The sequence below is a fragment of the Cynocephalus volans genome, chromosome 10 (genome assembly GCF_027409185.1).
Source record: "Cynocephalus volans isolate mCynVol1 chromosome 10, mCynVol1.pri, whole genome shotgun sequence".
Classification (NCBI taxonomy): domain Eukaryota; kingdom Metazoa; phylum Chordata; class Mammalia; order Dermoptera; family Cynocephalidae; genus Cynocephalus; species Cynocephalus volans.
In genome coordinates, this window is record NC_084469.1 from 42,364,042 (window position 1) to 42,508,220 (window position 144,179).

General features: G+C 43.4%; 3 protein-coding genes and 1 long non-coding RNA gene across 9 annotated transcripts; all 4 read right to left on the bottom strand.

The window, feature by feature from the left end:
- Window positions 1-20,500: 20,500 nt before the first annotated feature.
- TVP23C (trans-golgi network vesicle protein 23 homolog C) lies at window positions 20,501-40,077 on the bottom strand. Its single transcript, XM_063110134.1, has 7 exons — window positions 39,890-40,077; window positions 35,120-35,202; window positions 33,728-33,872; window positions 30,756-30,845; window positions 28,910-29,041; window positions 23,884-24,012; window positions 20,501-22,900 (listed from the first exon to the last, which is right to left on the bottom strand). Exons 1-7 carry the CDS (start codon window positions 39,899-39,901, stop codon window positions 22,874-22,876), a joined length of 618 nt encoding a protein of 205 aa, XP_062966204.1. The 5' UTR covers window positions 39,902-40,077; the 3' UTR covers window positions 20,501-22,873.
- A 2,052-nt stretch (window positions 40,078-42,129) lies between these two features.
- FBXW10B (F-box and WD repeat domain containing 10B) lies at window positions 42,130-76,740 on the bottom strand. 4 transcript variants are annotated; one of them, XM_063112441.1, is made up of 14 exons: window positions 76,236-76,740; window positions 74,303-74,467; window positions 73,133-73,333; window positions 72,910-73,037; window positions 71,996-72,118; window positions 69,305-69,414; window positions 67,525-67,725; window positions 61,120-61,241; window positions 53,490-53,638; window positions 52,457-52,599; window positions 48,507-48,665; window positions 46,334-46,599; window positions 45,339-45,395; window positions 42,130-42,953 (listed from the first exon to the last, which is right to left on the bottom strand). In XM_063112441.1, the coding sequence occupies exons 1-14, from the start codon at window positions 76,738-76,740 to the stop codon at window positions 42,130-42,132; spliced, it is 3,153 nt and encodes a 1,050-aa protein (XP_062968511.1). The 4 variants fall into 4 exon arrangements, with proteins under 4 accessions (XP_062968511.1, XP_062968514.1, XP_062968513.1 ...); XM_063112444.1 differs by lacking the exon at window positions 48,507-48,665; XM_063112443.1 differs by lacking the exon at window positions 45,339-45,395 and having other exon boundaries at window positions 42,130-42,923.
- Window positions 76,741-83,896: 7,156 nt separating this feature from the next.
- Window positions 83,897-105,938, bottom strand: TRIM16 (tripartite motif containing 16). Its single transcript, XM_063112030.1, has 6 exons — window positions 105,405-105,938; window positions 98,072-98,167; window positions 93,826-94,059; window positions 91,439-91,604; window positions 90,858-90,953; window positions 83,897-87,586 (listed from the first exon to the last, which is right to left on the bottom strand). The coding sequence occupies exons 1-6, from the start codon at window positions 105,903-105,905 to the stop codon at window positions 87,003-87,005; spliced, it is 1,677 nt and encodes a 558-aa protein (XP_062968100.1). The 5' UTR covers window positions 105,906-105,938; the 3' UTR covers window positions 83,897-87,002.
- Window positions 105,939-132,986: 27,048 nt separating this feature from the next.
- On the bottom strand, window positions 132,987-143,184 carry LOC134388694 (uncharacterized). 3 transcript variants are annotated; one of them, XR_010024645.1, is made up of 6 exons: window positions 142,268-143,184; window positions 142,083-142,184; window positions 140,109-140,196; window positions 137,408-137,555; window positions 137,020-137,121; window positions 132,987-134,808 (listed from the first exon to the last, which is right to left on the bottom strand). It is a non-coding gene; the product is annotated as an uncharacterized LOC134388694 (long non-coding RNA). The 3 variants fall into 3 exon arrangements; XR_010024646.1 differs by lacking the exon at window positions 142,083-142,184; XR_010024647.1 differs by lacking the exon at window positions 137,408-137,555.
- Window positions 143,185-144,179: the final 995 nt, after the last annotated feature.

The window sequence follows — 144,179 nt, forward strand, 5'->3', positions numbered from 1 at the left end:
GAATGGTTTAATCCATTCGTGGATTAATGGATTAATGGGTCATCCCAGGAGTGGGTCTGTTTTAAAAAGCCACGTTGGCGCTCTCTCGTGAGCCCCCTCTCCCTGCCTTGCACTGCCTAGGAATTCTACAGAGTCTCCACCAGCTAGACAGCCCTCCCCAGATGTGGCCCCTCAACCTCAGGCTTCCCCACCTCCAGAACTATACAAAGTAAATTTCTTTTCTCTGTAATTACCCAGTATCAGGTATTCAGTTATAGCAACAGAAAAAAGACTACAGCAGGGTTCATAAGAAGGCAGATTCTGTCATCCCCTCTCTTGGTACCCAGCTCTTAAGAGGGAAGTGACCTGGGTTGCTACAAATGCCAAAGTACTGGGAGCCATTTCCTCTTCTGTGCCTATTGATGATTGGATAAACATCTTATATCTCTATATCAATTTTAAATAGCCCATAGAAGATCGTTGATATATTTTTATTAATGCTATGTCGTTCAGATTAGGAAACACTGGTTGTACCCTCTGCTTACCAACTCCTAAAGCAACCGCGTGCTTCAAGCAAACCAATCTCACTACCATGACCAAACTTAACTGGACCAAAAAGGTGCCCAATTAGGGGCTACACCAAGTCAAAAGAAAGATGAACCATCCACCCCCCCATGGAATCCTCCTGCCTGGGAAGCTGCAGGAGAGGGAGCAAATGGGCTATATGGGAATTGGGGAAAATGCACTCTCTTCCCTGGGCTTTAATTTTTTTCTTCTCCAAAGCTAAGATGCTAAATTTCATTAGCTCAGAAGCCCTTTTGGCTTTGACTGCCAAAAACACAGAAATATTCTGTTCTTGTGCATGCCACTACTGGTCCCCTTTTCTCTGCACTATGTCAGGAACTTGCTCCATCATCAGATTTGAGTGGGGGGGCGTCCAGTGCTCAGGAAGGCTGTGAACAGTCTCTAGGAAACCAAGGCAGACTTCAGAATATACAGTCAGACCCAAATGGCAAGGAGCTTAGACAATGTTACATTGTGGTGCTTAAAAACATGCATTTTTTAAAAGCCTGAGCTTACTGAGTCAGCAATCTGGAACATTCTCAAGAGACTAAAAATATCTCTAGAGTGGACTGAATTTTAAGCTATGCTTTAGAAAACTTTCTATGTGAAAACAATTGAGTATTTCTTCTTTAAAACAGTTAATCATTCTCTTTATTTGGATTTTTACTACTGGAATCGCTAAGTATAGATCGGGTTCAAGCCACTGATGGGGGATTGAACATCATGGCCCAAAGGGCTATCCAGTCCTACATTTTGTAACAAGGGGCCAACATTTTTACCTTTAAATCCCTCAAGTGATTTATATTTTCAAAGCAAAGAGGCAAAATGCTTTCTCTTTTCCTGACAGTTTGAGGATTCTCTTGCCCAACATCAGCTAGCAGGACAAAGGGTTCTTTTCAACCAGGAGGTCAGTATCTGCCAAAGGCTTAGTGTTTGGTATTGCCTGGCTTCCCCCAGCAAGACAAGAGCAAAGCTCTCATAAATGGTCTGAGATATATATCTGAGTATCACCTCTGCCACCACCACTGATGCAGCCTTTCCCTAATTCACACTAAGGTACATTTGGAAACATAAAAAAGGCAAAAGTTCATGATGGCAACAGCCTGACTCTCAGCATAAAGCAGAAGGAGCTGTATGTAGAAAGTGCCTTCCATAGTTTCTCAAGAGTGCTCTGAATCCAGGACAGACAGTGAGGGAGGCTCAGAGACCCAGTGCAACGGGGTTGGATTGTGTGCCCCAAAGTTTAATGCATTAGAAATTTGATCCCCATTGTGACATTGTTAAGAGGATGGGAAATCTTATGGTAATTGAAAGGTGGGGCCTTAAAGAGTGATTAGATTGTGAGGACCATGCCCTAGTAAATGGATTCATCCATTGATAGTTCAATAGTGGTCATGGGCGTGGTTCTGATGGCTTTAAAAGGAGAGCACATAAGAAGCTCTCTTTCTGCTCAAGCCATCCACCATGTGATACTCTGCATTGCTGTGTAGAGTCATCAACAAGACCCTCACCAGATGTGTTCCCTGGCCTGTGGACTTCCCAGCCTCTGAAACTGTAAGCAGTTAATATTGTTTCTTTACAAGTAACCCAATTTCAGGTATTTCTGTTATAAACAACAGAAACAGACTAATACATCCAAGGTATGTCACTAATCAGAAAGCCACAGCAGCAGCAAGAAACAGCCTCTGCACACTACCGAGAGAACTTTCCTTTCCCCATTCATGGGTGCGGCTACTTACCTTGTGCTAATTGCTTAGGAGCAGAAGCTACACTCTAAAATTGAATATGGACCGTCAATCTGGCAGCAAACATACCCTTTAAACCGAAAAGAAACTTCTTTCGGTTGGAATAGGCTTTTATCTGTCCTTATCTGCCATAACAAAATACCATAGACTAGGGCCAGCCCATGGCTCACTTGGGAGAGTGTGGTGTTGATAACATCAAGGCCACAGGTTTAGATCCATATATAGGGAGGGCTGGTTGGCTCACTTGGGAGAGCGTGGTGCTGACAACACCAAGTCAAGGGTTAAGATCCCCTTACCAGTCATCTTTTAAAAAAAATAAATAAATACCATAGACTGGGTGGCTTAAACAACAGACATATTTTCTTACAGTTTCAGAGACTGAAAGTCCAAGATCAAGGTGCCTGCAAGGTCAGTTTCTGGTGAGGGCTTTCTCCTTGGGTTGTAGACAGCCACCTTCTCTCTGTTTCCTCACATGGTGGAGAGAGAAAGACAGAGAGAGACAGCAAGTTCTCTGGTGTCTCTTCCTATAAGGGCACTAATTCCATCATGAAGGCCCCACCCTCGTGACCTCATTTAAAACTACTTATCTTCTGAAGGTCCCATATCCAATATCATTACATTGGAGTGTAGGGCTTCAGCATATGGATTTTGGGGGAGATACAATTCAGCTCATAGCACACCCATTCAACCCTCATTTATTAAATATCTACTATGTGCTGGATGCCAAGAATATAGAAATTAATAAGACAAAGATTCTGACCCTAAAGAGCTTCCAGTCGGGGGTGGGGGCTGGTAAATGGGTAGACAGATGATTGCAACTCAGTGCAGGAGCTATAATGATAGAGGCAGGCAGGGAATGCCATGGGAGCAGAGAGAGAGCCTGGGGCCATCAGAGAAGTCTTCCTGAGGAAGTGGCACCTGAGCTGAGTCCTTGTTTGTCTTTTTTTTTTTTTTTTTTTTTTTTTTGGTAGCAGGCCAGTAAGGGGATCTGAACCCTTGACCTTGGTGTTACAAAGTTGTGTTCTAACCAACTGAGCTAACTGGCCAGCCCCTTCTTCCTCTTCATTTTATTGGATTTTTTTAATTATAAAAGTCATAATAGTGCTCAGTGTAACAAGTAGAACAATATAAAGGTTTATTATTATTATTTTTTTAAGTGCTAACCTTCACTGACCTGGCTACAGTCCCATGCTTCCAATGTAATTAAGGTTAGCAATTTGCCATGGGTCTTTGCTCACCATTTTTTGTGCTCTTAGCAACAGATATGCACATATATGAAGGAGTTTTTTTTTTAATTTTGTAATTAAAATGCAATTATTTTATGCACATCACTCTGCACTTGCCTCTCCTACAATGAAGCATCTAGGCCCGCTCATCTCTTTAACTAGCTGCACCAAGAGTAGCTAAGTGCCTCTCTAACAAATCTTCATAGATGGCATGAAAGCATGGACATATTTTTTTCATTTTTTCATATTTTTCATTCTATTTTATTTCAACTAGCAGTCTCACTCTTCTCAGATGAGCATGGTGATCAAACTCTGACAGAGTAGCAGAGAGCTATCTGAAGGGAAGATGTGGGGAGACATGAGATTTGGGGAGGTATGAGCCATTGTCAGAAGTCCAGCTGCTCGAGAGGCTCAGAAGCACACACATTTCTATTCACATCTTTCATTGTCAACTCTATAAATTAACAAGGTGGTTTTCACACCCCTGCTGGAAGCTGGGGACCTAATGTAAGGATGGTAAAAGATGGCAGATTGCCAGCCAGAGGTTACAAGCCCTTGTAGCCAGTCCCTTCCCCATGCAGGTGGCCCAGGGCAGGGCAGGGCAGGCAGGGGCAGCCGGGGTCCGGGTGTGTCCCGCCTGGCATAGAGTGTCTGAGATGCTGTGGCTATTCTGCAGCTGTTGCCTCAGAGAAGGGTGCATGGTGATGGGGGCCAATTTCTCCATCTCCTCACTGGAACACATTACACAATCCACCCCTAGGTCCCATAACCACAACAGCCAAGCAGCTCGGGTCACCCCATGGTTCTGCCTGAACTACCTCCCCAAGTCAACCCGTTCAACCTGGGTATATGGGACATAGGTAGTGAACTGGGTCACCTGTAGATCACCCACTGGTTGTCCGTCCGTTCCCATAGGCTGCTCGTTCCTCAATTTCTCATGCACAACAGGTCATGCCTGGAGATGCATGGTTTCCCCCAACTCACCACTGGGTTGGTCATCTTTCCTGGTGTGAGGGGCAGGAGTGGCCAGTTGCTGCACATCATCCTCCAGGACATTTATCCGTGCTTCCAACAACTCTGCTTTCTGCCTCGAATCTGCCAGTAGCTGCACATCATCTGCCAACAACTCTGCTTTCCACTTCAGCTCTCGATCAGTTTGCAGCAGAGTGAGCAAAAGCCAGGCTCTGACCGGCAGAAATGTGGCCACCAGGCACCACACGCTCAGACAGCCACATTTCTTCCCCCTCCCAAGGGGTTTTCTGCCATAGTACCTGATCTATGCTGCCTTGCAGTACAGTGTGCAGTAACCAGGTCCCGGTCAACAGGAAAGTGGCCATAGGGCACAGCATACTCATAAGTAGCCACATTTCCTCTTTCTCCCAACGGCTTTCAGCTCCTGTACTTGCTCAGAGTCCTGTCGCAGGCTACGCCAAATGTGGCATAATCATGCTGACTACGCCAATTTGTCTGGATAGGCTAAGGCCTACTGCGAGGCTAATGTCTCAAATCCTGCTCACAGCGCCAATTGTCTAGCTCTTAATCCTGTTCATGACACCAATTGTAAAGCTAGGTGACCACGCTAGTTGTCGCAGCTCTTTTACCTGCCGGTAATCCTGCACCGACTGAGCCGATTGTTGAGCTAGGGCTGGGTCTGGAGCTCCCAGACACTTTAAGCTCATTCACAGACTGGGTCACAAACCCTCCACATGCCAGGCTGGGTCATCAGACCCCTTCACGCAGGTCTATAAGCTAGGCAACTGGCCACGCGGTCCTTGAAAGCTGCAGGTCTGGAAAAACATGGCCACGCAGGGCAGGTGCCCGAGGCAGTAAAACACCAGCCAAAGTGGTGCTGCCTTGCAGGTGCACTCACTCCACCCACACACAATGTTTAGCAAACCACCCTGAACCAGCTCCAAGGTGAGGGGAGCCTGACCAAATTGTTGCATTTTCACAACACCTGCCCAACCCGAGCAGGGCATCCACGGCATGTGCCATCTGGGGAAAAGCAGAGCACTGCATCTCTGCCCAAATGTGCAAGTCCAGAAACTCGATTGTATCTGTTCAAGCACCAACCCAGCCTTGGTGAGCCAGTCCTCACCAAGCAAACTCCAAAGAGGCCGCTTTGTAAATGAGAGTGCCTATTTAATAACTTACCCACACAGACTCCTGGAGGGCTAATGAGTGCCAGTCCTTTCCATGCATCCCTTCCTCCTCACCATCGTCCCTTCACTGATAAGATTTCTGTGGCCTGGGACCATGTCCTATTCAATTTTGTATCCCCACTCATTCAGTCCCAAATGTACCTTATGTGTCTCCTCCCCAGCATCTAACACAGTTCCTTGCAGGGAGCAGGAGGCCAACAGAGATGTGTCCATGGCCATGCAGGGAAACGTGTTCTGACCTCTACAAGGTGCACAGCAGAGTATTAAACAGCACAGGCTCTGGCCAGACTGTCCAGGTCAGGATCTTGTCTCTACCAAGTATTAGCTGTGCGACCCTGCCTGAGTAGAATTATCCTCTTCCTGCTTCGGTTTCCTCATCTTATCAAAGAAGGGTGGTCCCACCCTTATCCACGAGAAATACATTGCAAACAGATGCCTGAAACTGTGTGTTGTCCTGAGCCCTACATGTGCTATGTTTTTTCCTATGCATACATAACTGTGGTAAAGTTTAATTTATAAATTAGACACAGTGAGAGATTAACAACAATAAATAGTGATAAAATAGAAAAATCATAACAATATCCCAGCATCACTGCTCTTGCACCTTGGAGCCATTATAAAGTAAAAGAGGGTGACCTGAACATAGGCGCTGAGATCCCACAGAAGTCCCCCTGACAATCGAGAAGGCTACTGAGTCACTAACTGGCATGTAGTGTACAGTGTGGACACGCAGAACAAAGAGAGAATTTGTGTCCCGGTCAGGGCTGAGTGGGATGACATGAGATTTCATCATGTTACTCAGAATGTGCAATTAAAATGTATAAATTATTTATTTCTGGAATTTTCATTTAGTATTTTCAGACACCAGTTGACCTTGAATAACTGAAACTGCAGAAAGTGAAACTGCAGATGGGGGACTACCGTGCCTACAGCACCTGCCTTACAGAGTTGTCGGGACCATTGAGTTAATACACATTAAGGGTTTAGAGTGGCACATGGCATGCAGTCAGCACTATATACGTGCTGGTCATTTTTCATACCCAATATATGCTTGTTGTGTCACCATTAAATCTCCAGTGATCTGAGGTGGACATTGCCCTCCCTACCGTCAAGAGGAGGCAGCCAGGTCCAGTGAAGGTAAATAACATGCCGATAGCTGCACAACTGTAAGTGGCAGAGGCAGAATGCGAGCTCAGTGCTGGGTGCATGCCCGTCCTCTTCCTGCTGCCCCACAAATAAGGTAATCCTCAGTCAAGAGTGCCACCAGGCTCTCACCGAGAACCCCACAAGCACTAATCGTCAGAAGGAGGGGCCAATATAGCATCAGATCTACCTCAAAATAAGGGGTTTTATTTGCACCGTCCAGAAGGCATCCATAGCATTCAGTGGCCCAAAGTGTCCCCCTCGGCACTCAGCCAAACCACCAGCATGCCAGCCATGCCCACACAGCTCCTACATCTTGACAACTGGATTCCCCAGCAGCTGGTTGACAACATAGATTTGGACCAGAACAGGTTGTCACCATGCCTTAGAGGGTCTTAAGTACTCTTTCATTCCCAGGATGGCAAACAGACACTGTCAGTACTAATTCTATTTAACTAGAGGTGATTGTCTAGAATCGGTGTTTTCCAAAGAATTCCATAGCTAAGACTGGGCTCGGTGGAAAAGAGCTCTGTGGTTGACTAGTGATGTCTGCCAGGGCAAAGGAGGGAGAGCAGCGTGAAACAGGCTTATCTGCCAACCCTACTTCATGGCAAACCACTACGCATTCACTCAGGTACTGAGCAAGCACCTGGTATCCACATATTACCTGTATATTACTGGGGGACACAAAACCATACATATGACATGATCCCTGTCTTTAGGAAAAAGCACAGAGAGGTGAGAAATCAAATAAAAATATAAATACAAATGATGCATGGGGGAAACTACTCTTTTCAAACCCTATCTACTCTATTTTTTTTTTTTAGGGTGGGGTCTTCAGGGACCCCTCGTTTTCTCAACATGCTTTAAAATTAGTCTATTGTTGTCAGCTGCCTTTTATAGAGGACAAGCTATAAAAACCAAGCTATCAAAAATTTTTAGAACGGAAGGGACCCTGGATGTCATTTAGCTCAGTCCCTTGACACTGCAGGGATATTTTCAGCAACAACCCAGCACACTCGTCAGTCCCTGCGTCAGCCCAGTTAAGCAGGGCATCCTGCTCCAGCCTGACTAACCACGACTGCTAGAAAGCGTTTCCTTGGACTTAACCAAAATCCTGTTCCTCCAATTTCCATCCAACTGTCCTAATTCTGTCTTCCAGGGCCATATAGAACACAAACAACTCATGCATGTCATGAGTCTTTCTAATCTCTGACAAGTTTCCATGTTGCTCCTGAGACTTCCCAGTTAAACAGCCCCAGACTTCCAACTGTTTCCCATATACCACGGTTTCAGATCACCTAACCCACCCTGGGCTCCTTTCTTTGCATCATCTCTGGTCTCTTCATCTCTGAGAAGCTGCCAGGCTCTGTTTGGTTTCCTCTTCCCTGGGCCTATCATCAGAAATGCCTCCAGGCAGAAAGCCAGGGAGACTGTAGGGCTCACTTCACTTGTCTCCCTTTTCCTAGGGATCACACCGTGCACGCCTGCTGTCCATGCCTGAAAGTTACTTATGTACCTTGTCCAGCTTTCTAGTTATTTACGGTAGGAGGTTAAGTTTGGCTGGAAGTGGCCATCCCCACAACAGTGTTGAAACAATGCTTTCAACATTTTACCATTAAATACAATATTATAAATATTCCCTTTAATACTAGGGAGAAGCAAGGGTGTTAGGAGTAGGGTGTAAAGAAGGGTCATCCCATCTTTACATCATTATGCTGAAGTTCCTAGCCAGTGCAGTAAGGCATGGATAAATAAATCTTAGAAAGACTGAAAATGAATAAACAAATTTGTCTTTATTTGCAGTTTCTGTGATTGTCTAGATAAAAATCCCAAAGTATCCACACAAAAATCCTAAAACATATGCATGTAGAACAAACATTTAGAAAACGTGATTGTAAAAGGTACCACTTATGATAGCTACAAAAAATAAAAAGTACCCAACAATAAAGGCAACAAAGATATAAAAGGTCTCTCTGGAGAAAATTATTAAAAAAACTATTGAAAGAAATCAAGGAATAGAGAGATATGCAATGCTCAGAAGACTTGATATTGCAAAGGTGGGAGTTGCCCAACTGATAGTTTCAATGACATTCTAATCAAAATATCAACAGGGTTTTTTGGTACTTAAAAAGTTTATTATAAAATTGACATAGAAAAATGGGAAAAATAGCACTCTAAAGAAGAAGAACCAGGTTGAGGGATGTTTCTTACAAAATTAGTAATAATTATAAAGCTACACTAATTAAGTTAGTGGGCATTGGTGCAGGAATATTCAAACAAAGAAACAGAACTGAAAAGAGCCCAGAAACAGGCCCACATACCTACAGAAACTTAATTTATGACATAGTTGGTATTGTAGGTCAATGTAGAAAGAATGGACATTTCAATACTCGGTTCCTCTTACAGAAAATACACGGAAAGCAGATCTTGTGTTAGTTTGGCATGTTGCTACAACGGTACTGTGAAACAAACATCCCCCCAAATCTCGACAAACGTTTATTTCTTACCCATGAGTCTGTAAGTCGACTGTGGCTTATTGCAGGTCAGGTTTAGGTCTGCTCCACATGTCTCTCACTCCCTGGGCCAGGCTGAAGGAGCAGTGGCTACCTGGGGCATGCACTTCTCATGTTGCAGGTAAGGAATACAAGAGGGCATGTCAAACCACACATACATTTCAAGTCTCTTGTTGGATGGGGAATACATTCTATCTGCTCACATTCCATTTGCCAAAGCAAGTCATCTGCCCAAAATGAACCATGGCAAGGGCAGAGCAGAATGAAAGAATGTGAGCAAGTAACACAATTTACAAATCTCTACCTCACGCCTAAAAAAAAAAAAAAATCATTTTAAGGGAGCTTGAAGAGACAAATGTAAAAGACAACGTTATGAAACTTTTAGAACACAGTATAGAAGAATATGTTTATATCCTTAGAGTAAGAAAGAGATTTCAAATATAACACATGAAAAAGAAACTATAAAGATTGAAAATTTCAATTCAAAGCTTCTGGTCATCAGAAGTTCAAAGTAAAACAACACATTTGCAACATACATCAGTGGCAAAGGATTATTATTCAGAATATGAAAAGTCCCACTCTAAGTAAAGAAGAAAAATAGACTTGTGCATTCTGAGAACTTGGTATTTGACAGAATGGCATTACAAATCAGTGAGAAAAAACTGAACTACTCAGTACAAGGTTTAGAGGCAACTGGTGGTCTATCTGGGGAAAGATAAATAAGACCTGTACCTCACACTATACACCAAAATAAATTCTTGTTTATCTAAAAAGCTAAATATAAAAAAACAATATCTTATAATTTTAAAGAAAATATAGAGTATCCTTATTAAATTGCATAAGGAAAGAGTACTTAAATGAATACTAAAAAGCCAAGTCATAAAAGAAAAGTTGGTCAAGGTTGGTCAATTTGACTCCATTCAAAAAAAAAAGAAAAACTTATGCAAGTCAAAAGACACCATAAACAAAGATAAAAATGAAGTTACAGGCTAGAAGAAGATATTTTTAACATGGCATACACAAAGAATAAATACCTAGAACATTTCAAAGATATCCTATACACACTACAAAGCACTGCTAGAGGGAGCCTGGCCCATGTGGAGAACAGCCAGGTGTTTCCTGTCGTTGCACAGAGTGATGGTGGGGGGAGGGGTGCATGTATGTGCACACGTGGTTACCTCTACACCTCTGCACAAGTAATTCCCTTGATCTAAATTGCCCTTGCCCCATTTTGTTCCTGAAGTTGGAAAAGACTTCATGAAAATTAGTATTTCCTTCCTTTATGCTTCTCTGGCTCGTTTGACATCCTCTATTAAACAGGCTTTAAAATATTACAATTCATTATGAGTAGTATTATGCCTCTCCCCACACCCTACTCCTAACATGAGCTTTTCCTGTTTTATTAAACAGTCCTTGAGTCTTATGGTATAAAGATGCGTGTTCGGTTGGTGCCAGATTGCTTCTGCAGATAAATTCTAAGCAAGGGGGTGAAAGATGGGATTCTAGGAGGCAGTATGACATGATCCCAGAGGGAGGAGAGAGGAAAAGATAAGCAAATGTTCCCAGATATGTTTAAATTCTCATCAAGCAGGAGGTGATGCCTTCTCTCTGATGCGGAGGGACGTATGAAACCAGAAACCAGAAAGGCTCCCCAACAGGAAGCCTAATTTTGGGTAGATGCTTCCACCATCTGGGCGGTGACTGCTACCCTGTGTCTCTGTGTTTTCTCAGAGGGGCTGCCAGACCTCAGAGGGAGGCACACAGTGCTGTAGGCACTGACAGGTGCACAGTTATACACGCTTATCTAACCTTGGCAGTTTTGCTGCTTGAAAACCTTTGTGCCTTCATCCCAAGAGACAAAGTTGCAAATGGCATCAGGAGCTGGACACAGGCGGGAGCTGAAACCTAAGAACAGAGATGCATGCACACAGTGTCCTACAAGGACCTCCACTCAGCTCTTGATGGTGGCAGCTCTGCTCAGGGACCCAGCTGGCAGTGACAGGTGCTTCATCTCCTGAAAAGGAAAACTACCTGGTTGGCCAACCTGGATCTCCAGGTAGAAGGAGTCCTGCCTTCAATGTCAGTTCTCCTGCCGCTGCATCCAGGGAGCCCCAAGGAAAGTAATACATGAGCCGAACATATTGAAAGCCTGTGCCTAAAACAGCGTGGACTCGCTTATGTTCCCCTAGGCTATTAAAGGGCAGGTACACAATAAATGTTTATTGAGTGCATTAGATGCCTGGCATTGGACTAGGCACAGGGAATGTGAAGGTTAACGAGAAAGATGGTCTCCCTGCTAACGCAGAGTTTACAGATGACTGGAGGAGTGTGATGGGTGGGTTTATGTGTCAACTTGGCTAGGCTATAGTACCTACCCTGTTATTTAATCAAACACTAACCTTGGTGTTACTGTGAAGGTATTTTGTAGACGTGGGTAACATCTATCATCTGTTGACTTTGAGTAAAAGAGATTACCCTGGATAGTGTGGTAGGTCTCATCCAGTCATTTGAAGGCCTTAAAAGGAAAACTGAGATTTCCCTAAGGGAGAAATCTGCAACATCAGCTCCTGTGCAGGAGTTCCAGCCCCGTGGCCTGACCTACAACTTTTAGACTTGTCAGCTCCCACAAGTGCACAAGCCAGTTCCTTGAAGTAAATCTGTGTCTGTGTGTATCTCTTACTGATCTGTTTCTCTGGAGAATTCTGATCGATACAAGGAGACCCACATACTGGGTGGTGTCCTGAGTGCTGTGATATGTACGTGGTGATTAGCAGTGTAAGCCTAAGGCAAACTGTTCAGATTTGAATCTTGGATTCATCATGTACCAGATGCACCATGATCTTGGGTCAATTCCTACACTCTCTACATTCTCTAAGCCTCAGTTTCCTCTTCTGTAAAATGGAAATAGTGTCTCCCTCATTCTTATTATTATTGCAAGGGGTCAAAGAGGTTAAGTATCTTGCCCATGAACACACAGCTAGCAAGTATGAAGCCAGGATTTAAACTCAGGTCTGTCTGTCTCGAGGATGTATGTCCACAGCCCTGTGCCATATCACCTTGCTCTTGGACTTACACTTCAGCAGTTAGTTCTTTAACGGACACATTTGCCATAGATAATGCATACCCTGTTACAGCTTCAACTCTGCTCTTCAGAGTTGACTCTTAAATGTACCTTTAGCCCAATCCTAAGGTTGAGTTCCAGGTTCCCATTGTACTCTGCTACTTTGCTGTGAACCATTGGCTTCAAGCCCAGCATATCTTAAATGCAAGCTCATGACTTTCCCCACACCATTGACAAGACCCAGCTTCATCTCTCCCTACTTATATGACCCCAGGAAAGCTACCTCTACCCTCAGTTTTCTCATTTGTTTGTTAAATGGAGGTATTTGGTAAGATCAGGGAGGCAGACACATAGCATGTATAGTTCCTGTGTCTCTTTGTGTCTGCAGTACATATCTTGGTGTCTGGTACGTTGCAGGTACTTTACTGTACTTATTCAAGTAGGTATTTCATTATAGTACTTATTCATTCAGCATCTATCCATCCATCAGCACTGATTTTAATTAACTGCACAACAAGAGAAATGGATTTAATCCTAACTCACTACTTGCAGGCTATTTTTCCAGGAAAACATTATTTCCCATTAAACCAAGTAAATTGGATGCTACAGTACACAGCAACGTTTACTTCATTTGTTGATATACTGCCATCTAGTGGACTATATGCAAATTACAAGCAAAAAGAGGTAACTGGGGCGTGCAGAGAAAGGCAACACATCCTAGAAGAAATGTTAAAAAATACGAAGCATAGGTATTTTCTAGTGTATCATTTTAATTTCCTTGTTGTTTTTTTAATTACATTTTTCAGACTTTTTCTTTGTAGTTGGCCTGAGGACTACAATTAACATTTTAACATTACCTAGTTCATATTAATGCCAAGCTAATTTCAGTAGCATTCATAAACTTTTTTTTTTGTCTTTTTTTTTTTTTTTTGTCTTTTTCGTGACCAGCACTCAGCCAGTGAGCGCACCAGCCATTCCTATATAGGGTCCGAACCCCCAGCGGGAGCGTCACTGCACTCCCAGCACCGCACTCTCCGAAGTGCACCATAGGCTCGGCCCCATAAACTATTTTAGAAGATTTATTAGCATTGTTGGATTTCAACAACTATCTTAAAAACATACTAGTTTGTGTTTTAAATATAAAATGAAATCGACATGAACCCTATAGTGAGTTACCAGCTTATAATCTTATGATCTCTAACTTGTTCTAAGCAAAAATATGAAACAAAATAAAATCAGCATTTTTCCCATTTTTTCCCATAACTGACTACTTTGCTTCATTTGAATTGTCCATGCCATACATTGGATGAAAACTTAAAGAGGAACCACTCAACCGCTTAGATTTCCTGACTGCTCTACATTTAATTAGCAAAGCAATTTGATTTTCCTTTCTGAACAAGTTACCATTATCAAGTGCTTACTGTGGGTTTGAAACTACTGAACATTTTATATGAATTATCTCATTTAGTCATTAATAATTATTAATAGTGAATTAATAATTATCTATTTCTCCCTTCAACTTTGTCAACTTTTGCTACGTGTGTTGAGGCTCTGTTGTTAAGTGCATATACCCTTAAAATTGTTATATATTCCTGATAGATTGACATGTTTATCAGTATGTAATGTCTTTATCTCTTGTAATAATTTTTGTCTTAAAGTCTATTTTATCTGATTTTTTTAGTAACTTCAGCTATCTTCTGGTTTCAGTTTGCATGCTATATACCTTTTTCCATACTTTTACTTTCAATCTATTTGTGCCTTTGAATCTAAAGTGGGTGTCTTCTAGACATCATATAGTTGGGTCATATTTTTTGCCAATCTCAGCCTTTTGATTGGTGTTTAATTAATTTACTTTTTATGTAATTACTGATAAGGTGGAAGTTATGTCTGCTCTTTGCTCTTTCCTTTTTGCGTTGTGTCTTTTCATTCCTCTATTCCTCTATGACTACCTTTCTTTTGCATTAAATAGGTATTTTCTACTGTATCATTTTAATTTCCTTGTTTTTTTTTTATTATACTTTTCAGATTTCTTCTTAGTAGTTGGCCTGAGGACTACAATAAACATTTTAACATCATCTACTTCATATTATTGCCAAGCTAATTTCAGTAGCATTCATAAAAAATTTTAGATTTACCACAAATATTTTTAACAACTTTTAATTATAGACAGACAATGTAACTTACCTAAGGCATATTTTTTTAATCAATATCTATCTGTAATATAAAGGAGAAATAAAAGAAAGGAACTTACAGTAAAATGTAATTCAATATGAAAGTAAATGGCCATAAATTAATCAGATGCTTATGTATGAACATACAAGGGTACTTCAGAAAGTTCATGGAAAAATAGAACTAAGAGATAATACAAAACTTTCCATGAACTTTTTGAAGTACCCTCATATAATTACTGTTAATGTGGCCACTACTGCAGCAGCTCTGACCTGCAACCCAAATGCCATGAGCAATGTTGCCACTGGTGATTGGAATTTTCAAAATGATGAAAAACTCTTGGTAAAGTACTGAGCAAAAAATACAACCTTCTCTCACTGAATTTGTAGTTGCATTTTTGAGTAAGTCAAATATTGCAGATCTGAAATAAGAAAAATTATAAAATGGAGTTAGTCTAGACTCATGTAATTATTTTCAGTGTCCAGCAGCCAGAGATCATGAGGAACAGCGCTGTGGTTAAACCAGGTTAGGTTTATTAGCATGTTTTGCACAAGGAAGACCACACACCGTGGAGAACCATGGGATGCCTTGTATGAGGGTGCTAGGGCTTATTGTAGAATCTGGGCTATAATCACCTGTACTAGGTAATTTCAAGAAGGCTTCCATGAATCATAGTTTTACTCTGTATTAGGTGCTTGCTATGAGTGGATATCTTAATAATTTAATCCGGGAGGCAGGATGAACAGAGTGGTCTAAAGCTATAATTGGTAAAGCAGCAGCAGTCACTCACATAAACCAGGAGATGGGGATATTTGTTCATTTTTGTGGTTTTCAGAATGTCTAGTTTCAACATGACCATGGAGTGGCCTTATTTTTATCTCCTTCACAGTCACAGAGTGGGCTTGTCAGAAATTGGTGTTCCATAAAATTGTTTATGTTCAACAGGAGAACACAATAGCCTAGCTGTTAAGGCCAGATCAGCTTACAGCTGACAGCTTTAGGGGTTGCTTTTCTTTTTTCATCATAAAACGGAAGTTCCATGTAGACAGTTATTCAGCAAGGTTCACAGAAGTTGAGAGATGCAGGACAATTCTTTGTTGTACATAACTGTCCTATGCTCTACGGTAGCTAGCTAGCATTCCTAGCCTCCACCCACTAAAATGTCAGTAGCTCTCACCAATCATTGTGTTAACCAATCTCTCTCTCCCCAAATTACAAGAACACCCTCCACGGAGGTGGCACCATGTGCATGAGAACCACTGCTCTGGATAGACTAAATCCAACCCCTGAATCACGATGAAGAGTGCAGCAGCCTATGCCCTCACAGAACTTTCCTACCAAGTTGTGCTTCGATGGCTTTACATCAAAAGTTGGCTTTAAAGAAAAAACAAAAAAAAACTGTCCAGATAGAAGGCTGTTTATTATAGAAATGATAATGGGAGCCGCCGCAGCATCCAATGTCCTCTCAGGAAAGTCTCACGTGAGATGTAGCAGACGCTCCTACTTGCCTACCCAATTTCCCATTCCCCCTTTTCCTTACTAGCAAAATCTCACTTTTATTCAAGGCAGCAGTGTTCCTACCTAAATATCCGCTTTCCCAGACTGCCCTACACCTGATGATGCCTTTTTGGCCTGTGAGATGAAAGTAGAAGCAAAAGTCTCCTGTGATTTCTGAGAAAACTTCCGCTTTTCTGATAAAAGGGAACAGGTGCAACCGGAGCATCCATCATTTTTCCTTCCTTAAAAATAGATGTGTCATCTCCAGTCATGACAGCGATCTTGTGGCCATGAGATAATGAGCATGGGGACAAAAGCAAGCTCCCAAAGGACAGAGGAGCCTCAAGGCCCATAATGGAATTGAGTAACTGCATCAACACCCGCAATTGCCTCCTTTCAGACTTCCCTTTTAAAAAGAACATGCAAACCCTTTTTTCCTTAACTTACTGTTATTTGTAGCATTTTCTGTTACATGCAGTTGAGCTAATTGCTAACTAATAGAGGAAATCAACTGGTTTATTAAAGCCATTAATATTGCAACCAATTTAACAAAAAGCAGTGTTCAAACTATATGGAGGGGAGGGGTTTGGTTTCAACCTTCACTTTTCATAGCAGGAAATCAACATATATATATATATATATATATATATATATATATATATATATATATATATATATATATATATATAAAGTTGATAAGCCAAGAAACACTATAAGCATATCATTTAGAGTTTTGGAAATAACCACCCAAAATATAAACACAGAAGCAGTTGAAGACGTTTGCTTCTAGGAAATGGAATTGAGAGTGAAATGAGAAACTTGCTTTTCTTTGTTAAGCCCTTCCATACTACTTGATTCTCTCACCATGTTTTGTTGTTGTTGTTGTTGTTGTTGTTGTTGTTGCTGTTTTAATTAATTGTAGCAGGGAAAAATTATGTATGACATTACATTTTTTTTCCTGGCACTAAATTATGACTTCTTGAGGAAATGGTATGCTTCCTCCTTTTTATTAAGAATGGTGATATAAAGGTTTTAAGGAGTGTTTCCTGCTTCTCACAAGATTAGATCTTATTTTTAAGTGAAAAGTATGTATTACATACGATCTTAGAATATATTCTTCAAAACCAGGAATAGACTTTGGTTTCACTTTCTCAGTAGCCATTTTCAAAAGACTCAGGAGGTTCCCTGGAAATTGGTGGTGAGGGCTGAGCAGGTGATTCCAGAATCTCCAGTCCTGCTTCCACTGGAGCAGCTCTGCTTTATTATAGACACTAGGCTTTAACAAAAGACTTAATTAGAAGAGTTTGAAAATCTGAAGTTTGAAAATCATTGCACTGGGGCAAAAGTTAGCACAGCTATATTTGACCTGCAAACATATTTAGTTTGGCTTCCCATGTTTTTTTCCCTTTTAAATTTAATTACAAGTACTTAAAGATTAGACTTCATACAAACATCCAGATTTTCCATTTCTTTTGAAAATCTGAAAGCCCTAGCAACACAGGGACCACATTCATGAGTGGCAACAAATGGCCGGAGATGAGAAGCTTCTGGCTCCTTTAGATGAGGTATGCACTCTTCTATTCAACAGTTTTCACCAGGACTTCACCCACTTACAGTCTGGCCCCCACAGGAACTGGTGACCCTGCACTAAGGGACAAGGAATCCAACTACTTTCCTTGCAAAAAGGAATAGCACAGAGCAGTGAGGATAACTGAACGGGACTCTTAAAAACGTTTTCTGAATATCACTTATCAATTGTTTGTATTAGTCAGAATAGGCTATCATGTTACGTCTTAACATAATGTTATGTTGTGTTATGTCATGTTATGCTTGTGATGTGATGTTAACCGATTAGCCAGGAAATCAAGTGGCTACGTACAACAAAGGTTTATTTCTCACTTATGCTGTCTGTAGAACCTGAATAGGTAATAGGGATTCTGTTCTACGAGTCACCCAAGACCCACGCTGTGGCTTCACCATCTGGAGCACCACTCGCTGCCACAGAAGGGGAAGAAAGACTGGAGAACCTCACACCACAGCTTCACCTTCTTCACCCAGAAGTGACACTAGTCACTTTCTTATTTCACTGGCCACAGCTAACCACATGGCCTCAACTAAGGGAGCTGCGAAATATAGAACAAATGGAGGATTTGGCGAGCATTACTATCTCTACTACATACCACCTTCAGTAAATTATTTTACTTCTCTCAATCTTAGTTATGTACCCATAACATGAGGTTACATGGTACATGATGGTCCTTCCTACCTCTTGAGGTTATGGGGAGAATCAAATGAGATAATACCTAAAAGACTTTAATAAGCTCTAAGGGTTGTACAGATATAAAAGGATCATAATACCTACATCATGGTGGAATTACCGTGCCTTTATCTCTACACACATGTACATGCACACCCTTACCTATTTATTCAGAGCTGTGGGTCAAAGAATAGGTTCTCTGGGGGCTATAGAATGTGGTATTGCTTTCATTTTAACTGCACCATTCCAGCCAATTCACCTGTATCCAAGGCTGACCCAAGGAAGATAAAAAGGAAAACCACTTGCTACCCTCAGTCTCTCCCAAGTAGTTCTTGTCTTGACAAAATGATTAAAGTGTGGCAGATTTTATTTTCCAAAGATGGTTGCAACAATATTTCTCATCCCATATACTCTTATAATAATGCAATCTTAACACTCCTCTCATCAAGTGGTGGGATCTTTGCACCCTTGCCTTGAAACTGGGTAGACCTTGGTGACTGCTTCCTCCAACAGAGTATGGCAGAAGACACATTATATGAATTCCGAGACTAGTCGTAATAATGCCATGTACTTCTCTTGCTCTCTTGAGAGGCTCACTGTAAGAACCCAGTGCCAGGTTGTGAAGAAGCCGGAATGAGCCCACACAGAGGTCACAAATGTAGGTGTTCCAACCAACAGCCTAACCCCAGCCGATTGCCAACATCAGCTCCAGACCTGTGGCTGAAGACACCCCCAGATGCTTCCTGCCCACAGCCATCATGTCAAGTCCAGCCTTCAAGTCTTCCCAGCCAAGCACCAGATACTGTTTAGCAAAGTTGTCCCCACTGTGCTCCATCCAAATTCCTGTCCCACAGAATTTGTGAGCATAATAAAATAACTACTTTTTGCTGCTAACTTTTGGGGTGAATTTTTATGCAGCAACAGCATCTGGAACAGGGATTCATCAGCACCTGTAACAGTCCCTTCCTTCATTACTACACAGAAAAAGGTCAAATATGTATTTACTAAATTTTTACATCTCAAGTACTGTATTAATAGAAACAATTATGCGTCATGCTCAAATTGGTCAAAATTCAGTTAGGCCATGAACAACAGAAAAGCCAGAACAGTAACACTTAAAAAAGATAGAAGCCTGTTTCTCTCTCTTAAAAATTCAGATAGGCAGTTCAGAGATGCTACACCCACCAGATGGGATTCAATCTCTACCTTATTTCTCTGCCATTCACAAAATGATGCCACTACCCCCTTAGTACAATATGGCTGCTCCAGCTCCAGCCATTGCATCTACATTTCAGCCAGCAGGAAGGAAAAAAGGGGAGGAGATAGGTATCTTCCCCACTCCTTTAAGGATACTTCCTGGAAGTGTCTCCATTGGCCAGAACTTAGTCACATGGCCAGACCAAGACACAGTGATGAAATCTTGGAAAAGTTATCTTTATTCCAGGTTCACAATGCCTGAGCTAATAAGTGAGAAACCTGTAGAAGGGAAAAATAGATATTGGGAGACAAGTGATAGATCCTGCCATGTGCATATTCCAAAATTCAATCAATATGTGGTTTAGGATTGCAGGTTCAAATAACAGCCACCTCATGAACTATACCAATGCACCCTCTGATAGATGCTCAACCCTAAAGATTTAGGCTAGGTATTTCAGATTGAATAAAAACATGTTTTTAATGCAGCATCAACTTTTCTCAACAGATGGAATAGCCGAATATAAAAAATGGCAAACAAGTATTTAATAAATTAATGATCCCAAGAAAGGAAAAGACATTTATAGACAAATATTTCCTCTAACAACAGTAATACAGTCTTCCTTCATTATCTGTAGGGAACTGGTTCCAGGTCCTTCTGTGGATACCAAAATCCATGGAGGTTCAAGTTCCTTATATAAAATGGCATAGTATTTGCATATAACCTATGCACATCCTCCCATATCCTTTAAATCATCTCTAGATTACTTATTATACCCAATACAATGTACACGCTATGTAAATAGTTGCTATACTGTGTTGTTTTACTTAATTAGTCTTTTTTTTTATTGTTGCATTTTGGTTTTGTTTTTTCAGATATTTTCGATCCATGGTTGGTTGAATCCACTGATGCAGAACCCACAGATGAGAAGGGCTGATGCAGGAGACCAGCTCCAGTCGAGTTTGCGGGTCCTTGAAAGAGGGATGAGGAAGCCGGCAAAAATAACAAACACAGAACAGAGACCTCAATGCATCAATATGCACATTCTCTCTCTGCGGGCTGTCAGTGTGTTGCAGCTGGAGCCCAGTAGAGCATGAGACAATGCCTTTTATTTAGATTTTTCTCTGCAGGGGGGTTTTGGGTATTATTTTTATTGTATCAGCAAGCTTAAATCAATAGTCCAAAAAGCAGGGAGGAAACTTTTTTAGAGGTCAGCACGTCTTAGGTGATGAACTCCTGCTTCTTTTTCCTGGAATCAGGTTTATCAGATTCAAACCATCCCTTCATTGTCTTGAAGTTATCTTGTGACCTTTTTCTGTTAGCAAGCTGTGGTTAATATCCACCCTGTTAACAGGGTGGGAGCCAAATGTAAAAAGAACAGTGGATTTTTGAGCAGCATTATCATGCACATTTTGAGGTTATGCATTTGCTGTGGCCCTGTAATCTTGATCTAAATATTAAAGTGTCATTGTGCACAGCACCATCCTTCACAAAACCAAGTGTACTCTCTTATTCTTCTAAGATCTAATTTTGCAGGTTTAATAATTTTACAGCATATATTTTTATCCCAACCATATAATTTCCCATTAATACCAACCATTCTCTTGCCATTAATATAATCTCCAGTAAATGATGTTTGCCAACTTACATTAGGCTGCAGCTCATATTTAGTCATGAGCGGTGCTTTCGGAACATATGTTGGTGTGGTCAATTTATCATAAGCGGATAATTTTAAATTGTCCAATTTACTCGGATCCTCTGTGGGAATGTTTAGTTCAATGACTGCAAAGTCATTTGTGTTATTTTTATAATCTTTTGGGAATTCAGAGAACTGCCACGCTAACCAAAATATCGAAAGAGAGAGGGCGAAAGCTACAAAGCCGAGGCAGAAACCCTTATGGTTGTAGCAAGTGCTCGTAGCTACGGCCTTGCCAGCAGCTCTCCCTCCAGCGGCCTTGCCAACTCGGAGAGGGCAGCCCAAGCTGACTCCTTTAGGATCCTGCCATGGCGTGGATCGTGCCAGGCTGATGTTTTAAATATCCTGTTTTATATCCTACACATATTCCTGTCATCTATGTTTCCCTGGGCAAGTCACTCAATAACCTGAAGTTCAGTTTCATCACCTAAGGTATCACATATTTGTCATGAGGGTTAAATGACATTACACATGCCAAATGCTTTGTAAACAGTAGAGTTTTATACAAATATAAAGTTATGCACCTTCACAGCTATCACTCCAGTAAAGATACTTATTCAATGAAACAAAACATCTATAAAAATTTTAACAATGTATAAATATACTCATAAGATAATCTGCTGATTAAAAGATTCCAACAAAGTTTACAGTAACTACAACAGGATTTACAGATGCTTTCAATTGTCTACAGACTGGTTTAGTTTAGTTACATATATTGCTTTGTTTGAAGAAAGATCATTAATACAAATTCATGATTTACAATACCCCCCCTTATAGCAAAAAGAAGAAAAAAATAGATTCATCAAATAAAATGTCTTTCAGGCATTTATTATGCCAACTATTTAAATGATTATTCTTATTATGACATAAGAATAATATTCTTTTAGTGGTAAAAGATAGATTTTATTAGCCCAAGGACCACTGAGGAGCTTCCAGAAAGTTCCAAAGTAAAATCTGGCTATCCTTTCCATAAAACAAACAGAACCACAGCAATCTCTGAGTATCCCTTAAACATAAACTATGATGATTCCTTTTATAGTAATTGGGACTTAAGTAAATGACTTGTTACAAATTAAAAAAAAACAATAATTTAGAAACTAGTTAACACCACTGGCCCATATTTGGTTTTTACTTGCTTGTCTATGTCTAAGAAAAAAAATTACACCATGTATTAAAACTAACAATTATTTCTAACTTATACATTAGCCAAAGTGCTCATTCTCACCATGGATGCAAAACTTACTTTTGAAAATAATCTACAGAAATAATATGTAAACACATAGAGTTTTGAGACAGACTAAGAACATCCTCCTATGTTCTATGGACCAAAATGCAAAGATCTCCGTTACATACGTAAATGAACACAAAAGTTTCATTAATTTCGGATATACTGATATTACATGACTATGTGCATATATATGTACACCATAAAATAAATTTTGACAATGTTTCTAGTGACACCATACTTTCTAGCCCCAACTGCCAGAAAGAAAATAAAAACTTAATATGAAAACTACTTTTTCTTTTTTAAAACAAAATTCTTTAGTGGAAAAACAAACCCAAGACTCTTCTTTGCAACATGGACTGAGCTCTAAAATGTTCAGGGCCAAGAATCTCTTCGGTTGTTCCCCAATGTAACAGAACATATAAGCTTCCTCTCTATTCAGGAACTCTGATCTTCTCCAGTGTTCTACAAAAGAGAAAAAACTCCTTAATAATCAATGTTATTTAACTTCAAATACCAAATGAACATTAGAGTGCACATACACAAACCTAGATGGTATAGGCTACTACACACCGAGCCTACTGCTCCAACCACTGTTCTATATATACGGTCCTTGGTTGACCAAAACATTTTTAGTAAGTCACTTAATATCTCAGGGCTTTAGCAATCTAAAGTGTAATCCTTGAACCAGTGTATCAGCACCACCCAGAAACTTGTTAGAAATGCCGATTATGAGACCCCACCCCCATGAATAAGAAACCTGGCGATGGGGTGGTATGTGGGTGCAGCCCAGCAATCTTGTGCCCTCTAGGTGAGTCTGATGCATGTTCAAGTTTGAGAACCATTGTTCTATATAACATTACCTGTTCAGCCTACTGCGTTAAACAAATGTGAGATGTTACTCATATTAAGACCTAGTCAATTTTCCCAAGAGATCTAACCAGTAACTATTTACCTATGACTACCTACTTATCCCACAGAAACCCCTGATTTAAACCCTCATATTGGGGAACTGTAGTAAACCTTTCTATTCTGGGGGGGGGGGGAAAAACATGAGTATTTTAAAATAATCTTTCTTATGTTTCAAAATTTGTTCTTGCTATAAATCCGAAAACCACAGAATATGCATTCTTCAGGAACATTCGTTTAAAGCCACCAGAACTAATGGAAAGCAACTGAACTTAAAGCAGTTCTTAAAAAAATCAATGATAGTTTATTTCTCTCCCGGTTTTAAAATAATTTTAAGACACTGACAATATGTTTCTGGAATGTCCTAAAAGCTTCCAAAGAGCAATTAAAACATCGATACCATCATCCCATATTGAAATAACCACGTCTTAACACAACTTCTGTTAAGAATAATAATTTCATAAAAATTAAATTCTACAAGAGTTAGATATCACTGCATTAGTCATTAATCTCACTGATCACATCCATAAAACACTTACTTGTCTTAAAAACTGCTTTCCAAGATACGAGGTAGCCAAGCTGGTTAAATTCTTTCTGCTGCCCACTTTACATCTGATGTAACCATATAGGTTGGCACCTTGTAGCACCACACCCATGATAACCACTGCCTAGAACAAAGAGAAAAATAATCAATGGTTACCGGTCTAAAATTGACCTTTCTCTACGCCATAAATGGGATAGGAAGACTGTCATGAGTGCAAGGCCAGGGTTGTGCCAATGACACTCCTTAACTTACCGGAAGAGACCTATCTGATGTGTGCTCTTACAAGGTACTGAGTCATTCACCCAACAAATATTTATTCAAACACAATTGCTACATATGTCAGGCATCATGCTAGTCCCTGGAAAGGGGAGCTTTCTCTCTCTAATGTTTCCCATAGGTCTATGAGTAAAGATATAAGGAAAAGTAAATGAGACTCAGATAAGACTCATGTTTATTATTCCTTTAAGAATCGCAAAAGATCAGTCAAGAGGTGGATCAAGTTCAATAAACTGAGAGGAGGCAGAGCTGAATCCCTGCTCTATGCTAATGCATGTGACAGCTGGCTTCTGGAAAAGGCAACTCAGTGGCCCAAGGCAGAAATCAACAGGTGTCTGCCTTGGGTGGGGAGGGAGATTAATACCAGGAGGAACCACACTTTGGCAGAGCTATTTATTCCTTGTGGCCCCAATGGGGATCCTATAAGTGACCCCACTAGAAACTCAAGCCCACACCTTAAATATTACAGAAGAAAAATTAATTAGGACAATGTGAGGAGGCCCCCAAGTTTCAATATTCTAGAACAGAGATTGGCAAAGTTTTTCTATAAATGGCCAGATAAATATTTTAGGCTTTGTGGGCCATATGGTCTCTGTTGCAACTACTCAACTCTGCCATTCTAGCCCAAAAGCAGCCACAGACGATATATAAATAAATGGACATGGCTGTGTTCCAATAAAAATTATAACAAACAGGTGTCGGGCTGGATTTGCCCTGCAGGCCAGTTTGCCAACCCCTGTTCTAGAATAAACAGCTCGTCAACTCTTCTACTACTGAAAGGGTTAGCCAGAAGATATTTACATCTGTGAAAAGCAAAGCAGCTATACTAAGAATGTCTTTTTCCAATCCAAACTTATTCTCCTTAGTCCTTAATAAGCTGTACAGCCAATTTTAACTAAGTCAGAGGATTTAAATGTTTAATTAAGGAACAGATTCAAATTCCTAGCAAAAGAAGTGGAGCTGGTACTTTCTGTCCTAAACTTACGTTTCATGGAAATAAACACATTAGTATTATACAAGGTTGCTAGTTACCTAAATAAACATAAAACTATATTTGTATTTAAATAAATCTCCTTTAACTTCCCATGCTTCTCAAACTGGGGTGCTCCTGGGTATGTATGTACCAACACACCAGGGGGCACCTGAGTTCACTGAGCAGCATAAACTTTACTCAATGGCAACACATTTTAAAATGAACTTCTAAGTTAAAACAAGCAGACGTCTGGTTTAAAATGGTGTGGTGAAGTCAGACATAAAGATCTCCCTCCCCTTAAGATAGAGACAGAAAATAGGTTTTTTTTAAAAAAAAAAAAAAAAAATGGCAAATAAGCCAGTATGAATAAATATAGAAAAAGGCTGCTGGTCAGAGAAAGAACCCGCTTGGTGCAGCACTACACAGCTCCTAACTCTCCAAAGAAGCTCTCAGGGAAATTTCACTAATTACCTCCCAACAACTTAGAGAGAAGCAAAAGGCCAGAAGACAGAGACAGCCCTAAGAAAAAATTGCAGAAATAGCCACAACAGCAGAGACTCTTCCCAACCAACAATAACCCAAGAAGGTAGGAAAATCCCTGCAGCTTTGCCATGGTGGTGCCTCCCTGGTGGGAAGAAGACAAGAGAGGAAGTACAGGAGGACCGACAATCATGAATGAGAGCCAATTATCTTTAATAAAGAAGCGAGGGTACAGGAGGCTCATGGAGAGCATGGGGGAAGCCCCCCTTCCTGTCCTATGGTCTTAACATAGGACCAAACTGTCTTTCACATAATCTTCCCCTGTCCTGTTTCAGGGAAGTAGAAACACTGCTAGAGAAAGACTGGGCTGATTCTCCTGGATGGGTGGACGCTACGGCTCCTGGGTCTTACAAACGATGTAACGCAGGAGGGTAGAACCAGAATAGAGTATACAGCCAGCCAGGAGATAAGAGCTCCACTACGTAAGAAAAGGACAAACCCAGACAAGCCAGCCAAGGCAGCCCAGAGCCTGGCTGAGTTCTCCTCCTCACACCTGCATCTCCAGGCCCCAAACACAGCATTCAAATACTAGCTAAGAACAGCGGCCACATGCCTCACACAACCTGGGAAGGCAATCAAGGAGAATTCACCCACACTAAACCAGCAGAAAGAAGGTCTAGACAAAGCTGCCACTGTAAGCAAAATGGATAAGGAAAAAGGGACGGGGATCTGCGCAATATTATAGCAAAAATAGTAAGAAAGAAATACAGTATGCAAAACATGGGTGAAGAATCTCTTCTGAAAGAAATATAACCCACCAAAGTAGAAGCATTCCTAGGAATACTTCACCCTATAGAAGAATCTAAAGATGAGAATTCAAAGAGCATGAAGGTATGATAAGACAACAGGAGATGGATATGGAGCTGGCAGAGCTAAAGAACACAGACAAGCCTTCGCTGACCCCACTGCCTTGTACCATCACCTCTCTAACACCCCCTACTATATTCTTTATCATCTGTCTACCCTCCACTAGAACAGATGCTCTATTGGAGCAGCATTCTTGTTTATCTGGCCCCTAACTATACCCCAGCACCCAGAACAGCTACAACACGTGGGGAACTCTTAAAAATACTTGCTAAATAAATAAGTACAAAAGAAAACGATGAAAGATTAAAGCAACTAGAACACAGTAGATGAGAACTGATTAAAATGATCCAATGCAGACATAACTGGTACCTCAGAATTAGAGATGTCAAAAAAACAGAACAAATGTAGAAATTTAACAGAAGACAATTTTCCTGATTCAAAGCAAAACTTAAGCCTGCATGTCAGAAGGGCACATGACTTCCAGAAAACTCAATATAGAAAGATAAATATAAGGGCCACCCCATGGCTCACTTGGGAGAATGTGGTGCTGATAACACCATGGCCAAGGGTTTGGATCCCTACATAGGGATGGCCAGTTAGCTCACTTGGGAGAGCATGGTGCTGACAGCACCAAGTCAAGGGTTAAGACCCCCTTACCGGTCATCTTTAAAAAAAAAAAAAGAAAGAAAGATAAATATAGACACATCCTGGTTATGATATTTTAAAATGTCAGGAACAACAACAACAAAAAATTCCTTAGAGAGAAAAATTATTCACTTACTTACATGAAGGTTAAATTAAGTCTGGCCTCAGACTTCTCCAAAATATCCAGTATAAGAAAAAGATGGAGTGATGTCTTCCAAAAAGAAATTGTTACCCAAGATTACTAATCCGGCCAAGTCATCATTCAAGAATAGTCAATAAGCCCATATTCTTAAACATGAAAGAGGTAAAGAAAAGTAACACTTACATGTTATTTTTGAAAATATCCCCCAACACTGAAATGTAGCCAACCAAGAGGTAAAAGGAAAAGTTGCAAAAGGCCTGGTGGTAGACACTAAATCGATGTATTTAAAGAATAGACCAAAGACTGAACAACCAATCAGAAATATCTTTTCAAAAGGTAATTATTATAAAACTTGACAACACAAAAATAACACTGGAATGAACAAAAAGAAAGAAAGATAGGAAGGAGTATGAGTGTTCATTTTCTTCCTTTTCTAAATAGTCTCAAGTCAATAAACAGGCTTACGTATGTTACTTAATGTTATAAAGAAAACTACGAAAAGAACTAAAATAAGACTATAATAAACAAAAGTCCAGAAGTAGGAGCAGGCAGAAGTGGAAGAAAGTACACAAGTGTTACTCTCCCCCCTTTCATGGTAGGAAATCCACTAATATTGAATAAACTTCCTAATTCATGAAAGAGGGTTATGATACAAACATAGAAAGTATAAGGATACTACTAGAAGAACTGAAAATAGACAATAAAGCTTCCAAATCCCAAGAAGGAAAGTATGCATGTATGTGCACACACAGAGAATAAGAGAACCTATACAGCAAAATAGGAACAAGGAAATACTGAAAATTGGGGAAAAAACATAATTAAAGCCAAAACATATCTGATATCAATAAATACTAAATAGAATAAACTTAACTATTAAAAAGATAAGACTCGGTTTGGGTTAAGCAACAGAATGCATTTTCCAAAGATGTCAGCAACAATATTACCTATTCCACATGCTCTTCTAGAACCTTCTTACTCCCCCATCAAGAGACAGAGCCTGATTCCCATTCCCTTGAATGTGGGTGGGTGGCAAAAGTGATGCTGTGATGTCTTAGACGAGGCTGTAAAAAGCAATTCAGCTTGCAAACTGGAATATCTCAACTGGAGTACTGAGTATGCACATAAGCAATCTGACTTCCAGGAGTCCACCTAAACTCAGCCATGTGGAGAGACATGTGGGGCAGCCAGGGACCTCAAGAAGAAGAGATGTCTCGCAGCCCCCAGCCACTCCAACTACTGTCTGACTACAACTACTCAAGACCCAATAGAACCCTTCCCAAGATCCTGAGCCACAGAAAACTGTGAGATAATAAAGAGATTGTTATTGTTCTAAGTCACTAAGTTTTGGGGTGATTTGTGATGCAGCAATAGATAACTGGAACAGGTTACCAACCAACATTTTCAGGTCATTCTATTACGGGCACTAATACCCCAAAAAATCAGTGAAATGGGGTCTTCCACAGGATCTGCTCTCCAGTACTTAGAAAAAAGTAGAGCTGGGAAACAGAACTAGGGAAATACACGATGAAGCTGCCTATTCAAGTAGGTCTCTAACGCCGAGGGCATAGGTGACTGCTTACGGTGACTACTCATCTGAAATCGTGATGGACTAGTCAAAAATTCTACACTGATACTCACCAACCACTTCACTCTGAAGGAGAAGAGAGCACTGAAGGCAAATATCACCCACAGCACTGGACAGGCAACAAGTCCTAGCCAAAAGATTCTAGACTCAGCCTCTGAAACACTTTTATTCTCTTGAGAAGATGCCTACAAAAGAACACAAATTGACTCATCACTGTTGTGAGATTTATCAGTAAAAATTAACATTTTTTTTTTTTTTTGTCTTTTTGTGACTGGCCGCACCACGCTCAGCCAGTGAGCGCACTGGCCATCCCTATATAGGATCCGAACCCGCGGCGGGAGCATTGCTGCGCTCCCAGCGCCGCACTCTCCAGAGTGCGCCACAGGGTTGCCCCTAAAAATTAACATTTTTAATAAAAACATATTACCCTCAAATTCAAACATTAACAAAGACAACCCAAGTCCTAAGTTAGAACCCCCCAAAACAGTGGCATTACCACTATTGTAATTTTAGAAACTGATTTTAGTAATTCAAGAATTTTGCATTTTCAGGGCCGAATGGACAGTTTATAAATACCCAAGACAGTAAAGAGCGGCCCCTGATAGGCTTCTATTAATTCTTCTTGCACTTGCACTGTTTACTCATAAAGAAGCTTTGAATGATAACTTTCTGGGTGAAGGTCAAGGATATCAAGGTTATAGTCATCCTGGAGACTAAAAGGTCAAGTCGGGGTCTAGAAAAAGAAATGGAATCAAGGGGTTCTGAACAATGACCAAAATGTCTCAGCAACAGCACTACTATGGGTTGAATTGCGTTCCCCCAAAGTTTAATATGTTGGAGGCTTGGTCCCCACTGTGAAAGTGTTAAGAGGGTGGGAAATCTTACTGTGGTAGCTGAAAGGTGGAGCCTTGAGGAGGTGGTTAGATTGTAGGACCATGCCCCAGTAAATGGATTAATAATGGTGGTCGGGAGTGTGGTTCTGAAGACTTTAAAAGAAGAGCACGTGAAAGTGTCTCTCTCTGCTCTGCCATTTTCTGCCATGTGAGACCCCAGCACTGCTGTCATCAAGCCACCACCAAAAAAGACCCTCACCAAATGTGTTCCCTGGACTTTGGCCTTCCCAGCCTCCAAAACCGTAAGCAATAGATTTTGTTTTCTTATAAATTACCCAGTTCCAGGTATTTTGTTATAAGCAACAGAAATGAACTAATACAATCACCCAGGAATTTATAAGAGTGGTGAGTGTTTCCAAGGTAGACTTTATAATATTAGGGAATACGGGCTCACCGAGCACAATGCTGCTTTCTGAGAAGTATTACTTGTCAAGGCCCTCTCAAGCAGAAGACAACCAACTCAACTGGTACTGTCTCTAGGAGTTTTGTCCCCTGCCTTCCAAACTGATATCCACAGGTAAACTGAATGTTCACCGTAACAGACAAAGGTCCCCCCAGGGCTCAGATTTTCTATCTAGTTGCAATCCTCCTTTTTTCTGCCCACAACTGGAAGATGACCAGTTGGAAACAAAGACAGAACAAGATTCAGAAGCAGTTATCCGCTGGACATAGAGGGTTTCATGGAAATACCCAGCAAGGCAACAAAGCTGGGACCATCAGAAAGAGATATTTTATCAGCAACCCCTGAAAGGCATCTTATCATACTGTATAAACTCTGACCCAATGTCCTTTCAGAGGATGTTGGCCTACACATGCCTTGTTTCCAGTCTGAACTAGACAGAAAAATGTAGTAAGTTTTAGAAGGACATCTGGTTTAGTACTGACATGCTAAGTAATCTGAGGTAGTGCTTTTAATCTCAAATACTTCATCTTTAAATGTTTAAATGTAATCTACACATAATTTATTGTATGATATTATTAAAAAAAAAAAAAAAAAGCAGTTTACCTTCCTGGACTCAAACACCCAGTGGCTCTTTCCATCTTCATCAATATGATTCCACCAACGTAGGCCAACCATTAGTCTACCTGTGACATTCTGATAAAGATTAACATAAGCACACCCATTTTAAAACATTATTTAAAGATCTACCATAAGGTCATTTCTTAGTGCAACATTTCACAAACAAAAATCTCCAGCTTTACCTCCAAAATATCCAGTTAAAGACTGCTGTGTATCAGGCCTGGCTAAAAGATTAAGTAGTAAAATGGCAACAGCAGGACCGACGGGGGTGGAGGGGACAAGCCAAGCAAATAAGTCTACCCACATACATTACCCCCACTCTTCTCCCTCATGAACACTTGTCCTTTCTCAGCCTCTTGCTCTTTGGCTACTGCAACCTACATTTTCCCATATATCCTGACTGCATCTACATAAATTTTACAACTGTATATCCCCCAAAATGGTCAAAGACCCTGGCCCTCACTCAATCCCTCAAATGTACCAAGCTCTTTTCCTGCTTACTAATGTAGTGAATTAATTTGATAGCTTCTCTAATGTTTATTTACTCAAAAAATATTTACTGAGCACCTACTATGTGCTGGTAATAAATGTTTACTAACAGATACCACCCCCGTCCCCACAGAATTTCAAGTGCTGTGAGGAAGAGAGGCAGTCAACCAATGAACAAACGTGCCGTTACCAACTGTGATAACTGCTGTGTAACAGGGAAATGTGATGTAGTCTGGCTATCTGAGAACGACTACCTGAAGAATCAAGATTTAGGATGAAATTTAAAGAATACGTAGAAACCAATAATACAAGGGATGGGCCGACCCCGTGGCGTACTGGGGAGAGTGCAGCGCTGGGAGCGCAGCAGCGCTCCCGCCGCGGGTTCAGATCCTATATAGGGATGGCCGGTGCGCTCACTGGCTGAGCGCGGTGCTGCTGGTCACAAAATTTTAAAAAAGACAAAAAAAAATAATAATAATAATAATAATACAAGGGATGTTTAATTAGTGGTGTCCATTAATAGATTCAGGGGTTCTGTGAACTTGGATGAGGGAAAAAAATTATCTTTATTTTCATTAACCTCCAGTTGAAATTTAGCACATCTTTAAAATACAAATGTAGAAAATAAACCATGAATGTGGTCAGAATTGGCAGTGCCCATGACTCTGTCACAATAAAAACCACAGGTATTTTTCATTTTGTACTACACTTGTTGCAGATATCTCAAAATATTGTTTATGATCATCACTACTTTGAAAGTACAGACAGATGTTCCTCAGCTTACAATGGGGTTATGTCCCAAGAAGCCCATTACAAATGAAAAATGTTGTTAGTCGAAAATGCATTTAATACCCCAATAAACTCATCGTCAAGTCAAAAAATCATAAGTCGAAGCACTGTTTAAATTGGGGACTGTCTGTAGTTATTAGACCTGCTGCTAGATCTTACTACTAATGTGTTCATAAAGAAGTACACATTACTAAATCAGAAATTTACCTCTTTAATATTTTTAAATTATATTTTGATGTAAGTGACTTCCTTTGTAATCTTCTCTCTCTAAAAACGTTATTCATAGCTTCATGAGACTATGAAGGGGGTCCACAACACAAAAAAGATTAGGAATCCCTGTACTGAGGGAATGTGGGAGCGAGACGAGCATCCCAGATAGAGCAGTAGGCACAGAGACCCCTAAAGAAGAAAGTAAAATATACGGATTTATGAGACCTGGTGATTAACAGAATATGGGGTAAGAAAGAGGCAACTCATATATTTCTGGTTTGCTCAAGTAAAAAAAATTAGCGATTCCAGGCCCTGTGAAAGGGAACACTTATGGAAGAAGAGCATTTTGGGGGCGGATGATGACAAGTAGTATCTTACACATACTGTGTTTGAGGTGCCTCGATCACACCAAGTAAAACTGTCAAGAAGACAGACAGGGAAGTCTGGAACTGGATGAAGATATAGATTTGGGAGTTAACTCAAATTACAGATCAGCAACCAAAATCAGAAGCACAGACAATACTTCTTAGAAAAGGAATACAGAAGGAGAAGAAATGGAAGAGCTGTAAAGACCAAAATTCATACTGTAGAAATGCTAACATTTAAAGGATGAGAAAAAGAGAGTAGCTGGCAAAGGAGACTGAGAACTGCCAGAGGTCTTTTTTTTTTTTTTTTTTTTTTTTTTGACTGGTAAGGGGGTCGCAACACTCGGCACGGTGTGGTCTGCACCACGCTCAGCCAGTGAGCGCACCGGCCATCCCTACATAGGATCCGAACCCGCGGCCTCAGCACTACCAGCACCGTACTCTCCCAAGTGAGCCATAGGGCCGGCCCTGAAACCATTTCTTATACTCTTTTCTATCCGCTACAGCAGGGTTTCAACTTTGACACAACTGACACTTGGGGTTAGATAATTCTTTGTCATGGGGGAACTGTCCTGTGCATCTTAAGATGTTTAGCAGCATACATGGCCTCTACCCACTAGATGTCAATCACAATCTCCCCACCCCCAGTTGTAACAAACAAAAATGTCTTCGGTCATTTACAAATGTCCCATGGGGGCAAGTTTGCCCCTGGTTGTGAAATACTTCCCTAGAGCACCTACAGAAGCCTTTGCAAAAAGTGGGTATTTTTTAAGTATTTGCACATAAACCGTTCTGGGACCTTACCTAGAAATCATACACAGCACACCTGGAGGCGACTTTGAAGCAAAGTCAGTGGTATAGATTAGAAGGAATATGTAGGGTCTATGGCTACTAGTCACTTTTGTTTATTTAATTTTAAAGTTGACGTAGGTTGACATATGGCACAGACAACTAGGTATATAATAACCTACTAGGGATCTGATATGTCTAGCACTTTAACACAGATGAAGCCAGAAATAACAAGCTCTCAGATATTTTTTACTGTTTAAATGTCATTTAATCTCACATTAAATACAATTTTAAAATAAAAACAATCAAACCTACCTTAACTGCCCAAAAGTCACATGACAACAACAAGATAATTGTCACCATGCAGGCAATAAAGCTGCTGCTGAGCAATTCACAGAGAAGATAGACTATAATTGCACTGACTCGAAAGAATAAATGGAAAAATGATGCCACTGGATGTCTGAAAACCAAAACATAATAAAAGAAATGCAATTACATTTTAGTACAGGTACTAGCAGACATAGATGAAAAATGTTTTAGCCATGGCACAACCACGAAGAGTTTTGTCAAAATAAAAGAGATGACTTGAGGAAGCAAATCAACTACTGTTCTTTTTCCTTAAGTCCCACTATTTGACTAGGCCCCGTTGTCACAGAAAATACACTATGTAAACAGGACTTTAACACCTCATTGGATATAAACTTTCACAAAATATATAATGAGAATCTTTACCTAGCTTGGAGAAAGAGGAAACTATAGTCTTAGGATCTAAATCCTATTTTCAAATCATACCAAAAGAATTCCTAGGCCTTCAGAAATCACTTCAGAACTTAAGACAAAGTCACCATCAGGTAGAGTTTTTCTGTTTTTTGTTTTTTAACAACTTTATTAAGGTAAAATTCACATACCATACAATGCACCTATTTAAAGTATACAACTTAATGGGTTTCAGTACATTCACAGAATTGTGCAACCATCACCACAATCGATTTAACAGCTCTTCATTATCCCCAAAACAAACTCTGCACCCACTGGCAGTCATTCCCCATTTACCCCCAATTTCCCAACCCTAGGCAACTATTTTCTGTCTCTATAGATTTAATTATTCTGGACATTTCATATAAATGAAATCACAAAGCATGTGATCTTTTGTGACTGGTATCTTTCACTTAACATAATGTTTCAAGGTTCAGATAAGTGAATTTCTTTAAAGAGAACTAAATTTGGAATAGAAATATGTTTGCCTTCATATTTTCATGTTATTTATACTAAAGATGTAAATCTGAAATTTGCAAAATAAACCAAGATGTGATGTATCTACCGTATAAAAAAAAATGGTACAGTCTTGGAAAACAGTAGCTAGCCTGGAATTAAAAACACAGGTATTCAAATAATTGGATTTGCTGATTTGAAAACTCAGAACTAAGAAAAATTCCACATGTCAATTAGTTCTAAGAACATCTAAAATGTCATCTTTGTCTCAGACTAAATACAAACTAGTAATATACGAGGTACTTCAAAAAGTTCATAGAAAGATTTGTATTATGTTTAAATTCTACTTTTCCATGAACTTTCTGAAGTACCCTTGTACATATAATATTCACAAGCACATCCCAACCAATCTGCCTTGAATCCCATGAGCCAGCACCAGTCTGTGGATAGAACAGCACTGGACACTAACACAACTTGTGTAACTTATCCTCATACCTGATTTTGGATTTTTTTGGTCTATTGGTTGTCTCCTCTTCTGCATCAAACAGCGAAACATCTTCAGTGTCATCATTACTGTCCTAGTAGGAAAATGAAATACCCATGGCAAAATGAAATTCAGTATTTACATGCCTGCTACATACAAGACCACACTCATCAAAATGGAAGATTAAATTACAACATGGTCACAGCCATCAGCCTGCACAACCCAGGAAAAGGGTACGTGCAGATCCTTCACCCCACCCCAAATCATCTGGCAAAACCCCACACAGTAATCCAAGTATCAGCTGTCTCCATCCATGCCCTGGGGCTGCTGTGCCTTCTGAGAAAACACTGGGGTGCAGGTGATGCTCCTGCAAACTATCCTCAGTTGCTCTCCCAAGTCACAGAAAGCTGAGACTACCGGAGATAAACTCAGCGTTTTTGGCTCCTTCACAAAGTCATCTGACTGCACCCTTGTTTCCACACTCTTCCTCACAACTCTTTCTCCCTTTATCCAAGGCTAAGCCAATTATTTGTGCTCAGAATCCTTTCTTTTCGTGCCTCGTCAGAGGCTTGTTCCATCATTTTTCCCTTTAACACTTTCTTGTATCTTCAGATCTTCCTGTTGGATCTTTCTAATCCCGCTCTACTCTGGCCTCTCCTCCCCATTAGCAAGAGCAATCTCCCCAACATGGAAATCACACCATGTCACTCCCTTGACAAATGTTTCAATGGGGTCCCTACATGTACAGGATAAAATTCAACTCCTTCACATAGAGCACGTGAGATCACACAATCTGATGCCCACTCCCTGCCTTCCGACACTCCTTCCCCTGGGCACTGCAGCAGTAATATTACTACACGGTCCCTGAGAACACTAGTCTAGTCTCTCCCTTCTTCCTGTATTTCACAGGTTTTCTCTACTCAGAAAACTCTTCCCTTCCCCATCCCCTACCTAGTTCACCATCAGGCAAATACCAAATCATCCTTCAAGTCTTAGTGCAAATACTGAAAGAGCTGAGAAACTTCCCCTGAAATCTCCATGTTCCCCCAGCCCTTGGACAAATCTCCATTTGAACAATTAGCTCAGGGTATTCTTACTGCAAGTCTGCCCGTCCTACTAAGCTACTGGAGGACAAGGACTATTTTCACACCGTAATAAGTCCTGGTGTCTAGCGGAGAACCCGGCCAAATGGTACAATATTTGTTAAAGGCACGAGTGAATAAACAGAGGCGGCAATCACCTACAATACGCTGCAGACTTTGATCAGTGCCAGGAGAAATTCAAGTGCAAATGGGAGTAAAGGGAAGGAAGAGAATCATTTCTACCAAAGAGCTCTGGAGAAACTTCCTGGAAGACAGTTTACCAGTTGGGCCTAGACAACGTAAGCCTCCTGTTCACTCCAGACCCTCAACTAGGTAGATTTTCAAAGGCACAGACATGGGGATACACAAAGTATATATAGGGGATGCCCAAATAGCCCACATAGTAGGCGGTGGGTGGGAGAGGTGGAGTATGAGCTAAAGCTGGAAAGGTAAAATGGATTCAGATATATGTGACCAGTGGTGTCAACCTTGACTGTAGACTGGAATGCTAACACACACGCACACGCGCACACACACACACACAAAACTGATACTTGGGTCCCACCCCCAGAAGTTCAGATATAATTGCTCTGGGGTGTGGTCTGGATATCTGGAGTTTTTTAAAGCTCCCCAGATGATCATAAAACGCAGCCAAAATTGAGATCCACTGCATGCTATGGAAAAAGCTGAGGCTTCTGCTCTTAATCCCAACAGTCCAATCTCCATCCAGCACCAGAGATACATTTTCACATCAGACCATGTCATTCCCCTACTTAAAATCCACAGCACTTTGAAAAACAGACTTCTTATTGTGACCTATTGTGATCTGGCCCATCTCTAAGACTACTGTGTGGCAGGCTGAATAATGCCTCTTCTCAGTCCTGCCAAAGCTTATAATCCCTGGAATGTGTGAATATGTAAAATTACTTGGCAAAAAAGAATTGTGCAGATGTGGGGATTTCCCTGGACTATTTGGGTGGGTCCAATGATGTAATCACAATGGTCCTCCTTATAAGAGGGGCACAAGAGAATCAAAATCAGAGATGATAACACAAGGAAAGTAGAGATCAGAGACAGAAATGTGAATATGCTCTGCTGATGGCTTTGGAAATAAAAGGGACCGGCCAAACCAAGGAATACAGGCACTCTCTCAAAGCTGAAAAAGGCAAGGACACAGATTCTCCCCTAGAGCTTCCAGAAGGAATGAAGCCCTGCCCATACCTTAATTTTAGCCCCTTACAACTCATTTTGGACTTCTACCAGAATAGCAAAGTGTGTTTTAAGCCACTAAGTTTATAGTAATTTGCTATAGCAGCAATAGCAAACGTACAGTAACTAATCTCCTGCCAGACTGGCCTTTTTAATTCCTTAAACATGCCAAATTTGTGCCCCATTGGCTCCTTTTGCACTTGTAGTTCATTTCACCTACAACACCCTTTTCTCTTACCCCAATCTTTGAAAGACCAGCTTCTTCTCACTTATTCAGTAAATACTGAGTGCCTACTAAGTGCCAGGCACTGTTGTTAAGCAGTACAGGCACAAAAGAAAAAAGACAAATAACTCTGAACCCTGGGAGTTGCACTTACTAAGGTGAAGAAGACCATAGGCATAATAGATTAGGGGGCAAAATCAGAAGTTTGGCTTTTGACATATTAAGTTTAAGATGCTAGTCCAGTAATTAAAAAAAGAAAATTAAGAGGGGGAATCACTGGAGTGTTCTGAGCATAGGACTGACAAATTCTGACTCATTGTATTAAGAATCTAGAGGGTAGGAAGGGAATGGGGAAGACACAAAGCTAGGAGACTGGTTAGGAGGCTACTTCAATAATGGAGCCAAGAAACAATGGATTGGTCCAGGGTGGATACAGTGGGTAAAAAGTAGATAGAATCCAAACACATATTAAGGTAGAACTGATAGGATTTGTTAACGGGTTGAATGTGGAGGTCAGAGAAAAAGAGTCAAAGAAGATTCCCAAATTTTTGTCCTGAGCAGCTAAAAGGACAAAGATACCAAAGACAGACTCTAGGTACTCCAATATTTATAGGTCAGAAAGATGAGAAGGAATAAGCAGTGGGGACTGAAAAAGAAGTGCCAAGGAATGGGAGGTGAACCACGAGAGGGTAATGTCCTGGAAGCCATGTGAAGTGTTTCCAGGAGAAGGAGCCCATCAACTGTGCCAAATGCTGCTCACAAATAAGATGAAAACCAAAAAGTGGCCACCCTATTTTTAACAGAGCATCAGTGACCACAATAAAAGTAGTTTTAGTATAGCAGAGAGAGGCAGAGAAAGCCTGACTAGAACAGCTACAGCAGAGAACAGAAGAATTAAGAGACAAGCACAGACAAGTATTTCAAAGAACAAAGAATGAAGTGACAGCTGAAAGGGCATGTGGTGTTGTTTTTTGCTTTTTTTTTAAATAGCAGAAATTAAAGCATGTTGATATGTTGATGTGAGCAAGCCTTTTAAAAGGAAAAAAAATGGCAATGCAGGAAAGAAAATTGCTGGGACATTGCCTTCCAGGAGGCAAGAGGGGGTGAAGACCAGTGCACAGGTAGCAGGGACGGCCTAAGAATGGAGCCCAGACTGTTCAATCACAGTAAAAGAATGTATGGAAGATTACGGGCAAAGTTGCAGATAGGTAGGCAGGTGGTGTGAAAATTATTCTCTAACGGCTTCCATTTCTCAGTGAAAAAAGGTTATCAGCTGAGAGGATAAGGAAAGAAATGTTGAAGATTTGAGAAGAATGAAGTTTTAAGAGTTGCCTAAGAAGGTGGGAGAGTGAAGAGACTATGGAAGTGTAGAGATGACTACCTGGCAGTAATAAGGGCTCACTTAAGGAAGGTTCACGGACATGAACTTATAAGTGTGAACAGTTAGAATGTTTGTGTGTTTTTCTCCAGACTCATTCAGCCTGGGTGCAGGTTCAGAGAGCTGAATATAACCACGATTGGATTTTCTCCACTCAAGTCACCTCCTCACAGTGGTCTTTTCTGACCAAAAATTCTAGTTTTCTATCCTCAGACACTATTTCATCACCATGTCTTTGCCATTACTCTCTGCAAATATCTTTATTTATGTAATTTATCATGTCTCCCCACCCCACCCCACCCCCCTATACAGAACCCACCACCACCCAACCTGACAGTTCAGGGTAAGAAACCTGTCTGTACTGTTCACAGCCCTAGCCCTGGGACTTGAATTATTAAATTAGTAATCTCTAGTGGTAAACCTATGATCTACAAATAACTCCAAGGGCACAGACGTGATCGTGACCACCAACGTAGTTCGATAACAGCAAGTCGAATGCAGGGGCTGTGGCGATGTCACCCCTTCCTACACGACCGCTGCGCACCCCTGGGGGTCAGGCCAGGAGCGAGCTGAGAGATGCCCGCAGGCCGCCCCCTTCCTCCCGGCGCGAGGGCTGAAAAACGTGAGACCACTCCAACTTCACACTCGAGGGCGCTTCTGCACCCCAGCGCGGATCCCCCGCCCCCAGCTGTCCCTGCTCAGCGTCGCCTGGGTCAGCGCCACCAGAGGCCTCGGAGCGCCCGGCTGCCCTCCCCGGACTCTGCCCGCGCACGGTCCTCCTCTCCCCTCCGCCGACCCCGGCCTTGGGACGCTGGAGTCGCGCCTCACGGACCCTGCAGGCCGGGCACCCAGACGCCACAGACCCCTCCCGGAGCCCACAACGCCTCACCTGCTGCAACATGGCGGCCCTACGCCAGCCTCACTTCCGGGAGCCACGTCAGCGCGGCAGAGGGACGGTTCCGACTTGGAACGGACGCGACCTCGTCGCCACAGGCCTGCAGAGACCAACGGACGATCCCAGCCCGGCCCTGCGTCCGCTCGGTGCCTCGCGGGAGAAGCAACCGCGGGGGCGTGGTGATCCGGGGCGGGGCGAGAGCGGGACGGGGCGATCCGAAGGCGGGGCGAGTGCGGGGGCGGGGAGATCCGGGGCGGGGCGAGTGTGGGGGCGAGGCGAGAGGGGGCGGGGTCCGAGGCGGGGCGAGGGCGGGGGCGGGGCGACCTGGGGCGGGGCGTGCGCGGGGGAGGGGCGATCCGGGGCGGGGCGAGCGCGGGGGCTGGAAGATCCGGGGCGGGGGGAGCGTGGGGGCGGGGCGGGGCGGGGCCATCTGAAGGCGGGGCGGGAAGTGCAGACCCGGCGAGGGCGGAGGCCAGTCCAGGTAGGCGCGAGGAGGTGGGGAAGGGGCTCAGTGCCACCGTCAGCTGTAAGGGGTGAGCTTCGTGGTTTGGTAACGCAAAAATGTTTGCTGCTTACGGGGTGCAAACTGTAAAGACGTTCCCTTCTGCGTCGATGCCGTAAGTGGCCGGGGCGGGACTTCATTATTTCATAGTTTAATTTTGTTTGAATGTTTTATAACGACATGTATTTCTATACAGTATTACTTTTGCTCTTTAAATTTTAGGAACAGTTGGAAAAATAAACGTGCTCTTGCGAAGGGATAAAAGGTTATTAAGAAGAACAAGGCAAGAGAACTCTAGAACAAGCACTGGAGAGTGTTACTAGGGGAGGAATCCAACCTTAGAGGCCAGTGAACAGTAGGGAACAGGGTTGAGACCGTGTGTCCTGGAGTTTGGGCACTTCATGACTTCTTGTCCTAAAGTGGGGGTGACAATGGTATCCTTGCAGAGTATCTAATAAACGAGAGACGCTATTCTTACTGTCTGGCTGCTAATGGCATGATTGTTCCTGGACGAAAGACCTGAAATTCAGGGGCTTTAATCAGCTTTGAAACTGTGATGATAACAGTATCCTGTCTGCCTGGCCTAACGTCTGACTGCAGTTGGAAGGCTCGTGGAATAACGTGTATTCATGCATTTCTGAATTGAGGGGATTCTTTCCATTAAGATCACAGATTTTTGCATGGCTATTTGCCAGTACTCTCTTAAACCTAATATCCTGATAATGAAGGGGGGAAAAAAACCACATTTCTCAAAGGAGAGGAAGCTTGGCAAAGCAACTGCGTTCGTGCACTTATAAGAGGTGAGCAGCTGAAGCTGCCAATAGAGGGCCATGCCCATGGCATGTTTTCAGTGGCCCACCCAGGGTTGTGGGGATTTGTGGAGTTGTCTTTTTATTGTTTTTGCTTTGCTTGTGCATTACACTTGAATTCATTACCATCCTTTAACTTAGGGTATTTCACAGAAAAATCTGAGTTTCTGGCTTTTTTTGTGTGTGTGTGAAGAAGCAAAAGATCTGGCCATGCTGAGCCACTGAGTAGAAGCTATCCCCTTTGCATGAGGCTTGAGCTCTTCAATGGGCCATTGCCCCCCCCCCCCCGTGGTGGGCTGCAGTCTTCTACATTACCTGCCTGGTCCCTGACACTCTTCTCCGAAGGTTTAGGTTGAAACCAGAAGACACTCGATATTAATGGCCATCTTTGTAGAGAGAAAGGATATGCTTCATTTTCTTTTCATAGGAGTTAGCTCTGAGAAGGAAAAGTACACAAAACATTCTCAAATACAACAGGTCAACCCTGTTGAGAGCTTCCCCTCTTAGCAGCAATTGAAAAAATAAATGATTCTTAGCTGAACTCACTGCGTTTCTATGCAAAAATACCAGGAAACTCCAATGCATTATCCTGATATAATCCCAACACTTCATTTGCTGGAAGAAATGATAGCACTAAACTGGTGGTGATGAGTGATATGAAATTTCCAATGACCACCTGTCTGTCTCCCATCAATGAAATTGGGCTTTCCTAAGTCTTCGCTGAATGTTGGGAATACAGATGCTAATCTCTCCCAGCCTCTTTCTTTTTTCTTACTTTGATAATGTCCATTCTTTGGCTCATAGAAAGATAATTAGGAATTCTCACGTTAATTACCAGGGAACTGTCAGAAAAAAAAAGCCAAACACCAACATCCACTTGGTTTTCTATTTATTGTAAGACATTGTAATTTCCCAAGGCTGGTTTAGATAAATACATTTTGTCCAAGTTCAGGGGCTGCTGTTTTCCCTTGCTTGGTGAAATTATCAATAGGCAGGCCTTTGATCTTCCGGATCCATGCAGCTTTGCTGGCTTTTCCTGGATTGACCGCTGCAGTGGACTCACTAGCCTGATATTCCTTCATCTTGGCTTCCCTGTACTCTTGCTCCTCCTTCACGGTCAACAGCATGAACCCAGAGTTCAATCTAAGGGGATCAAGGGTCGTATAGAAGTGAGGCCTTTCTTTCTTGAGAGACAGGGTGGCCATCCCCACTTGTGGAGCTAGCATGCGGTTCGGTTTAATGACCTGCCTACTGGTCAGGGGGCCCATTCTGCATACTGCCTCTTCAATTGAACTGGCCACTTGGTCTTGCCCTTTAAAGCTACCAGAGAGCCTGGAGCGGATAATCATGGGCTGGGGTATGGTGGACTGGACTCTGGGACTGTGTAAAGAGTTCTTCAAGTTGGGCTGCAGTTTCTGGATTTCAAGAGGAATATTGGTTTGTTTCATATCTGTGAGAGGATTGCTGAATCTCAACTGATCAACTGCATGTTGGACGGATTTTCCTTTGAAATTCAGGACCTTCCTCGGGTGTGATATTGAAGGTCCCCAGGCATCAATGACTTGGGTTTGGGGCCTAGTGGGATAAGCAAATTCCCCTGAATTATGAGCTTGCTGCAGGGCGTTGACAGTGAGGAGGAATTGGTCAGGTGACATAGGGACCTTCCAGGACTTTTTCTTTGGGCGATTGACCAATTCTTCAGGAGTTTCCAGTTGTCCTTGTTTTTGTACTTTTTCCACATTATCTGCTTTTTCAAAAAAGAGAACAAAAATATTAAGTATTTAGGCATGAAAATTAAAGCCATTCTAACTGCTAGACGCACTGAGGTCTTTGTCACCCAACAGGCATATCACCATGTGGGTAAACGTCCCCAAAGGTATCAGAATGATACCAGAAGTGACTTAGCAAGATTAACTTTTAACAATATAGTCATACTTGTATAAAGTGTGTATTAACCTCTAGATGTGCATATTTTGCTTTGTTGGGGTTTTTTTTTTTTTGGTGGCTGGCCAGTATGGGGATCCGAACCCTTGACCTTGGTGTTACAAGGCTGCGCTCTAACCAAATGAGCTAACCAGCTAGCTTAGATGTGCATATTTTGAAGGCAACATATGTGATTCCAATGCTACACATATGTGTGAAACTTGCCTGTGGGAAGGACCTTCACATCTCATTTATGTTCACATAAAACAGCCCTTATAAATTTATAATAACATACCCAAAATATTTTTCAACAATTGCATCACAAAGTTTGATCTCCACCTTATTAATCAAGTTTGATTCCAAATGATCTTGGACATGTCTAAAGTCAAACCTGCCTTCAAAGAATATGTCACCCCTAAGTAATGTAGAATATCACAACATGACTAAAAGGCAGTTCCTAAAGAGGTGTTGCCAAAATGTTTTCAACAATAGCAACAGGTCCAAAAGCCACTGATAAGAACAAGAGACTCCTTCTGGCATATTAGTTTATGGTAAAGACCTCCAAAGTGTCTGAGTTCCTTAAGTTAACAAAGATCTCTTCATGGGTGAGCAAATCTATTATGTAACTCCCATTTGGGCTTTTCAGTCCCTGCAATACCTCACAGAAACACTGAAAGCATTATCCTCATTTTACAAAAGTAATAACTGAGTCACGAAAAGTAGAAGTCATTCGCTTAGTCTGACCTAGCAAGTAAAAGTCTATACCCCAGGCTACACCAGCAACTAAGATGCAACTGTGTGTTAAGTATTTAATTTTCCTTGGCCAAATAGGTTTTATCCCAAGATGTTTGTTCATGATTACAACAGGATGAAATGAAACTTCAAATGTTTCCCTGACCTTTACTTTGTTAATTAAACAATATTTTATTAAAACATATAAAACTGTATAAAATTAAGGTGTTAAAATCTTCCCCACTCTCCTTCCAACCCAAAAAACAGAATTTTTCTCCTTTTATTAAAAAGGAGTTTTGATGAGCTCGTTGTTCCTTAACTTGCCTTTTTTTGCATGATAATATATTGTGGATCTCTTTCAAAGACAATATATATGGATCCCTATCATACAATTTTTAGCAATTACATAATATTCCATAGTATGGATTTTTCCTTATCAATTAGTCATTACCCACTGATGGACATTAGTTTGCTAATGATCAACCTTAAAGAAATGCAAATACCATTTTTTACTTATCATATAAGCAAGTACAGAATGGTGGATAACACCCACAGTTGGCATGAATGCGATGGGACCGCTCACGCATTGTTAGGGGAAGTGTAAGTTGACACAGCATTTTCAAGGACAAACATGGCAATGTCTTTCTCGTTTTTAAATGCACTTTTCCTTTGGTTCAACAGTTTCACTCTGAGGACTTTGCCCTACATGTATACCTGTGCGGGTACACAGGCAAAGGCATACACAAGGATGTCCATTATTAATATAGCCCTCATAAAACTTAATTGTTTTGCCCTCACCTTGAAACCAGTCTCTGCAGGGAATTTGATTCAAAGAAACACTATAGTACTAGCCAAAATTATTTGAAAGCCATTTTAAATTTTTACCAATGTCCTTCAAAAACAACAAAGGGACATTCAAGTCATGACATCCAGCAACACTTTTTAAAAACCCATTCCCATCTCTCCCTCCCTTATTCCTTATCTCACATTCATAGCATCTGCCTCAAAATCTCTCTCCTCCTTCAAAAAGGAAAATCCCCTAAAAATCTCTCTCTGAACCATCCCCGAATGCCTCTTCTCTCTTCTTCTGTGCCCATGACTCAGACTGATGACACAGCAATCCAAGAGGGGAGGCAGCTGGATGTCAGGGAGTGGAGACGGGCTGCCAGCCCAAAACAGGAGACTCAGCTCTTAGGAGGGCTCTCGCTCTGTGGTCCCAAGTTAGCAAGGGGACAATAAAGGAAAACCAGTCTTAGGAGGAGCTAGGCATCATAGCCATTCTGACTAGCAAAGATTAGCAAAGGTATTAGCCTGCCTGAAAACAGAACTGAACGGGAGAGAGAGTGGATCTTGCTACTAATTCAGAACAAAGTGTCACCATTGATCGTTTCTCCGGCCACAGCTTTTGCTTCCAAACTCTCTTGCCCACCATCTGTGCCATGTGCTTCCTTACGAGCGGGATGAGCTTTCTTCTTGCCAACTTTTTGGGGTGATTTTGGCTTTTCTTGACTTTCAGGTTCCTCTGGTAAGATCGCTAGATTAAGATTGAGGAAGAAAGTGTAGCCATTATAGAGTTCAATTAAGTCTGAATAATGGGGGCATAGTAATAATAATATAATCAGGAATAATGGGGGCTGATAATCCAACTGATTTTCACCCAAAATATCACCATATTTTTATTATCATATGAAAATTGGTAGTCGCCTGGAGTCTAAGGTCTAGATCACATCGTGACTCCCCTCAACCCATTTTTCCTACTGATTTATCAGGCCTTAAGCATCATCTAAAACTCTTGGTTCCCTCTCTTCTAGAGACAGCTATTTGTAGAATGATGTTCTTGGGGGTGATCTATTGGTGTTCTCTACAGATCTGTGGGTCCAATTTCACATGCCAAATATAAGGCAGGTAAAAGAAAGGAGTCCTGCTACTCAGCTCACACATAATCTATTATTTGGATGTCTTATAAATGGCACGAGCCAGGCCCCCATCCCCACCCACCCACACACACACACACGCATGCACACATGCACACTTTATAACTAATATTTTCCAGGTACATACGTTCTTTTTCAGAGTTCTAAAAATAATACATTCTACATAGAACATTTTTCTGCTTAGTAACTTCTTGGCTCCTGAGAAAATAGTTGTGTAACATATGTTTGGATTTGGGGAGGAGGGGTATTGGTTGCCTGTTTTTTGTTGTAATGGCAAGAATTAAAGCTAGTCTTATCTACTGTACAAGGATTCTAATCAGTTTGAAAACCTAGGCCTCTAAAATCAGGACAGTCGCTTTAGCCGGCTAACAAATTGTTTGGTGTATCAAAGAGAATGGCTCCCACCCTCCAGAAGGGTTAGGATTTATATTATCAAGAAAACATTGGGCCAAAATATCCCACAAAGAAAGCACTCCTGGGACCCCCTCACCAACTCCATTGGTTATCACTGAAACTGCCTGGGATTTAGCTCCTTTACCTGAAGATAACTTGGCCACCTTCAGCAGAACACGGGACCTGTGAGGTTTACTTAATATGAACTCCTGGGTCATGGTTTGTTTACTGGATGCAGAGTCTCTCAGGCTGTAAAACTGAGTGCTAGACTTGGAGACAACGTCCATGAGGCTGTTTTCTTCCTTTTCCTCCTCTTTATGCTTCTTTTGTTTACTTCTTTCCAGGGAGTATTGCCACTTTATATGCTCAAACTGGAACATGAGAATATTGCTCTCTGTGTTGACCACCATCCTAGAGTACAGACAAGATGGCCCACACATGGAGGCCATCAAAAGATGCATTGCAGCGACTCTACCATCTGACCTTAGGCCCGGGGGCCACTGTCCCGGGAGTAACCATACAAACAGGCTAGTGTAGGAGGTTGGAGGGTCAGGTCGAGACAGTGGAAGATATCAGGCCATGCAGCAGGGGTACTTAGCTTTGTAGCTATCTTCTTTAAAAACTAAATGTGAATGGGGAACATATGTTCTGATTGCTTTGTTAAAGATACTTTTAAATGAATTTCTGTCCCTGGAGTGAGTGCCACATTCCTAGGTTGCCCAAGGCAGAAGCGTAGGTACTCTGCACACAGATGTCTTGAAATTCACTCCTTTTCTTTAAATCATGGCTTCCAAGCCCAATGTTTCTACTGTTGCCATGGGAATAAGGAAAACTCTCTAATGTGGAGGCCTCCCCTCCTCTGCTGACCCTCCACATAGAGCCCACTCTGCACACTTTCACTCCAGGGTCTCTGTACATACTTAAGATGTAGACAGATCATTTGTACTTTCTAAAGCAAGATGATTTCTATCTTTTCTTTTTTTTTTTTTTTTTTTTTTTTGTCTTTTTTCGTGACCGGTAAGGGGATCGCAACCCTTGGTATGGTGTCGCCTGCACCGCGCTCAGCCAGTGAGTGCACCGGCCAGTCCTATATAGGATCCGAACCCGCGGTAGGAGCGTTGCGGCAGGAGCGTTGCTGCACTCCCAGCGCCGCACTCTCCCAAGTGCGCCACGGGGCCGGCCCTGATTTCTATCTTTTCTAATCCCCACTTTTATGCCCTGTAGACAAAGAGCTTCTGAACATGCTCTCCCGTTCCCCTCCCCCAGCATTGTCTCCCACCACCCACTGGTTTCTGTCATTTACACAAAGCAAGATGTTCTCCCCTCTCTGTGTCCAGATCTCCTAAAATTACAAAAAAGAAATGGAAATACTACGTGTAGGTTCCTTTCTGCTCCAAAAGGCTGGAGCAGAATTTGAAGATCTTAAATGTTAGCATAAACCCTCTGGGAAAGTGACTTATTTTGGCTGGAAACACTGGAATGGAATTTGGGGAATAATCCCAATAAGAAATCTCTTTCAGAAGTATTTGTACTCAAGCCAAAGGGAAACCATCCGTCTTTGGATGCTGTGAATGAGAAAAGGTCAGAGCTGATTTTCTTTTTTTTTTTTTTTTTTAACAGCATTATGACTTCATAACTGAAAAGTGTTAATTCATTGAGCCTTATTACCAGCCGCTCCCCCTTTAAGATGGTAAATAGGATTAAGGAAATTTCCTTAAAAGGAAGGCATTATGGTTCAGGGAGGTTAAGTGATGTCTTAAGTGAGCCTGGGATACAAGTTAATTCTATCTGGTTATTTTCACATAATATCACCCTTACCCTATTCATATATAACAAGCACATCTACAAGTACTATACAAGTAATAAGTACTATAAACAATTAGTTTCAGTCATGGTACCGGTTTCTGTAATGCACCTGCTCAGCTCTCCCCACAGGATCCCTGTACTGCCACCCCCCTCCTTCCTAGTGGGGCATCAGAGGCAGCCGATGGGGCTGTCAGGGAACTGAGTGCACGATCGAAGAGCAAGCAGGGGCTGCACGTGGGCAGAACTGTGATGTTCTTTCAGAAGAGCGACAGTGCACTCGTTGCATGATCTCCCCAAATGCCCAAAACAGATTAAGTCAAAATAAACTGATTGCTAAGTTCTGTGCAAAGCCCAGTTAGCCCCCAAGACTATTACTCCACTACAGCCAAAATTGGATGGAAGCACTGCCCACTGTCTCCTCCTGCCTGCAAGTCCAGGGCTTGGGTCCCAGAGAAAAAAAAATCACCCAAACAGAATCGCTCATGGTTCTGACCTCCACACCTACCACCCACCTGTTGCCCTGAATAAAGAAGGACAGCACAGGATCACCTCTGCCACTGGCTTTTATCACCTTCAGACAGTTCCCATTGAGGAAATTGTAAATGCGGATCTTGCCATCTGCACAGGCACTGATGACCCGGAGGAAGAGAAGGGACACGTGGAGCACCTCTCTGGAAGGAAACAGAGCAACAGCTGGTACTTATCTTCTGGTAAACTGTTGGGTTCGTTTGTAGTTTGGGGCATGCTGTGTGTGGTCAGAGGGCACTGCCCCTTGACTGTCTCTGAAGTGGTGTTTGCTGCCATCATATTATAATTCTGGATGTAAACCATTCATTAATCCTCGAGACATACCTCTCCTCATTCTGCAGTTATGCTTCTGGCAGTGTGGTCACAGTGTCACAAGTGGCAAAACAAAAAGGCTAATGTCAAAGGTTTTTGTTTTGGGGGATTTTTGGTCTGATATGTAGATGATCATGTTTTTCTCTTGCAATTTGAATCCTAGCTATGGACTTTTACAAATGTCATGCTGAGAATTACTTAATGTTTTGATTCCTTTTAAAATAGTGTTACTATAAATTTTTTAATTATAAAAAATAAAATAGGTTATAAAAAACAAATGATTATCTTTATATAAAGCAAAAACTTTATATTTGAACAGTTTATTTTTGGTCTTAAATTAGTGGCTTTCTTTCTTTCAGTAAAACATCCGTAAGGAAAATTGTAGTCATGAATGAGATTTATGGGTGTTCTTTTGTGATTACCAGTAAGAAAAGAGAGGAGACTAGGACAAGACCTAGATAGATGCCTCCAACAAAATCCTTTCTACAACAGCTGGGTCCAAGTTGAAACCCAAATACATGGAGAATTCTGAGAAGTACAATATCCCCATTCTTGTTAATGACACTGAAAAGTTGAATCTGATATACCAATCTGTTAGATCTTACATGCAAAGTAAGTCCATTGATCCCTGCCATTTCTGAGTCCATCCAAGTCCCATCCAAGTCCATCCACGGCCTAGCTCACATACTTCCTTCTCCAAAAACCAGCTCTTATCTCCATCTCTTCCCCACTTCCTTCCCCACCCCCACAACACAGGTACACAAACTTCAGGTATACTGACAGATTATCTTGAGCACAACATCTTATTCATCATTGAATTCCCCAGCACCTAGTACAGTACCTAGCTCATAGGAGGACCTCAATATATATTTGTTGAAAAAATGACTGTCTGCTCATGTTTTCAGAGTATGGTCATGCTACAATGTGTTAAAAGAATGACATCCACCCCATACCATTTGGCTTTAGCCTTGCTTGCATCCTAGAGCCAGATGAAGATTTTCAAGTCCCTAACCATTGGCAAACCAGAAATAAAAAAGACCCTGAAAGCAGGAGCATGCTTAGCACGTTCAAAGACAGCAAGGAGGCCAATGCAGCTTGAACCCATCCTTATATGATAAATAGATGAGATAGATAGATACATAGGTAGAACTAAGCTGTATAATAAATATTTAAAAGTCCAACAAAGTTTTAATTTTTTCCAAGATGGAAATATAATAACTTTGTTGGTACCCTAAGCACATCTTAGTCTGCCTATTGGATAATCCAACCCTGGGAGAAATGCCCTGGGAGGTTTGCCTCTTTGTGTATTTCTCTTGGTCTTGCTGAGCTGGGCCTATACTTTTACAAGTTCCTGTGACATCTGGTAGTTCAGTCTATACCACTGTAGACTAGCGATTAAAAACACAGGCTTTGGGATCAGAAAACCTACGATCAAAACCTGACTACCACTTACTGACTGTATAACGTAGAGAAAGTAATTTAGCCTCTCAGTATTTCGTTGTCTCTTCTATGAAAAGGGACAGTAATTTTCGCCTCACAGGATTGCTGTCAGAATTAAATTAAGTGGTTGCCAGGGTTTTAGCTAGACAACTGACAAATCTTTACTTTGACCAAGAAAATAAGAGACAAGACTCAAATTACTAAAATCAGGAATAAAACGGGACATTACTACTGATTGATGGAAATGTTATGTAATTAGGTAGTAGTGACGGCTGCACAACCGTAGGAATATACTAAGAACCAGTAAATTGTATGCTAAAGTGGTGAAGTTTATGTTATGTAAATTATACCTTAATTAAAAATTGCAAACAGAAAACTAATTACACTTGAGATGTAGAAAAGACATTGAGGAATAAAGGTTTTTTAAAAGATACTACAGAATACACAAGCATTTTGACAGTTCAGCATTCCTATCAGCCCCACTCTGCATTCCTGAATTTCTTCCCTCATATCCATTTTCTCCCACACTGTACGCAAAAATCTTAATTTTGGTTGGAAAAATGTTGCATCCAAAGAACAGAAAGAAGATCCTTTAGCTCAGTTGATGAGAGTGTGGTGTGATAACACCAAAGTCCAAGGTTCAGTCCCTGTACCAGCCAGGCACAGAGAGAGAGAGAGATCTAGCCCTCCTTCCATTGAAAGAAAGACAGTAATGATACCTAATTTCTTACCTATGTCATACTCAATCATTAGAACTCTCCAGAAAATTAATCTGTCAAATTATTCTCATTACCAATCAACTAAAACACTTACTGAGCACCTACGTATACACAGCACTACTAGAGATGAGAAAGGAGAAGAGGAGCTACAAAGGAGAGCATTGACCATGTCCCCAGACGTCTGTGTTTTTTCTGTGCCTGTGCAAGTTACCAAGAACCAATATGAATGGTACGTTGGGGCTGTCATTGAGGGGAGTGGCAGATGTCTGAGAAGTTCTCAGAGGTGGAGCAAGAAGCTCATGGATTGACTGATGGAATGGTGACCAAACTGCTGGATTTACTGGGAACAAATTATTTTCCAGTAGCTAAACTAAATCCTACTGAATCCTGCTTGGAAGGTTTTAAAAACATACAGTTGCAATTTTCAGGTGACATAAAGTTTGACTACCTCTTGAGATCAAAGCTTCATAATTCAGATGACATGCTCGAAGGCTTATTGATAATTATCTGGGGATTGGATAAATCACTGAACACAGGCCATTTCTGGTGCCCACCTGTCAATAATGCAGTCATACCCCACAGACAGGGGACACACACATGTACATCTCCTTCTGCCTTCACAAGACCAATGTGCCTGCTTACAAGGTTCCTGTGAGTGTATAAGGAAATCTAGGGCCATAACTTACTAAACAAGCATCCCCTGATAAATCTCCTGGAAAATCCACTTACTCTTTTAATCAATTAAGATAGCATTTAGTTTCCTCAAATTTTTTATAATGCACTCAGGGGGAGTAGCACAGAGCAGCCTATAAAATTCATAACCGTGGCAGAATCATTAATTGACCATAATACCCTTTCCAAACAAGCCCAGATAGGACCTCAGAATACTTCTTCATTGGCTCCAAGCTGCCACCAGCATTAAATTTGAGCTGGAATGTAAATGAAATGCATTTGCTGTCCTGAAATAGAATCTAGCCTGCAGACTTGAGTGTCAGCTCCCTTTCTTAAGCCCTTAGTTAGTTTTAACCCTTTGGCACATGGGTCATTTTAAGTTTTCATGAGCCCAAGCTTCCTGGGATAAAGACGAATTCCAAGAATTTTAAGTTTACTAGAATTGGCATTCTTTAGGATGGTTCTGACAGTATTCCGTATGTCTGGTAGGTGACAGATAGGAATTTATCACGTGTGTCATAAATATAAAATTTCAATAACTTCTCAAAATCCACATCCAGTACAATTACTTCTCAAGAGAAACAAGTGAGGGTGGGAGAGGGAATGGCCAGAGGGTGGCAGGAAAAATGGGGGACAAGTGACAGAGGAGGGAAGCAGGAATGGGTGAGGAAGAGAAAGGACCCAAGGTCAGCAGGAGTAGAAGAGATTGATCTGCCAAAGATCGCCGTCTGGCCTATGACGGGGAGAGGAGGGACACCACGTCTGCCAGTGCAGGCTCCAGGGGCACTTACTTGGGGTGCCTGAAGGCCGTCAGACAGCGCTCGTGCGTGCCCACCATGCTCCAGGCCATGACGAGGCCGTCACTACCTCCCGAGAGGAGGTGCCACTGGTCGAAGCACAGGCACTTCACGGCTCCCTCGTGGCCGGTGAGAGTCTGCAAGGAAACATGCCACTGTGGTCACCAGCCCCTCTTCAACTCAGACCATGACTTCTCCCAGGGCCAAAGCTGGAGGCCTGTCTAGGTGACTCCCCAAGCCATGCGCCACCAATCCATGACTGCCCTTCCCTCGGTATGTACCCAAACCTCTGCTTTTGCTCTAAGGCAGCCTGTGGAATCGTGCCTCCCTCTCTCCAGAGCTCTCTCGCCAATTAAGGAGGAATGTGATCAGCGAGGGGCCTTGCTCCTAGTGGGTCTCCCATCTTCCTGGAGTACCAGAGGGGGCCAGAAATCACTGACCTCTGATGTCAGAGGGGCAAAGGGTCAGGTGCTCCATCCCCAGCTCCTTGCCAGGACCAGAGGACACCGGGGGCATCCCTGTGCCTGCAACTGCTGCTTTGACCACAATGACAAGATTGGTGGGAAAAGAATCCACAAGCCAAGCCAGCGGCTTTTCACTGTGATGCTGGGTTCCTGGTGCAAATGATAGCTCACTACCACCCACCGACGCCAGGGGGTTCAAATCCAGCAAGAACTTGTTTCAAGATAGCCAATGTTCTCTCCCCATGCCAGAAGAGAACAAGGCACTTTACCTGCACTGCACTGCCCCAAGACCCATATATGGTGCTGAGTCAGAATGCAGCCTTCCTCCACCAACCCCAAGACAACCAACTGGGTGGGACCCAATGTGGGCAGTAGAGCCCCTGACCATCGGCTCAGAATGCCCCCCTTTGAGACCTTCCCCTCTTGTTCTTCAGGACCATGCTTGTTGGTGATTGTAACTTAATTGCTCTAAGATGGTCTGGGGAGCTACATGAAGGAGACCATCCATCTCCTCCAGTCAGCACCATGCCCCTGCACCCCTCCCCAGCCCACCGCCCTCTCACCTTTACTAGCTGGGCCATGGCAATGTGCCACACTTTGACTGTCCCTTGCTCACAGCTGCTCACGATGTATGTGTCACTGATCTTGATGGCCAAGATGGGGTCCTTGTGTTTAAACGTCTTCAGGCTCTTTCCTGTGTCTAAATCCCATACTAAAAGGGAAAGGTAGAGAGAGAGGGTCGGAGAGGGTTGCAGGAGACTTCCACTCCCCATCACAGAAGCCAAGACTAACCAAGCCCATCACGTCAGACCCCAGAAGGGCTTCACCTGGCCTGACACCCCTGCAGGGCAGGGTCGCCAGCAGCTCCATGGAGCCACAACACAGGGCTCCTTGACCATGGGTCCCTGGGAGAGCTGGAAATGCCAAAGACCTTGGCTCTGAGCTGGAACTTAGACTTGGGGTCCAAGTGCTAGACAGCTCATCTCCAATAAGCCTAATCCTCAAGCCTGAAAAGTGCTTGCTATTGAGATTTCATGAAAATCATGGCATTGATTTAGTGTCCTCATTTCTCCCAGAGGCTGTCTTCCTGACCTATACCCTGTGTCCCCAAAAGAAAAGAAAGTTGTCTACCCTCCCTCACATTTATAAATATTTCTGAATCTGACTTTTGGATTTTATAAAGGAATTGTCATGGCTGGGGTGGCTTTGATGCTGCTTCCACCTAAACTGTGTTAGAGCAACTGTCTAGAGTACTGTTGATATTGGGTGGGGATGAAAGCACATGGGTGGGTGGGACAGCAGAGCTAAAGGGAAGAAGTTGAAAGTGGAGACAACAAATTCAGGGACAAAAACATTAAAGTCTGCTTCAGACTTCCAGTCAAGACAGCAGAATGGACAGTCCCCAGCGTCACTCTCTCCCACAAATCATCCAGTTTACAACTGTTAAAAAGCAACGACGCCTAGCTGGGGCCACTAGAGTTCAGAGGAAGAGGAGGAGAGACCTATGGAGTGCATGAAGGCTGGAGAAGCCACAGTGAGAGAAAGAAAGAATCGTTCTGACCGTTTCAAGCCCTGGCCGCTTCCAGGCTGGAGCTGCTGAGTGCACAGAGCAAGATCTGGCAAAAGCCACAGCTGTGCCCTTCAGATAAAGTTGCTTGGAGGTGGCAGGGGAGAAGAGGGTCTTGGTAGCCCCCAGACCAGCAAGACCACTAATAGTTCATGGGAACCCACATAGAAGCGAGGAGCCACAACAACTGAAAAAAAGGACCCACTCAGAGGCCGGTGAGTCAATGCAAGAGACTGGCATATGGCCCATCCCATGGGAAGTGGTTGGAGCATGGGCAGTGGGGGAGATAGGCCCACAGAGGAACATTGGGGCACAGCAAGGACAGCTGATCTTCCCCCAATAAGCATAGGCCCACTCAGTGGAGACTGGTCAGGAATATAGAATTGCATGGGGTGCAGTCTGATGAGAAGACTCAGGTCCAGACTAGAGTTTCTACACAACCCAAGTGCACCAGATCTCACGAGAGTCAGAAGTACCTATAAAGTCAACCATAAAAACCTGAGCTACACAAAAAGCCTTCTCTAGGGAATCGGCAGCAAAGTGACAATTTAGCTCAACCACAGAGCTCAAGTGCTGGTCCCCACAGGAAGTTCCCCCATTTTAGAAGTAAGCAAAGGACAACAAATTATTACAGTGCAGAGTTTAAGTGGTGGGAACAGCAAATAATCCAAAACAGAACCGAAAGAAAACACAAAATAACCACAACCAGAGACAAAGTTTAATATTAACTAGTAAAGGTCTCATTTCACCAAAGAGCACCTATAACACCTAGAAGGATTGGAAGTCCCCTGGGCTAAAAAGCCAGAAAGGGGGGAGGGCCAGGGGCCTCAGCCATGCCCCCAGATACAGGCAACCAGTCCCAACAGTGGGGGCCAAGGGTCTCAGCCACACACCCCCACATGTGCACAACCACCCCAGCATCCTACCACTGAGCTGCCAACCATGGATCTACCACAAGAATCGCCCAGGCTCTCCCCAGCCAGAATGGTAGGGGGCCAGGGGCGAAGGGCCTCAGCCACGCCCCCCTGACATGTGAAACCAGCCCAGTGCCAACCATTGAGCCATAGCAAGAAGGGCCCCGGGTTCCCGAGCTGGGGTTGTGGGGGTCAAGGGCTTTTTCCTACCCCCATGACATCTGCACCCTGCCCGGCAATGACCAAGCCACCCCTGGAAACCCCCTGGTCTCCCCTGTGGGAATGAGAGGGTTGCCACAGGCCTCAATCCCATCCCTCCTACTTCCTCCTCCTTCCATCCCATTTCCTTCCCCTTTCCCCCTCTCCCCCACCCTCCCAACTGCTCCACAACAACATCACAGAATGTAATTAATAATATTCATAAAGCAAAATTTAGTAAATTCTAAAAAAGAACAAAACAAAGTCTGCTTCATTGGTCCCCAAAGTACCTTCTTGCTCAGGCAACAGAACAAGTAGCCTAAGACAAAACAATAGCCACAGTTGATATACAGCACTAGCAATGAGCCAGGAGCCACTCAAAGTGCTTGACATATATTAACTCATCTTCACAAGGCAGGTACCGTTATCATTTCACACTGTACTGATGAGGAAACTGAGGCATAGGGAGGTTCAGTAACCTGCTCAAGGTCATTCAGGTGGTGAACAGTAGAGCTGGGATGTGAACCCAGGGAGTCTAGATCCAGAGGCCATGCTCTGAATCATTTATGCTGGGTTAACCCTAACTATGTAAGCATGCTTTTTTCTTAATTTATTTTTTATGTGTTTATCTTGGCCTATTTATAAAATTACCAATGGGAAAACTGAAAGATGAATGACAAGTGGTAAGGTAACCTGGTATAAAGAATTTTGAAAGCGGAGGGTTACCCTTCGGGTCTCTAATAGCCTCATTCATTCTGTTTCAGTAGACCAGGCAGGTGGGAAGAGCCCATGGGAAGGCAGGCTGGTGGCCAGGATCAGGAGTAGGGTGAAGCTAGAGAGATTTTGATATTTTGTTCATTGTGGATTTTGTGCATTAATTCTGCCTTTTAAAATACTGCATTGTGTATTAGTCCATTTCTGTTGCTTATAACCAAATACCTGGAACTGGGTGATTTATAAGAAAATGAAATTTATTGCTTACAGTTTTGGAGCCTGGAAAACCAAAGTCCAGGGAACACTTCTGGTGAAGATATTCTTTGGTGATGGCTTTACAGCAATGCAGGGGTCTCACATGGCAGAAATGGCAGAGCAGAGAAAGACACTCTCATGTGCTCTCCTTTTAAAGCCCTCAGAACCACGCCTATGACCACCATTTTTAATCCATTCACTACAGCATAGCCCTACAATCTAATCACCTCTTCAAGGCCCCACCTTTCAATTACCATAATAGGATTTCCCACCCTCTCAACACTGTCACAGTGGAGGCCAAGTTTCCAATAGCTGGAATTTTGGGGGGCTCAATTTAAGCTTCAATGAGTTTGGGGGGACATTTAATCCACAGCATTCTTCCCCTGGCCCCCCAAAACTCATGTCCTTTTCACACACAAATACGTTCATTTCATCCCCAAAGTCTTCACTTGTTTCAACTCAAAAGTCCAAAATTCAGAGTCTTATCTATGAGTTCAAAACAGGTTATCTACTACCAAGATACAATGTTGGGACAAACATAGGGTACATATTCCCATTCAAAAAGGGAGAAACAGGCCAAAAGAAAGGGGTAACACGTCCCAAACAAGTCTGAAACCAAGCAGGGCAGGTATTAAATCTCAAAGCTGGTGAATCTTATAGCTTGAGTCCATGTTCAATGTCTTCTGCATGCTAGTGTGGTGGTTGGGTCCCCAAGTCCTTGGGCAGCTCCACTTCTATAGTTATCCTGGTCTGAGGTGATGCTTTAGCTCTTGCAGGGTGGCATTGCACACTGGTAGCTCCATAATTCTGGGGTCTCCACGGAGGCCCCATTCTCATGGCTCCACTAGACATGGCGCTGTTGGGATTTCTCTGCTACAACTCCAACCCCACATTTCCCCTTGGGATTGCTCTAGCGAAGACTTTATGCAGTGAATCTGCCCTGCAACAGATCTTTTCCTGGGTCCCCAGGCTTTTCCATACACTCTTTGACATCGGGATGGAGACTCCCATGCCTTCCCAGCTCTGACATTCTGTGAAACTGCAAATTTAACACCTCGTGGATGCCGCCAAGGCTACCAGCTTGTATCTTCCAAAGTTGTGGATCCAGCCACACCTGAGGCCAATTTAGCCATGCCTGGAACAGCCAAAGCATCTGGGGTGCTGGTGTTGGAACCAGCTTCCTGAGGAGGACCTGGGCAGTGTTTGTGGAGGGCGCCTCAGGCCTGTTCCCTGATACCATTCTGTCTCTCTAGGTCTCTGGGCCTATATGGAAAGGCTGGCCCCAAAGCCTTCTGCAATGCCTTCAGGGCCTTTTTCCCCTTCCCTCAATAATCCCTTTCTTTTTAAATAATAATCTTAGCACCATTGCATTTTTCTCCTAAAAATATTCTCTGCTTCTCTACCACATGGCCAGGCTGCAAATTTTCCAAATCTTTATGCTGTACTTCCCTTTTAATTATACATTCTGGCTTTAATCATGCATTTTCTTCCATGACTCAGCATAGGCTGTTGCAAGTAGCCATGCAGCTTCCTGAATGTTTTGTTGCTTAGAAACTTCTTCTGCCAAATACCCTGGTTCAGCATCCTTAAGTTGCACATTCCATAAAACTTTGGGGCATGAACAGAATGCAACCAAGTTCTTTGCCAGTTTATAGTATGGATGATCTTCACTCCAGTTTCCAATAAACTCCTTTTTATTTCCATCTGAGACTTCCTTAGAATGGCCTGTACAGTCCATATTTCCACAAGCATTCTGATCACCACCATTTAACCAGTCTCTAAAACATTCCAAACTTTCCCAGGTTTTCGTCTTCTAAACTTTCACCATCATCTAGGCTTTTTCTAGCCTGTTCCTCAACCTCCTCCAGCCTCTCTTCAATTATCAGTTCCAAAGTTGTTTCCACATTTTCAAGTATTTGTTGTAAGCAACACCCCACTCCTGGAACCAATTTTCTGTATTAATCCATTTTTGTTGCTTATAACAAAATACCAGGAACTGGGTCATTTATAAGAAAATGAAATGTATTGCTTATAGTTTCTGGGGCTGGGAATCCAAAGTCCAGGGAACACATCTAGTGAAGTTCTTCTTTGGTGGTGGCTTAATAGTAATGCAGGGATCTCACACGGCAGAAATGGTGGAGCAGAGAGAGAGAGAGAGAGAGAGAGACTCTCATGTGTTCTCCTTTTAGAGCCCTCAGAACCATGCCCCTGACCCCCATTATTAACCCATTCATTGGAGAGTGGTACTACAATCTAATCATCTCTTCAAGGCCCCACCTTTCAATAATCATAATAGGATTTCCCACCCTTTCAACACTATCACAGTGGGGGCCAAGTTTCCAATACCTGGAACTTTGGGGGACCCAATTTAAGCTTCAGTTACTTGAAGGGGGGACATTCAACCCACAACACAGTGAAATATATATCTTGATCAGTGAGGGTTGTTTGTGTTTGGGTTTGGTTTTGGTTTGGTTTTTTGGTGCCACCTTAAATTTTATGCCTGAGGCGAGGGCCTAACTCCCCTCTCCCCAGTCCCACCACTGGTGGTTCACCAGACTCTCCCAGCTGGTTTGGAGGCCTTGGCTGCCTTTCCATCTTCAAACGCTCACTTGGACGGTTTTCACCCTTTCTGCTGCACTCCTCAAAGCGACCGTGGCAATGAGATACTTGGTCAGGTCGAGGAGGGTGAGGAGGTAGAGTAAGCAGGTCTGTGTGTTTGCTTTGGTAACATTCCCCACTCCCTTTCCCACATCTTTCTCCTCCACTTGCCACTAACATGCTGTGGTTTCCCAGGTTCTTGCCTCTCTTTTCACTCTTCCCTCCTGCTTTTCTGGGGGAATCTCATCCACACCCGGAGCTTCCGCCTTTCATTATTACTGACAACTACCAAATCTACCTATGTGGAGCCCCAGATCAGTATATCCACAGCTGCCTCTGCCTCCTGAATATTCTCACTTGGGTGTCCTCAGGAATCTAATCCTCAATAGATTAGCTTTCTGTGACTGCTGTGATGACACAAATTTATTATCTTCCCTACTCACATCTCCCTTTTTCCACAGCTAAGAAAGTTGATCTGTTTTTAAGGACCCATGTGATTACATTGTGCCCACCCGATAATAATCTCCCCTTTTTAAGGTCCTCAACTTAATCACATCAGCAAAGTCCCTTTTGTCATGCAAGGTGATAGAGTCACAGATTCTGAGGATCAGGATGTAAACATCTTTGATTGGCCATTATTCGCCTACCACAATCAACACCTCCAAAACTGAACCTGTGACCTGCTCCCCACTTCTCACCCTGCCCTGCTCTTCCCCCGTAGTCCCTATTTCCATCAAGCGTATTTCCATACACCCAGTGGCCTGAGTTAAACAAACAAAAAAACTCTGGCCTTATCTTCCTCTCTGTGGCTCCTCTGTCTTCCTCATTTTTCATATCTAGTTGGTGTAAGTCCTGCCACTTCTCCCTCTAGAGACTTCCCCTCAGTCTGGGCCACCGAATGCAAAGTCACATCCATCTGAGTTTCTTCACACTGGCTTGTTCTCAGGTATTCTGAAGACACCATGGCAGTTCTCTGGATAGTGTCTTAACTTGTCCCCCATCTTCACATAGTCACCCCTTTCTGAATTCTTCTTCCAAATTATTGGTAGAGTTATCTTTCTAAAACACACATTTGATTATGACAATCCCAACTTAATATGCACGTATGGTTTCCCGTGTCCTATAGGACAAATTTCAGTCTTGTACCATGATGCAGAAGGCCCTTTATAATCTGGCCCCAAATGAATTTACCAGCCTTGTCTCCAGCACCACACACTGCTGTCCAGCCACACCACACAACAGGAAATGCCCTGAATGCACCGTTTTCTGCATTCTTCTGTGCGTCTCCTGTGCTCTTCCTCTCCTGTAAAACTTCTCATCCTCAAGACCACGCTCCAGTTGCACTGTGCCTGTGGAGTTTTCCCAATTTACTCTCATTTCTGTGGTCCCTTAGAACTCCACATGTGGTTAGGAGCACATGATTTAGAGCCAGACAGGCTTGGGTTCAAATACCCTCTCTACCACTTAGCTTTGATTTGTGGCAAGTTGTTTTTCTCTCTAAATTTGTATTCCTCATCTGCATCCACCTCATGGAGTTCTTGATAAGGTAATATATGTAAAGCACCTATCACAGTGCCTGTCTTAAAGTCAGTACTCAAAAAATGGCAGCTATTGTTCATGTATTTATTATATCACCATTACATAATTATATATCTGCTTTCATTAGGAGACTGTGAGTCTCTCAATGAAATAAAAAGCCAAATCTAAAGGGCCATATCATAACCATTTTTTTTACTCCCCAACACCTGGCACAGTGTCTGGCATATTGTAGGTACCAAAAAATAGTTGTTGAGTGGATGGACTGATGGATATAGATGTGTACAGATGGAGGCGTGGATGGATGAATAAACGAATAAATAACCACCCATAGAAATTGGGGGAAAAAAACATTTTTCTTAACCCATGGATTTGCAGAAACTTCAGAAATTTAAGGTATTTCTTTCTCACCTTTCACCTGGCAATCTTTTGCTCCAGATACAAGCCTCTTCTTATATAAATCCAAGCAAGTGACTGTCCCCTGGTGGCCACTGAAGATTCGTGTGCAAGCTCCACTTTTCAGATCCCAGTATCTGCAGGAATCAGGCCAAAGAGAACATTTTCGTGATTTTCTGAGGACACAAAGGATCATAGTGCATAGAACTCCTTCAGATCAATAGGTAGTTGGAGAGCAGAAGAGTTTCATGGTTAAGCTTAGAGTCAGAGACCTGTATTTGAATACAGTTGCAGCACCCATTTGGTATAACTTTGGGAAAGTCACTTAATTTCTGTGTAAGCTTCATTTTCTCACTGATAAAATGGAAATATACAACAGTAGTTACCTCACAAGGTTTTTGCGAAGAATTAAACTCACTAATATAGTGATTGTCAACCAAGGGTGATTCTAGCCCCAGCGGACATCTGGAAATATCTGGAGACATTTCTGATGGTCACAAGTGGGGAAGGACGTGATACCAGCATCTAGTGGTTAGAATCCAAAGATGCTGCTAAACATCCAAAATGCACAGGACACCCCTCCCCCCATGAAGAATTTTCCAGCCCCCAATATCATTAATGCCAAGGTTTAGAAATCCTTCTCTAATGCATGCAACATTACAACAGTGACTAACATCAGAAAATGCTTGATAAATATTAGCTGGTTTTAGGTGGAAGTGTCCTGGGAATGACCACTAGGCTTAGAATTCATGGCACTGATTCAGTGGTAAGAGCTGATCTTCAAACAAAGCAACAGAATACCATAGTCACTTAGATCCAAAATATTTTATATACATCTAAAGCATATCTAAGAAATATATGAGAATATGTGTGGAGTATACTAACATTTATAAAGCAAATGTATTTCACAGGGCCTAGCTTGGAAAGACGTTTAGTTTCAGGTATAATGTAACTTTTAAAATAACATATAGAAATGTTAAGCTTGCAAAAGTCAGGAAACTTTCCCCAGGCTAAAGTCTCTGTTGTAAATAAAGAATTGTAACACAGCAAAATTGCTGGCTCAAGGACAGACATCCTTGGTGCAGGTTAACCTAAAGTTACTTGATTGTTATGTAAACATACTGAGGAAATTGCTGTAGGAAAAGACAGTATTTGCTAAGAACAAGCTTTTATTGGTGGATTGACTTAACCTTTTGCAAATTGCATTACAGAATGTCATTTTGTTATTTCACTGATGTTACCAGCTTCTATTGTTAAACTATACTAAGCCATAACTCCACCTATGTTCCTTTTCTGTAACTTTCTGGCCTAGAGAATAAATACTGGGAGAAAACCCCAGTCTGGTGTTATTTTTCCAGGAGGAATGCCTCTTTTTTGAGGGATCCTGGAAAATTAACCCCTTCGGGGCTTCTTACTGCTCAGAAGAAATGGGCTTTGAGTAATCCTTTGCGTCTCCATCACCCAGAGAGAGAGAGAGAGGTGACAAAGAGAATGCGACAAATATGTATGAGTCACACTGGTTTTTAATAAAAAAACTTGCCTGTTGTCTCTCAACTGTTGTTGATACAGACTTCCACTTGAGCCAGATTGCTTTTGTGACAGGACAAAGTGTAATGTTAAGATAATGAACTCTGGGGCCGACCCCGTGGCACACTCGGGAGAGTGCGGCACTGGGAGCGCAGCAGTGCTCCCGCCGCGGGTTCGGATCCTATATAGGGATGGCCGGTGTACTCACTGGCTGAGCGCGGTGTGGCCGGTCACAAAAAGACAAAAAAAAAAAAAAGTGATAATGGACTCTGCAGCCAGGTTGCCTGAGGTCCAACCCCAGGTCTATCACTTGCTAGCTGTGCAATCTTGGGTAAGTTACTGAACCACTCTGTACCTCAGTTTCTTCATTTGTAAATTGGGGACAATAATGGTACTTACCTCATGGAGTTACTGTGAGGCTTGACATATAATAAATGATGAATAAGTGTTTCTTTGGGGGGTTTTTTGAATACGTTAAGCATTGTCTTCTAATTTTCCCAAAGGTCCTACAGCCCTACCAATGCCTTGCCAGGGTGTCAGAGCCTGCAGTGCAGCCACAGTGCACTGAATGACGTCCAGTCATCTGAAAGAAAGCAGGTTTTGAATTTCCGTTTCTAGCAACATGGCAGTCCATGTGACCAGGCCGGTTTCCCTAATTTATGCAGGAATAGGTATTTGATAAACACTTTTAGAAAAATAGGAAGAGAAGGAACTTCCTTGACTTGGTTAAACTTATAAACCAAAGTCATAACAGCAAACATTATGCTTAATGAAGAAAGTGTAGATGTGTTCCCTCCAAGAAGGGGAGCCAGACAGAGTCACCTCTCCACTACTACTGCTTACCACGGCACTGGAAGGCCTAAGCAAAGTTACGAGGAAAGAAAAAGAAAAAAGTGATCTAACGTGAGAAAAGAAGATAAAATACCATCACTATTTGCATTTGATAAGATCGCCAATATATAAAAACAATCAACATACCTACTTTTAAATTAGTAAGAAAGGTTACAAGGTTGCCAAACACAAGTTTAACCTACAAAAATCAATAGCATTTTTCTATACCAGTAATAACCAATTAAAAAATATAAACAAAAATACCTTCACAATAGCAATAAAACTATAACGTTTATAGACATTACATAAGAATACACATGACTTTTATAAAGAAAACTGTAAAGCTCTAAGAAAGAACAAAGATGATTTAAATAAATGTGTTCCCCAAATTAATCTGTAAATTCAATGCAACCCCAATCAAAAGTCAACTTGGGTTTTTTAAAAGCCAGTAAACATGTTCCAACTCAAAACAGACATACCATAGCTGTTACCTAAAAAAGAAAAATGAGGAGTAGGACTTGCCCTACCGTGGTATATTAGAACATTCTCCAAATGCATAGCTAAAAACAAAACAAATCAAAATTTTTAAAATAGGGTGGTTTTGATGCAAGAACAGAACACCAGACCAATGGACTAGATAGAAGAGAGAGCTCAGAGGTATTCTCACACACATATGGGAAATTACCATGTAATAAAGGTGGTGCCACAAACCACAGCTTAGCTAGTAGTTGCCATAGGCCCCGCCACGCTCCCAGCGCCGCACTCTCCCAAGTGCGCCACAGGCTCGGCCCATGAAATTTTAAAATTGACAAGGGACTTAGGACAACATGTAGAAGGAAATACAAGGAACTGTAAGTCAGTAAGAAAATGAGAGCATGGGCCGAGCCCGTGGCGCACTCGGGAGAGTGCGGCGCTGGGAGTGCGGCGACGCTCCCGCTGCGGGTTCGGATCCTATGTAGGACTGGCCGGTGCACTCACTGGCTGAGTGCCAGTCACAAAAACAGACAAAAAAAAAAAAAAAAAAAAATTAGAGTAGCCCCAATAGAAAAGTAGGCAAAGGACATAATCAGGCAATTTAAAAAGCCACAAAAAAAAAAAAAAAAAAAAATAAGCAAATTCATTAGTAACCAGAATAATGCATATGGAAATGGTTTTACACATATTCATCTGGCAAAAATGTGAATGAAAGCTGTATGATGCTCGATGTTGGTAGGGAAGCAGAGACAGAAGAGCTCTGCTGGTGAGAGTGTAGCCCAGTTCAGTCACTCTGGACTTCAATTTGGTACTTCTTAGTAAAATTAGATGCTGCCTACCCTATGTCTCAACAAGTTCACTGCTGGGTACATATCCCTAAAATAAACCACAATGTCCATGAAAGGACCTATATAAAAATGGTCAATGCAGCATTATTTGGAGGCAACCTAGTGTCCATCACTAGAGAAGCAAGTAGGTAAAATGTATACACAGACCTTGGAGTACTACTAAAAGCAAAGAATGGGGTGCAAAAGCTAGAAACCAAGAGAACTTTAACATAATACCATGGATGCAAATTATAATACATGTACGAAACACATCAATACACATTTTGAAAGAGCACATATAAATAAAAGATACATTAAGAAAGGTTAGTTGGTAGTCCAGAGGGAGAAGAGAATAGAACAGAGATAAAACAGAACAAATAAATAGATAAATGAAATAGGAATAAAGCTTCATACATACCAACAGTAATAATATGGCATGAACTGAGAAGTGCAATTAGCTCAATCCTCTGCACGTGCAGTTTGAGAAAGAATAAAACCAAACCGAAGGATTTAGAGAGATGTGTCCAGGTCTAAGAATAGCCAAAACCCTCTGACAAAGACGAATGAGGTGGGGGACTTACCCTGTTAGATACATACTAAAAAAACTAAAGTAATTAAGACACTGTAGTATTGTCCAAGGATAACCAAACAGACAAGTGAAACAGGATAGAGAACCCAGAAAGAGAAACATGCAGACACTTGTCTTATGAGGAAGCCAGCAGTGCAGACCGTGGAGAAAAGGATAGTCTTCTCCAAAATGGTGCTGACATAACTGGATTTCCAAACAAGGAGAAGGGACAAAACTGGAACTAGACTCCTACCTCACACCAGAACAAAAGTCAGTTGCAGGTAGCCCTAAGACCTAAAGATGAAAAGCCAAACTAAAATAAAAAATAAAAACCTTAAAAAAGACACCACAGGAGACTGTCTTCATGATTTTAAGGCAGGGAAGGAATCTTAAACATGCCAAAGAGACGATTAACCATTAGTACTACTTATACAAAAGTTAAAAAGTTCTGTTCATCGAAAGAGACCACAGACAGTGAAAAGACGAGTTTTAAATTGGAAGAAGAGATTTACAATAAAAATAAACAAAGAATTAGTATCCAGAAATTACAAAGAACTCTTATGAATCAAAAAAAAGGGGATAAATAATTCAACATAAAACAGTCCAAAAAGAAAAAAAAAAAAAAAACAGATCTGAACAGGAATTTCATAGAAGAGGAAGCACAAATGGCTCCAAAACCTAATGTGATGGTTAATTTTACATGTTAACTTGGAGGGTGTTTTAGGATAAGATTAACGTTTAAACTGGTGGGCTCTGAGTAAAGCAGATTGCCCTCTATAATGTGAACAGACCTCATCCAATCGGTTGAAGGTCTGAAAAGAACAAAAATGCTGGCATCCACTAGGGAGAGGGACTTCAGCAGACAGGTGAGGGGCACCTTCTGCTCTCCGGGTCTCCACCAGCCTGCCCAGGCTGCCACTTGCCACCCACGCTGCAGGTTCTGGACTTCCCAGCCTGTGTAATCCTACAAGCCAATCTCTTACAATAAATCTCTTTCTATGTATATACACATCCTACTGTTCCTGTTTCTCTGGAGAACACTTACTAAAATACACATATAAAAACATGCTCAGCCTCATTAGTAATCACGGAAGTTAAAAATAAAACCCCAGTGAAGGTTTATTAATACCCATCAGGTTGGCAAAAATGTTCAAGTCTGACAATACTAAGCATTGGTGAGCATTTATAAGAAGGAATATTCTCATACCCCTGATGGGAATGTAAATTAATACAACCACTTTGAAAAACAGTTTAGTACTGCTACCTAGAAATTCCCCTATTAAGAATATACCTTACAAAAAACTCGTGCTCATGGGCACCAGGTGACACATCCAAGGACCATCTACGGCAGGATTCGTTGAGAAAAATAAAAACTAGAAATAATGCAAATGTCCATCAACAGAAGAATAAATGAGCGAGTTACAATACATTCATCTCACTTGTGATAGAAGACTGTATCACAGTGAAAAATTAATTATTGCTATCTACATCATATGAATATATCTCAAAAACATAGTTCACTGTAGGAATCAAGTACTAATGAATTTTTAAAATAAAATTCCGCTTATGTTAATTTCAAGAATAGGCAAAAGTAATATATTTGGAGATGTATAAGCAGGAAGCAAAAACTAAAAAGAAATACAAGGACATAATTAGTAGAGAACTTAGGATAACATTACCTCTCGTTGGGGGAAGTCAGAGGTGATAAGATAAGGGCACAGAGGGGGTGTGGGGCATGATAATGTTCTATTTCTTGGACTGAGTAGTGGGCACATGGGTGTTTATTATACTGTTAAAAACGTATGTATGTATACACTTTTAGCACTGTTTTGCTTTCATACTATACTTCATACCCACAAAAAATCTACTTGCCCCTGAAGGTATCTATAAAAAGAAATGTAAATTATGTCTTCATCTAAGAATGCAAAAACAAGAAACTTTTTCTGATTTACAGTCATCAATGAAAAAACGCAGCTGATAACTCTATCTCATTCAAAGTTTAAACAATATATAAATTCTTGGCTTTTACATTGTTAAAAAACCAAAACAAAAGAAGTCATGGGTGTTCTAGAAGTCAGTGTCACTTAGGATAACTTTTCAATAAATACGAAAAGGAAAAAGCATGCGTGCTTTCCATGAGCTGCCTTTAGGCCCCAAGTGGGATGGGGACCACGACCTCCTTGGATGGCTCACCTGATACTTAGGTCGAAACTCCCACTTAGGAGAAAGCTTTCGTCCTCACACAAGAAGAGGGCCCGGATACTCCCAGCGTGGCCTCGGAACTTGACGGGGACTTCCTTTATTTGTGTGATATCCAGAAGATAGATATTCCGATGAGAGGACACAGCCACCAAATTTCCTCCAGAATAGTGGATGACTCTGTTTTGGTCCCACCTGAGTAGCCAGGGGTGGAGGGGAGGATTATCTATGAAAGAAGAGTTAATGTCCTTCCTGGAACCTAGCACCGTGACTTTTGCCTACAGCAGTGGTGTAGTGGAAGGTTTGGGGCCTTTCAGCTAGGGAGGCAGCAGGAGGCAAGGCCAAGTATTAACAGGCCCGGATGGATCCCTACTTCATACCATGACACAAATCCATTTCAGGTAGATTTAAAACCTAAAAAACAAGGTAAATTATTTTTGAAAAATCTGCTAATGTATGCTAAACCTCCAAGAGAAAGGATAGAGTCTGTGGCATTTCCATTTGACCATGGAAACCTTTTTTTCATGGAAAACCTCAGAGGAGCACAGTTGGGAAGCCCTACACACACTGCACGTCTTTTCTTTTTTCTTAACCAATATTCAACGAGCACATACAGTATTAGGTTCACAGTTCTCTGCTGGTAGATACCATGGGAAATACAAAGATGGTTAAGATATGGACCTGGCTCACAATGAGCTTATAGTTTAATAAAACCAAGGGAGTTGAATTAATTTTCCAACCATAGGATTATTAGCAAATAGGTAAAATATAAGAAGGATGACCAAATAATTTATCATCCAAATGAAAATAATTTTTATTGTGAAAGGGGACACTATAATTAACTACACTAGGACCACAGAGTAAAGTGGGATTGTTCCAATCAGCAGGGATGCACAGTCACTCTAAATATGAGGAGCGATTCTTGATATTTTTCTCCTCATTCCATTTGTCATATCTAGAGTTCAACCAGACATCACCTGTTCAAGACAGCAGTCACAGCATGCATAAAAACCAACTCTGCCTTTTCGCTATCTGCTGTGTCTTCCCCATACTGACTGGTCTATTCTCAAGATGCAATTTGTTAATAAGATTCCTGGACAAAATAAAGTAGAGATGGCCTTTGCAAAACCTTGTGGATAAAGAATGAAGCCCTAGGCCTAAATTATGGCAGAAACCTGATTATTAAAGGGCCTTCCTCTTATGGCATATAAAAATGATGTCATACTATGCAATTATTATAAATACATTTTCATATTTATCATGGAAAGATATCCACAGAGCTTTGCTGGATTAAGTTACAGAAATATGTGTAGTATAACCCCATTTCTACTTAAAATATGTACTATGTGTGCAAAGAAAAAATTCTAGAAGGGGTAGACATCAGTATTAACTGTAGTTATCTCTAGGTGACAAGACTGTAGGAGATCTTTGCTTTTCTCTATACGTTTTCTGGCATTTGGAGGATTTTTTTCTTCCAGTAAGCATATATTACTTGTAAAATTAGAATAAAACAAAAAGGAAAGACTACATGCATTGAATTTGTGCAATAGGTTTTTGATCAGTATACGCAACAGTTATAAGGGGAAAGTGTCCTCTACCCAGGCCAAGAAATGGTGCAAAATCAAGTACCTGTTGTCCACATGGGACCTGGGGCTGGGGCTTGATGAGAAGAGGGGATTGCCTGTCCAAGTACACAAGGCTCAGGCGATTCCTAAGATGCCAGTGGGGGTAATTCAAGGGTCCCTGAAGACCTAGATTCTGACCCAGTACCTACACGTCAGAGAGAATGCGGATATTGTAGGTCCCACAGAAAACATTTCTCTCCTCCATCTGGACCTGCTGTGTTTCCTGGTTCTGGTATGCAGTCCACAGGTTGTAGTCATTCTGACAAGGGAATACTTGGTGTCAGAGTACGTCGGCGACTTTACCCCAGGTCCCAGACGCCCCCTAGAGTCTCCCCTAGGCTGTGGCTGCTTCACAGCGATAGGGAAGGGCCCAGGAGCAGACACTAGTTAGAAATGTTGAGTCAAGGGCCCTTACTCTCTTTTCACCTCTTTGTATTTTCCTTGTGCTCTGATCCCATGAACTTTTAAGGCTGAATTCCAAATGTCGCAGATAGCACAGCTCTTCCAAAAATGAGCTCAGGAAGGGCGTGCTCACAAACTAAAACCGCAGGTGCCCTTGGCAGACCGTTCTGCCTTCATTTTCACATCTGTATTGCACGTGCCTACAGCACAAGGCACACGCACGGGAACATAAGCCACACACGAGACTACTGCTGCACGCTCTATGATCATGTTTCAAAGTTTTCATACATCTACAACCTCCATTCGTCCTTACAGCTGCCTCACAAAGAGATCACTTGCCCTACAAAGTATTCTCATCATTTCACAGACGAGGGATCTGGGATTCAGGGAGGGGAAGCAAATTTCATCATCTCCACTGGAGTGCTTCTCTTCACTTTCCAATCCTTCCTTCCTTCTTTCCTTCCATCCATCACATACTTTCTGAGCAGCTATGGTGTGGACAGACATGCTAACTTCTGGCATAAATGACTGAACTGGACTCCCAGGTCCACTCTGCATCCCAGCCACACTCGACTCTCGAATAGCAGGAAACAATAGTCACACTAGGCTAGCAGGAAAGAAAAAGCAGGGTGAGTGTGTCATGAAAGCAAAGAAGTCCACAGCATCATGTCTGCATCTGCGAGTCCTCCTGAGGACAACTCCTTCGAAGTCTCCTTCCAAACCTTAGCCTTCTCCTCCATGCCCCTACACTCCTGCTTAGATGCCCTCTTTCCTCCACTCACTGTCCTTCTTAATCTTTAACTAAGTAGTGATGCCTCCTAGAAGTTTATCCCCAAAAGAATCCACCAACCTGTCTCCCCTCCAGTGTTCAAGCAGCTTCCTGTATTCCAGCTCGAATTAAATGAGGCTTCCCTGGCCTCTCCCGGCCCAGCAGGAATTCCCTGGCCCTTCCTCATGTCCTATGTTTTGTGAGCCCTAGAAGCTGCATGGTGGAGTCAGTGGAAGGGAAAAGAGCTGGGTCCAAATCCCCTGTCTGCCACTGACCATCTGTGAGACCTTGGGCAAGTTTTCTAGCATCAAATCTTTCATTTCCACACTACCCGTGGTGAAAATCAAGTGAATGATATGTACAAAGCCGCAGGCTGTGCGCCTGGCACACTGCACTCACTGCCGTTCCACCCCTCAGAGGCACGCCCCTCCACCTCTTCCTACAAGACCCTGTAACTGCTTAGTGTTGCTATTTCAGAAGAAATAAAAGAGCAATAGGTGTGGAAAGAGCAGGTCTGCATTCAACTTGTGCTTCTGTTGCTCACCTGGCTGGGAGACTTGACCGCTCTAAGCCTCAGTGTATTTATCTCTAAAATGAGTAAATGAACCAGCTCGGAGAAGAAAAACTGCAGGCACATTAGATTCACAGATGTGTTTTCTCTGGCCTTCATAGCATTTTTAAAAAGCAAAAGATTTTACACGATAATTCAGATTCAGATCTCTGTCTTCTCTCTTGACGGCTCAGATGGGCTGGGAGGTCAGGGTCCGCCGTCCCCTGGGGCAGTAATTAGCTGGAGTTGAGTAAGCTGCCCCTTCGGATGGGGAGTGAGCTCTCCAGTGCATCGCAGTCCTGCCGTCCTTTTTGTGACCTGTTTGGCCCCTACAGACCTATGAGCTAGAGGGTCTCGCTGGATGCTTCTATTCTCAAATTCTAACTTGTGCCACTGCTTCCCTACGGGAAGCTACTATCAGACCACCCCTCGTCAAGTATCCTTTTGGGGCCAATTAATAAACTCCAAAATAGGAGGACCTTGAGCAGAGAGGAGGGGCAGGAATCTCATGGTTTTAGGAGTAACTACCATGTCTAGATAGGCAAAGCGTAGAGTCAGAGTTTTCCACTAACTCTCTTCATTACTGCCCAATGGGTGGGGAAGTCTACGGTTAATGAACTCTCTTCCTCTATCCTCTAACCAGAAGGAGCCTGAAAGTGCAAGATGAGGAAGCTGAGTTCTTTCTAGGCCCTGGGCATTCTGGACCGGCCCCGGCCCTTCCCTCGTGTCCTCATTGCTGAGCAGCAGACTGGAGATGCTTGGACCACTAGGGTGGGGAGAACCCCAGCCACAGCCGACACTGCTCCTGGCCTCTGAACACTCCACGACATGACTTGCGGCCTGGACATAGAGCGTGGCCATGGGACGTGAAGGAAAGCAGAAGCCCAGGAGGACAACCTACTCAGTCCACTCATTCAACAGGTGAGGAAATCAGGGTTTAAGGAGAGGAAGTGACTTGCAAGTCAACAGCGACACAGAACAACTCCGGTCTCCCATAGGGAATGTCATCTCCCATGATCCCATGTCTTTCTTTGAGGACTGAGTCTGGACCTCAGCCTTCAATGGCCAATGAGAACATGACACTCACAGCTACTTACCCCAGATGTCACTGGGACCCACCTTTGTTCTCAGTTTCAACTTCTGATTCTTCACACGCACGTTCTTCCCGTCATCTACCATTTTAGGAACTGGGACAGAAAGCCTGTTGGCATAATGAGGATCTACTCCTCTCATGTAGGAGCCCTGGAAAAAAAAACACACACACACACAAAAATACCCAGAAAACAGAAAATGGCTACTCTCGGTTGCTACTCTCCAGGAGGAAGGGAAAAACTAGTTCTTGGCAAAATCTGAAAGATGGCTGAGCCCTGGCTAAGGAAGGCAGCCCAGGCTGGCCCGTTGTGCCAACAGTGTGTACAGACTGAACCGAGGAGGGACGAATACCAAAGGGGTGGCAGGAGACCAGGAAGAGATGGCCAGTAGTCTCCACACTGAGGCCTGCTTTTTCTTGCTCGTCATCTCCCTCTGCTGGGAAAAAATCCAAGCTACCGAGGATCCGTGGTTTAGGGTTAGGCTTCAGGCAAGAAACTGAGAAGTACTGGAGATGATTACTATCAGGAAGAAAACTGCATTTAACCTAAAAATATATTCTGTGGCCTTGTAAACTGTGTACCGTATGAGGCTGATCCGGAAACATATTCATGGTTTTGTCCTTGTGTAAGCTGCAGTGTGACTCCTGGGGGGGGGGGGGGGGGTAATTCCCTGTTTGTTTTTGGAAAGGTTCTGCCTCTCTATTCCTGGGAGGTTTCTATACAGGTGGTCCCTGCTACATGCACTGACAAAGGGAGAGTACATGGGTGATCGGCAGGGAGTCCGGACCAAAAGGAAGTGACTGCTGAAGCCTAAAAAGAGCACGTGTGGAACAGGAGGCCAGCTAAGGGCCCACCAGGGAGACTGAAAGGCTCACGGTCAGGTCAGCCTCAACACGGAAATAAGGCTGGTCTCCAGCCGTGTTTCTCCCAGACAGGAAGTACCTGCAAGAGGGCAATCTGGTTCTGAATGAAGGTACGCATGGACAAGTCCATCTTGACCTGCTGAGCCAGGGCAGCCCAGTGCTGGCTCACGGAGGCACACTTGTTCAGGGTGTTTCTATCCAACATTCCTGGGGAAAAAAAGAAAAAAAGGTGGACCCAGAAACTACAGAACTGGGCCAAGATGGGCAGTCTCTGAGAAGTCCCCTAACATGCCCCCGCATACTTAGAATGTACTTGGAGAGGTGGACGGGCAGGTGACGGATAAAGTCCCGGTGTTTGCTGAACCCAGAAGACAGTTCTCTGACTTCATCCAGATCAACCAACAGATTGCAAGGATCAGACCCCAGTTTGGGTGCTCCTGCTTTTCCAGAATACAGCCTATTCATCTCGGAAACACCCTGGAGCGAACTCTTCCTCTGTCCCTCTAGAGTGAAGCCAGAGAAAGGTGCGTGGTTGAGTTGCCTGGGTAGCAGCTCCAGGCCAAGAGCAAGTTCTCGCCTACAGCTCTCCCCCAAAATAAAGCTCATCAGCATCTACCCTTAGGCCACTGGATTTTCGTCATCTCTCCTGCCACATGAACATAGAACCTCCTGATCCAAACCCACAATACTTTTCAGGTTTCTCAGCTCAAGGAGATGCCTGTTGTATTACAGTCTGAAATGGCACTGTGTCTGGAATTTTCTTGAAAAGACACCAACAAAAAAAAAAAAATTTTAAGTTTTGAAAAGAGCGATGAATGAAATAAGATCGATAAAATATTAATAATCGTTGATGCTGGGCGATGCTTACATGGGTGGTCATTATACTGTTCTACTTCCGAAGTTTGAAATTTTTCATATAAAAAAATGTTTTAGAACTTACGCTTTGTTTCCTGTAATGATTTTGTGTATGTATATTACTTCTAAAACCATCTTCGGAGAGCCTTGAGGTCAGGAACCAAATTCCCCACTGCATTTGTTTCCTCCTCAAGACTAAATCCAGTGCTGCAAAAATAGCCACTGGCACGTGACTTATTCTGGAGGTGCTCAGTGTGCCAGAGCTCAGGAGCCAGATGACAGACTGTGGCCTGCGCAGAGGAAGATTTCAAAGGAAACCCTTGAGAGTTTCCTCTCTGATTTCTATTGTCAGTGTCTTGGGAGGCACCACAGTGAACAGGTGAAAACATGGGCTTTGGGCCTAAACTGACCAATTTTAATCCTTGATTCTCCTCTCACCAGCTCTGAGGGTTAAATGAGGAAATACATATCAAAGAGCCCAGCACACTGTAGGCGCTAAGTCAATGTTAGTTCCCCAAATCACCACTCCCAGGTGCTACTGCCCTGTCAGCTCCTCCAGCTCCCCTGGGACTTCCCAATCTCATGTGTATTGGCTTTCTTGGTAAAAGCTGACTTGCCAGTTTTAGATGCCTCTTCCCCCTCATTTTCATTTCCGGAGGCTTTGCACAAAGAAAAGGTTGTTTGCCTGGTTCTGGCTGCCCAATAGACATGTGAGGTCTCAGACTCAGAGTTGTAATCTTTCTCAGGGAAAAAAAACATATTGGTGGAATCTTCATCAAGCCCTGAAGAACAAAAGACCAAGAAAAGGTTGCTTTTAACCAGGTGTGTAGCGAAAAAGGTGGAGAGAAATTACTTTATTTTTTCTTGCTTCTTTTAAATGTACACAAAACCGACCAGCGCAGTTGTGTTTTTATCTGGGGCCTCTGAATTTCTATGCAAGAATCTCAGAAAGCCCCCTGTTCGATTTTGCCAGCCCACCTAATATGCACAATTTATTAGAGCCCTATATACAAGGAGAATGAGAGAGCCCTGGGCAGGAGCTGCAAGAAGTACTGGTGTTCTGAAGCTCTTGCTGAATTTTCTTCAATAATATGAATTACTGCTCTTGAGTCAAATTAGAAATTTTAACTTTTTACGAGAGAATCTCCCCTAGGAAAAGGGGAAGGTTGCCACAACCTGTGACTGGAATTATACAACTCCAATATAAATAGCCAATTCCTACAGTGCATGGTGAAGCCTTTGAAAGGGAAGGATAGAGTCCTGCATGTGTGTACAAGCCAGGCCCTCTCCTGTTGGGAGCGCAGCATGCACATGGTCAAAGATGCTCAGATGCTCAAGTGGAGGGGTTGGGGGGATCCTGGTTTTCAACCCATTTGCTGGGTGACCTAAGCCAAGAGTCGCTGAGATTTCCTGCTCTTTAGTTTCCTTATCTGTAAAATTAAGGAGCTAGACTGATCTTTAACTTATAGTCTTGACAACCTGGGATTCTCTAATTTTTTCGACACTTCTTCATTCTATATTATCATACTTCTATATCCTTGACACACAAAAGAAACCAAGTAACACATATTGGGATCTAATTTCCCCCTAGGTTATCCAGCTTTAAAATTCTTTTGGATTCCATTAGTCTCCACATATAACCACACTCAGGTTTCAGTTCACTTTCAAGAGCTCAAACTCCAAAACTCACCCACATGAGCACCCTCTCCCAGCCTCTCCCACTGAACCCACAGCTAACTCTGTGTTTCCCCCATCTGGGCCTCCCTTCTAGTTTCTCTTGCTTCCCTGAACCACCTGGCCAAACACTTCAAAGATTCTCTCACTAACACCCTCACCTGAGGTCCCCAGACCAGCAACAGCAGGATCAGCTGAAAACTGGTTAGAAACACAAAATCTCAGGCCCCACTCCAGACCTGCTGAGTTAGAAGTTCTGCTGGAGGAGTCCAACAATTGTGTTTCAGTAAGCCCTCCTGGAGTTCTGAAACAGTTTGAGAACTACTGTCTTAGACGTATTAGGCCTTTTAGCTAGCTCTAGCTTTGAAGAAACTCTCTTCCAAGATTTGGTATTATGCATAAGCAAGAAATAGGGTAGAATGAATGGGAAAAAAAAAAATCCCTAAGTTTTGATCTCTTGGCCTGGTTTCTGTGCACATCAGCTGACGAACAAAACAATTTAGCAGCTTTCCCCTTACATCCCTCCCAAGCCCAGTCCCATCTCTAAGGCAAGTATGAAACCGGCATTATGTGGTCAGAGGCGGGGAGCAGCCATTTCTGGGCCTCAGGGATGCAGTACTCCATTTTAAATGCTCAACAGTTAGAAATCCTCTACTTCCTCTTGCATTTGTCTTTTTATGGTTTTCTAGAAGGAAGTCACATTCAGCAATTTCTTCTTTGGTAAACAGGATCAGGTGTCAGGAGTAGGTGTCAGTTCAAAGAACCTGGTCCTTCATTCTGGACAATCCTTCCTACCTAAGCTTGTCTACAGCTGTGATTCCTTACAGACTCCTGGTCTTTGGGGATCCCCTGGTCTCTACCTGTGGCCGTGCTTACCTGAGATACTGCTCTGCTCTCTCAGAAACAGGACTCCGATCACATTGGCAGCTGTGAGCAGTAATCTGGTGTCGCATAACTGCAGCAGCAAGAGAGTGTAATTTGTCTTAGTCCAGTGGGTGCTGTTGCCAAACCAGTACAAGATCTCCTTCATCTTCTGTTCTACTGTTTTATCCAACATTTGGTTCAAGGAGGACTTCCCAGTTTTCCTCTCCCTCTTGCTGAGGCTGATCCTGTACCGGTTAGAGAGAAAATCCTTTCCCTGTGTGGTCTGAAGGATATCTTGGAAATAGTGTAACAAATATGAGCTCTTTAACTGCTCCAGAATGCTCACTAGAAACCTCCTCTGCCATAGCTCGTTGATGCTTTGGAACCACTCTTTGGTAGAGAAGATCTTCCCTGCTAAGATACATGTTTCACACTTCTGGCACATGGGGACCGAATCGTTTCTCTCCTCACAGCGAAAATAGGGGGCATTCATGAACCTTGAGTCCAGGTTTTCCATCATCCTGAGATAACCAGCTCATTTCATCCGTGCCTGTTAGCAACTGCACCAAAAGCCAGAGGAACAAGAGAAACGGATAAATATCCCAAATAAGCCTTTTCTGTTACAAACATCTCCCAGAGAAAAAGTAAATGGCTGTGATGGATGAAAAGCTCATGTCTTCCAGAGATTGTTTATAGGAGGCTGGCTTTTTGTACTAACCTCCATGGAAACATGGCTTTACCGTAAATCTCCTAAACTTGGCACTGAATATGTTGAGGCAGTTGCTGTATATTCTGAAAGAGCTGGTCATCTCATTTCTAGAACAAGAACACTGATAGTCAAATTTAAGTAATGTATGGACACCTTTTTTTTTCTTTTAAGTTGCAAATCATATACTTCATAAGAAGTTAACATCCAGAATACAGAGATTCTTACAACTCAATAACCAAAAAACATGATTAAAAAATGGGCAAAGGATAAACATGGCTCCAAAGATGACACACGAATGGCTAACAAGCATATGAAAAGAAATATGGACACCCTTTTAAAGGAAAAAATATATCAAGGAGGCTGATACTGAGTTTTAATTGTTGTTGTTATTAATGACTTTTAAATATTCATGAATATAAAATTAGATGTTTATAGCTATTCAGTTATAAGGTGATAAAAATCCCTCAGTTTCTCCACCTTACCTATGAGGACCGATGAGATGAAGGCAGATACATATTTTAGCTTCTTTCTAGGATTAGACAAAATGTATGAGATCATTTGTTGCTGGTATTGTTACTGTTATCATCCCGGATAAACCCAAGAGGACTGCAATACTGTATGCATTTCTGGTGCCCATGTCTGAAGACCGGGCACAATTAGAGAAAGGCCATGGGAATTACCACGCGGGGGAATGGCTGTCACATCCTGGGGTCAGGGTGGGGGGTGGGAATCAGGTTAGGAACAAGGTAAGTTCTAACTCCTCACCCTCTTCTGCCTGAAGAGAGATCTGGAGAAAAGGTGAGAGAGGATGAAGCTCAAATTCATCAGGAAGGCCAGACAAAGGAGGCGGTAGGAAGGTCCAAAGCAGAGGTCTGAGTGTGTAAGGGGGACACATTCCCCACAAAAGTGCTACAGGCTAAAAGTAGCTTGTTTTTAAAGGTTCAGATAAATTAGGATTGTATTGTTTTACCCACCCACCCGGCCCTTATTCCACATTTGCGGGCGACTGCGGCCCAGTAGGGCGGCACAGACCTGGGAGTGAGAGGAAAGAACTGGAAGCTCATGGCGACTCTTACCAGCCCTGTGGCCTTGGACAAGCTGCGCCGTCCTCTCCAGCCCCCCATTTCCTGATCTGTAGGAGACACAGGAAAATCGCTACCCTGCAGGGTGCTGAAGTGAGAGGACTGCATGAGCGAATATAGGGGAGTGTGGTGGTGGCCTCCGCGCCCTGGCCACTGACTCAGCACCACCGGGCTCTTCACGTGGACCTCAGCCTCAGTTTCCACGCCCTCCCCTCAGCACATGCCTGTGCACACTTGAGTCTCCTCACACAGCAGGGAGCCACAGTGTGGCCTCTCCACACTCAGCGCCACCTTTTCTAAGCTGCTTGGGGAAGACAGTGAGGGTGACCTCCTGAGAACAGGGGAGCCAGCGTGGGAGACAGGGCGGCTCCCTGTGCCCCCTGCTGCCCCTGCTGCCCCTTGCTGACCCCCCTGACACCCACGGTCCCTCACTGACCCCCGCTGACCCTCACTGACCCCTGCTGACCCCCACCGATCCTCGCTGTCCCCTGGTGTCAGAATGGAGAATGTGGACTCGGTGGAGGGCAGGACAGGAAGACCAGATGGGACAGGTCAGTGGTGGGGAAGAGGTGCTGGTGGTACCCAGAGAGGCAGCAGGCAAATAGGTCTGGTTAGAGTGAGGGACAGGCTTCCAGTGGAGGAAAACATTTCTCAGAGGAAGGCTTTGGGCATGAGAAGTACATCTGGAGATCTCTTAAATATCCAGGCTATGGGCAGCCCAAGGGCTTTATGCTAGTTCCCTGCCTTTCCTTTCTGCCCTGTTTTATTCACGATCCTGAAGAAACCCCCTCACCACACTGCCGCAGATCTCCACTTGCTTTTCCCGCCCTCCCAAATGTTAGGGAGAAGCCTGGAATGTGCAGCTGCTGCCGGCTGGGTAGGACGATGCATCACCCCCACCCAGCCCTGCTGCTCTGCCGGACACTGCGCCAGAGGCCCTCCAGCTCTGCGGCCTCCTACTCTGGCCACCAGCTGGGGCGCATGGAATGAAGCTGGGTTCTGCTATGGAACCAGCTTCTGCTTCATACCCCTGTGTATTAGTTTTCTGTTGCTTATGACAGCAAACCTGAAAATGGGTAATTTATAAGAAACCAAATTTATTTCTTACAGTTTTGGAGGCTGGGAAGTCCAAGATCCAAGGGGGAGCATCTGATGAGGGCCTTGTTCTTGAGGGGGACTCTATAGAGTCCCGTGGCAACACAGGGTATCACATGACGGGGCTGAGAGGGCTCCTTATAAAGCCATGAGTGCCACTCCTGTGATAACCCACTTATCCATTAATTCATTAATCCATTAATCTGTGAATGGATTCATCCATTCATGAGGGCAGAGTCCTCGCAGTCCAATCACCTCCCAAAGTCCCCACCTTTCAACACTGTCACATTGGGGATCCAGCTTCCATATGTGCTTTGGAGGGACAAACATGCAGGTCATAGCACCCTGGATAATTCACCGACCACTCTTTGTCTTCTCCCCTTCGATAAAATGGAGATCATAGTCCCACCAAGAGCACAGGTGGCTGTCTGGGTCACATGAATGAAGAGCTATACAGGTATTGTTATCATCATTGGGGAGCATGAAGGAGCTGTGACGTCTTGTCCACCACCTTCCCATAATGTGGTCTCACCCTTGTTGGCAAAGTTACACCTGAAAGGGCCGAAAACGTCTTCCTGCTTGTACTGAAACTCACGGGTGCTTGCTATTGGCAGGTGAAGAGCAGAACAGGTTAAAGAGAATAGACAGATGTAAACCAGTGGTTCTCAAACCTACATGTGCATCAGAATCCTCCAGAGGCCTTGTTAAAACAGACCATTGGAAACAGCGGTAACTACAGGGGGCTGGGGGAGGGGGAGGGAGACTGGGGAGAAATTGGTAAATGGACGCAAAGAATGAGTACGTTTTGGGATGATGAATATACTAATTATCCCGATTTGATCATCACATATTGTACACACATACTGATAGTCAACTCTGTACCCAACTAATATGTGTAATCAATTATGCTTCGGTTTCTGATTCAGTAGGTGTGGGCTGGGGATCCAAGAGTTTGCATTTCTAACAAGTTCCCGGCAAAGCTGATGCTGCTGGTGGGGAAAGCACCTTTGAGAACCACTGAATTAAGTTATGCTTACGTCTCAAAAATCTGTGAAAGTAATTTCATTTTAGAAATAACCGTGAATTACTGAATGCCTTCACATCACAGCATAAGTCCTGGAGCAGCAGGAGGAGAGACGAGGGGTCTGGAGAAAGGATGAAGTGCTCCCATGTACACTTCTGCAGAGCACATTACAATCTGAAAAGGCAACAAACACTGAGCTCTTATAGCTCAAAGCCTCTGACATGTATAATGGATTAGTTGCCATTTCACTGTGATGGCGTAGTAGGATTTTTGAAAATTATATTTTTTATTTTGGGGTTTTTTTGGGGGGGGGTGTGGCCATAAAAGGGAACCAAACCCTTGACCTTGGTCTTACAGCACCACACTCTAACCAAGTAAGCTACCTGGCCAGCCCTGAAAATTATTTTTTTATATAAGACATAAAAGCATGAGTATGTGCAGACACACCTTTTACTAGGTAACCATTAGGGTCAATACTTAAGTTATTAATTTTGGGGAAAAGATGTTAATTAACTTCAAATGACTGATCACTGCTGGACTGACCCTCAGTCCTTGTTAAATGACTCATTCTCTTTTCTCATACCTGGCTTCCTTCTTTCTGAAAGATGGCGGGATTTTCTCAACAAGACTACAAAGCAAGCCAAAAATAGAGATAAAAACTAGGCATGTCCAAGCAAAGCCTGGATAGCCAGTATTCTACCTGCACCATGCACGGTCTGTGCCCCACATGTGGGTATTGGGGGCATATGATACAGCAAACCTCCCTGCAAGGCCTCCTGCTCTGCCACCGAGGTATCTAATCACAGGTGCAGAGGGAGGGGAGTTGGTGTCGAAATCCGGGGGAGCTAGAAGCAGGAAATGTGTACACTAACCTTTCTTTCCATCTTCCATCTAAGGCTTCTGGGGCTGCAGTAGTGGCCCCTGGGATGGAGGCAGCTGGCTGTAGAGATGGGGAGCAACCAGGGAGTACGTGAGTCACCGACACCATACAGAACTCAGTCATTGAAAATGGTCCCAGAAAATGTTAACATTGAAGCAGCGAGCCAGGACACAGAAATGAGGAATTCGTTCCATAGACCGCTTCATCTATTATTGTCTTGAATAGAAGAATCCCATTTAGCTCTTCACGTATGAGCATTTTTCACTTCAATTTAAATCAGCCTATCTTCTGGGTTACTCTATCTTACCATCTAGCACGGTGACTTGCACATTACAAGTACCACATATGTTGAATCAGTTTGACTTGAAGACAATCATTCCAAAAACATGCTGAGCCAGACTGAAGGATAAGGGCTCCGTGACTGGGCCAATATTATTTCTCATTGGTTTCATCATGAATCTTGGGAGAATATGGGAATTTACTCAGAATTCATAAGATTCCTGGAAGAGAATGCCATATGCTCTTGGATTTCAAAAAGTTAAGACAAGAGTAAATTACATAGTGGCTAGAATTGCTGGAGTGAGCAGGACTGAAGCCATGTTGGGACCTAAACCCGCTTGGGCTGTGGGGAGGGGCAGTGCAGTGGGGGGTGGGATTTTTAAAAGGACAGTTTTTTTTTTTTCTCTCCACCCTTTCTTACCATCCCCTGACTCTCTTATCTTGCTGGTTAAGTAGGAAAACAAGGTTGAGAAGCTAATTAGTACTTTGCAAAGCTAACGGTTCTTTCTTTGAGACTTGTAGAGGTTTAAAGACATGATCAAGGCCAAACAACTGGAAGCTGACCTTGGGCACCAGCCAAGTGCACCAACGCAAATCAAAATCTTGCAGGGTCCTGAGATAACAGCGAACGTGAACACAGAAACCAGACAAGGCCTTGGCAAGACCTTGTACATGACCCGTAGAAATGGACCCCTCGTAACTCACATCTCCTGCTCTCCTGCTTTTCAGCTTCCACATTCCATTCTCTCAACCCCTCATTTATAAACCCCTCAGTATATCTAAATCTTTGAGATGGGACAGCCTACCATCTCCTTCAGCTGAGTACATCTGCTTTTCTAATACCAACCATTTGACTTCCGAGCTTTTTGTTTTTGTTTCTTTTTTCTTTCCTTCTCAAGGAGGCAGGCAGCCGCACCTGAGTCCAGTAACAAAATTACATTCTGACTCTGCAATCACACATGGTCTAGTAATGGGAAACACCACCCGGTACCAAAAGGAGCTCTGGATGAGCTCAGGTTTCTGTTTAGTTTAATTTTTAAACAAGTCTACACAATGCAGGAGGAGATAAGGGTAGGTAAGTACAAAAGAGTGGCACACACACAGCTTTGGGGAAATGTCAGAGAATGTAAAATAGGGAAACAGAGTAAGGCTAGGCCTGTGAACCAAACTGACTCCATTTTCCCTGCAGAGGACACTTTGTGACTTTTCCACTCCTCAGTCATGAGACCCCTAGGGCAAATGATTACCCCATGGGCTGCCCTGACAAAATAGACTGAGATAAGAGAGGAAACAGATATTTACTGAGTTGCAAACCTCCTCCCCCAGGCTTGTTTACTATAATTGTAAAAGTCACAGATTACCCTTAAGACCCCTTTAGGAATTCCCACCTGTGCACAAAGCATCAAGGTGACTGCTACAATGACCCTCCTGGGGTGACAATGATGAACAGCACTGCCTACTGAGTATAAGCCCATGACGCAACCAGGAAGAACAGAATGGACCACCTCCAGTGACGCTGGCCTGCATCCCTTAACTCTCTTCCCTATAAAAGACCCTGAACAGCTCCCCTGGGGGGGGGGGGGCTAGCTTTACTGTCACTACCCGCCTTATGCCTAAGTCTATCTCCTCTTTTTTTTTTTTTTTTTGTCTTTTTCGTGACCGGTACTCAGCCAGTGAGTGCACCGGCCATTCCTATATAGGATCCGAACCCGCGGCGGGAGCGTCGCTGCGCTCCCAGCGCTGCGCTCTCAGCGCTGCGCTCTCCCGAGTATGCCACCGAGTCGGCCCCTATCTCCTCTTTTAATAAAGTGTTGCTTGCTTTACTGTTGGGTACATTGTTTATTTCTATGACTTTGGAATCCGAGAGCCTAATTTAATCATTGGCAAAAATTGGAAAGTTTGGGGCACCAGAGAAGATTCCAGCTGCAAGAGGCAAGTGGCCACTGGGACTATTTTGCTCCCATGTCTCTGCTGCTGGTAGATCTCTCCCCTGGAGTCTCTAGCTTAACCTCTGACAAGGTAGTGCTTTATTCTCTTTACCTTTTTCTGATTTTCTGAGTTCTCTTATGTTTGGTTGGATTGTATCCACATCTGTATAGGTGCACCCTGGAGGCTCCTGGCTATGCTTTGTTTTTCTGATTTAAATCTAATCGATACTTCTCTTTATGCTGAAAGCAGTGGGGAGAACTGCTTTTATCAATTACTATTAATGGAATAGGTTGGCCCCGCCAGTTAGGACTAGGCTAAACTGGATCCCACTGCTCCTCTTTTCTATTTGTTTGTTTGCTTGGTTAGACATTTAGTTGAGTACCGGTAATCTGAATAAACCTTCCAATCCTTGCAACAACTTTTGGACTTTCAGGTCATTTGTTTAATGCGAGAGGGGAAGCTCGGCCTGGCCTGTGGGTAACAATAGGCCTTTGTTCTTTCTCTCTCTCTCTTCTTTTTTTTTTCCTTATTTTTTATCTGTTTAGGCAATTTTCAGTTTTCAGACCAAGAAAAAGAAAAGTGATACGTACATCACTTGATGCATCAACAGAAAGAAAGCAAATATACCAATGCTTGTTACAGGCATCAAGAGAAAATCACCCTTGGAGACTGATATAGAAAAAGAGAAAAAGATTTTTATTTCCAGCGGCTGGGACCGAACCAGCCAATTCAAGGTGCGGCCCCAAACCGTCTTTGTTCTCGGTTTTTAAAGCTGCAAGCACGGCAACTCGGTCACCGCGCCAAGAGGTATTAGCCAATGCAAGCAAGCCAACAGTACATGAGCTAATTTTGCAGTTAGCAGAGCTCCTCCCATCCCACCCCCACTTTCCCGCCTAACTTTCACGCAATGGAGGGGCTATCTTAAGTGGTGTCAGTCCTGCTCTTAGAAAAGAGGGCATTACTTCATTCTTAATTTTGCTTTGATCTTTTATAACAGGAAGAAAAGTCTTGAACCTGAAAACTAATAGACAAAAATATCTCACAGGGAAATGAAGGTCAAGACAGGTAAGGAGACACCTAAATGGTTACTTTTATATGAGCTTTGAGTTTTCTGGCTTAAACAAACTACATCTGTAAGGTAAGTGCTGGACATAGACCTATTCCCCATCCCTGTGCATACCAGATTTCCCCCTCCCCCCTGGGAAACTACCCCTGGCCAAGGTAGTTACCCAAAGAAAGGCACGTCTCCTTTAAGACACAGGTTAAGACAAACAGAAGACTGGAAGAAGCAGGGACCTGGAGTAAATGAATTAGCATGTAAATGAGTTAACCTACTAGTGTTAAACTACTCTGGCTCCAGGAAGATGAGTAAGTTAACCTGTCTACACAGCCAGATTTCCCCAGCGCTCTGAGTTGTGTGAGCTGGGTGAGGGGTGCATAAGCATGCAAATGATTTACACCCCTACTTTGATCTGTTCACTATATATAACTGTTGTATGTACCTGTGGTGGTGCGGATTTCCAGCTGATCGGCTGCCATCAGCACCTCGCATAAGTCTAATAAACCGATGTTTCTACCTACTGGCCCAGGTGAGTTCTGTGGAATAGGCAAACACTACCCAAGTGCTCTCTCAGATTTGGGGCTCCCACGATATACCATCTCAGGACACTGACACAATTTACCAGTGTGACTGCAAATCAGGCAGGAATTTTGGGGTTTTTTTGTTTGTTTGTTTTTTAAAGATGACTGGTAGGGGGATCTCAACCCTTGACTTGGTGTTATCAGCACCACGCTCAGCCAGTGAGCGAACTGGCCATCCCTATATAGGATCCGAACCCGTGGCCTTGGTGTGATCAGCACCGCACTCTACCAAGTGAGCCACGGGCCGGCCTAGGAATTTTTGAGAAATTAGGGAGAATGGCAGAGAACTGGGATGGGCAGAACTGTCTTGATTTTTTAAAAAGAAAAATAAGGCAGATTCTGGAAACAACAGACTAGTAAACTTGACATTAACCCACATCAGAATTTGAAAATGCTTTATCAAGTGTTTTGTGAGCATCTAGAAAACAAAGTGATAAATAAGCACCAACAACCCACAGGGGCTCAATATTAACAAGGCAGGTCAAGCTGATCTCATTTGCTCTTTCGAGAACGTTATTACACAGGTAAATCAAAAAAATGCAGACATAGAATATCGTGATTTCTGCCACTGAAAAAGTCCTTCATTATGTCCAGTGGATAAAGGGGGCGGCAGGTGGGCTACATGTCATATGTTTCTACCGATGTATAATTTGTGTACAGCTACACCCAGGAGGCATTGACTGAGTGCTGGAAGGTTCCAGATTTAGCCCTCCTCTAATCAATATATTTATCAACAAGGTTAAGATTTAAGAAGAAAAGGTTACTGATCTGCAGGTGATAGGAGGCTAGGAAGGAGAGCTAATATACTGGGTGCAGAATCATGAATCTAAACTACCTCAGCACGCAACAATAATGTGATGAAAAAAGTAAAAAATTTTAAATCCTACACTGTTAAAATCCTTAGATACAAATACAGGACAGTCTCTGGAAACAAACTGAGTAATGATAAAGTAATATACTCTTGAGACCAGACCATCAGACTGGTGGAAGAGGAAGAGATTTGCCTTGACACGGGTCACAAGAAAAGACCCAGAAGTTAATATTTCTGGTGAATCCCACCAGGATCTTAACGTTATGTCCTGAGAAACACATTTAAAGATGGTTTGTCATCTGCCCGATGGCTTGGTGGCTGTGGTTCAGCATTAATCTTAGGGGGCTTACCTGCGAGAAGAATGAAATAATGGAGGTGGGGGCAGGGGACTCGGAACCATAAAGTGGGAAATTCAGCATGAAAACAAGAATACCTCCCCGGGGACGTGAGAGCTGTCCTCAAAAACTTGAAGAACTGTCCTCTGAATGAGAAATCAGATAAGTGGTGACTTTACAACAGAGGTCACAGGGACCAAGACTTGGACTCCGTTAAGACATTTCTTCCAATCCTCACTGCCCAAAAACAGAATGAGCTGCTGTGTGGGGTGCTGAGCTCTGCCAGCGGGTGGCTGGATGGCCAAGTCAGACAGGGCACAAGCAGAGATTTTCAAACTCTAAGAGATGGGTTTCAGATGCTCTATTTCTCTGCTGCGTAGCTCATCACGGAGTGTACTCCCTTACACACAGTACCCATGATCTAACGAGGACGGCAATGTGGTGTGGTTGTTAAAAGTTCAGCGCAGGCCCCCTGGATTGGAATCCCAGCTCTGCCACTCACTCACCATGTGACCAGAATATATTTGAGCAAGTTAGCTAATTGAACCACAGTTTCCTCATCTGCAAAATCAGATTGACTTAAGCATCTATCCCATGGGTCTGCTGTGAGGATTAAGTGAGCTCATGCACAGGAAACTCTAAGAACAGTGTCTGGCATGTAGGAAATACACAGTAAAGTCAGCAATTTATTATGATTACTGTGCAATCTTTTTAGTAGTCTCAAGATTCCTGATTACCAATTCTGGACACAGTGTGACATTCACCTGTGATGATGAGGGAGACTGGCACCTAAGCATGATTAGAAATATAGAGAGAACAGGACCTGCATGGAGCACAAGAGAGCAGCCGGGGAACTTTCTCCTCACTCGCAGACCCACATGATTCCTAAAGCCAGCTACCACTGGGAGATACATCTGCCCCCAAGTCACCCTTAAGATGCAAGCTGCAGCCCATCGTTGTGGTTAGCAAAGGTCTGGGATATGGATCCTGGAGTCTAAGGAGCAGCCTCCACCGAGGACGGTGCTGGCTTCTTGGGTTCCTCACCCAGATCTACAATCCGAATGGCATTTTCCTTCTTGGAAAGCCAGAAGGCAGCATAGACTGGTTCTGAAAACTTGCAGTCAAACTTGTGAATCAGAGTCATAGCATCATACTCTATACCATAGAAGGAAAGGGTCCCTCCTGGGAAGTTGACATAGATCCCCAGCCTCCGGAAAAAGCCGGCTTTGAGAGGGGTCTCTGTGTCACTGTGCCACGCCTTGAACTCCTTCCCATTCCAATGGAGGCACCAAGAGAAGTTGTTTCCAGAAATGCAACTGTTTCGCTCTGCCCCTTTCCGGTCGATGCCTGTGTGGGTCAGGCCAAGGTAGATGCCTTCCCCGGAGATCTCGACCTCGAAATAGTACCTGTGCAGGTACAGACTCTGCTGGGACAGCACCTGCCGCCAGTGCAGGAATCTGCTGGGAAGGTCCAGGTAGGGATGCTCCCAGGGCGTGGTGTTGGTGACCTTGCGGTTGTCCTCCTGTAGCCGGAGATACCTGTGGGCCGTGTCCTGGTCAAACGTGATGTCATGCGCATCTGAGGAGACACAGAAGGCAGAAAGAGTAGTTCAGGAACTGACAGCTCCTTCAGACAGAGCACTTTAAACCCAGCAGCCTCTGAAGTATGTATAAGAAAGTATCCATCTCCCTGTTCTCTGTTTACCCAGGCTGCTGTTCCCTAGGAAGAGAGGAGGGTGAAGGCCAGAAAACAGGGAGAACACAAGCCACTCCACTTTCTTCCTTTCTGAAGCTCAAGTTGCTTGAAATTTACTATATTATTTGTTGAAATTAATTTACTTGTTAATTCATTCAACAAATATGTATTGAAAGCTAGGTACTGTTCTACCCGGTGTTGGCAAGAGTTTGGGGATATAGGTATTCATATACTCACATTTGATCAATTCATGCATTTTTTAAAATATTTGACCAATAATTAGCATGGTGAATTCTCAGACATTCCCTCAAACACATTTTCTTCCCAGTCTCAGGGAATAACAGCACCTCCATGCGCCCAGCTGCTGGAGGCAAACGCAGTCACTTCTGACATTTCTTTTGCCCTGTCCTCATCCCCCTCGTTCCCCACATGCACAGGCAGCAGCAAGTCCTGCAGATCCCCTCTACTTCTCTCCAGCCACCAGCCAGTCTGGCTTGGACTGGTGTAGTAGGCCCCTTGCAGGTTGCACTGCTCTCTCAAGCTCCCTTTGATACCTTCTCCACGACAGAGCCACGGTGCTTGTTTTGAGGTACAGGCTAGGGTGAATCATGTCGCCCCAGCTTAACACCCTTTGATGGCACCTCTTGCTCTGAGGACAAAGCAGTGATGCCCTCGCCCTGGCCTACAAGGCCCTGCATGACTGGCCCTTGTCTGTGTCCCCTGCTCTCTTTCTCTTGATTGCCACACTCCAGTCATCCTGACCTCAGACCCACTCAGTGCCCAAGGCGTTAACACAGGCTGCTTCCTCCACGACATGACTGTTGCTGTCCTCTGAGTCTGGCTGATTCCTCCTGATTCTTTCAGTTGCCACTGAGAGTTTGTATCCTCAGAGAGGCTCTCTATGGCTTCTAAATCGCTTTCTCTCAGAGCACGCTGGCTTTTTAAACTTCATGGTACTCATCACAATTTGCAATCATATATTCATTTGTGTGTTTCATGCTTGACCTCCTTCTAATCTATAAACTCCACGTTTTGTATGGGACTCTTCTGAGGATGGAGCTCAAAGAAGATGCTCAGTGTATACTTGCCAAATGAATTAGCATATTAACAGCTATTTTTAAAATCCTATAATTTAAAAGTTCTCTTAGTTTAACCAGAGCTTACCAAACTTCTCTGTGTCTAAACAAGAGAAATTCTTAGTGTTCAATAAGAACACATCCTGGAAGAAAAGAAGGACACAACAATCTAATAAGTTAAAAGGAAGAATGAGGCATATAGTCTGCAGCTCTGTGTGACTGAAAGTGGCCCAACAGCACAGTGGCAGCGCATTTGCTTACAACCAACTTTTGGCGATCCTAAGCATTCAGATTTGCAGCAACAATAGTCTCCTCTAAGGAGATCCAGTACTCCTTGGAGGGTAGGTGATTCTGTGTCTTGGGACAAAGAAATCAGAATGAATCTGGAACTTTCTGTCAGTGCCAGAAAGCTACAATACTTTTAAAAATATCAAGAGCAGAATGTCAATGCCTGAAGGAGAAAGAGGCCAGCTTGAAAGTGACTCCCACAGGTCAAGTTGGCAATTTGAGCCACAGAACTTTGGCAGTTCAAACATCTGAGTCTTTAAAAGGCTAAGAATTCATAGTAATTCTCAACAGAGAAAAGTTAATATCAGATGTGAAAAAAGACACTTGTGATACAAAAGAAAATAGATTATAATAAGATATGTTTAATTCTTATTTTAGTTAAGAATAAAAGGTATTTGGGTTCTTGTATTATGTCTGTTTGTAAAATATAGATGTGCTTCTATCAGGAAGCAGGAAGAATAAAGGAAACTAAGTCAAAGCCAAGAGGTCCTGGGAAAAACAGGAGCCGTGGCAAGGACGGGGAATAGACATTGGAACCTGAGGCCCCACGATAACCAGAGAAAAAGAGTCCAAGAGTTAGTCAGCCAGCATCACCCCTAGAAACCAAGCAGAAGCCGGGTTCAACGAGATGTTCCAAAAAGATGCCATAGAGGGCCGGCCTGTGGCTCACTCGGGAGAGTGCGGTGCTGATAACACCAAGGCCCCGGGTTCGGATCCCATATAGGGATGACCGGTTTGCTCATTGGGTGAGCGTGGTGCTGACAACACCAAAGTCAAGGGTTAAGCTCCCCTTACCGGTCATCTTTTTAAAAAAAAAAAAAAAAAAGATGCCATAGAAATGAGCATTACTGCACAGATGCAGTCTTTTCTCTGTTCGGGGATAAAACCTCATGGACTTGTTGACTGTAATAAGTATTTTTTATTTAATTTTTAAGTTGGCAAATAAAAATTATATGTATTTATGGTGTACAACATGATGTTTTGAAATATGTGTACATTTTGGAATGGCTACATCAAGCCAATTAACATATTTATTACCTCACATATGTATTATCTATATTTTGTGTGTCGTGAGAACACTTAAAATCTACTCTGTTAGCAATTTTCAAGTATACAATGCACTGTTACTAATTATAGTCACCATGTTGTACAATAGATCTTTTGAAATTATTCTGTAATGAAGTGTTTATTAGAAACAGTGTTTTTAAAAATGCTAGCAGACCAGGTCAATTCCACATAATGACAGGACAATGGGTTCTACAATTCCAGCCAAATCCAACTTAAAAACGAACCGTTTGGTAACTGGCCAGGACTCTCCAAAGTTCCAAGGTCATGAAAGACAGAGAAAGACTGGGGGACTGACCCAGATTGAAGACATGGAAACATCTGTGATCCTAGCTTGGATTTGGGGCTAGGAAAAAAGACTTTAGTAGAACAGCTGGTGAAACCTGAATAAATTCTGTAATTATGTTAATAGCATCGTAGCAATGTTAATTTCCTGATTTTGATCAATATACTGTAATTATGTAAAGTGTTAACATTTGGAGAAGCTGACTGAAAGGTATATGGGAATTCTTTGTCCTATTTTTGCAATGTTTTTGTAAATTTTAAAATATTCCCAAATGAAAAGTTAAAAAATTTTAAACATAAATAAATTTTAAGACGTGTATCATTTAGCGATAGACACAAGGCGGCGTGAACGCGAGTCCCACAGGGAGATGGTGTCCTGGCTTCAGCGAAGCTTTACACTGACATCAACAACGGGGGAAGGGAAACTCATCACCACTTACACTGGAGGAACTGTTGCCTGGTGCTGGGCTCAGGATTTGAGATCCGGTATTTGTGCTGAACCACGGCAGACACTTGAGTTCTGATGTCGTACTCCTCTAGAAAAGAAAAGAGTTGTGAGTGCACACCTGCCCAGGTGGCCAGGACAACCTGAGAGGCAGGACTACCCAGCCACCCCTCCCGGGGCTTCCCGGGGCAAGAAGGGGCTGGAGCCTAGTAGTAACATCTCAGAGGAGCATGCTCAGTGACCACATTTCCCTCTTGAATAAGGCAAAGTTAGCTGAAAAAAGATCCCAGGCTGACTTGGATTTCACCTGAAGTATAGACATCAGCAACCTGAGAAGCTGGTCACAGAAATGCCAGCCAATTCTATGACATGACTGACTTAACTTCTCTGGGCCTCTTTTGTAAAATAAAATAATCAAGATAAGGGTCCATTAGTAACAGGGCCTAGCCAAATGATGGATTTGAAAATGAGACATCCCCCTGATGTTGCCTTCCCTTCCCTGGCCCTCTCTCACCTTCCCCATCAACCACTCCAAGATACACACCTACCACTTGCCAGGCCCAGAAAGCTTCTCACCTTCCTTGGCGAACTCCTGGAGCTTGTCCTTGTAGTTCTCCAGCAACTGGATTAAGTGCACAGTGGAGTCCGTGATGACCTTGCGGATGCCCGAGAGCTTATCCTTTAGCCCTATGTAAACACTGGGGGAGGCGCTGTCTCCAGCATTCTTAAACTTGCAGTACTCCTGCAGAAAAGGAGGCAGAACTCACTTTGGTTTCTGTACTTTTAAACTGGGCTGCTCTCCTCATTATATCACTTTCTGCATCTGCAAAAGGGCCTAGAGTAACGGGCATTTCACAAAGTGTCTGTACAGCGCTCAGATCAGGGGCTGATAGCCCAGAATGCACTTTTTTATGCTGCCACACACTAAAAAAGTCAGTCTTTTAAAAATCAAGTGGGAAAGTGGGCTTCTAAAAGTTGAAATACTGGAGGCTTGTGAACAGCTCCGGTACACAGACAGCCCAGACTGGGGATCAGAGAATAAGAACATTCCTGCTCTTTTCTTTTTTTTTTTTCCTTTGATGATTTAAACCCAAGCCATGGTAGGGAACGGAGGACCTGGCTGCAGCATTCTGGAGATCCACAAACAATTCCCAGACAGAAATGCTGCCTTTTCCTGCACTGAATGTCAATTCAATCCAGTGCATAACTTTCTGTAATTCTTGTACTGTGCTTCAGAATTTGAAAAGTGTTTTCACATAGATAATTACATTAAGCCACTTAAGTTTTAAAACAATGTGCTAATCAGAAAAGATTACTTCCAAATGTAACACATTTTTAAAATTCAGATGCAACCGAAGCATTGAAGAGCAGACTGGATACAGCAGAAAACTTAGCGATAAGAACAGTTGTACCAAAATTGTTAGATAAGGGCTGGCCAGTTGGTCGGACCACAGCCTTGTTACCCCAAGATCAAGGGTTCAGATCTCCATACTGGCCAGCCACCAAAAAATAAATAAATAACCAAAATGGTTAGATAGAGTCATAGAAGAGAAAAAAAAACTCCAAACCACAGAGGTGACAGAAAGACAGATAAACATTATAGTATTATCTATAGATTTGATACAGTAGCTGATAAAAGTACCATTCTAAATCAGTGGGAGAAAGAATGGATTATTCAATAAATGATGTTTCAACTGGCTAACAATTTGGGGGAAAATAAGTTATATTTCACCAAATAAATGTTATACTAAAATATATTTTATACATATTAAAGTTTTTATGTTAAAAATAAAGTTACAAAAGGAGAAAAGATAACCAAGAGAAATTATACTCTTTGGGTAGGAGATCTTGGGGGAAGATCTCATGACACAGGAAACCAAATTTTTATCCATATTTTTCTCTGTGTTTTAATATTAAGAAGCCAAGAAACTGACAGAGAGAGACATCCTGTCAATATTTTTGTTTGTCTTTTTCTGTCTGTTTCTCTTTCTCTGTGGTTAACTATTGTTAAAAGGTTAACTATAGTTGTCACTGAGTGCTGGGATTATGGGTTATTTTTTCTTTCATATTTTTCTGTATTTTCCAAGTTTTTTCACAATAAATATTTCTATTCGTTGCAAGTAAAAGGGAAAGTTTTTCAAAAATGTAAGAAAAATTATTTGTATTTTGGAACATTACAGCTGAAAAGAGCCTTGGAAATTAATCATTCCAAACTGCTTGTTTGATAAATGAAGAATCTGAGGCTCAGAGAGGTTAAGTGACTTGCTAAAAATTGCATAGCAATTTAGTGACTGATCCAGGATGACAGAATCTACCCGCAACCTACTGCTCCTTCTCTGCAAGCTTATGTGTTCTTCAGATCTGCCTCTAATGGCCTAACACTAAATGATACATCGTGATGAATAGTTCCATCTCCTCTGCTGAGCCTTCAAGCTTCCTCAATTATCCCAGCACATAGTCCTCCCTGAAAAGCAGCAGGTCTGTCTCACGCCTGCCAGGCAAGCCTCAAATACAACTGCAGAGTGGTTTATAAAACATATTCGTCTGCTCTCATCACTCCCCCACCTAACATCCTTCCCAGCCAGATGCCTGCTTGGCCCTGCCAGCCTCAACTCCTACCACTAAGTGCCCAGCGCCCCGTGCTCCATCCTTGTGAAAGTGCCTTGGCTCCCCAACTCAGCTGGGCTTTCTCAAACCGCTCTGCCTTTGCATGTGCTGTTCCCTCTACCTGGAACATACTGCTCCTTGCACCTGACTCATCTCCTAGGACTTGCTTTAAGCTTCCCCGCTCTGAGCAGTCCACCCTTCCTACCCCTCCTGTACTCTACTAAATCCAGACCTGCTTCTCTCTGATCCCACAGCTCCCCGTGCACCCCACTTATCACAGAGCAGTTGCAGTCACAGATCTGTCTAGTGAAGCAAGGGTGCTCCAGGTGCAGTTCGTGGATGTCCCCATCCCATACCTCCAGGAACAGGACCGTGTTGCTGATGGCCGCTATCCTCCCCAGCTCCTCCCTGCTCTTCACCATCTCTGCGCTCCTGTACTCCAGGTGGCTCTTGATGCTGTTGGCCTGGCTGAGGGCAGCTTGTTCCTTCTCTTCCAAGAAGAGCATCACGTCAGCTTGGGCCTTCCTCACAGCAGCAAGGAGTTCCCCAAACTGCTCTTCGGCCACCACCTTCACCTCTGACACCGACACCTGACGGGGGCAAGATGGGAGACGGCCAAGAACCCATTACCAGGGGTCCAACTCCATTGAAGCTCAGCATACAGAAACGTGCTCTTGAGAAACCAGTTAATTAGGGAACCCTTTTCTATTGTAAGAGGAAGCTTTTATTCTTCTGTGAATTCTGGGTTCCTGGAAAGGGGATTTACTCTCCAGGGTATAGGAACTTATTCACTGAATGTTAATTTAGTCTCCTCATCCATTTGATAAGAGAGCGAATTACTATATGATCTCTGAGATCCCTTCCAGTTCTGACAGTCTGGGGCTGTTAACCAAGTTTCTGAAATCAATTTTCCCACCAGGACAATGCCTGTATTCAGTACACCTGATAGTTTTATATCAAGAGGTAAATCAATAATTTGGTTTTTTCTTTTACATATCAGGAGCATGAATTAGCGTTCTTTGCATTTTGCATTTCATTATGCCTGTTTAAACTGACCATCAGAGCTAAAATCAATCTAAGATTATGGTGCTCTGCTAGGCAAAATGTTTAGGGTGTGTATAGATGATCATGGCACCCAAGCAATCACAGGATGAGCATATCTGTGCAGAACAGAACACTTCATTCAAATAAAATATAATGACAGAAATATGACGAGCATCCTTTATGAATGCCATCAACCAACATCATATTTACAACACCCATCCAAGTTCTAAATGTTTCCCTCCTTGATCGTTCTTAAGTATTGGTGCAGACAGCTGCCTCTGATATTGTCCAGTTGTATCTCTTTGTGCTTACATTAATTACCTTGTTAAATTCCACATAAAAGTCTTAGATACAATTTCCTTTGCTCAGACTCCCTTTACCTCCAGCCCACAGCCCAAAACTCCTTCTCTGCCTGCCTCAGTCTCCCCCATTGTCCCTGAGCACCCCCATTCCATCAGAGAGCTCTCTGAGCAGCCCCTCCAGGTGCTGTTTTCTCTTCTTACTCCCAAGGTTAAGGGCCAGCCCTGAACTTCAAGGCTCCCAAGGGAGCCAAAACAACAGATATCCCCTGGGCAGAGGCTGCAGGGGCACCCCCTCCCCTGCCAGGGGGGATGAGGAGGTGAGGAGGGAGGGAGGGAGACTAAGACCCAGACAATAAAGGGGAGCCTGGTAAGGAGAAGACTCACAAAGGATAGGACCCTAGGCCCAGTATGTGTGGGAGCCTTGAGGCTTGGAGGGAGATGGGAGGAAGACAGGACGACACCAGGTAGGAGGACCCCTGCAGGGCCGGGGACCCTGGTTCAGGCCAGGGTTCAGGAACACAACCCCACAAGAAGGAGCAGTCTCTGGTCAGCCTTTGACCTGATAGCAAGGAAGAAGTGAGCAGGGAAAGAAAGCAAGGAGCATCTTTGCCAGAGGGAGGTGGATAGAGGATATGCAGACTCTCTCTACATTCGCATTTTTATGCCGACTTTTCCATCACCCCTTGGCTTCCTTGAGGTGGGGTGGCTGGACAGAGCTGGAAGCAAATAAACGGTGGTGACAGGCTTAAGGAAGAGGGAAGATCGCAGGTTTTCTCCGAACTCCTCAAGCCCAAACCAAGAAGAGCCGTCAGGTGGACGGTCGTGTCGAGCAGCGAGGGCAGCAGAGAGCCGGCTGGGAAACCCTGGGACACCTGGGTGTTCAGGGCTGGGCCTCGGCCCTCGGGCTGCTCCGAGAGCTCTCAGACAGGATGCGGGTGTGCGGAGACGACCACAGGGACTGAGGCCAGCAGAGAAGGGGCTCTGGGCTGTTCGCAGCACTGTCTGAAGAACGAAGACCCGAGAGCCAGGGATGCGGTCTGGGCCCCACCCGGGCCACCCAAGCAGCTGCTGCCAGGGGCTCTGCCTCTGCTGGGTGTAGGCTCAGCAGCCCTCTGACACCTCACCTCCCTCCCTCCTTCCAGTCGCCCAGGGATGAGGACCCTCTGCTGCCTGTCGGGGTTGCAGGGGAGAATCTATGAGCTCAGTGCCCTAGACTGAAGCCCTGGGAAGGACCAGCGAAGGGACAGGACTTGGCTCCTTGGTCGCTGTACGCCATTTAAGAGTCCCCACCTACACCCATAATGGGCTAAATACCAGGCTGCTGCTGAGCAGGTGAGCCAGAGAAAAAGGCAGCAAGCCTCCCAGCAATGCCTGACCCAGCTCATGACAGGCGCTGCCTCCTTGACCTTGTGAATACTGTGATTTAAATCTCCGTGTCCGACTGTATTTCTATATTGCAAAGAAATAGAGATGGAGAAATCTACCTCAGAAGATAGGTCGGTTTTGCTTATAACCATGTGGAGAGAAGGGGAATACTACTGTTGGTGTCTTATCCAGGCTTCCCACTAAGCAGCTCATTCCAGCTCCCCTGCTTCCTCTCCCTTCCCCACCCGCTCAGGCTCCAGGTGTCCATGCTCCATGAGTCACAGAGGCCAGCGGTGCTCCCTGCCCTGCCCACTCCTGATCACCACCAGACAGCAGGAACAGAACAAGGCACGGGAAGCAGCAAGAGGGTGTCGTGGGAGAGGAACGGAATCCACGCACTCCCCATACTTAGGGCATGCGGGTTCCTCATACAAGCATGAGGACATGAGGCTAAGAAGCATGAGTCTGAAGACAAAATTCAGGATCCAGATCCTTCCTCCCCACCCCCACTGAGGCCATCCTGAAGGACGGTGGAAAGGGGCCCTCAGATGATGTTGGTGGATTCGCTCCTGCCGTGACTTCTCATTCCTAAACCTTCTCGTTGAGAAATACTTCTTTCTTGCATGTATATGAAATGTGCAAAGCATACCTTTTACTGCCCAAATCATGGCAAGAAAATAGTACAGAGAGAAGGGGCCGCAAATCTATCAAAGTAGCTAACAGTTAATAGTTTAAAGATTTGAGGATGGTGCACATGTCAACGTATTGAGTCATTCTTAGGCGGAGGGAGAAACAACCTCAGGTTCTCCTGTCCCATCAATCTAGGGTGCCCTAGACAAGTCCCATCATCTCTCATGTTTTCATGTCCCTGTACATGGTGACCACTGCAGTAACTACTTCCCCTGGTCACCGTGCAATTATGAGAACTGAGTAGGGGTCAAAGGGTCTGAAAATCAAAGAGCTGGAAAAAGGCAAGATGCTCCAAGTGGTTCTCTAGATCATCCTGCACAGGGAAATTAACAATCTCTGAAGGTTTATTAGGCTTTAAATGGACAATTATTTTTCCTCCTTTAAGAAGATATTATGGTTAAGAAAAATATTTTATCCTTCAGCAACTAGTAGTTGTAAACACCCAGGAGGTAGAAATTAAGTTGAAATGGATACATGAATTAGATAGGGATGGATGGATGGAATTATTCATTCTCAGTATACAAAGGTAATAGTGCTGACTCACTGCCCTAGGGTAGGCGTTTGCATTTTCTTCTGAGTGGTGTTGGCTTGCCACTAACAAGAGGCATTGGTAGAACTGCTTGGATCTACTTAGATTCTATTTGGAAAGTGGCCATAAACCAGGAGGACTAAAGCTGAACAGTTTAGCACACCATTGACCTTATCAAATGCCATCCACTAATCCAGAAGTTCTCAACTCTTTTTTCCAGCTGCCAGAACACAGGGCTGTGGATACTCACATGCAGAACATCCTCCCATGATGGAAGAAACCAAGATTATATATAATTCCCGGAGATCTGGCTGAACACCCCCCCGCCCCCAATACACACACACATACACACCCTTTTCTCCTGGTCAAGAAAGATTATACAAATATAAAAGTAAGACTGCTTTTATTACAGGACTAGTCTTGGTTCTACTCTTTATTATTAAAAAGGAAATCACTTGCCAGTTTTGAAATTTAAACTAATTTCATAACAAATCCTGACATCAAGGTGAGCCTACCCCATGGTGTAGCCAACTGTACCTATGATTCTCACTTCCTGAAAAACCCCCAGGAACCTATAGACGTGGAGGCTGGGCCTGCCTGAATGGTCCTGGCTGACCCTTTCGTGACAGCCAGGTGTGGTAAAGCTTGACAGGTGACCCAGAACAGCCTTACCAAGACGGATTTATTGTTGGCTTGGAGCCTGGCGATGGCATTTTCATTCAGCTTGAGTTTCTGCTCCAGGTCTAACTCGGTGCACCGAAGTTCAGCCTAAGAAGAAGAAAGGAAAGATTAAGGAGGGAAGAACCTAGTGCACACAGAAGATGCCAAGGGCAAAGGCACTTTCCACTTCTGAGGTCCTTGCCTTTCTTTCCTGAAAAGGAGTCTGACCTACGCAACTGATCTCAGAAGCCAGCTTAGAGCTCCCTAAACAGAGGTGCGTGAGCCAGCAACCTGCTGGGGCTGAACTCAGCATGAGTCAGCCAAAACGTAGTCAGTGCATAGGCCGTGCTAGTCATCATTTGCCGCATGTATGTGAATTACCTCATATCATCCTTACCACACCCATATTACGCAAATGCGATGATTATTTCCATTTTATAGATACTAAAATCAAGCTGCTTATCCAAGTTCAGCAATGGAATTGAGCCCAGGCCATCTAACGCCAGAATGGTTTACCACTAAGTGTGGTGGCTTGGAGCCAGACATCCAGGTGGGGAGCCCAAGTTTTTTACTTACAGCTAAGACTTTGACAAATTTACTTATGTATAGGAAAAACAAACTTTCCTTTTCTTATACTCACTCAACACAGAACACTTTTGTGACCAAAATGTGGGGGGGGGGCTTATTCCCCTATCAAGCAATTCTTTGACACCAGTTGAGTGTCCTTAAATTTAACTCAATTCTGACACTATCTACTTGGAGATAGCATCAGATCCCACACACTGAGGGCTCAGTCCCCAAGACTGTCCCCCCTCAAACTTCAGATGCCAATTGCAAGTACAGCTGCTCCTGTGCTTCTGACCAAACCAGCCGTAAACTGGAGGTTCCCACAATCCCCTCTTCAAGTTTGATCATTTGCTAGAATGACTCATAGAATTCACGAAAATACTTTTCTTACATCTACCCATTTATTATAAAAACATACAACTGGGGAACACCCAGATGGAAGAGATGCATAGGGCAAGGTAGGTGGGAGGGATGTGGCACACCACCCTCCAGGAACATGTTCAGTATCCAGAAGCTCTCCAAACCCTTCCTTTTGGGGGTTTTACTTAGGCATGACTGATTAAATCATTGGCTACCGGTGATCAACTCAATCATCAGTCCTTCTCCCCTGGGGTGGTGGGGTGGGGGAGGGACTGTAAGTTCCAAACCTCTAGTCCTGTGTGGTTGGTTCCCATGGCAACTAGCCCCTGTCCTGAGGCTATCCAGAAGCCCCCAGCCACCCGTCACTTTATTAGCATAGCAAAGACTCTTTTATTACTGGGGAGATTCCAAGGGCTTTAGGAGCTGTATGCCAGGAAATGGGGGCAGAGTCCAAATATATGTTTCGTATTATTTCACAACTTCACATCTCTAAACTTCCATTTCTTTGCCTGTGAGATGGGGAGAAATGAAGTGCCTACTTCGTAGGGTTATGAGATGATGAACTGACTGAGGTAAAGCATGTTATCGAGCAGCAGGCACATGCATTGTGAGTGTCTCATAAAGGTCAGTGACGGCCATCACCATTAACCTTGTTGCTATTTTGCTATTGTTATTGCTACCATGGTGCTTTCCATTCGTGCTCTGTCTTGGCTCCCGGAGGCAGGCGGAGCCGGTCCTCCCTGCCCCAGCAAGTGCCTGCCTGGGAACCTTGGAATTTGCCTGCTTTGACCCCAGCTCCACTCCTGCCTCCTGGAACTCACTAAACACCTCCTGCCAACAAGTGTGCCAGCGCACCTGAGCCTCTACAAATTCCACAGGCCCTGTCACTTTCCCAGATTGGGGGGGGGGGGGGAATAAACAGCTTTCAGCTTTCACTGCTTTTAATAGCTTCTGTCTGCATTTAAAGCTGTGAATCATTATGCCCTACTAGAACTGAGAGTGCATAAATTAAGTGTCTCTCCATTCTCCCATTGAGCCTGGGGAATTCCAGGCCGCACACTGAGGGAAGCTGCTGCAGATAAGGGGACACACCACACAAGGACACTCTGCAGAAGGACAGCCTGTTCAAGCTCTAGGTCAATGACCTTTCACCCCTGATACCTGAGACCTCAGGGACTGGGGGGGCAGAGAGGGGCGGGCTGTCTGGCCTATTTGGGGGTAATCCTAGAATCTTGATCTATTGCAAAGGCTTACACAGTGACCCACTCCAGGGGAGAGGGGGAAACATGAATGCTTGTTTAAAGGTGATGGAAGATACAACAGAACACATCCTAGCAACAGGCTCCTGCAAGACAGCACCTAAACAGCAGGGACATAGACTGCTAAAGCAATCGGCCCCAGAAAAGCCATAGAAAGACACCCAGAGAGTATTCAGTAAGGGAGTTTCTCTCTGCTGCTGTCTGCAGGCTGCCATAAAAGGAGAAAAGGACTCCTAAGTACTCTCTGAGTGAGTCACCCCAAAGGAAGGCATATCCAACTACCACAAGAGGTAGAGCCGCTTCAGGAGATTTGTATCTCCAGTTATTCCTGTTCCTAGCGAATGACAGGATGCCTCAGCCTCAAGCCTCAGGGTTTCCCAAGATGTCAGCCATATGCACATCTCAGGCCAGGGTGGGTCCTGCACAAAAGCAGTATAGTGGTGCCTATAAGCACAGTCAGCCCTATATCAAAGGGCAGAGAGGGTCCTGCCTACTTCAGCAAGGTAATGACAAATGGGCAAAAGGCACAATATTTAGGGTCCAAAGCCCTGCCACTTGCTGGCTATATGATCTTGGTCAAATCATGTAGTCTCTGCTCTGATACAAGGCCACATAAATATGTTAACAGAATTGTTTCCTCCTTCTGCCTACAGGGCAAACATGGCACCCAGAGCTGCTGGCCAGGAGTCCAGTTACAGATGCCAATGGGAACTGAGGAAGGGGTGAGAAGAGAGAAGAAAATTCCAGATGGTGTCAGTTCCTTCGTATTTCCAACCCTTCTGGAGGGTTTGCCTATGGTATCACTAGAGGTCCACCTGGACACTGACTCTGTACCTCAATCAGCTGGACAGAACCTACTACATGCAGTCCAGTCAAATGAGACGCACACTTCCTGCTCTTTAAAAGCCTGGTAGGATATTTAACAAAAAAAGTTACATAATACTGACTCCAAGGCATTCCTCGGGATTTCTGAAAGATATTCCTTTCCCAACTGGCCACATATCATCCACCCTTTGCTACCAGCACATGGGCTATGAACAAAGCTGGTTAACTGCTCCCCAGACAAGCATGAATACTTCTGGCTCTCAGATACTTGGCTCTTGCTCTACATGGAGGTTGTGTCCACAGTCAGCATCCAGTCCTGAACTTTCTGAGGCCAATGCTGAGACTGATGTAGTGGCCTTGCATGGGAGGTCTTCAAAGATCTATGACAAGGCCCAGCTCTGGTGTTCCCTCCTCCAAGAAACCTGTCTTGCTTTACTCCCAGGGATGGCTCCCTCCTTCGAAGGTGTGGTAGTTGCGTTGTGCCAGCCCTTGGGTACGTTTGGAGCCGTGGTATGTGCCTCGGCTTCCTGATCAGAATCCAAGCTCCCAGAGGGTAGACAGCCCCTCCTAGCCCTTTACCCATAGGAAGCACTCAATAATGTTTGATAAGCTTGAAGAGCAGGACAGAAACATATGCACTTCATGGGTCAGAACAGTCAGGAAAGGCAGTCACAGAAGGAGTCCAAATTTTACAACACACACAGTTTCATTCCCATGGTAGCAAGCCTGAGATTAAGAGAGGCTGAGAGGAGTTAGCAGGCGGCAGGCGAGACCAGCTGCTCTTAAGACCTCAGGGGTGCAGGACACTGGGCCAGGGCAAAGGAAAGTGCTGATGTCCTATTAGGAATAGCTGGGCTCAGCACCTCGAGGCCTGGCCGGGAACCTGGGGCATGGAGAAGGGGACTGGACCCCCCTCCCACAACCAGGCACACCATGCCAGCACCTCAGTGCCCACCCAGAGACCCGGGGCATGGATCCGAGAATTGGACACTCTCCACAACCAGGCACACTGCCAGCACCAAGGAGCATGCCAAAAACATCTCCATGTGGGGGCCCACCACAGCCACCACAATAACCACAGCTGCCATGAAGGTGGCTAGACACCACAACCACCACATAGACGGTCCTCCAGCCACTGGAGTGCATTGACACAAGGAGAGTCACCAGCAGAGATAAAGAAAGGAGGAGGATGTCTCTCTCCACAGAGCCCATTTCATAGTGATGGAAGAGACATCTGCTCTATGATAATATTGGGGGACCTAATCACGCCTCTCAGCATTGGACAGATCATTTGGGCAGCAAATCAACAGAGTACCCATTATTCTTTCAGAGGGAGAGAAGAAATCTAGGGTGATTAGAGCGGGGAGAGGGGAAGGAGAAGGGGATGGGGGAGATTGGACAAGGGGCATAAAGAATAAGTATGATTTGTAACAGTATATATCCTATTAATATTGATTTGATCAACATATCTCAATGTTGAACCCCAAAAATATGTATGATCAATTTTGAGTCAATAAAAATTTTCTAAAAAAAGGAATAGCCAGGTTCTGGAAGCTCAGCAGAATCGAGCAAATAACCAAAGAACACCCACCTCTCAAAGCCCAGCGTCTTTGTCCACTGGCATAGCTAGAAACCATGGGAGCTTCAGAAAGGGCTCACTTGGTTAACTGAGAAATGTCACTCTGTGGACCCGAAGCAGGGTCCCAGCTGCTTTGTAATAGATCTGCAACATAACCAGCACCATCTTAGACAAGCCCAAGGACAAACTGGCGCCGTCCACCTCCTCCCCTCCCCTCCCCCCTTCTCTCTTACAGGAAGCCTCATGGTTTCGGAGAGAATGAAACTTTCAGCGTTTCCGCATGCGCAGAACTCTCCATCCCCACGACTTAACTCAATCCCCACCCCGGAATTACAGTCACCCAGCTCCTGGCGCCAACATACCCATATAAGCTCTACCACCCCCACACCTGGTGCTGTCCCCTTTCCAGGGCAGCCCCAGGCTGTTCCCCACTTTGGTCACAGCCCCGTAGATACTTTTCCTTTAATAAAGCTTGAACGGTACCTGGCATCTCGACTCACTTTCTCTCACTTTGTATCCTCATGGCTGACCCTGCCTTTAGCGGTTTCCTGTATACAACATGCCTGCCTTAGTAATTAGGCCTTAACACGCTCCAAAGTGACCTTCAGCGAGTGACTCCAGCAGGCTTGGGCTAGGTGAAGGGAACACTGGGTTTCTGGAGCCTTAGTTATGTCTGATAACACTTTCAGAATAATCCTGGTGGAGGTTGCAGCCACATCAAGGTACTGTGCCTTCTGGACTGGTCTCTTGAGCTCCTTGCAAGAAATCTTTTGGTTCCTAAAGAAAACTCGTTCTCTGAGCTAAAAACAAGGACACAGGATGGAAGGACCAGATCTCTCTTCAACAGACCAGGAAGCAGCAGGGTGTGGGGTATGGGCTACAGCACTGTACCTACAGCCATGGTTGCTTTTCAGCACAAATGCTGCCCTAGAGCCCCTTACCCAATTGTCTTTATCTTACTCAGCTCTCTCCTAGGATGCCTGAATTTAAAGTTTTGCACATGCTCTACACAACTCCTCTGCTCAGAATTACAATGACCCTAAGTCTCTGTAATAAGGTAAGTGCCCCACATTTAAAATTTATGTCATATCTGTGTTGGTACAGGGATAGAACATTTCTGCAAGGAAAGAAGAAAGTGTACAGAGTGTTAGCCTCCGAGGAGAGAGGGAAGGAGTGGGGATGTGGGTGGGCTAGTGACCCTCTTTTCCTAGCAAAATCTATTGCATCGTTTAGAGGAGATTGTTTTTTAACATTGTCATGCATCACTTTTCCAGTTGAAAATAACAAAATTCAGATATTATACCCAAAGAGAAAAGCAGTCCACCTTGTCTTAATATCTCTGGTATGTGTGTGGCAGGTTTTTGGTACCAAAAAGAAAAAAAAAAAGAAAGAAGGTTATAATGCTGTGATTTTGGAGTCCTTCCTTCAAGTCCCTCCAGTAAGCTTCTGGCTTTCCAGAGGCTTCCATTCCTCACTCCGTGACTTCGTCAACTGCATGAGCTTGGACAAGTGTGGTGGAGAGAATGAACCCCCACCTCATGGAGTTATTTGAGGATTGGAGCAGACCCACGAAAGGCAGTTAGCACATGGCAGTACTCAGTGAAGACGATTTTCCTCAATTACGTGGAGCTCTTCTTTTCCTTCTATCTACTTGTTCATCTACCTGTTCTCCCGACAGGACATTCCCTGACACTGGAAATGCTGGAAACAGTTGGCAAGTTTCCCAGGCCAGAAATGGTGACTCATTAGCATCTGTAATACAGAGCTTTCCAGAACAATTCCCATAGCACTGGACGGAATCTGTGTCTCAGAACAGGCATAGAGGACGGGCCCTGGCAAGTAAACCCTCTTTTCCAGAAACCTCTTTCCTTTGCTGCGCAGGAACATATGCCAAGAGAGTGCTGTGGGCCTGCCGGCTGTGTGCCACGCGGATAGGGAACAGTTGTGAGAGCAAATGTAAGGAATGTGGGACGAAAGTCAGCTGCATTCCCTCCTGGAAAAACAAGCACTCGCCGAAAGTCAACACAGGAGAAACAAAGCACATAAAGGGGTTAAATCAGTTCCCAGGAACTCCTCCAGGCTCTCAGCTTAAGGGCAAAGAAAAGCTAGCTGTTCTAGAAACAGCTCCTTTATCTGATGGAAATTAAATTGCAGGCTATGAGCGTGGTGTTTCTCAGTCGCTCCTGATGTCTCTACCTGGTGAGGAACATTTATTTTCCCTAAGTTAAGCCTCCCTTGACATCATACCCAGACATAAGTTTCAAATTCCATGTTATCTTAGCAGTTTTCAAGCTCTTGGATTTCACATCAGTTATCTCTAGAGGGGCACTTTCTACTGGTCTCTTGTTTGGGGTAAAGAGGAAAAGAGAAATGAGGGAAGAGGTTTATTCTTTCCTTTTGAGTTTCTGCCAAGGTTTGCACTCAGACGCAGCCAGAAACATCACTGCTCTAAGCCCCACCGCTTCTGCATCCCACACCCAAACACACATCACCAAAAGCTACATGAGAAATAGCAGGAAGTGCAGGGACAGTGGGACAGAGATGGGGACACAGTGACCTACTTCAGGCAGTTTCCAAAACCAAGCCCAACAGGTATTTATGCTGACCAAACAGCCAGGTACTAAGGCTAAGGTCCTTTTCTTGTGCACACAGAGCACAGAAATGACATGGGCAGACCCCGGAGCTGCGGCATGGCTCTCCCTGGGCACGCCATCCTCTGCCACCCTCTCCCAGATGGCTATACCCCTGCACTCACCTCCTTGTCCCTGCGGGCTGCATCCAGAGAGACTGTGGTGTGACCCCTGTGCTCCTCCTGGCCACACTCCTGACAGATGCACTGCCGATCAGGGCAGCAGAAGGAGACCAGCGGGCTGTGGTGGGCAGGGCAGGTGCGCAGGTCACAGTCCTTCACCGGCTCGGTCAGCTGATGGCTATGCAGTTTGCTATTCTCCTGGTGTGGCCGCAGGTGCTCCTCGCAGTAATTCACCATGCAGGTCAGACAAGACTTCACTGCCTTCACCCTGCTGGTCCCCAGGCAGAAGTCACACAGGATCTCCTTTTCCCCCTTGCTGTCAGGCGCTCCCTGCTCTGTGGAGCTGCTGCCCTGTCCATCTGTCTCCCCCCGGGGCCTTCCCAGGGAACTGACGTCCTCTTCTTCTGCCAGGCTGGCCGACCCAGAGTCTGGGCTGAGAGGGGCCAGTGGGTGAGTGGTGGCCCCGGGCAGTGGCCCTGCAGCCATCAGATCCAACTCAGCCATCTGGGAGGCTCTGCTGCCTACGCTGTCCTTCCTCCCACACTTGGCCCAGGATCTGTGCAGCTCAAGTCAAACAAGAGCCACGCCTAGATGACTGCAGCTGCCACCGGATTTTAACTGTTTCCTTCCTCCCAGAGGAAGCTCACTTACTCATTAGCCATGCTCCGAGATTGGATGACAGCCAGCTGCAGTGACAACAAGGCAGCTGGATTACTCAGGCTCAGGACAGCCAGCTCAGGCCCCTCCTCGGGTCCAGCCCCTAAACTTCTATTCTGATGTGAATCTTTTGTATCCCACATGCTATGCCGAAGACTACGTGTGTCTGTGGCTGCTCTGGAAAGGACTGGAGATTCCTGAGCTCTCTTGTAAGCCCATGTGTCTTTGTGTGGTCTGACAATCTAAATTTTGTTTTAAAAGGGATCCAAATGGAAGGACTTCAGCAGGAGGGCAGACATTCACCACTTCTATTTCACAGACCTGTACATGAGCAGTTAGGAACAGGATGCTTATTTCAGACCTGGACCTTTCCATACCACCGTCTTGCACATTCCAGGAGACAGACTTCACATTGTGTTCAGTGGGGATCAGGAAGGTCAAGAAAGACCCTGTCTCCTTCCACAGAAAGCTCTGTTCAGATAGCCCTTCCAGGCTACACATGCTGCCCTGGGGTCCCCAGAGAGGGACATGTGTGAAGAAATAGGCCTTCTGCCCAACCTAACAAATGTTTCTAGACATGGTGTATTAGTTTGCTAGAGCTGCCATAACAGAGTACCACAGACAGTTTAGTTTCAACAACAGACATTTATTTCCTCGTAGTTTGGGAGGCTAGAAACCCAAGGTCAAGGCGACAGAGGGTTGGTTTCTTCTAAGCCTTTCTCCTTGGCTTGTAGATGGTTCTCCTGCATGTTCACAGGATCTTCCCTCTGTACGTGTCTGTGTCCTAATCTTCTCTTCTTATAAGGACACCAGTGAGATTGGATTAGGGCCCACCATAGTGACCTCATTTAACTTTAATTAGCTGTTTAAAGGCCTTATCACAGCTGCCGCCAAGGTGCTCCATCCTTCCGAGAAAGCTGAGGCCATGCTGGGGTGAGGCCCTCACTTCACACAGTGACTAGCACCGTACAAGGCAGTGCCAGCCTACACTCGCCCGCACCACGGCCTGCATCTCCGAGTTCACCTGCCTCTACTTAGCTCATTCTGCATGACAACAAGGTGACCATCATGGAGCATAAGGGCAATGCCCTCATTAAAGCAGCTGGTGTAAGTGTAGAACTTTTGGTCTGGCTTGTTTGCAAAGGCCCTGGCCAACGTCAGCATCAGGAGCCTCATCTGCAGCACAGGGGCTGGTGGACCTGCCCCCAGCAGGAGGTCCTGCCCCGTCCACCCCCACGGCCCCAGCTGAGGGGTAGAAAGTAGGAGCAAAGAAAGAAGAATTGAGGAGGTTGATGATGACCGGGGCTTTGGTCTTTTTGACCAAATCTCTTTTGTAATGCATTGAATAAAAAGCTGAACTCTAAAAAAATGAAAATACATTAAAAAAATTTTTTTTAAATTTAAAATGACCCCATCTCCAAATACAGTCACATTCTGAGGTACTGGGGGTTAGGACTTTGACAAACAAATTTTGGGGGGAGGGGACACAATTTGGCCCATAATACATGGCCTTTGGATGAGACAGGAAGCTTCCAGCACCTGAGAAGAAGGAACTGTGACATGTGACTGCTAGATGGGGTACACAGTGGACTCCAGATTTGCTGGATGCACGGAGGAATCTAGGATTAGTCCACAATACTAAAGACCTAGACTTCTGCATCCTGGAAAGGTTCCACAGCTTTCCCCAGGATTCATTCAGATACACATGTGGACTTAAACTGATTTGGAAAGCTAAGGGGAAGGGAGAGAGACAGGTGGAGTGGGAGGGAACGGTCCAGCCAGCCTGGAGAGCAGGGTTAGGAGGGTCCCAAGACACTCCACTCCCTGTGGCTCTGCACCCCTGGGGTGAGTTCTGCAGTCTTTGGATTAAACTAGATGGACACAGGGTCACTGTCACTGACCATGACATTTCAGAAATCCAAGAAACCCAGAGGCTACTCTGAGTTGGAGGGCTGGAACATTTTAAAAATTCATCCCAGATGCAGCCCTGTTTATTATCAACCATACATAGAATATGCATATCATGATTGCCTAAAAGCAGCTCTTTTTAGCAATATAATAGTGTCCCTGTCCTCACTGCCCTGTTCCTCTGCTGAAGACCTCCCAGAAGAGGTTCCCTTGTATCTAATTTCATGGGTATTTTTTGTTTTATTTTGTTTTGTTTATCTCCAGCCAGTAGGGAAAGGAGATGGCTGCTACCAGACCAGACTGTTCTCAGGGCTTCCCCCAATACTAATGGGTAAGTTTGCTTTCCCTTTAATTCCTTTTTCAGAATGATCTGGTTCTGGGAGCTGAACTGGTCCACCCACACGTCACAGAGCCTTTGACCTTTCTGGAAAAGAAGTGAGGCAGTTCCCTGTCTGGACCACTCCACAGCCTCAAGGGTGGATTAGATGTCAATGCAGCCTCGGTTTCCAGGTGGCCTCTCGCATGTCCCTCATTCTTTCCCTCGTTATCTCATTCCCACCTTTTTTCTTCTTTCGGGAATTGTTTTCGGGCCTGTCCCTTCTCTATGGCTGATCTTTAAGGGCAGCTCATGAGCAATGCTCAGACCTTCATCAGTGACCTGTTGGAACCATGAGCTGCTATTAAAGAAAAGATTATTCAAAGATAATTGTTAAAGCATGGTAAGGAAGACTTTATTCAGGACCACTGTGATAGGTGTAGGGACCACTGCAACAGGGTCTTGCAGTTGGGCAGAGAGATAGGGCTCAACTCTGAATACGGCATGGGCAAGTGGGAATTTATAGCCAAGGAGCAGGGTGGGGGTCAGGAAATGGAAAATTACTAAGAGGAAACATCAGGGGTAAAAGGGATTCTGGCTAAACTGACCTAACAGGATTCTTGCTGAAGACAGGCCAGGGTGATCAGATGTCACCTGGGGGACAGTGGAGACTGAGGAACCTGGTCAGATATCAAGGATGATCAGATATAGAGGATGGGGTGTTCTTGCTAAACTGACTTAGCAGGGTTCTTTGCTAAAATTGGATTTTATAAAGAAGTGCACAGATCGGCCTAGCGGACTATCAGACATTCCACGATGACGTGGAAATCAGAAAATTTGAATTTTGGTCCCAGCCTGGCCTGGGCAAATCATTTGTCCTCTCTTAACTTCAGTTTCCTTGTCCATAAAATGAATGTGTTGGCCTAAGTTAGGGCTGGCGAATAGATTTCTGGTTTGGCTTTCTGCGGAATTAGGTTGGGGAGGGCTTAAGTTAACATCTGAGCTTATTGGGAAAATGTGCCATGCTCACACCATGATTTCTGGCATGGGCATGGATGGAGAGTGGTGGTCCCTCTGGAGGCTTGTCTCCAGCCCTCTGGGGCCACAGAATTCCCCACAACTTCTAAATCGCCTCTACTGCCGACCATCAAAACAGAGCCTTCAGAAGGATACTGCCCGGCCCAAGCTCTGATCCCACCTCCAGGGACTGTAAGCCATCTCATCAAGCCTCAAATTCCCTTGCTCAACATCTCAGCACCAGAAAATTGAGGTTATAAAGTCACATGATTCTGCTAAATGCGAATTCACTATCAAACAAAATGCTCCCCAGCCACCATGCCCCTTTCCTCTCCCTGGGCCTGGGGCATCCTGGTTATCCTGTCTCTTCATGAACTTTGCTCTGCCTCCTTGCCTTAACTGAAACTTGGAATGTCCCCTAAAGGCCCTGTTTCTCCTGCACCCCTCGGCTGGTGCTGTTCCTCCTGCATATCTCAGAGCCCTGGTGGGGTGGGAGCGTGTCTTCCTACACCCCCATCCAACATCCACACTTTCCTAAGCCAAACCTGCCACCAGGAATGTTAGGGCCAAAGTGTGATTTGGTATTCTTTTCCAGAATTCAGGGAGGTTTCCCTTGCCAGAATTTTGACGACTCAAACTATAACAAGACATGTGGTAGGTAATTGGTAGGTAGGCAGGTAATTACAGTCTTCCCTCGGTATCCATGGGGAGTTGGTTCCAGGACCTCCTCGGATGGACACTCAAGTCCATGATAAAAAATGGTGTGGTACCTGCATGTAACCTACGCACGTTCTCCCTATACTTTAAATTGTCTCTGGATTACTTAGAATACCTAATACGATGTAACTGCTATGTAAATAGTTGTTATACTGTATTGGTTAGGGAACAATGACAAGAAAATGTCTGTTAAAAAAAGTCCTAAAGACCCAACTTTTTAAAAAAATTTTTTTGATCCACAGTTGGTTGAATCCCCAGATGCAGAACACATGTGTGCAGAGGGCCAGCTGTATTAACCTTTCACCCAGCTGAGTTTGTGACAAATAATCTCAACAACTAACAAACTCTCAAAGTGGCACATTGTTGGGCTCTTTTACCTGCCCATAATCCCGCCGACGGGGCCAAATGTCAAGCTAAGGCTGGGTCTGGAGCTCACAGACCCCTCAAGCCTGTTGTCCAGACTGGGTCACAAACCCTTCACACACCAGGCTGGGTCTCCAGACCCCTCACATGCCAGGCTGGGTCACCAGACCCTTCACATGCAGGTCTATGAGCTAGGTAACCAGCAAACAGGTCTGTGGAAGTAGGTTGGAGAGCATAGCCACACAGAGCAGACACCTGAGACAGATGCCAGCCAAGCTGCAGCACCACACGTGCACATTAATTCCACCCACATACAACTTGCTTACAAAGAATGCGCCGCACCGCCCCCAATCTGACCTAAGGGGAGGGGGCCTGATTAAATTATTCTATTTTCCCAACACATATAAACAATACACTCCAACTATAGTAGATTGGATTATGTTCCCCCAAAATTCATTGAAGCTTGAATTGTATCCCCCACGTTTTATGTATTAGAAACTTAGGCCCCACTGTGACTGTTAAGAGGGTGGGAAATCCTATTATGGTAATTGAAAAGTGGAGCCTTGAAGAGGTGATTGGATTTTAGGACCGTGCAGTAGTGAATGGATTAAAAATGGTGGTCGGGGGCGTGGTTCTGAGGGCTTTAAAAGAAGGGGAGAGCCTGTCTTTCTCTGTCTGCTCACTCTGCTCTCTCTTCTTCCACCATCTTGCAATGTGAGACCCCTGGGTCACTGTCACCACCACCAGATGGACTTTGGACTTCCCAGCCTCAGAAACTGTAAGCAATAAACTTCATTGTCTTTATAAACCACCCAGTTCCGTGTATTCTGTTATAAGCAACAAAAATGGACTAATACACCAACAGAGCCCCTCCTGGGCTAGGAGCTTGAGGCCATCCCTGTGAGGAATCTAGAATAAGGTCAGAAGCGCTTTCATAACGTAGAGATGCACCAACAGTTCCTGGCTGAAGAAGTTCCCCAGGCTTGTCTCCCAAGCAAACAACCTTCAGTTTGTCTCTTCAAAAGTCACACTGGATTTTTTCATTCGTGTCTCTGAGAACTACGGTATAATAAGTCCAGAACTGCACAAATTGAAGCCTAATTATCTTTATGGGTTATGCCTAAAATGTCAGAACAACCTAACGTCATAACAATCTGAGTAAATCTTTTAAAATACACAACAAATGTTCTCTCTTGCCCTGGGACAGAATATGGTATGCAAGGCTGGCTCGTCCCTGAGGCCCTAAGCTAACTATTGTTTTGGCACTGCTGGTTTTCTGGAATGTGGGCAGCACACAGTCAAAATGGTCACCTTTAATCTTGCTATTTGCTGGGAAACCACACATTCCAGGAACCTACTCACCCTCACAAAGGTCAGAATTATCTCAGGCCAGCCAGGGTGTGATCAGGCCAGCACAGTAAGGAAAGCACTCAGCAGCTCAGCAGGCAAAGGGCCTGGGCGGGCCAGGCTTGCTGGGCAGGCAGACACACACACGTTCACAGAGCTGCAAGCCACAGGGTCAGGGTGAGGGAACTCTTGTTTCTGCTAGTGAGGTACAGACCTTCAGAGTTGGAAGGAACCTTAGAAAATCATTCCCTCCACCCTCCTTCCCAACATTTGTAAATAAGGAAGCTCAGGCTTAATCTTTTAACAATAAGTAAGGACTACTGACCCAGATCCCTGAAAAAACATTTTTCATTCTAGGGCCAAAAACATGCCCGTTCCTCCAGGGACTGTTGTGGCTGGGATCAGAGACCAATGGGTCATTTTCTCTATAAATAACATACTTCTGCCTCACCAAAGGCCCCCAGGAATGGCTCATGTCTCAGGGACCACTGAAGCTCAATTCTTAATTCCACCTCCCCTGGGACACCCATTTGCTCAAGTGTTTTGATTTCTACAACATTGTTGAAAACCAGATGGTTAAAGAACGCTCCATATTTCTGTACCCCTGATTGTCTGGGTGAACGAAGCTGATATTGTAGATGTGTTTCCCAGGATGAGGGGCAGCCCTCCACCAATGCACAGGGCATCGACTCAGGAAGTAAATGAAATGCTGAAAATGCTCAAAAGAAGATGTAGGACTACCGCATCCATGAGAGTGAAATCAGCTGTCTTGCAAAGAATACTTTAATAGGAAGGAAGAAATTTATTATGTGGTGTATGTTTTGGGAGGAATCCAGACGTGGTCAGAAAGGAAATCTGGAGTTAGAAGCATCAAGGGGTCAGAGTCCTGATCCCAGCACCTACCAGCTGTGTGACCTTGGTAAGGAGCTTAACCTCTCTGAATCTCAGTTTCTTCCTCTTAAATGTGGATGTAGTATCTGCTCCAACTACCTTACAAGTGGTTTGTGAGAAAACGAAAGCGAAGACATCATACAAGTGCAAGTGGATCTGTGTACTAATAATATTATGGTCACAAGTACATCTGGGGGTGTTCTAGCTCTGCAAATGTGGCCCACACCACACGTGCATCCTGATACCCTCTTCTCAGTAAAGAGAATGGCACTTTCTGCGGCTCTGGAATCAGACCCTCTGGGTTCAAACCTCCAGGGATGACCTCAGACAAGTTCCTTAACTTCTCTGTATTTCCCCAAATGGAGATAACAATCATACTGAACTCACAGGGTAGCTGAGTATTAAATTCTATCATATATGTTCATGCATGGACTTTGTGTTCAATAGGCTAGCTGTTGTCATGAGTTACTATTACTTGCAGATTTAGCAGAATGCAAACAGTGGCTAAGAAGGTTGCCACTTGCGCTCAAGTGGCTTAGAGGCTGTGTCTCCTTCCTGCACATCTGGTTCTTCTGTCTCATTCCCAGCCCTTTCTTGTCCAGCTCGTTAAGCTAAGGAACCATTTCTGCCTCAGTTTCCCACTCTTTTCCCTCCAAACATTAACCCTTCATGTGCCACCTCAAATTCAGTTCCCCCTTCTTCCCCAATCCCTTCATAATTACTGATTTTCCCCTTTCCTCATTGCCCCTACAATTTCTCACCTATTCCAATAATATGATATTTGGGGCTCAGAAAACATTATCCCAAAGTGAAGGCCTCAGAGGCAGCATCAAAAGCAAAGTTTGTGTCTGACCCTCTCCTGCCTTCCTCACCCCTCTCTCTGCCCCAGGCAAGCCATAGAAACTAGAACCCCTGTTCCCCAAGGTGGGCCACAAAAACCAGAACCCCTTTTTCCCAAAGCCAGCCATAAAACCTAAAAATATTACTCTAATTCCCCCCACTCCCTGGTGTAACAGCTGGCCATAAAGAAATTAAGACCCTCATGGTGGGGGGTTGGGGTTTCTTTGAACTTCTAGTTCATATTCACCTCTATTATTTACATACATTCTATTTTGAATCCGTGAGTTGACAGTTATCAAACGTCATCTTTCACATAGTTGGGTCCTTGGAACATTCAGCCCGACCTCCCAATAACAGAGCATTTTTGCCACAAAGCTGTGATTTTCTTTCATGTGTCTTCTGGAGTTTAGGAGCAGATCTGTCTTTGAAACATGCCACTGCTGCTGCCAACGCCTCCACCACCATCATCATCACAGCTAACTACTCATTCAGGGCAGGGACTATGCTAAGCAGTGAATACAGGTTGTCGCTATGAGATAGGGTTTTACAGATAAGAAAGCAGTAGTTTAATGAGATTGGGTAACTGGCCCAAAGCCATACTTTTAATATACAGTGGAATCAGAATCAGAATTTTTTTTTTTTTTTTTTTAAAGATGACTTGCTTTGCCCAGCGCGGGGCTTTCTGGAGCCTGCAGGCCGGCCTCCCCTCCCACTCCCTCCGCGGTTCTCTGGCGGGGCTGGTGGCGTGGGGCGTCCCCGGCCAGTATCGGGAGGGCAAGGAAGTACGGGCGGGCCGACTGTCACTCCACCACACCCTGGACTCCGGCCCCGGTAAACTTCCTGTTACTGGGAGGCAGTTACCATCTCTGCGGCCACCAGTTCGGAAAAAAGCCTAACCAATTTCTGGTTGGGAATAGTGTGGTAGGAGAGTTCCCAGGTCCGCTTGAACCTGCCGGAAAGCTGGCTGCAGGCGGGCACTAGACTCGGTTTATACCGGGGGGATACAAAGGTGAACAAGTCCCGAGAAAGATCTACACAGTGCTACAAAGGCACCCAGAGCGACCAGTCGTCTGTGCCTAGCAAAAACCTGGTAGACTTCCTGGGCGAGGCAGTGCCGAGCAGGGTCTTGAAGGCCCAGCTGATAGACGAGGGTTGCAGAAGACACGCCCCAGCCCAGCACAGTGCGCACAGAGTGGGGAGAGGTGGCCAGGGAGGCGGAGACTTGACAGAAACCACACACCCTGTGGGGTCACCACTGCACGATCTAACAGCCTGGGCCAGAGCACACGGAACAGGGAGAAGTCCTGCACAGGAAGTGAAAGCTCAACAGCGATCACACACCCTGTGGTACGTGATCCACCAGCCCAGCAGAGTCCAAGCTGACCAGAAAGGTGGCTCCCCGGAGAAGCCCAAGACCCGAGGCAACCACACATACAAGGCACTAGAGGCCAACTGAGCAGCCACGGAGGTAGCCATACGAAATTGGCAACCACAGCAACATCCTAGTTATTCATTAGTCTCAAACCGGTGGACTGTGAAACCCCCTGCCACAATGAATAAACATAAAAAAAAGATACCAGAAATACAAAAAATCAAGAAAGTACACCACCAAAAGTTAATAAATCTCAAACTCTAGATTCTATAGAAAAAGAAGCCCTTGAAATGACTGACAAGGAATTTCGAGTGATAATTCTAAGGAAACTGAATGAGATACAAGAAACCACAGCTAGACATCATGATGAAATGAGGAAAAGTATACAGGACCTGAAAGAGGAAATGTACAAAGAAATAAATGTCCTGAAAAATAATGTAGCAGAACTTGCTGAACTGAAGAAGTTATTCAGCGAAATAAAAAACACAACGGAGAGTTTAACTAGCAGGCTTGTCGAAGTTGAAGAGAGAACCTCTGAACTTGAAGATGGGCTGTTTGAAATAACACAAGCAGACAAAAAGAAAGAAAAAAGAATCAAGGACATTGAAGAAAATCTTAGAGAGATATCAGACAACCTTAAGCGCTCAAATATCTGAGTCATGGGTATTCCAGAAGGGGAGGAAAATGGAGATTCCACTGAAAACATATTCAACAAAATAGTGGCAGAAAACTTCCCAGGTATAGGAAAAGTCACAGATCTTCAGATCCAGGAAGCTCAACGATCTCCAAACGTATACAACCAAAAAAGGCCTTCTCCAAGACATGTCATAGTCAAACTGGCAGAACTCAGAGACAAAGAGAGAATCTTAAAAGCTGCAAGAGAGAAGCGTCAAATCACCTATACGGGAGCGCCAATCAGGCTAACATCAGACTTTTCATCACAAACCCTAAAAGCTAGAAAGGAATGGGATGATATTTTCAAAATACTAAAGGACAAAGATTGCCAGCCAAGAATACTCTACCCTGCAAGGCTATCCTTCCGAAATGATGGGCAAATAGTATATTTCTCAGACAAACAAAAACTGCAGGAGTTCACTAACACACGACCACCCTTACAAGAAATCCTCAAGGGAGTACTGGGTTTGGTTCCTGAAAACTACCAAAAAACTACCACTGCCATAAAAACCCAAGAAAAATCAATACCCACTAGTATAATAAAAATGGCATTCATGAAGAGAAAACAAGCAAACAAAAACGCTATCTACAACCTGAGGAACCAACAAACACAGAAACCAAACAGTAAATCAGAAAGCAAGGAACAAAAGACACCTAAGACAACCAAACAACCAATAAAATGCTAGGAATAAATCAACACCTTTCAATAACAACCCTTAATGTAAAAGGCTTAAATTCCCCAATCAAAAGACACAGACTGGCTGACTGGATCAAAAAGGAGGACCCAACTATATGCTGCCTACAAGAGACCCACCTCACCCATAAAGATTCACACAGACTAAGAGTGAAAGGATGGAAAAAGATTTACCATGCAAACAGAAAAGAAAAACGAGCTGGAGTAGGTATTCTTATATCTGACAAAATAGACTTTAAACTAAAAACCATAAAAAGAGACAATGAGGGACACTACTTAATGATAAAAGAACTGATCCATCAAGAAGACATAACAATCATAAATATGTACGCACCCAATGTTGGAGCAGCCAGATTTATAAAACAAACTCTATTAGACCTAAAGAAGGAAATAGACACTAATACCATAATAGCAGGGGACCTGAACACCCCACTGTCAATATTAGACAGATCATCTAGGCAAAGAATCAGTAGAGAAACACAAGATCTAAACAAGACTCTAGACCAATTGGAATTGGCAGATATCTATAGAACATTCCACCCAACAACCTCAGAATATTCATTCTTCTCAGCAGCACATGGATCATTCTCCAGGATAGATCACATATTAGGTCACAAATCAAGTCTCAATAAATTCAAAAAAATTGGAATTATCCCATGTATTTTCTCAGAACACAATGGATTAAAACTAGAAATTAATAACAAACGAAACTCTGGAAACTATACAAACACATGGAAATTAAACAGCATTCTACTTAATGACATATGGGTCCAAGAAGAAATCAAGCAGGAAATCAAAACTTTTATTGAAACTAATGAAAACAATGATACATCATACCAAAACCTGTGGGATACTGCAAAAGCAGTATTGAGGGGGAAATTTATTGCATTAAACGCTCACTTCAGAAGAATGTAAAGATGGCAAGTGAACAACCTAACACTTCACCTTAAAGAACTAGAAAAACAAGAACAATCCAAACCTAAAGTTAGCAGACAGAAAGAAATCGTTAAGATCAGAGCAGAACTTAATGAAGTTGAAACCCAAAAAACAATACAAAAGATCAATGAATCAAAAAGTTGGTTTTTTGAAAAGATAAATAAAATTGACAAACCATTAGCATAGCTAACAAAAAAAAAGAAGAGAGAAGACTCAAATAACAAAAATTAGAAATGAAAAAGGCGATATTACAACTGATTCATCTGAAATACAAGGAATCATTCGAGACTACTATAAACAACTATACGCCAACAAATTTGAAAATCTGGAGGAAATGGATAAATTTCTGGACACACACAAGCTCCCAAAACTGAACCGTGAAGACGTAGAAAATTTGAACAGACCAATAACAATAAAGGAGATTGAAGCTGTTATCAGAAGGCTCCCAACAAAGAAAAGCCCAGGACCAGATGGATTCACAGCAGAATTTTACCAAACATTCAAAGAGGAATTGACACCGATTCTTTACAAACTATTCCAAAAGACTGAAACGGATGCAAATCTCCCAAACTCATTCTATGAAGCAAACATCATCCTGATACCAAAACCAGGTAAAGATATAACCAAAAAAGAAAACTACAGGCCGATACCCTTGATGAATATAGATGCAAAAATCCTCACTAAAATACTAGCAAACAGAATACAGCAACACATACAAAAAATTATTCATCACGATCAAGTGGGATTCATCCCAGGGATGCAAGGTTGGTTCAACATACGCAAATCAATAAATGTGATACACCATATCAATAAACTCAAACACAAGGACCATATGATCATCTCTATAGATGCTGAAAAAGCATTTGATAAAGTTCAGCACTCATTCATGACAAAGACCCTCTATAAGTTAGGTATAGAGGGAAAGTATCTCAACATAATTAAAGCCATATATGCCAAACCCACTGCCAATATCATCCTGAATGGGCAAAAGCTGAAAGCTTTTCCTTTAAGAACAGGAACTAGACAAGGATGCCCACTCTCACCACTCCTATTCAACATAGTGTTGGAAGTACTAGCCAGAGCAATCAGAGATGAGAAGGAGATAAAGGGCATCCAGATTGGAAAAGATGAAGTCAAACTGTCCCTGTTTGCAGATGACATGATCCTATATATCGAACAGCCTAAAATCTCTACAAAAAAACTGCTGGAATTGATAAATGATTTCAGCACAGTAGCAGGATACAAAATCAACACACAAAAATCAGTAGCATTTCTTTTCTCCAATAGTGAACATGCAGAACGAGAAATCAAGAAAGCCTGCCCATTTACAATAGCCACCAAAAAAATAAAATACTTAGGAATTGAATTAACCAAGGAGGTGAAAAATCTCTATAATGAGAACTACAAACCACTGCTGAGAGAAATTAGAGAGGATACAAGAAGATGGAAAGATATCCCATGCTCTTGGATTGGAAGAATCAACATAGTGAAAATGTCCATACTACCCAAAGTGATAAAAAAATTCAATGCAATCCCCATCAAAATTCCAAAGACATTTTTCCCAGAAATGGAAAAAAGTATTCAGACATTTATATGGAACAATAAAAGACCATGCATAGCCAAAGCAATGCTGAGCAAAAAAAATAAAGCTGGAGGCATAACACTACCTGACTTTAAGCTATACTACAAAGCTATAATAACCAAAACAGTATGGTACTGGCATAAAAACAGACACACTGACCAATGGAATAGAATAGAGAATCCAGAAATCAACCCACACACTTACTGCCATCTGATCTTTGACAAAGGCACCAAGCCTATTCACTGGGGAAGGGACTGCCTCTTCAGCAAATGGTGCTGGGATAACTGGATATCCATATGCAGGAGAATGAAACTAGATCCATACCTCTCACCGTATACTAAAATCAACTCAAAATGGATTAAGGATTTAAATATACACCCTGAAACAATAAAACTTCTTAAAGAAAACATAGGAGAAACACTTCAGGAAATAGGACTGGACACAGACTTCATGAATACGACCCCAAAAGCACAGGCAACCAAAGGAAAAATAAACAAATGGGATTATATCAAACGAAAAAGCTTCTGCACAGCAAAAGAAACAATTAACAGAGTTAAAAGACAACCAACAGAGTGGGAGAAAATATTTGCAAAATATACATCTGACAAAGGATTAATATCAAGAATATATAAGGAACTCAAACAACTTTACAAGTAGAAAACAAGCAACTCAATTAAAAAATGGGCAAAAGAGCTAAGTAGGCATTTCTCTAAGGAAGATATACAAATGGCCAACAGACATATGAAAAAATGCTCAACATCACTCAGCATCCGGGAAATGCAAATCAAAACCACACTGAGATACCATCTAACCCCAGTTAGGATGGCTAAAATCCAAAAGACTCTGAACGATAAATGCTGGGGAGGTTGCGGAGAAAAAGGAACTCTCATACATTGTTGGTGGGACTGCAAAATGGTGCAGCCTCTATGGAAAATGGTATGGAGGTTCCTCAAACAATTGCAGATAGATCTACCATATGACCCAGCTATCCCACTGCTGGGAATATACCCAGAGGAATGGAAATCATCAAGTCGAAGGTATACCTGTTCCCCAATGTTCATCGCAGCACTCTTAAAATAGCCAAGAGTTGGAACCAGCCCAAATGTCCATCATCAGATAAGTGGATACGGAAAATGTGGTACATCTACACAATGGAATACTACTCAGCTATAAAAACGAATGAAATACTGCCATTTGCAACAACATGGATGGACCTCGAGAGAATTATATTAAGTGAACCGAATCAGGCACAGAAAGAGAAATACCACATGTTCTCACTTATTGGTGGGAGCTAAAAATTAATATATAAATTCATACACACACACACACACACACACACACACACACACAACCGGCGGGGGGGAGAAGATATAACAACCATAATTACTTGAAGTTGATACGACTAGCAAACAGAAAGGACATTGTTGGGGGGGTGGGGGGAGGGAGAAGGGAGGGAGGTTTTGGTGATGGGGAGCAATAATCGGCCACAATGTATATCGACAAAATAAAATTTAAAAAAACAACAACAACAACAAAGCAAATAAAATAATCATAATAAGCTTAGACCAAAAAAAAAAAAAAAAAAAAAGATGACCGGTAAGGGGATCTCAACCCTTGACTTGGTGTTGTCAGCACCACGCTCTCCCAAGTGAGCGAACAGGCCATCCCTATATGGGATCCGAACTCGTGGCCTTGGTGTTGTCAGCACACTCTCCCGAGTGAGCCATGGGCCGGCCCCACAATCAGAATTTAAATGCACACTTGTGACTCCAAAGCCAGAAAAGGTCCCAGGTAGACAGTGTGGGGACCTTTTCCTATCTCTGATCCTGGGATAAGACAGGGCTACTCCTAGGTATCTTTCAATCCCTCAGTAGAGATTTGTGAGGTGGTCACTCACGAGCAGATGTGTGGACATTTCTTTTGAGCTGGCTGGTAGAAGAGAAGCGGGGCTGTCCATCCCTCAGTCTCTATCTGCCCTTCAGCTCTGTCTTCTCCGGAGCCTTCTCCTCAAGAGAGGAGGAAATGGGCACAGTACTCCCCAATGAACTGGCACTTTCCCTCTCTCCTGACACATCTTTCCTAATTTTAACTCTTTTTTAACCACACAAGTGCCCTCTGCATTGTGCCCCACAGCCAGGTCTGGCCTGATGAATAACTTGGAAAATATTTCCATATGCCTATCTTCTCTCCACCCAAGATTGTTTCATTCATTCATTAAGTATTTATTCTGCATCCATTAGATGCTTAATGCTGTATACTGTGGAGGTCACAAAATAAGTACTGGATATGACATGGGCCCTGCCTACAAGAGGACAGTTGCTAATCCTATATTTACAATATCTCTGGAATTCCACCCTCCTATCTTGGCTATCTCTGCTTTTCAAACTGCAGCAGCAGTCTTTTTGCAATCATGAGGATCAATGCAAGGACCACGTCAGTAAGCTGAGGAAAGGGGAACAGAAAAATGGAAAACAGAAAAATGTGGAGCTGTCAAAATAACTCAAAAACTGCTTGTTTTCAGGCTTCAAATCATGTAATCTGATAAATGTCTCATTGCTCCAGCTGGAAGCATTCTAAACAATACGTTTTTCCCAGGTGCCAGGAAAGATGTCAAATAGCAGGTCCAGGATATATTTTTAAGGCTTGAGATTCCAAAAAGGGAAAAAATATTCTCCCTACCAGTCTCCATAAAATGAATGTCACGAAAGGACTCTAACTGATCCTGGTTACCTTGCTTGCCCACTTCTGGGTCGATCCCTACGTCTGGTCAAATGCAGGCCGGTGATCAGCCCAGGATGCAGTACTGGATTATGAGTCCCCCTGGTGGCCACAAAGGAGGGGCACCATGTTAGACTAAATCCTAGTGGGTGCCCCCATGGTGAATACAGGCCGACCAAAGCAACACATCCACTAAAATGGGGTTTAAGAATGAAGCTGAACTCCTGGTTCTGAGCAGCTGTGATTTGGCGGGGAGGGGTACAGTGGATTTCATACATTGTTACTGAAAAAGTGGGAAAAGGGTGACATATCATTGGGAATTTAAAAAGGCAACACAGGTGATGTCATCTTCTCTCCAGGCGGCAGAGCAGTCAGGACAGGTGAGGCTCATGAAGGGTTGGGTGCAGCCTTAGGGAACCTAGGCTTGGATTAAGAGTAAAACGTAGAATCAGCATCAGGTTTGACCACAGCTGGTTAGAGAATCATAAGCACAGAAGATGGGAACAGTAAATATGAGAGTTGGAGGAGAGCAAGAGTGATGAAGAACCTAAATAAATATAAAATGTGACAACAAAGGTGGGCAAAATACTGAAGCTATCCAGATAGAGATGTAGAGGATCTACTATGACCTTGGACCACACACTCCTATTGGTTTTGATTCCTTCTGTTCTGTTTAGACTCTCTTGCTGTCTCCCCGACATGACCGTCAGTTCTAGCATCTCAAAGCTAGAGGACTAGCTCCTAAGGAGAAGTGTATCAGCGGGGCTTCCTGAGTGAGGCAGGTTACTGTCACAGTATTGTGATAATGATGTGCCTTACATCTCCTTTCCTGACCAAGAACCAGGAAACACTGCTTCCTTGGACGACTGGAGCATGTGTTCCTCCTCCCACTCTGGACTTGAGTATGTGGCTTCTGGATCTGTGTCACGTTTGAAGGATTGTCCTGCCTGGTACCTATCTTGACACCATCTTGCCACCCATCTTGACCTATTGGTTTTGTTTCCTTCATTTGTAGCTACATCTTTCAATATGGTGTGGCTTCGTCTTGGGACCTGGGTAAGAGTGTGTTCATTCAGTCTCTGTAGACTAGAAGCATATGTCTGTGAGGTGACGCACAGGTCCGGGTCACATTGTGTCAGGCTGAGACACAAAGCCCACACCCTCCAAGGTTATACCAGAGCAGAGGAGATTGCAAATCTGCATCCTGGTGATGTCAGTTACTGCATTGGCAACCATTCCAAAAGGTGAATGCGTGTTTTGGCTTCAATAAAGAATATATTAAAAAACATGGGCAGTTGGGTGCCACGGTACATCATCTATTCAACATGACTTGTTTGCTTCTGGCAAGTTGTTTTATTTACTTTTCTAAACTTCTATCATATAACTCATTCAAAACCAGTTTTTCATTCTTTAATGGCATGAGGAAAGGATCACAATATATTAAGTATTAAAAAGCTGGTTATAAAATGGATTGCACATTATGAGTCCAACTATGTCAGAAAGAATAGCTTTATGTGTATGTGTGTATAAATGTATACAGCAGAAAGAGATAACAAAAATAGGTTTGGGTTAATGTTGGGTGTCTCTGCATGAATTGTTGCAGGTATATACTTTTCTGTGCTTTCCAATATTTCCCAATTTTTAAAATAACTCAGAATTTACATAATCAGAAAACATTAGCTTTTAAAAAACCTGTTTGTTGACACATGTCCTATGGTGATTGTCTTTATAGAGCCTCAATTGCCTCACAGAAGGAACAGGATGCCAACCTGGCACACACGCCCCTACTACACCCCAGGCCCAGGGCAGGACTGCAAAGCACTCTGTACTGCAACCTCCTCCCAGTGCTCCAGGCAGGAACTACCACTAAACAGTAAGCACCTTCCCTTCTGCCCCTCATTCAGCCCACTAATTCCTTCCATTTAGAAACATCCTATGTCCATTGCTCTCCCAGTATTACTCCTCTATGGGTCTCATGTCGCTGAGAGTTCCGTTTCTTTTTTGGAAAAAAGTCTGCAGAAGTTCAGCTCTGCTATTCACTACCCTCCCACACTCCACACCCCCCAAAATGGCCTTGGCATATCATTTATCCTCTCCAGACCTCTCTCTCCTCATTTGTAAGATAAAAGGCCTGCACTCGATATATGAAGTCCCCCTTCAGTTCTAAAATCTATGATCAGGGATGATTAGAAATGATCCACTATAGGCTTTCCATACCTATTGCAATAGAAGTATTTTCTCCAGTAAGAATTATCCTGTATACATTTAGGTTTGTGTCACCAGAACCTTTTTCTTTCTTTATTTTAATTCCTGCTTTTGGGGTCCTATAAAAACTGCAATATTGAATAAGCAAAGAATTCTAAGCCACAGCTTCACAATCCATTTGTTGTATGTCTAGGGTTTTGTTTTTGCCAGTGTGCACGTATGATATCAATGAATAAATACAGTCTAATGTCTTCCTACTTTCATTACTTTCATTATAGTCAACATGCCTAATATGTAATTATCTGATGCTAATTAAAGTTAGTGAAGACAGAAAGCTTTGCTATATTTATATGTTCTCTCCAGGATGAATCCTCAGATGTAGAATAAAATCTCAACAGTGGCAGAAAGTTCTCTCAAATTCACAGCATTTGCAAGGTTTGTTTTCAGTGTGTATTGACACTGTGACCAAAGCCTTTGCCACATTTGCTGGATTCACATGCTTCTGTCTGGTGGGAGCGCTTTACTGAAGAGTAAGAAGTATGTCACAGCCTACCTTCTCCTAAACTCAGAACATGCTGAGGATGACTTCCCAGTAGGCATTATTTTATATCAAATGAAGTCTCCATGATTACTAAAGGCTCTTCCACACTCATTGCATTATATGGCTTCTCTCTAAGTTTTGATGTTAAGTAAGATGTCTATGTAAATATATATCAATAGGTCTATAGATCTAGATACAGATATATAAATACATAAAATGGCTCTAAGATATCTATATAAATATATATCTGCCAACATCTATCTATCTAGATAGGTCTGTAGATATAGAATTTGGCTGAGAGCTTTACACACACACACATAGTAACCACACATTTCTCACATTTAGAAGCTAAGTAGTATGAGATAATATCTGATTTTCAACTTAATGTTAAAATCACATTCCTGGCACTTGTCCAACTTAGGAGTTTACATGAAGGCAACTGTTAGTTGCCTGAAATCTGTCTTTTGAACAAAAGATTTCTCTGCATCTTTTGGAAAGTATTCTTATGTCTTTCTAACCAATTCCCCAGAAGTCCTTCTACTACTTCTTTGAGGCTGTCCACTCTGTAACTGAAGGGGACACTATTCACATGACTCCATGGAGTCCTGTAACAGTGGTCCTGCTGACAGCATCAGCTGGGGTTAAAAAGTAGATCACTGACAGCATGCATTATGGAGACCTCCAGGCAAACTTCAAGGTGCTTGAAAAGCCTATGAAATGTTGCCTTTTTTCCTCATGGTAAGTGGATGGAATTGACAGAATGTGACTAATATCCTTTTTTTTCAAAGAAAGGTTGTGGAGTATACTAACATTTACAATACAAAGGTATTTCACAGGGCCTAGCTTCCAAGACCCTGTAGTTTCAGGTATAGCCTAACTTTTTAAAATTACACATGTTAAGCTTGCGGAAAGACAGGAAACTTTCCCCAGGCTAAAGTCTCTGTTGTACATAAAGAATTGTAACACAGCAAACTTGCTGGCTCCAGGGGCAGATGTCCTTGGTGCAGCTAATGACTGCTGCCATGACAATTATCTTACTGTTCTTTGTAACCACCTATGTTCCTTTTCTGTAACTTTCTGGCCTGGAAAATAAATACTGGGAGAAGACCCCAGTCTGGGGTTAATTTCCCGAGGAGGAAAGCCTCTCTCTTGAGGGTTCCAGGAAATTAACCCCTTTGGGGTTTCTCACTGCTCAGAAGAAAAGGGCTTTGAGTAATCCTTTGCCTCTCTGTCACCCTGGGGGAGCGGTGACAAACGGTGCCCCATGTGAGGTGACAAAAGGTCCCCCAGTGCTGTGCTGAAGACATGTCACACCACTCGCAAGAGCCAGTCGTGTCCCCTTCTTCCCAACTCTATGTTCAGTGCTGCAGATAGCTTGAAATCAGCCGTGGCAGGAGTATTTACACCACAGAGAACGGCAAGTACTACAAATCAGCAACCCCACCACCATACACACATTCACACAGATAGGCGCGCACACACACAGACACGCTCGCGTGCGCGCGCACACACGCACACGCACACACACACACACACACACGAGAGCTAGTTGTTGAAAATTTACCAGCATACCACTAGGCATACCTTGGTCCACATGTGCCTCTCCCAGACAAAGGCTGCATTTCTGCAATGAAGAACACATGGCATTAACAGGTTTCCCAGCCTAGAACTCCTTTTTAAGGTGGGAATTATGCTCGTTTGTCTTTATGTTCTAACAAAAAATCAGAAAGTTTGTCGTAAGGTGTCTAAAGTAGGTGAAAGAAAATTGCCGTTGATATCATCACAGCTTACTATTTCTGTCCTCTCTGAACAATGAAGGGAAAAAACACGCTTTCCTCCCAGCCAAACCCTCTACCTTCAGGGTTGCCTGGTTGACCCAGAGATTCTGTTGTTAAGTCACAAGCGGTCCTTCTGTTTTCTGCCCCCACTGCCAAGGGAGCAACACTCGCTGTGGGGAAGGTAAACAGGTACCTTTTCAGTCTGCAATCTGATAATATGTATTGAAAATAGCGTACTATTTGACCTAGTAATTCCACTTGCAGGACTTTTTATCTTAAGGATCTAATCAATCATATTGCAAAGACGTGTGTACAGAACTGCCAGACATCTAATACCCTAGAACAAACCTCAACCAATGAGGAATAGGAGTAGGTGAATAAATACTCAGGTTTCTTGTCCCTGCAGGCGGGGAGACAATTCTGGGATGTATTGTTCAGTCTCTCAGGGGATCCCCAGAGGCACTGAGCCTCAGCGATCACCTGCTCATTAACTGCTCTTTATTGGCTTTCCTTCCTTCCATTTCACTTCCCCATTCCTTCACCAAGCTTCCTGCAATCAACTCCAAATTAACTAATTGCACCCAAAGGTTTGTCTCAGGGTCTACTTTTGGGGAAGTCCGTGTTAATACAGTGTGTGTGCGCACTTAAGCTTAAACTGGTTATTCATGGGTCCTCACATTGATTTATCCCTCTCTCCTTCACACACCTCACCAGAAAATAAGAGGGCCATTGTTTTAAAACAGTAATTTCTGCATGGAGTGTGACTTCCCCATAAGTTTTCTGGTAATGTTAAGATATTTTATAGTCTTGGAGTTCATGTGAGTGCTTTTCCTTCTGAAATTGATTCCTTAAGCCTAATTCAATGTTTCTTTTTTTAAATTCCAAATGGTTTTATAAATTATTTTAGTTCATTCAAGAGAGTGGATCATGACAGGGAAGATTTGAAATAAAAATTTAGAGAACATTAATTTATACTCTTAAGGACCAGTGTATTTGACCATTATTTTGTACACAAAAAATACCTGTTGGAAAACATTTTCCTGCCCTACTGCCTACTACAATATTCCTATTGTCATTAAAAGAATCAGCCTACGTGTTTCTCAAAAAAAGTGGGGGAGGGAGCTGGGGACAAAAGGTTCCCGTCTTTACTTTTTCTGATAGGTTAAACGTCTTGGTGGAGAGAGAAGAAATATCATCATTCTAGAGCACTTAGCTGGGAAAAGAACATTGATAATTGGGGAAGAATTGTTACCGAAACCCCAGAGGTTCGTTTGCTCGCTGCTCGGTAGCCAATAATTGATCGACAAGTGTTGGTGTAAGGACAGGTTAGCCTTTAATCGGGACGCCAGCAGCCTGGGGAAATGGTGGACTCATGTTTCGAAGACCATCTCCACTTTTCCCAGACTTGCCAAAGGGTTTATAGGGACAGGTGGTAGGGGGCTGGTTCACGGAGACCTAAGCAGGGACGTGCAGGTATCATCATAAAATTGCAGATAAACATCAAAGAACTTCCAGGGTGGGAGCTGAATCATAGTGACCATCCTGCATGAAGTCAAGTAACGGATTCCGTTCCTGTTAACCTCAGAAGGATCTAGTTGGTAAACTAGTAAGAATGGCCATCTGAGTTAATACTTTCTTGTGAGCAAAAAATCATTATGTTCTAGCAATCATATGAACAAGAATCATTGTATTCTAACGTCCAGCTGCAAGCTATGCGGTTCAGGCTACAAGAGCAAGGAAAAAAACTTTCTAATTTATAAATCTTAACAAAATGGAGTCACTTCTGTTCAGCCTGTTACAGAATTGCGTCCACACTTGGGGATGGTGCCAGCATATGGCGAAAGGGGGGTCCTGAGCCTGGAAAAGGAGCCAGGAGGCAACCAGGCTGGGCTTCCAGCACCCAAACCACCACGTCAGAAACGCCCACACGTCGATTTAAAACACCTCCGAAGGGAACCCAGGAGCAGCCTCACTGCAACTAGGCTTCCTTGCCCAGGGACACTGTCGTCTGTGATCTGTTCCTGCGCACGTTCCAAAGGAAAGAGCCCTGGACCGAGAGCCGGACGTGAAGTGACCCCGCAGCGCCCTGCTGAGCGCGCCCAGGCTGCGGACCGGCCTCCCCGCTCCCATCTCACGAGGAAAACGCCCGCGCCCCTCCTCCCTCACAGAGGAACGGGTCCCTCGCGGAGAGTCAGCGGGCCCGGCGGTCACCCACACGTCAGGCGCTCGGCCGTGTCTCCGTCGCTGACGGAAAGAACGGCCCGGGCCGGGGCCTCGCGCCTCCGGGACGTGCCCACGCGGGGCTCTGCCGCCCAACCGCCGCGGGCGGCCACAGGCAGTCTCCGCGCCCGGAGTCCCCGCGCCGCACCGCCGCCCCCACCCGCCACCGGGCCACGCGGCGTCTCGGGCCTGCCTCGCCGGGGGCTTCCGAGGGGGCGGCGGGGCTTGGGCGGGGGGCCGTTCGGGAGTCAGTTCCAGCCCTTGGGTCCACGATGAGCGGGAGCTCAGTCCCGGGATTAGAGGACCAGGGACCCGCCACGACCCACAGTGACCCAGCTCGGCGACAGGCGGGGAAGCAGTGCGCCTGCGCGGAACCAGGGAGGCGTCTCCCCAGGAAGCAACGTTTTCTCAGCACAATCGGCAGCGCCGGCGTTTCCTCGCCCCGCCCCCTCCCCCGCCAGATAGCTTTTGGTCTCCAAGACAACCCCTGAGCGTCCTCCTGCCGTCACAGCCGAGGAGGAGGTGGGCTAAAACACGAGCGGGAAAGCAGGGTTAGCTCCGAACCAGGGACCAGGCGCCTGTGAACTAAGCGAACGTGGGCATTCCATAGTAGACAGACATCAAGTGAAAAATAACCACCAGGAACTCTTTCTCCGGCAAAAAGAAGGGGTTTTGTTTGTCCCCGAGGAAAGCGAGCCAAGGATATAGAAAAGAAATGACATCCCCAAACAGTCGAGAAGTTGACAACCTTGTAGCCAACTTACAAAGCAAAGAGCCTTTTGTGAAGGAAAAGGTAAGTGTGCTCAGGATAAGGAAGCGAACCAAGGCATTAGAGGGTAGTGCCTGCGACTGCCTTCTACTGGGACCAGCTTTGGAGTCCACATCCGCTAACTCATCTGGGACTTCGAAGCCCTCTCCCTCTGTATTGGAGACCTCATTCCCCTCAACGTAAACAGGTGATAATGACTAGTCCACACAATACTCAACACTTATCTCAGAGTCACACGTGCATACACACGTGCAAGGACGAACAAGGGACTGAGCTGGGTTTAAATCTCAGGTCCACGTTGCTTACTAATAAGCCAGTAACAGCCTTTCCGAGCCTCGGTTTCCTTCTATAGCCTATAGGCATAATAAAAATACCTACCTAAGAGGATTATAGCGAGGAATGAATAAGCTGATGTGTATAAAATACCTGAACAGTGCCTGGCACATAATAAATGCATTATAAATATTAGCTATTATTATCATGTTAGGGAAATCTCCTGGCACGGGGTTGGGGAAAGCTTAGAAAACAAAAAGGCAGTCTGCACATTGAATTCCGCCTTACGTCATACTCATAAAGATGAAAGAAAAGGAATATCAATGCCTACTTCCCAAGTTGTATTTCTTGGATAGGATGAAAACCAGGTAGCTTTTCTTTCTTACATTTACTAAAGAAGAGATTTAAACTAGGTCTGCCTTATAAACTGAAGCAATTATCCAGATACCCAAGGCCAGGCTTATTTTGGGAAAAAATTTCTTTGGACCTGGACTAACCAGAAGTGTTCTCAAGTCTCCATGTTGCTGTATCCTAGCCACCTTACTGCTAGGATGAACTGGCATATTTTCTGATACAGTCAACTTTAACAAACCAAGCAAAAAGATTCAGGGAGAAGGATAAACTACTACACAAATACAGTGGCTGGAGTTAAGTTTACACAAGGTTACTTCCCTAGTCAGCTTATAAAATGAAAACAGTATTATCAATATTGTCCTTATAAATTCCTGAATTTACCCATAAAATACAGATAAATGGTTTTGTCTATAACTCTAATAACACATGTATGTATATATGAACATATAAGTAAATAGTAGAGTGTTACACAGATATGCAAAATATAATTTTACAGTATTCTTAATTACACTAATCTATCTGTTGTTTGGGAGGGGGTGTCTTGGTGCATACTGTAGTTGGATTCTTATTAAAATGTAAGTAAGATGATTTTCCCCAAGACATTTATCTTAAACCACTATATTTCATATAAATGACTCTTGGCAAAACATATCCAGCAACCATCAAATATATGATGTATATCTAATAGGTCAAAGGCACTAGAGGGATGACTTTTCATTAAAAAACTTTATTTCATATTTTTTTTTAACCATTTGCAAGTATTGTTTTGCTTAAAATCAACATCAAAAGACCTACTCAAAGATAGTTATTTTCCTCATAGGGAAAACTATGTTAACATTGGGGATAAGGCCAGACAGTAATATCAAACTAAAAATATCATGTTTTATAGGCATATATGAGGACTATAAATAGTGAGTGGCATAGGTATTCAGAGATTATTTTCAACTGGGGGTTGATCAAGGAAAAGGTCAGAGAGGAGATGACATCTTAACCTGGGTCCTAAGGGAGACTAAATTGCAAATCAAAGAGCAATAATGTGACAATTGCCTCTTAATTAAAAACATAAAAAATAAAAAGAACCTAAAAAGTATTAATGCCTCCTCAGAAAAGATAAAAAGCTCTCCTTGAATCACTAAAAATCTCTTCCTGTAATTCTCAAATCAAGCCAGGGTCACCATACAGTTAGCACGTCACAACAGTGCAAATTACTCAAGATGCTTAGAGGAATTTAAGATGTAACACGTAAGTTAATTTTCCCCTCATTGAATATACATCAGTCAAGCATAAGAGAAGTTTTAACCATATAAATTAGAAATTTTGACATTTCATGATTTAAAAACTGAAGAATCCATATTACCTACCAAAAAGAGATCAAAACTTCAAAAAAAGTATTCTCTAAAGTCTTAAATCAGCCTCCACAATTCACCACCGCTACCCCAAACAAACAGAGCTTTAGTTTAAGTAGGAAAAGGAGAGAGATTATATCAAGAAAGGTAAGTGTAGTCAATACTGTAGCATGTGAGACAGGATCCTGTTAGAAATATCCAAGACAGTAGAAACACAAACCACATTCAGAGTCAAACAAAACAAAATAAAATAGGCTCTGTAAGTCCAAGAGTCATAAAATTTCTGGAACTGATTTCAAATATTTTTTTACCATGAAGTCCTAAAAATTTTAACACTTCAAGATCCAAATTCTATTTATACTACAACAGAATTAGACCAATTCACTACAGAACAATCCACAAACTCATGCAATCCACCCATTCTAGGACAGGCATTTTGTTCAAAGACGCCTGTCCTGAGTTTTTAGTTCTTTAACAGTTACCATAGATGAGGCCTCTGAAGGAAGGGCATAGGTTTCTCCCCAACCAAAACTAACTAGCTCCAGGGGGAAAAAAAAGTTTTGACCTTGTTACCTAAATTGCTAACAAACATTATTTTAAGAGGTCTTATTCTAATGAGACACTCTTATTGCTCATTCTTTTCCTCCCCTTTCAATTTCTAAAAGTTACTAAGGATCTCAGGTATTTCAAAAATTGTTTCAGATGTCACCACTTCTTCAGAGTAGTTTGTCTCACAGATAATTTTCAAAACAAAAATATTTCTTCTCTAACTTCAGTTGTGCTTTTCAGCTCTATAATTCAAGCCCTGTTGAATTTCAAGCTGTAGCTAATACTGTGTAAGTGCTTTAAATAGAAGAGAAGGGCAGGAAAGTGAGGAGAGAGAGTTCACAGCAGTCCTTTTAGTGAGAAAAATATAAACCACAGAAATCTAAAGTTTTGGCTAGTACATCAGAAATGATATAAGAAAGTCAAGGGACTCCAATCCTATATGATAATTCTCTTAAGTAACTGAAAAATGCCTAGAACAGAGAAAAAAGGAAGAGAAAACAAATTCATGGAAACCTAAAAAAAAAAAAAAAAAAGAGGACTCTAAGATCAATTTAAGCTTAGAAAGACTTGAAAGAAAAACTCTGCATATATGCATAAATCAATGTGACCAAAAAATAATGTCTGGCTTCATTAAGTACACATAAAATTTTAGAGCCATATTCAGGAATTTTCATAAGACAACTCTAAGTAATTTAATCTAGCGATAGTTTGTCACAAATTCATACAACTATTTTTCCCCCAAAACGTTTTCTAAAAGTGTTGGCTCAATCCTCCCCAACTCTACTGACAAGACTGCATGAGACAGTAGTTACTGTGTAAGGCTGTCAGTTTCCAGGGCAAATAGTGTTTATTTCTGAGAAGCTATAGTTATAATTTCAGCCTTGAGGAGAGGGAAAAGAAAGAAAATTCTAAGAAGGGAAGGGTAGAAAGGCAAAACAGATTCTTTATCAACAAAAAATACAGTAACAATAAAGAGCTATTTTGAGATGAGTGAACAAAGATTTTCTGAGAAGGTAGATGTAACAGAGTTTGACCCCATTTTTGAGGTCTGGCAATTGACAGCATTTCAGCTTCCAGCCTTTCCTCCCCCACCACACATCTGGTAGTTTAGATAAGGAAAATCATGGGCAACTCCTGAGCTCTTGGTCATGGCAGGAAGCTTGAATCCTCCAAGCCTAGACATGAGAATGCCCTCTAGCCCCACCTGCTAGACTCTAAAAAGGCCCAACCTACTTTCTCTTTTTGCCATCTGGCCCAGCTTGTGTCGACTCTGCTCTGCCCAGAAGTCCTTTTTTTCCTGCAGGCTGGCCAGTACAGGGACAGAAGTCCTTTGTATGACCAATACTTCTTTCAAATTCTCTTGGTGTGTGAAGTGTCATCAGCCTTCACATCTGGCCTATTGATGGGGGAGGAAGGATCAGTCCTTTTCTGTGGGGTGATCACAGTGGGACAGGAGGGTATGTGCTGGGGGTAGGCATGACTATGTATTAGGGCAGATTTATAGGAAGGATACAAAATTAACCATGATTTTCTCTATTTTGTTTGGACACGGCACTATTCCCATCAGTACAAAAAGGGGCAGCAAGCTCAGTTCTGAACAACTGGATTTCCTTGGCCTGTTCCTGAGGCCAGGCAGAAAAACCACTGCAGGGTGGCTGACAGCAGTCATTTTCGGGTACAAATAAAAGTACACACATACATACATAAAGACTGATGTTTAGAGTCTATTAGGCTATTCCAGATTTCAGATCAATGTTCTTCACTTGAATTTGTGATATTCTGGCAGCTAATACCTTTCAAGAGAAAATGGGGAGGGGAGGCATGTTTCCATCCCTCAAAATAAAAAAGCATCACAATTGTAACAACCTGTAAAAGTATGGTTCTTTGGTATTTAACAAAATGAAGAGTCTGAATGAATTTGTCCACACATTCAGGGTGATTCTCCACTGTGAAGTCTCTGATACTCCATGAGGGTTTAACCAAACTGGAAAGCCCTGCCACACTCATTGCACTCACAAGATTTCTCTCCAGTGTGAATCCTCCAATGCTGAGTAAGATGGGCACTTCTACTGAAGGATTTCCCACACTCCTGGCATTCAAATGGTTTGTCTCCAGTATGAACCCTCTGATGTTGAGTAAGGGATGAACTCTGGCCGAAAGCTTTCCCACAATTTTTATGGGTGTAGAGTCTCCCTCCAGTGTGGATTTTTGTGTGTTTCATAAGAGTTGAGAAGAGTTGAGCTCTGACTGAAGGCTTTATCACATTCTTTACATTCATAGGGTTTTTCTCCAGTATGAGTTCTGTGATTGATCCCTAAAGGCTTTCCCACAATCACTGCAGGCATAAAGTTTCTCTCCAGTGTGAGTGCTCTGATGCTGATACAGATGTGAGCTCTGACTGAAGACCTTGCTACATTTGTTACATTTGTAGAGTTTCTCTCCACTGTGAATAAACTGATAGACAATAAGGGAAGAGTTGTGACTAAAGGCTTTTCCACATTCACTGCATTCATATGGTTTCTCTCCAGTATGAATTCTCTGATGTACTGTAAGTGTTGAATAATTACTGACAGTTTTTCTACATTCACTATATTCATGAGGTTTCTCTCCATTATGGATTCTCTGATGTTGAATAAGTGATATATTCTGAATTAAGGCTCTTTCATGCACATTATATTCCTTTCCACTGCAAATACTCTGATGATGTTTGGTAAGGTATGAGTTGAAGATATAGGCTTTTCTACCTTCATAGGATTTCTTGCCAACATTAGTTTTCTGATGTTCAGTGTAGCAAGTACCATGACCAAAGGCCTTATCATATTGATTACATTCCAAAATTTTCTCTCCAGTATGAACTACACGATGTTGAGTATAAACTGAGTAATCACTGAAGATTTTACCACATTCATTATGCTGAAGAACGTTCTCATTTGTTATCTTTCAGATGTCTGGCTAATTTTGAATTCTGTTTGAAGCTCCTTCCCTGAGCATCATACATATAAGGTCTCTCTTCTTTAGGATACCTTGGTTGTATAACAAAGTCTAACTTCAGACTAACATGTCTGCCAAATTCAATACATTTGGGGATACTATCTGTTGTAGAAGTTCTTTTCTCACAAGTAACTGTTGCCTGTTCCCAGAGTCTCTCTTGAGTTCCCTGTTTGATTTCTGAGTCAACATCATATCCGCAAGCCTCTTTCAAACTGGAGGTCCTTGCATCAGCCTTTGTGTTTCTCTCTGTATCTATCACCTGGTATGATTCTTTTTCAGAAAATACCTTCTTTGGTTTTGACTTTCTGGTTCCCAAGACTGGGGAAAAAAGTAAAAATGTTCCCTGTACTAAAAAAAAGAAATGGCTAAAGTGAGAATGAGATATAATGTTATAAATACCTTTGGTCACAAGTGTAAGTCAAACAGTCATAAAATAATTTAATGGGGAAGTCTAGATATTAATGGGGAAGATAGATATTAATCAAATAATTTCAAGGATGATGAATACAATAAAGTAAAATGTTGGAGAGAGCTCACTTAGGGGACAACTGGTTCTGTACATAGGAATGGCAAGTGCCCCTAATTCTGAGCCACTGGACTCTTTCCTGGCTTTTGAAATCACCTCCTCACCCACCTTGTCTAGAGGTCACCCCAGCTAGGGTCATCCTGTAATGCCTGCATCTTCCATTCCTAGTGATACAGTCCCCGAGATATACTCCTTGATTACTTCTGAGGTTGCCATCCGATTTAGTAAGATCATTTGTTGTATTTTCCTCTGCTACCCTAAGTGTTATCCATTTGCCAAAGATGCCTTCAGCTTCTACTTTTTTCCTTCTCTCTAAGCCTTCCAAATGCACGTACACTGATCAAAGGCTTTAAAGAGAGTCCAAGTTTGGGAGACTGCAGAAATTTTAAGAGGATCAGGAATTGGATCTACTACAAGTACTAGTTCAGCTTTATATGGGTAAACCACAGCTGACATTCGTTTTATAGTTGTAAAGTGGGACTGTGCAGTTGGCAATCTTGTAAGCACTCTTCCAATCTTATTATGAGTAAAACAAACAGCATATATAGGTTGGGAACTATTTTTAAAGTATTCTTAGTATGTGTATTTGACAACCTGATATAATGTAGGAAAATGAAAGTCAAAAAAAGGCAATGGAAGTTAAGTAGGGGGCAGAAGTGGAGCAGGGGAACTAATCCACTATCAGTTTAGCCAGAAAGAAGAAATGATCTATTAATATATTATGTCTAATGGACATTTTCAGGTCTCTTTTACTTGACCTCTCTAGTATGTAACACTACAAGCCCCTTCCCTCCTTCCTGAAATGTTCTCTTCTATTGGTTCTGTGACAATTAATCCAACCTGGCTTTCCTCCTCATTCTGGCCACTCTTACCATGTCTTCTGGACTCTCTTTCCTTTATTTGAAATTCTTATGATACAAAAATTTATATAACACACCTTTACTGCCATCACCCATCATTAAAAATTATTACCACTTTATTATTTTGTTACGAGTTTTCCCTGTGCATTTATTTTTGAAATATTACACAAGTGATAGGTACATATATTATTTTATTTTGCAGATACTTGAATATTTGTATTCATTAAGGTTTCACACTCTCTTGCAACTCTTTACACTTTTTGGGTAATCTCATCCACTGTCATGGCTTCGATTACCATCTGTTCTCAAATGATTCCCAAATCAGTACCACCACTTAAGACCTCTTTCTTTCACTAAGATCCATTTGACATATCTGTACTACATTCATCTACCCTGCAGACATCTTCATTTAGACCAGAGTTTCTCAACTATGCAGCACTACTGGTGTTTTGGCCAGAAAAGTCTTTGTGTAGGGAGCTGTCTTGTGCATCGTAGGAGTTTAGTGACATCCTTGGCCTCTACCCACTAGATGCCCATAGCACCCTCCCAGTCTTTGGATATTGCCAAGTGCTCCCTGGGGGACAAAACTGCCCCTGGTTGAGAACCACTGGTTAAGACATGCTATAGATGGTTCAAACAACTTAGGATAAACTGAACTCATCTTCTGCTCCCCAAATTTGCTGCTTTTCCTGTGTTCTCCATCTTAAGGAAGAGAATTTCCATCCATCTACATATCCAAGTGAAAAAACTGTAAATTATGTTTGTTACTCCCTCACCTCCCACATCTACTCAGCAAATTCTGCCAATTATACATCCTTAAAATTACTCAAATTCTTTCATTCTCTTCATATTTCTTAGGTAGCAAAAATCTAAGTATAATGAGAACAAAGTAAATGAAGGAAAGACTGGCTAGTAAACAGGAGAGAACAATGATCTCATAAAATGCCTGGGGACAAGGCACAAATGGGATCTCTAGATCAAGTGCTGGGGTTATAACACTAAGGAAGAAGTATCTCTTCCTTGAGTCTGGAGAGACATAGAGAGGCAAGCTATCAGGACTCTGATATGCTAAAGTGACGATGTGACTAGAGGGGGCCTAAATATTTTCTGTAGGCCTGGAGCACTTGGGGAAGAACCTCAACACATTTTAAAAGATGCCTTGTTCTCACTTACATGTCCAGCTGCTTCTTAGCCCTTCTCCCTCCTGCACTTGTATTTGTGGGTTTACAGCTTGTTCCAATTGGGAGATGATAACAGGTTTAGTAAATGGAAATCCTACTCAAGGGAAAGAAATAGAATGTGATTGTAAGTTCAAAAGACAAAAGAACACCCCATTCTCAGTCCCACTCTGTTGCATTTTAGAGGAAAGACAGGATGAATAACTTTCAAAAGCAATTGAGTATTTTCTACCCAAGCAGGGTGAGAAAAAGTTTAAGGATCTGATCTGGATTCTCGGCACGGGAAAAATAACCAAAGCCTCATTTGTTATTAGGAGCAAGGGAATCTTCAGAAGCAAAGGCATGCCCAAAGGCTGACCTGAGGTGAAAGGACCCAAGCTTACCCAAGAAAACTAGGTTTCTATAGTTTTCTGGCATTACATCCCTGTACAAGACTCTCTGGGCAGGGTCCAGTTCTCTCTATTCTTCCTCAGTGAAGTTCACAGCCACATCCTTGAATGAAACAAAGCCCTGAAACATCTGCATGGGGTTCTAAAGAAAAGGTTGAATGAGGCAGAATTAGGGGGTGGGTGATGGGATGGAGAAGAAATGGATGCAACTGTGAACAGTGTTCACAATGTCAAAGGCAAGATTTTATTGACTTGAATATTAAAAAATCTTAAAATGTGTATACACTTTTGACAAAATGTTATTTGATAGCCAATTTTATTTGACAGTAATTTTAGAACTTAATTATAAGAAAATGATCAGAAATATGGAGAAAGGGTTATAAACAAAGAATCATATCTATTTGTAACTTACAAAGCAAAATAGTTCTAAATACCCTTAATGGTTGAGGAGACAGGCAGAAACTGCTGTCACTAAAATACACCTCCTCCTCTCCTTTCTAGATACACAAATGTTTCCCAACCTCCTCTGCAGGCATATGTGGCCATGTGACGGAGTTCTAGCCAGTGGAACGCAAGCAGAAGTGATGGCACCATTTCCAGGCCTGACTCATTCTGGGTCGTTTTCTGCTTCATGACCCCCCGAGTGAGTTTGGATGCCATGTGGTAAAGATGCTAGAACTTTAGATAGTTCAAGTCCCTGAATGGCCACCCTGTTAACCTGTTGACCTAGTCATGTGGTTATGAGAGCAAGAAATATACTTCTATTGTATTAGGGCCATTATACATTTTGGGTTACAGCAGATATTAGTTAGTCAACCCTAACTAATTCAGAAATTAGCACCTTAAGTGGGAGCTATAATAAAAATCTAAAATATGTATCATCATAAAAGACTAAAATAAAATGGCATTGGCTTGACTATCAGGTGGTAGGTTTCAAGGAATTGGATATTTATGGCTAGAAAGATGTAGACTCTTGATATACACTGGCAAAATAATAAATTAATATGAAAGCAGAGCAGAAGCTCACTGGGCCTGTGTCTCCAGGAAAATAGGTTAGAAACAGCCAGAATGCTAGTGTGTGCAGGATGCTCTTGGATCTGTTTGGCAAAGAAACAAAGAGTTGAGTTCAAGAAATAATTTGCCAATTTTCAAGCCAAAATAAAATAGATATGGAATCCAAAAATTTGGAGCTTCACATTTCTGGAAAAGCAAACTGTTTCTAGATTTCATACAGTAGAAAATAAGTCGAAAAAAGGCTTTGAGCAACAAAGCCCCATTAAAACTTTTCAGCTAAACAAAGTGTTGTAGCCCTGTAAAAAAGGTCAAATTAAGAATGTGGCCTTCTCACACAAGCCTGTTGTTTAGCTGGCCTTAAGGTTATCATCATTAAGTTAAGAGAGAGACACGATAAGGAAGAAACTAAGAAATATACCAAACTTGAGAATTATATCAAGGAAAGAACTCTGGGTATGATTATTAGTACATATAAGTGGGAGGTATGGACTAGAAGCAAACAGATCAGACGCCGTTTAAGTTTCTGTGGAACAATATATCCACAATTTCAATGTACTTCCTTTTTTCCTGTATCAGAAGCAGCAGTACCCCTTCCCGATTCTAAGTCATTTATGTCACTGACTTTCTACAAATCTTTCTTCTCAAGAATCTACTCATTCTTCAGGGCCCACTTCAAATCTCCCTGCTTCATTAGGACTTAAAAGTGCTGCCTGAATGAATAAAGCTTTTCCAAATTTCTCTCGGCCAGCCAGATTTGCTCACTCTCCTCAGAATTCATACAGCATTTTCCCTGCAACACTTTATCATCAAGTAGGCCCTCAATAAATTTACTGATTTGTACCACAGAGATTTGTGTAAAAGATTTTATCTTTTCTCCCCAAGGGATTCTAAGCAGATGGAAACAAGAAATGTCTCATGTGCCTTTGCAGACTGCCTTGGGTTGAGTGTCCCCCCCCAAGACTTAATCCCCACTGTAACTGTTGAGGGTGGGAAATCCTATCATGGTAATTGAAAGGTGGGGTCTTGAAGAGGTGATTAGATCGCAGGACCCTGCCACAGTGAATGGATTAAAAATGGTGGTCAGGGGCATGTCCTGAGGGCTTAAAAAGGAGAATGAATGAGGAGGTTAGTCTTTCTCTCTCTGCTCCACCATTTTTGCAATGTGATACTTTGCTGTCACTGTTGCCACCACCAAGACTCTCACCAGATGTGTTCCCTGCACTATGGATGTCTCAGCCTCTAAAACTGTAAGCAATAAACATTGTTTTCTTTATAAATCACTCAGTTTCAGGTATTTTGTTATAAGCAACAGAAACAGACTAATACACAGATCTACGCCAAATGTCTCAAGTGAACGGAGAGAAGCTTGATTCCCCCTCAGCCACGGTCTACCAGTCATCCTTCCCAATGATCTGCTAAAGAAGCCTCGTCTTCCCCACCCCCTCTCTATACTGCCAACTGCAGGAGAGGCTGCCAAGCCTTCTGACCTTCACCGCTGCTTCCACACAACTGAGGAACAATCAAACACCATCTTGTCGGCAGTCCATGCCACCCACTTATCCTGTCTTCTCAAATTGCTGCTGCTAATGGGACTGACAAGCATCATACTAAGAGAAAGAAATCTATTTGCTCCAAGAATTAAAATGAGATTTCAGAGAGGAGAGGAAAATCTCCAACTCACCTGGGACTTTGCTGCCTGGAGAAGAGCAGCTATGTTTTCCTCCTCAAGCTACCTCTTTTAGCAAGGGCAGGGTCCCTAGATGGCAGATCTGAAAGAAAAGAATTATAAAGGATCCAGTTTATCTTTATGTATCTGAGACCTGTTAGATTAGAAACAGCCACTTATGACAAAATGTGACTCTGACCTTGGCTGTCATATGGTTCAAAAGATTTTGCAGACATCTAAGTAATGAGGCTTCAGAGATAACCTCAGAGGGTAAAATGAATGTAAACCTTAGGGAAAGGTATGACCATTAACTGTGTTCAGGATCTAAATGAGCCCTTGCTCTGAGAATGAGGTTCCCTGTAACCAAAATAAAACAAAATAAAACAAAAAATAAATAAAAGAAACAAAAACTTAATGTTAGGGTTGGAGAGAAGCTTAAAAGCCTCTAGCTTCAACTCTTTTCTTCACAAATGAAGAAATTGTCCAAACACATAGAACAAGAAAAAGGAATCATAGAGGCAAAGGGCAGCAGCGCTCACCCCAGCAGTCAAGGTCACAGAGACCTTCAGCTACCACATCAAGTATCCCAGGCCCATGGTAAGTCTGTGGCCATCTTAGGTCTGTTCCACCACACACACGATCAGCTAAATTGCAGTGTGTCATCTCATTCACCCCTGCATCCTAAATACATAGTGAGGTGTACCTGGCAGACAGTATGCCCAAAGTATTGTGAATGAATTAATGAATGATCCAACTAATTCCCTCTGTCTGATTCCATGCACATCAAGTAAACTTTTGCTCATGATTTACTTCCCCAATTTGGATTTTTGCCCATAGAGAGAAAACTGCTGATCAAATCAACTTTGAGGACTTCTTTGAGCCTATCTCTGGGTAGTAGGGTTACATGCTATTTATTTTATTCTATATATCATTCCATGTTTCCCTAACATTCTATAGTTTATTATTTCTTTAATCCTCCCCCCTCTGCATCTTCAAAAAGTAATACTTAAAGCCCCTTGTGAATTTGTTTGGGAAGGAAGTATTTCTAACCCTTATTATGTCATTATAAACAGTATAGGGTTTCACAATTTTTTAAAATCCATGCCTCTTATGATCCTTTCTCACTAGAACACTGGCTCTAGAATCTGCCTGCCTGCTTTTAAATCCTGGCTATGTATGACCATAGGCAAATTTCCTCTGTGATTCAGTTTCCTCATTTTAAAAGAGGAAATAATAATGGTACCTACCTTGCAACACTGTACATTAATGCATGTAAAGGGCCCAGACCAGTACCTGGTACAGAATAAGAACTCAGTAAAAGTCATTTAATTATTAGTTAATTATTATTCTCAATACTTTCTGCACATCAACACTAACCAAGATTTTATGGTGTTTTCTTTCTATACTTTGTTTTACGGAAAGAAAAGGTATAATCAATATGTTTGGTAATACTCCGAAAATCCTACTTCCCCCACAAGATGCCTGCTCCCTCCCTGTGCTGGAGACTGACAATCAGTGGGTGGTAAGGCAGAAATAGGATCTCAAGTTCCAGGGCCTCTGGAAATCAGAGGGGCTGAGGGCAGGATGCTATGCAAAAGCCAGACAGACTAGAGATAGACTATAGCAATCCCTTCTAATCTGGGCCATCCCTCTGTTTCTTAAGAGAGAGGATTTTTTCAGAGGGAATTTAAAGGGAGCCAAGGAGCAGTCCCTAATTCTGTTCCACCACACAGACCCAGCACTACACCTGAGTTACTAGAAGCTTCAAGGGACCAGAGTTGTCCCATGTGCTACAACATGAAATCAAATCATCAGCTCCTCCATGCCCATTTCCTTCTCTTCTTCCAAGGAATCTGACTTGCCCCCTCTGTCATCCTTCAAAGAGGCAGCTGGTACAATGGAAAGAGTATGTAGAGTGGCGTATTCTCTCAGAGCTTCAGGTAAAATTGGGATGATATTAGTACTCACTACCACTTATTGAGCACTTACCATGTATCAGGTGCTTTCCATAAGTCACTTTTTACAGATGAGGAAACTTTTCTTTACAGCAACCAAGGTCTCTGAGCTGCCCACACATATTTTACAAGGTTGCTGTAAAGAAAAACTAAAGGTTATGTGTACACAATCTAAGTGCCCAGTTAATGGCAGAACCCTGTCTCACTTGTATTTCTTACCTCTGTTCTGGAGTTCATGGGTCCAATCTCCATAATCACAGCTTCTGCACCACGACTTGGGTGTAGCAACCTTTCCCATGTGCTCTGTGTCTCTTTCTGGGAATTGCCAGCATTCTCCCTGGAACTCAGACAACTGATTCTGGGTTGAATTTTTCTTTTTCATTGTATTTCTTTTTTCATTCTCTGACACCCTACACATAACACAGTTAGGGAGCCCGAAGCAGTATCTTTTGAGCTAAGGTTAAAGTCAAGAACTTCAGCAGTCAGTCAGTCAGGAAGCCCTAAACACTGGCAAGTCTCAATACTTTTACCCCAGGGCCCTGCAGACAGACATCCAGAAACATAGATGAAATATGGGTAATACAGAAAATGGGTAAAGATACTGTTCCAACATGCTTAATGAATACACAAGGGCAGGGGTGGTGGGAAAAAGCTCTGTTGGCAGTTAGGGCTCCTGGATTCTAATTTCTAGTATGTGCCAGTTGGCTGGGTGACCCAGAACAAGTTACTTTTCCTTCCTGAGTTTCAGTTTTTTTATGTGCAAATAGGGAGATGGATATCTATTATTAATAATCACTATTATTGCTTAGCACTGGGTCAACTGTTTCACATCAAAATCCCATTTAATCCTCACAACTGCCAAAAATAGGTACAATAAACCTCATATTACAAATAAGAAGCACTAGGCAGAGTTCAAGAGCTTGCCCACAGTCCTATCACAGACCAATACGCTTCCTCCAAATGTAGACGAATAGATCTCTTACGCCCATCCCCTCCCAGGTTAACATTGTCCATCTATCATTTGGTTGCACCACACTGTAGGCTGCAGGGACATAAGTGCGCACGCGCGTTGCTCTCTGACCGGGCCCAACCCACTGGGAGCCTCGGGTTCTACCTTCCTCTTTCCACTCAAGGGCTTCATGCTATGAGTGTCCTCAGCCCGTTTCCAAGAAAAGGACCCGGATGTGTCTCCGGTATTAAACACGTGCAGCCCTCACTGATAGGCACACACAAGACCAAGAGACACATCCTGGTGCAGAGTGAGTAGGTCAAGGTGGCCGAGCCCAGACGGACACTACCTCAGCTCCAGCTGAAGGGATATGGTCAGACCAGCGGGCCCGGGGACAGACCCAGTGGGGCGCAGCCGGGACCCCAGCCTGACAATCCCCTGCTGGATACACACTTTTGTCCAGCGTCTCCTCCTTTCGGGTCCAAACACTGAGAGAATCTCCACACGCCGAGCGCGTCCAGACAAAGGGACCGGAAGCGGAAGTGCGCGCCGAGGCTGCTGGGAAACGTAGTCCTGTTCAGTCGGGTCTCGGGCTGTGAACGGGCGGCGGCCGGGCTGAGTTGAGACCCTGCCATGACCTCGGAGACCCCCGGCTAGTTCTGCTGGCAGAGATGAGCCCTCGCGTGGCCCTGAAAAGAAGGGTTAACGTTGGCCGCCCCGGCGAAGGCGGACGGGAGCTGTTGGGAGCGTTTAATAAAACGTCGAGGACTGCTAAGAGGTTTTTTAGGGAGACGGGATGGAAGGTGGGGAGAGCAGAGGTCCCGCCCAGTCAGCCTGTCCCTTCGGTCGCTCTCCACAGAGTAAGCGGGGACAGCAGCGCTGCCTCGAAGGGCCCGACGCCGCAGCCCCACACTGGAGGTTCTGCTTCTTTCCAGGAATCCTGACGGATGTCCCCCGCTGTCAATCGCGTGGCCTGTTCTTCAGTGGTCCCCACGTCTCCGTGAACCCTTAACTCAGAGCGCGTTGGCCTTCAGTGGCCGTTCGGGTTCCTAGCACCAAAGGGCTGTGTTGTGATTCAGGTAGAGGTGGGGCTCTCCATATTCCTATTTGTTATTTCCTGTTTCCTAGCCACTTTCGTGTCCATCACAGTCCTACAAAGCTCTTGATGATTGATTTTATTCG

Coding starts and splice junctions, on each gene's coding strand:
- TVP23C (XM_063110134.1), bottom strand. Junction 33,873..35,119: donor CCAAAAAAATCCAAAATCAG/GTATGAGGATAA, acceptor TTTGGTTTTCAG/ACATCCAGTGGCATCATTTT. Junction 24,013..28,909: donor CCTTCAGAGTGAAGTGGTTG/GTGAGTATCAGT, acceptor TCTTTGTTCTAG/GCAGTGGTTATCATGGGTGT.
- TRIM16 (XM_063112030.1), bottom strand. CDS start 105,905: ATGGCTGAGTTGGATCTGATGGCTGCAGGGCCACTGCCCGGGGCCACC. Junction 91,605..93,825: donor ACACGGTCCTGTTCCTGGAG/GTATGGGATGGG, acceptor CCTTTTCTGCAG/GAGTACTGCAAGTTTAAGAA. Junction 87,587..90,857: donor CAGGCAACAGTTCCTCCAGT/GTAAGTGGTGAT, acceptor GTGTCTCCTCAG/ATGCGCATGACATCACGTTT.
- FBXW10B (XM_063112441.1), bottom strand. CDS start 76,740: ATGGAAAACCTGGACTCAAGGTTCATGAATGCCCCCTATTTTCGCTGT. Junction 73,334..74,302: donor GGAAGAGGCATCTAAAACTG/GCAAGTCAGCTT, acceptor GCTTCACTCTAG/AGGGACAGAGGAAGAGTTCG. Junction 46,600..48,506: donor TTCTTTATTCAGGGCAACAG/GTGGGTGGTAGG, acceptor TCTGTACTCTAG/GATGGTGGTCAACACAGAGA.